General features: G+C 38.2%; 6 protein-coding genes across 24 annotated transcripts in view; 3 read left to right on the plus strand and 3 right to left on the minus strand.

The window, feature by feature from the left end:
- Positions 1-513: 513 nt before the first annotated feature.
- Positions 514-19847, plus strand: LOC121855469 (guanylate kinase-like). Of its 9 annotated transcripts, none has more exons than XM_042350417.1 (6): positions 514-689; positions 4834-4896; positions 12483-12557; positions 12678-12869; positions 13878-14029; positions 16629-19847. In XM_042350417.1, the coding sequence occupies exons 2-6, from the start codon at positions 4869-4871 to the stop codon at positions 16830-16832; spliced, it is 651 nt and encodes a 216-aa protein (XP_042206351.1). In that variant the 5' UTR covers positions 514-689; positions 4834-4868; the 3' UTR covers positions 16833-19847. The 9 variants fall into 9 exon arrangements, with proteins under 9 accessions (XP_042206351.1, XP_042206358.1, XP_042206356.1 ...); XM_042350424.1 differs by lacking the exon at positions 4834-4896 and adding an exon at positions 2834-2952 and having other exon boundaries at positions 515-689; XM_042350422.1 differs by lacking the exon at positions 4834-4896 and adding an exon at positions 8735-8844 and having other exon boundaries at positions 515-689.
- A 9754-nt stretch (positions 19848-29601) lies between these two features.
- LOC121855478 (dual specificity mitogen-activated protein kinase kinase 4-like) lies at positions 29602-62286 on the minus strand. 5 transcript variants are annotated; one of them, XM_042350448.1, is made up of 12 exons: positions 62008-62286; positions 59302-59410; positions 53721-54179; positions 46947-46982; positions 44787-44856; positions 44333-44446; positions 43654-43773; positions 39634-39753; positions 39020-39199; positions 37869-38095; positions 37359-37574; positions 29602-34351 (listed from the first exon to the last, which is right to left on the minus strand). In XM_042350448.1, exons 1-11 carry the CDS (start codon positions 62078-62080, stop codon positions 37403-37405), a joined length of 1680 nt encoding a protein of 559 aa, XP_042206382.1. In that variant the 5' UTR covers positions 62081-62286; the 3' UTR covers positions 29602-34351; positions 37359-37402. The 5 variants fall into 5 exon arrangements, with proteins under 5 accessions (XP_042206382.1, XP_042206385.1, XP_042206384.1 ...); XM_042350449.1 differs by lacking the exon at positions 29602-34351 and adding an exon at positions 34358-34498; XM_042350451.1 differs by lacking the exon at positions 53721-54179.
- A 682-nt stretch (positions 62287-62968) lies between these two features.
- On the plus strand, positions 62969-66492 carry LOC121855526 (transmembrane protein 14C-like). The gene is made up of 3 exons (XM_042350503.1): positions 62969-63168; positions 64309-64498; positions 65906-66492. The coding sequence occupies exons 1-3, from the start codon at positions 63093-63095 to the stop codon at positions 65967-65969; spliced, it is 330 nt and encodes a 109-aa protein (XP_042206437.1). The 5' UTR covers positions 62969-63092; the 3' UTR covers positions 65970-66492.
- Positions 66493-68590: 2098 nt separating this feature from the next.
- On the minus strand, positions 68591-86118 carry LOC121855476 (2',3'-cyclic-nucleotide 3'-phosphodiesterase-like). Of its 5 annotated transcripts, none has more exons than XM_042350441.1 (7): positions 86000-86118; positions 81917-82056; positions 78165-78502; positions 77030-77151; positions 76484-76748; positions 75570-75735; positions 68591-74751 (listed from the first exon to the last, which is right to left on the minus strand). In XM_042350441.1, exons 2-7 carry the CDS (start codon positions 82032-82034, stop codon positions 74048-74050), a joined length of 1713 nt encoding a protein of 570 aa, XP_042206375.1. In that variant the 5' UTR covers positions 82035-82056; positions 86000-86118; the 3' UTR covers positions 68591-74047. The 5 variants fall into 5 exon arrangements, with proteins under 5 accessions (XP_042206375.1, XP_042206378.1, XP_042206376.1 ...); XM_042350444.1 differs by lacking the exons at positions 81917-82056; positions 86000-86118 and adding an exon at positions 85802-85975 and having other exon boundaries at positions 68591-72692; positions 74674-74751; XM_042350442.1 differs by lacking the exon at positions 86000-86118 and adding an exon at positions 85802-85925.
- A 2180-nt stretch (positions 86119-88298) lies between these two features.
- Positions 88299-97606, minus strand: LOC121855517 (transcriptional adapter 3-A-like). Of its 3 annotated transcripts, none has more exons than XM_042350493.1 (12): positions 97489-97606; positions 97165-97213; positions 96017-96277; positions 94603-94757; positions 94170-94301; positions 93798-93974; positions 93349-93453; positions 92626-92738; positions 91959-92056; positions 91093-91226; positions 90425-90586; positions 88299-89577 (listed from the first exon to the last, which is right to left on the minus strand). In XM_042350493.1, exons 3-12 carry the CDS (start codon positions 96273-96275, stop codon positions 89431-89433), a joined length of 1482 nt encoding a protein of 493 aa, XP_042206427.1. In that variant the 5' UTR covers positions 96276-96277; positions 97165-97213; positions 97489-97606; the 3' UTR covers positions 88299-89430. The 3 variants fall into 3 exon arrangements, with proteins under 3 accessions (XP_042206427.1, XP_042206429.1, XP_042206428.1); XM_042350495.1 differs by having other exon boundaries at positions 93798-93956; positions 97489-97592; XM_042350494.1 differs by lacking the exon at positions 97165-97213 and having other exon boundaries at positions 97489-97582.
- Positions 97607-135345: 37739 nt separating this feature from the next.
- The window catches only part of LOC121855504 (rho GTPase-activating protein 190-like), a gene marked incomplete at its 5' end in the record, with an annotated part of 106380 nt that continues 97546 nt past the window's right edge, over positions 135346-144179 (plus strand). The window contains one exon of the mRNA XM_042350479.1: positions 135346-135495. Coding sequence (XP_042206413.1) covers positions 135346-135495 — 150 coding nt within the window. The remainder of the gene's footprint in view (positions 135496-144179) is intronic.

Here is a 144179-nt window from a genome sequence, read left to right on the forward strand (position 1 = left end):
GCTGAGGCAAACCTCCTTGTGCATTAATATGGCGGCACCTATTACTAAAAACCTACTCTTGACTATCTGATCACGAGGTAGCCATTGGTTTACTCGTTGACTTTATATCCTTGAGTATTATCCCGACCCATTAGTTTAAATAAAAGTATACATGGAGTAACTTGGATAAATATGCACATTGGTCCAGTACATAGTCCTTGCATGCATACAAATATTGGACATAGACAGTGGTGATATACAAATAATGGTTAAAAGTAAGTCGACTCGACCAAGGATAGCCCAAGAGAACTAACAAAAGTTTATTATCTTTGAGGTTCGTGAGCTTTTGTCGGTTATATCCGTTGGGGTCCTAACTAGGCGACCATTAGGCACAAAGTTTATTAGCGTCTGATTGTGTGAGTGATGTCAAATAATGAATAAAATTGTCATGATGAGACAAAGTCACAAATTAACGCCACATTGGGGTAAATAAGAGAACGATAATGAAAAAAAAAATATGGTGGGTGGTGGAGCGAGTGATCTGGTTAAGGGTAGCAAGATGGCGATGAGTTGCCTCATTGTTTTGTCAAGGTCCACAAGTTTATAGTCCTCCGTCGGCCTTCAGTGACAAACAGTGGCGCGACGTTGATAATTTGACTTGCACGATATTGTGACTAATTCATCTCCTGTGGTCTAGTTTTAACCCACGGGTGAGTCAAAGGCTTTGGAATTCTAGTGTTATCGTAGAGGGTTGACGTATAGCACACTGTTATAAGCAGATAGACACAGAAGGGGCAGTCAAGTGTGGGGCTGATCAGCAGAACTTTTGAAATTGCTTACGTGGCCTCAGTATCCTGGATGGTACAGTCGTATGGACCAAAACCGTTATCGTTGAAGCTAGTTTCTGAGGTGAATTGTGTGTAGTAGGTGTGCTCTTGGTTGCAGAGTGTAGTATTGCTAAGAGCACCAGGTCATGAGTAGTGCCCCAGTGTTGGAGGTCAGGCTTCAGTAAGAACCTTGGCATGGATTCCTTCTTGTAAGTGGGGTATTACTTTAGGACACTTGAGGGTTAATATTCGGTTTAACACATAACCCAGGCGTCAGAAGGAAAATAGGTTTTTAAATGGAATTTAATTCTGAATCGGGTAAAATTATGGTAAATTTGCATAAGCGCACCCCACTCTGTTAGAAAGTAAAAAATAAATATTTTTCTAGTGTATTTGTGTGTGTTTAGACCGAATATGACCTTCATTTCTGTCGGAAATTGGCCGTTTTTATTTTTATAAAATTTTTTCCATGGGACATTTTCCGAAAAAAAATAATGGCAAAGCGAATACAAAATACACCAAAAAAAACACTAGAAAAACATAAAACAAACCTAACCTAACTGACTCTTACCATATGATGGAATCACCTATTTCTTACCTTATTGGCCTGGTCTTTGTTCGTCGTTGGATTCTGAGATTCTTACAGGTTGCTCATGCTCATTCTCGCTGAACGGGGGGCATAGGCGGGCAGCTTCTTCCAAGAAGTGATGAAGACACTTTACTGAGGTCGGGAGAACACCATGCGATCGAAAAAATGCTAGAGTTTCTTCGTTTTGTTTTCCAAAAACTCACAATCAGCTCCATATAATTTAAGTGACACCCATCACAGACTTCCATGGTCGGAAATGAATATGAATTTGGAAATATGAGACCCAAAATAAAAATCGAATTTGATTGGGCCAAAAATACCGCAAATTAAACCAAAATCATTTTAATTGGCCACGTGACGTGTACGGGAATGCAAGCGCGTGATGATTTATGAAAGAGACACGCAGTGTGGGAGGTGAGGTAGGCGATAATGACGTTAGATTAATGGAAGAAAATAAAGAAAATTTTGGATACGCTATCTCCGTTATTATACATTTGCAACGGTAATGTAATAGATGAAAATTATCTTATAATTAGACGTCTTATTTGAATATGATAATAGATTAGTGGTAGGAATGTGGGGTGCGAAAATGCAATAATACCAAAATTATCGTTTCTGTCATCCACATATTTGAAATGAAGGTCAGAATCGTTCAAAACACATCAAAACCATCGGAAAAACATAATTTCAACCAAACCTAACCTTGCTTGATGACAGAAACGATAATAATACCCGTAATCAAATTTGTTCTATGGTATCTCTTTTGCAAACTGATAATAGAGGGGAAGATATAAGCAATATTTTGATACATTTTAAAATGAGCGTCTGTCAAAGAAATGGGCATCTGTCGAATGTGATGCAACCTTTACCAACCATGATGTGAGAGCCCCCCGGCTAGGAACATGGTGTTAAATTAAGTTAGATTAGGTTTTAATGTACAGTAGTGCTCCCACACCCTCTTTTACCCCACAATTTCCCACTAATTCAAAGCCCTGTCCACTTTTGTGGATTTCAAAATGGTTGCACAAGAAAAACCATGGAAGAAAATCGATTCAGAATTAAATTTCATATTAGAAAAAACAATTTCATCTTGAAGTTCAGGTCATGTGTTAAACCGAATAATACCCTCTTGAGCAGTTAAACCACCTACTTTTGTGTAATTTCCTATTGAATACAACGTCTTTCTTATCCCCCAAACTTGCAATAAATGGGGGGAGGGGGCTCTGTAGAGTGATATGCACTATTCTTTTCATCCGTACAATTGAGTATGTGTTCATACTTTTGTTAATAAGATTACAAAAATAATTCAGTTATAGTCCAAACTAATTAGACAGCTTAACTACCTACTGTAGGATATTTCACAAGTGAACATAATACTGTACTTTCTTACCTCATGAAGTTGTCGAAAATTGCACGAGCACTTTTTTCCTCTTGAAAGCAATTCTACAAGCGTGTCCTTCAACCTTCGATGCAGCCATGACTCCCTCTCCACTTCCCTGAGGGCTGCATGGCTCTACACTATACTGTAATAGAAGATAACTACAGTATTAGCTTACAGTAGGTTAGGTCTGGTTAGTTTAATTTATAAATGATAAATTATATGGTGGTTTCTTTTATTGACTTTTTTATATAGATTGTAGAAACTAATGTTTCAGGTTAGGTTAAGATGGTTCTTATTTTTAATCTTTTGATACTGTATGTGAATTGGTGCCAAAATTTGTAGTCAATTGAAAGTTCACCACACTTTAGCACTCATGTTGTGTTTTGATTGTTCTGTCACTCTGTCTAACAGTTTGACATTGTATAGAGTACAGTGAGAAGAAAGTTCAAGTTTTCATTTTGATCGTGGTCTTCTGTCACTGTGAGATGAAAACAGCATGGCATTGAATGTCCGTTGACTGCACCGCTTCCATTGCCAGAACTGAGAAATGGTAAAATTTATATCACACAAAACATATTGCTCGTGCACTTTTTGTCATTTTCATGAGGTAAAAAAGCATTTACCATGTTGTGTGGTGAAATTTAATACAATTGGTAGTTTAGGTTTGCAACTCAACCTGGACTATACCAAAACTGTACAGGTATCCTTCTCTATATGAATAGGTTGTATTCCTTGAAAACCATTCGTTAAGTGAATATTCTTATAGTGAATAACATACTGTACTCTATGGAAATGACAAGAAAACTCCAATACATATTACTGTATACCTAAAAAATGAAAGCTGTTCACAAACAAAAAACCTACCTAGCTACTGTAATTTAGTAATTAACTACAAGAAAATCTCAATTTTATACTTAAAAATGAATAAATTGGTTCACAAAAAACCTAACTATAATGTACAATACAGTATATGTACCAGGTACTGTAATTAGGACCTGCAATTTAGTACTGTATTTAACTACCTATATTGTAATTTAGTATCTAACACATTAAAAAATTAATCATACCATATAATTATAAAGTTGATACATTACCTTAAGAAACCATCATTTGTACAGTATAAGCGAGAATAGCTTTCGTAACAGCCTAGTACAGTAAAAGGTGTAAGAATAGAATATTCGTGGAGCAACGTTGTACAGTACAGTGTAGTGAGAGATACTTGAACAGTACGGCATTTCAAGCATAAATCAGTACTCTACTGTATGTTTTTTAAGTGTAGGAATTCTTAAATAAATTGCCTATACTTAAATTTTCAAGCTGTTTATACTGTAATTGACTTATGTTCTTTATTTGATTTATTTTGTATATTTTTGTAACATGGTACAAGGTTAGCACAGTATGGATACTTGTAGCCTGTGAGAACAAATATATTTTACAAGCACTTTTATTTACAGGGTGTCCCATAATTTCTTACACCTTACGTTAAGATGGTTCCAGTATGAAGGGAGGGGGGGGGGGGCATTACTGTATGGTGCTTTTGATTATTAACTGTCATGATATGTGAAAAATAATGTTCTGTATTTGTTTCATTTGCTTATCTCATTTTAGTAGGAAATGTTCAGGAGGAAAGACATATGGAACACTATTATTTTCCTGTGATGATGTCAGGTGTATTCATCTTAGTTTTTCCCATAACATAATAATTATGTACTGTAGTTTCAAGAATAATTTAATAGACCATAATGACCATATTCCAATTACAAATTCTTCTACTAAGAATTTTATGGGTTACTGTAGTTGCCTGTCAGCTTGTCATTTACCATTTATTTTAACTTTAAGAAAAAAAAACTTAAACCAAATACCTTTACCTTAAGTAGGGTTGTTTTTTCATCAGTTTGTATAAGAGTGCACCTAGACACAAAATCTGACGGATCCTTCCTTTACTGGCATCCAATAATCTTCTGAGAATGGAATGCCAAGCCTGGAACATGGACCAATCGTTCATTTCAGTATAGATGTTTAGCACTACCTCTACTGTAGGTTCCATCTCTTTTCAGTATACTGTACTATAATAGGCAAGCTGAACACTGTCATGGCTTCACTCCTATGGAAAGCCAACAGTAAGTGCATTCCTGGAGTGTTTGGCTGCACTGTATTACTAATATTTTGGTTCACCTTGTAGACAGATGAGTCTTCCCTTGCCAGCCCAACAAATGCTATTAAAAGTTTCCAGTTTTCCTATTTTTAAGTCACCAGGAGTTAAATTAATCTGGTATTTTTTAGATAAGCAATTTGGTTTTCCACTGAGAAACATGTAAAAGTTTACAGTGTGCCAATCACTCGGTCCTATAAAACTTCAGTTACGTGTATGTTTGTGCTACAGAACCTAAACTCATGCCAGTGAAGGACCCCTGGATTACCCCGCCTTCTATTGCTCTCTTCTGGACTCTTACTATAAAACTAAGTGAGACCAGATATTTTAAGTCACAATTTGGTAGGCATGGCAAACCCATTAATCAGTTTCAGCGTTATATTAGAAGTTGGTTGGGTGAGGTGGGGCTGCCTAACCTAAAAAGGCACAAACTCTGATTGATGGACTTCTATGCTTACCTTATAGTCATGACCAACTTTAGTTATTTATCAGAGACACAATATCACAGTGAGAGTTAAGAAAACTGATGAATTAATATACGTTTTTACAGCTCCTATGTGTTGATGCGCAGGTCAGGTATCAGAATTTAAGACATATTCAAATTGACTTTATTTATAACTGGAGGTAAAATTATCTAAATGGCACACTTAAACAACAATTCAAAGGATTACACCAAGTTAGTACTGTATCAAGATGCACAGAAAATTTGCTGTAACTGGATGTGATCTCTTAGCACAATTGGGTTTAAAAAGTTAGCCTGTGAGAATGTACAGGTAGTATTGCACATTACAGTTACTACAGTTTGACATTACTTGGCATATTAAAATCTCTACAGTAAGATTTATTTTATACATTATTTCTTATTTCTTGTGACTAACTAAACGATTTCTGCAAAAGTACACTAAAAAAAATTACATTACGGTATCACATCTAACATTGCAAATTAGAAACTGAATATCATTAAGCAGGTATTATAATGTACCTCATGCTTCACTGTTCAGCCTCTCCCTCACCAAAACAAAGATAAACGTGCACTGCAGCCCCCTCAGTAACAATCCACACCACTTGCTTTTGCTTCTGATAAAGAGCTTCATAACAGGAAAACTGCTGTACAGTTTTTGCAGTTACTGTACTGTACTTCAAATCCTAAAAGCTTGTTGGCAGCACGTACTCTATGTACAGTTGCCCACAGGTATAGTGATCCACCCCCAGAGGCCTTTCTGAACATGTGGCAATGTCAGAATCACTTACGAATGAATCAGTAATCATGTTGCCTATTCATTCTTAAAGTGATTACAACGTTGCGACAAGCAAGTGTATTTGGAGAGGCCTCCAAGGGGTGGATCACTAGCTCCTCCCCAACTTACGACCTACTCAACTTATGACCCCCGGACATACAACCGCCTCAGTCGTACCAAAATTTTGTCAAATTATGTATTTTCGAGTCCCAACGTCAGTGATTGTGCTGTGTACCGTAGTGACAAAATTTTTGTTTGTAATTCACTTTAAAATGGCTGGCAAGCTTAAAATTGAGAGTTTTGTGGTGCTGAGAAGAAAAAGAGACACCCATTTTAGATTTTCTATGTATACAGGTATTATTTAAGCATTTTTGACTTACGACCTGGATTTGGGTCCCTAACCCCGTCGTAAGTCGGGGAGGAGCTGTACTTGTGGGCCACTGTACCTACTAAGGAATGTTGTGACTTGTAATAGACTTCATTTTGCCAAATGACCTAGCTTGACCTTTTAAGCTATCGATTTAGCAGTGTGACTATTTTGACTTACACAAAATTACCAGTGTTCTGAGAAGTTAATGCCATTTTTCTGTAAAAAAAAAAAACTTAGTAAGTAGCTACAGTATAGTAAATTGTTTGTTTTATTGCTGTGTGGCTGTACTGTAGTTTGATGGTTTATTTTTATTATCATAGTGCTGTGAGATGTGTAGCCAGTAATGCCTGAGTAGTTCAGTGATGTGATGTAGCAGTAGCAGTTCTCTGCTTGAATTGAAAATTAGTTATATTTAGTAAATTTTTTGGTCTGTGTAGCACATTTACAGTATTTTTTTTATTTTCTTGGGTATACCACATGTTGGCCCCCCCTTATATATATATATATATATATATATATATATATATATATATATATATATATAAGAAACCCCAGTCCATGGTTTGAGGGCTGCATGCAACCAACCTCCAGACTGTTTTTGTGTGGCCTTGAGCCTTTCAGTAAAAGGCTAGTTACTTGTAGATGTTTTTGAGTGAAGTTCAGACTACATAGTGTATTGATATGCTCGGTAAATTATAAAATTGAAGAGTAATATTTCTTATATCTAATTTGGTTAAACTGGTGATTACGTTAGTGACTATTTTATCCAATATCCCATTTCGAAGTGCAGTCCGTGTCACGCATCAGACTAATCAATGCAGCTCACTTACATAAAAAGGTTGAGGACTGTTGCCCTAGAATAATTCTGTAGATTTGATTCAAACTTAAAACAGGTAGGCTATATTGTACAGTACTGTATTGTATTTTTTTTTCTTTCATGCTTCCATTTGGTATAGGATTATAGTCCAGACTCCTTCATGGCTAACCTATACTAATGTGGAAAATGGCTGTAAAATGTTGATGATAATTAAATTTTTTTGACAACTATTTGTGCTCTTGTATAGTACAGTACCGTTATATCAAAATATGTACAACATACTGTACAGGGAATATTGGCATGAAGTTTTGTGTAGCAGAGTTGGTGTTTGAACTTGCCTGCCATCAGTAATAATGATAGCTCATCTTTGTGCCAGTTCTTGTAAAGAATTCACCAATGCTCAAAACACTACAAAGTCAAAGACTTGAGAATAGAAAGAAATACTGTATTACAATAAAAGACAACAAAGTGACAGTTCAATTTCTATCATTCATATACCCTTAAGTTTTAATACTTCCTAAACTCCATACAGTAATTCTCTATTGCCAAAAGAGAAAGGTCTTAAATTGTTTATTAAAGGCCTCAACAGAAGTCAGCTGCTTCATGGATGCAGGCAACTGATTGTACAATCTGGATGCCGTATAGGAAAAGGATCGAGCAGGCAGCAAAACAACATTCCTGTACTGCTCTAGGTGCCTTGAGGCATGAAGGATCATCATTACTGTATTGCACAAAATCATCTCAGAATGTGTAGTAAGAGGAATTAGTGGGTTGACCAAATACTTAGGCTCACCAAACATTAGTGTCTAAAAAGTCATTAGGCACAGATTGAACTCTACTGTATCTTGAATTCAGTCAAGAATGGATTAGTGGGAGTCCTTAGTGAGAGAGTAAATATAAGTCTGGCAACCCTGTTCAACACTGTCAGAACTTTCTTCAGTGGATATTTAGGTAGGAAGACCCATAAGAGTTGCAATAGTCAACCCAAGACAAAATAAGTGAATGGAATAGTGTCACAAGACACTCTATCCAAAAACTGTATAACAGCTTATAGATTTTGAAGATGAAAGTTGCAATTCTTAACTACAGGGTACTGAATTTATAGTTTATGCTCTTTGAAATTCAGTTTTGAGTCAAAATACACTCCAAGATTGCAAACAGAATCAACAGGACTGAGTTACACTTCTCCAAAGTTTAAAAGAGCCCAAATCATCTGTGTCATCCCTCTTATTTCCTTGGATGACAATAATCTTGGTTTTGCCATCATTCAGTTCAAGTTTTCTCCTATCCATCCAAATCTTAATACTGTATCAGACATGAAGGATTTCATTATCTCTCAACAATTATTATCTTCACATAAAGCTGTGTATCATTGGCATAGAAATGGTGGGCAACACCATGAGCATCTAGCAGAGATGCAAGACTACTGGTATAGACTGTAAACAGAAGTGGTCCCAAAACTGATCCCTGGGGGACTCCAAACTGTAAAAGGTACATGACCACCTGGAATATTTATGTAGTTAATTACTTTTCATTCTTTTTCTTTCATGTGGGTATATCTGTGTTAATTTATATAGTACAGGTTGACAACCCTTTATCCAAAAACCGAAAAGCTCTAAAAACCTAAAGTTTTTTGTGCGGCCTTTTTTTTTTACAGGGATTATTAGCCCAGCCAGGCACAGAATACTGACCCACATCGGGGCCTGGGAGGCGAAAATGTAATAGTAATAATAATTATAATAATAATAATTATTCATAGTAAATAAAATTTTTTAATAATTATACACCAAAATAAAATAATAATGATAATAATAATAATAATAATAATAATAATAATAATAATAATAATAAAATATAATAATAAAATTAATAATAATAATAATAATAATAATAAAATTAATAATAATAATAACAATAATACTGTAATAATAAAATAATAATACAGTAAAGAAATACAAGAATGAAAAAAAGATCAAAAGTGAGAAACACGACCTAGACCTATGAATAATTATTATTATTATTATTATTATTATTATTATTATTATTATTATTATTATTATTATTATATTTTAGACCCCCAGGCCCCAATGTGGGTCAATGATCTATGCCCAGGTGGGCTAATACACATAAAAAAATCTAACCATTCTGAAAACTGAAATGCCTCTGGCCCCAAGGATTTCGGATAAAGGATTGTCAACCTGAATAAGTTTGTTTCTTTTTCTCAGCTATTGATCAGGGCATAGGAGAGGGAGTTACTTGAGAGTATTAATCTATAAATCCATGGAATTATTCAGACAGATGGGCAGGAGGAGGAAGATGATGGACACAGAGTGAGGTAAAGGCAGGTAGCGACCTACACAGAGGCTAAGGGCAACTCTATTATATTATATCGAACTCCTATAATTGAATGAACGTTAGTAGAATGGCTGGGGGTCCCTGGTGCACCCCTCTCCACGTCACCACCACCTGTGGACAGTCATCAAAGTCTCCAGTGACGTATGGGCTGGGCTTACTGGCCCACACCCAACCAAGAGGATGTGTAGGCCCATGGGAAGGGGGATATGTATGGGCACAGTAGTGTAGTAGGATGTGATGTTTATGGGCACAGGGGGTGTATTACTGTATGGTGTGGGATGTGGGTCCTGGATGGGGAGGGATCATGTTAGGGTCTCAGGAAGGTAGTGGACGTCAATGATGCTTATTGATTTCCCAGGTCACAAGAGTTAAGAGCCACTCGTCCCTCCCATGATGCACCTGTTCGTTATGGCCACTAATGGATATTGTATTTCATTATATAATTACATGTTTATAAGACCAGGAACGTCGGGACGGTGAGGCGGATGGCCATGGTGTTATTGATGGTGAGGTAGAGGGTGTGGATAATGATGGTGGTGATGAAGGTGGTGTGGGGTGGTGATGAAGGTGGTGTGGGGTGGTGAAGTAGATGGTGTGGGTGGTGATGTAGATGGTGTGGATGGTGAAGTAAATGGTGTGGATGGTGATGCAGATGGTGTGAGTGGTGAAGTAAATGGTGTGGGTGGTGATGTAGATGATGTGGATGGTGATGAAGATGGTGTGGGTGGTGAAGTAGATGGTGTGGATGGTGATGTAGATGATGTGGATGGTGATGAAGATGGTGTGGGTGGTGAAGTAGATGGTGTGGATGGTGATGTAGATGATGTGGATGGTGATGTACTGAAGATGGTGTGGTACGGGTGGGTTGGTGATGTAGGGTGGTGATGCAACAGATGGTGGTAATAGACGGTAAGATGGTGTGGTAGATGGTGAGATGGATGGTGATGTGGATGGTGTGGGTGTGGTGGATGGTGTGGGTGGTGATGTAGATGCGGATGGTGTGGATGGTTGTGGTGAAGCAGATGGTGTGGGTGGTGACAAGATGGTGATGGTGATGAGATGGTGTGGGATGTACAGATGGTGTGTAGATGGTGGATGGTGTGGATGGTGGGGTGGTGAAGAGATGGTGGTGTGGATGGTGAAGTAGATGGGTGGTGCAGGATGGTGGTGGGTGATGGGATAGATGCAGATGTGGTGGTGATGTGGGGAAGAGATGGTGTGGATGGTGAAGTAGATGGTGTGGGTGGTACAGATGTGTGGTGGGAGATGTAGTGTGGGTGGTGTAGAGATGGTGGGTGGTGATGTAGATGGTGTGGATGGTGGTGGTGGTGGTGTAGATGGTGTGGATGGTGAAGTGATGGTGGTGGATGATGAGCAGTGGATGGTGGAAGAAGTAGATGGTGTGGTGGTGATGAAGATGGTGTGGATGGTGATGTAGATGGTGTGGGTGGTGATGTAGATGGTGGTGGTGATGGATGATGTGGGTGGTGAAATAGATGATGGTGGTGATGCAGATGTGTGGTGGTGATGTAGATGGTGTGGGTGGTGGGATGTGCAGGATGATGTGGGTGGTGATGAAGATGGTGTGGTGATGATGTGTGGATGGTGTGGATGCAGGGTGATGAAGATGGTGTGGTGGGGTGATGTGGATGGTTGTGGGTGGTGATGTAGATGGTGTGGTGGTACAGATGGGTGTGTGGTGATGTAGATGGTGTGGTGGTGATGTAGATGTGGGTGTGTGGGTGGTGATGTGAATGGTGTGTGGGTGGTGATGTAGATGCGCAGATGGTGGTAGGTGGTAGATGGTGGGTGGTGATGTAGATGTGTGTGGGTGACGTAGATGGTGGTGATGTAGATGGTGTGGTGGTGGTGATGGTGGTGGTGATGTAGATGGTGTGGGTGGTTGATGATGGTGTGGATGGTGGTGATGGTGATGGGTGGGTGGTGGTGATGTAGATGGTGTGGGTGGTGATGTAGATGGTGTGGGTGGTGAAGTAGATAGTGTGGGTGGTGAAGTAGATGGTGTGGGTGGTGAAGTAGATGGTGCGGGTTGTGAGTTAAGTGGTATAGAGTTGTTTTGGGTGAAGTAATGTCGATTGCAGATGTTACACTCCCATGGCAGGTAATGACCAGGTTTGAGTGATCGGTGGTTGGGTGTGGAGGGGAGGGGGGAGGCAGTGAGGATGATGGTGCGGCCAGGTAGGCGGGTCATTCTGGTAGCAAAAGCCAGGTAAAGCAGGTGAGTGCCGGCACTGCTCTTGCTGAGAGAGGGGCGAGACACCTCACTTCTAGGGCTTTCTAGCACAAGGCTTGAGTGTGTTGGAGGAGTAAGTGTTGGCCTATGTGTGTGTGTGTTTTGTAGTTTCTGTGGTTGGTAGATTGTAATAATTTGTAAGTGAATTTAGGTTTGGATGTACTTCTTGATTGTGTGTGTATGTAATTTTAATGAGACTTGATGTTCCTATATGTAAACACTGAGCTAAATCATGGTGAACTAAACTTGCTTCAAAATTCTGAAATTTGGTGTCATCAATTTTCTTGTTAGTAAGGTGTGTAAATGTGCGTGTCCTGCAGCAATTGTTTATATATATATATATATATATATATATATATATATATATATATATATATATATATATATATATATATATATATATATATATATATATATATATATATATATATATATATATATAAAGAGAGAATTCTTGTATTGTTTAACCTTTTTAAGTGTGAAAAGTGTGGCAACAGTTTTGAAATTTCATTAATTGCAGGTGTGCTTGGTATTCGCTTGGCTCACATCGGACACAGGATGACGCCCCGACCCCTTGTGCTGTGTGGGCCCTCAGGTAATGTATAGACTTATGGTACTATACTCATTATCTGAATCTTAGGTTGTGTGTTTCCTGGATATGGTTTTATTTTACTTTCTAAAAAATTTATATTCACTTATCAAAATTTGCTTGCAGGGGTTGGAAAGTCAACATTACAGAAGAAGCTGCTAGAGGAGTTTGGTCCTCATTTTGGGTTCTCCGTGTCACACACCACACGCTCTCCAAGGGAGGGTGAGGAACACGGCAAGCACTACTATTTTGTGACCAGACAGGAGATGCAGGAGGCTATTGACAAAGGGGAATTCATCGAACATGCGGAGTATTCAGGTAATTTATAGGGTACAGTATTATAAATTATAGGGGATTATCTGTTGGTTAACCCTTTATCACAGACCAAAATTGTGGTTCCCCAGTTTGAGTTTGTGGTCGAGAAATGAGGTTTATTGTATTGCAACAGCTTACAGTAAGGTACATTCTTTTTTCAATTTTTATTCAAATGTTGGGAATACATTACCAATAATGGCAAATGACTGATTCAGGCAATAATCAGAGATACTGTATACAGTGTAACCCCGCTTTACGTGGTCAATTGAACCCACAGAGGCCCGCGTAAAGCGGGAAACGCGTAAACCGAACAACAGAACATATGGGATTAATTGAAATAGAGACTGGGCCAACCCACAAACTCCACTTTTTCAGACACAATACCTACGTTGTAGTAAAAATAACATCTTAATTTTATGATGGTATGCACACACAATTAACAATTAAAAGAAATATCAATAATATTAGGTTTTTTAACACTTACATTAGTAGAAAAGATGGCTGGGCACACGGGGATGGAGGGTTGGTTCCGAGGCAGAGGGCAGCTTATTGGCCCTCACCTGTATCAATTGTATCACTATCCACCACAGAGGCTTGCAGGGCCTCTTTGTCAAACCCCTCAAAGTCCATAAAAGTCCATATCCTCACTATCACTATCTTGGGCCGGCTGTGGTGGGTGGCGGGTGAAGAACTCGGTAATGTTTTGATGACTGGGCGACCTTGTGCACACCCTGCCCGCGCTGCTTCCCGCGTATATGAGTAGATGCACCACGTAAAGTGGGGTATTACTGTACTGTATTTCACATCTTTGTAGCAGCTTTAATCCACTGTACTGTACCCATAAAACATTACCAATATGTCATCAGTTAACTTGATATTGACTCAGATTTGATAAGTATATCCATCAATAGCCATATATCTAGTGACAAAGAGCTTGGTAATAAATAGTATATTTTTAATGGAAAACTCAATGCTTAATCCTAAGTCTTGAAAAAAACCTTCTCTTTACAGGTAATTTGTATGGGACTAGTAAAAAGGCAGTCCATAATGTTCTTGGAAATGGGCGAATTTGTATTTTAGACATTGACACTCAGGGAGTCATGCAGGTCAAAAAGACTGATCTACAAGCTCAGTTCGTCTTCATCAGACCACCATCAATTGAGGTTTGCTTTACTTTCCATTTTCTGTTATATAGAATTTAAGATTTTACTGTAATTTCATGGGTGTTCATTGAAAGGAGGATCATCATGAGTTCAGTTCCTGGTCAGACAGGAGAACTGGCTTCCCTCCTTTTACACTCACCCTCTGTTCTGGTGCTTATTACCTCTGTCTTTTCTTCTGTATTAGAGGGCTTTAATTCCATAAGTTGCCCAAGCCATTGCATAAATTTTAATCAAGGTAGTGAGCTTGAGATACTAAATCATAACCAACCATGGATCAGGCAACTCTGAATGCTCCAACCTCTTGTAGGTTGTTGAAGTAAGCTAATACAGCTAAGTGGGATTGGTCAGGTTGTCCAGTTTGTAACCAATGGGGTAACATGGCACAAGGCATAAATGCATACAGTATCGGTAAAGTGTGTGAAAACTTCACTTGTGCCCATTTGGCAACTGATGTCAGAAAGTACTGTACAGTCAAAGCTCTAACATCTGAACACCTTGGAACTAAGCAGCATGTGGATTTCTAAATGTAATGTACTTTTGTATGGAGTCCAGATTGTGGTTTTGCATAAAAAAATAGCTTTTAATGGTATTTGTTTGAACTAAATACCTGATATAAGAGATTAATAAATATAAGGATACATAAAATATAAATAATTGTGTCAGTGATATGAGGTGTGAAGTTATAGGTATGTGTGTGTCACTGCTACATCACCATTACACATTATTCAGTGGTAATCTTGACTCACTAACACTCCAGACTTACACATAACCACACATGCAACTACTGTACTGTATTTTCTAATTACACCAATGCAAGCCAAAAAATTTTGTAAGAAAGAATAAATGAAATAGAATATTTTATATAAATACACATAAATGCTACCATACAAACTCAAGAAACTTGTTTGCAGATCATGGCTTGCTTGTAAAATCTGAAACCGCGCAGCTTCTTGAGCTTTGTGGACTTTTGAACTTAGAATGTTACACCTGTTACCCCCCTCCCCTCTTCCTCCCTTAACCCTTTCATTGTGGCTGGTCTGAATTTCAAGTTTACTACACCCTCATTACAGCACTTTTAACAAAACAGGATTCTGTTCTGTACAGTAAAAAACCCATAATTTGTACCCCTCAATTTCGAAATTACTCATAATTCGTGATGGTTTGCTGTTATGAAATTTATATTACAATTTTGTAATATTTGGAAAAATATCAAAACATGAGACTTCAAAATACTATACAAGACATGTACTCCCTGACTTACAACGGGGTTAGGAACCGACATCCAGGTCGTAAGTCGGACATGCTTAAATAACACAGAAAATCGAAAATTTGGGTCTCTTTTTCTTCTCAGCACCACAAAACACTCACTTTTAAGCTTGCCAGCCATTTTAAAGTGAATTACAGATGAAAATTTTGTCTGTGTACTGACTTTGGGACTCAAAAATACATAATTTGACCAAATTTTGGTACGAGGCAGGTCGTAAGTGCGGGTGGGCGTAAGTCGAGTTGATCGTAAGTCGGGGAGTACCTGTATTACAATATACAGGTGCTCCTCTACTTACGAACGAGTTACTTTCCTTGTCGATAGCAAACAAATTGTAAAAAATTAAAAGATAATGAATATTTAGTACAGCTATACCCTTTAATACAGCCTTAAAACTTGGCTCACTCTTCTCCTCTTAGGTAATGTTTGTTCTATCAGGAATTTTCTTCAAAATAATCCAGTCTCATCCACATTAAATACCTGTTCTGGCAGGTAACTTCCCTCAGTGATGATGTTTGTATCTCTGAAAGTTTGTAAGTTGAACGTTCTTAAGTAGAGGAGCACCAGTACAGTATTACAACTTTTGTAATAAGTACAGTAATTGGTAAAATTTTTAATTGTGAGAGACATTTATGAATATGCATGACTCACATGTCGCCATGGGATGCGACCACCCACTTCAGTGTAAACAGGCATTTGCATGTTGGTAAGGAAAAAAAATCTGTTGATTTTGGTCAGTCATGACGTGCACATCTTTGGTGTACCGTGCAAGCTTTCCACTTATTTTTCTATTGTTGCCCAGTATTTGAGCCATCGTGTCTAATAAGCATGGACCAATCACCTCAAAGGGAACCTCGAAGAAGAAAGCTGCCAAGAGGCACATACAATAGATTAAACATCCAAAATAATGTTTACATTTTGATTGGGGCAGATAATGGAAAAGTACCATTGTTTTGTTGTTTTTTCCCTTTGGGAGAAGGTGTCCCTCATATTTCGTAAAATCTTATACAGTAATTGATAAGGGCTAGAGGCCGTATTATTTTGAATTATGGGGGTTTTACTGTATGGGTACTGTATATGGAATATCTGCCAGAGGCAATGTGTTGCCATATATGACACCAAAGATAAAACTATTCTTGATATGTCTGGAATTTAGTTCATCACACAGGGTCCTGGGAACACAAGTTGTTAAACCAACAGTGTGTTGATTGTACAGTACATGAGATTTGAGGATAAACCCTTTCATTGGGGGGGGGGGGGTTATAACCCAAGGCAAAATTCTAGAACTATGAATATATTTCCTGTTTATCTTTATTCCTAATTTTCCTCTTGCAGGATCTAGTGAAGAGACTCCAAGCTCGTGGCACAGAGACAGAGGAGAGCTTGAACAAGCGCCTTACTACTGCCAAGAAAGAGTTAGAGTATGGAGCTGTAAAGGGTAACTTTGACAAAGTGATAATTAATGACAATGTTGAGGAAGCATATCAGGAACTAAGGGATTTCATGCTTCCAGCAGTAAATGAAATAAAAGATGATTAAAGTCTTAATATATATTGTGAAATATATTTAAACTGTATATACATATTGCATATACATAAATCAAATTCCATTGCTATAAGTAAAGTTTCCAAGGAAGTTCAGGCACACAAGTATTTTATTAAAAAAAAATTATTAATTGTATGTAAAGTGTAAAAATATTAATCTTACTTTCTTAGGAACTGACACCATAGAAAATTATTACAAGAAGTTCTGACAGAGTTGAATCTTATCATTTAATTCCATGAGTTACAATATCTTATGTTTAGGAGTTACTGTACTGTACTTGTTTAACAGATGTTGATTAATCAGCTGACCTAGTTTGTTTATTTTTATATCATTTTCGCCACTTATCAGCTTACTAGCCGTTCAGGCAATTGATCTATCCAGTGTTGGTACAGGAGGAAACTGGAGTCTGGGAAACCTGTACGGTAATGTTTTAGTGATGCCACACTAGATAACACCCTCCTCACGTGTGTCTGGGCCGAGTGTCAACCTAGCTCTATTCTGAAATTGTCAATCCTGAGCACATTATGTTCCTCATAACTGTTGATGTAAGATTGTATCTTAACCGATTACACATGTACAAGTACCAAAAAGTATTGTCTATGCTGGATAAAAATTAGTTACCTGACATACTTAGTGAACATAACTATAGTGAAGGTAGTCTGATATGGAGACCACTTAAATTACTGAAGAGCTTCAGCCAGTCATCTAGTTATGGGCATTTTTACTGTACACTTTCACTCACAAGGAACTTCCATCGTACAAATCTCTAACCATCATGACCTTGATCTAAATATATTTGTACCTTGTGAGAAGATCGATAACATGAGAGGCTTGCTAGATGGTTCATATCCTACAGCTTCGTTTACATTTACAACCTTTTATCATAATCCACCCTGGGGAAGTTTAATTCCACACAACTAAAGAATACACTGGTTGGGATCACGACATTTCTATTGTTTCTCATGCCGAGCTGTAGAGGGACTGCAACTTCATATTTTGCTGTATTCAGCTTCTTGGTGCTGTCGTTTGACAAGAATACATTGACATCCTTGTCTCATATTCACATGTCTGCAAGAAACAGGCATCTGTGCATGATCCCAACGATAAACCTTTTTTACGGGAGATGAAACTAGTTCTACCAGTAATAAGGTGTACTAACACGTATGGTAATCCCAGACACCTTAAAGATATAAAAAGTACAACTAAAAATAACTTCCATGAAATCCCCGCATTAAGCATACTGCGCCTGCCTTGTTGGGTATGATGAGCGGCGTCAGGGAGCCGCTCAGAGGCTGGGGAGCACTGTTCGCCCTACCCAGGCTGCTGACCACACAGTACCTATCTCAATTAAACACATCCTTCATATTATTCTTAAAAAATTGATCATGATGGACAATGACCAAAAATTCATACTGTATTTATTTCCAAGTGGAGTAGTTAATTGGCAGACCAACTACTGTAGTAAAGATCAAAGAACTCAGTCATTTGATGGTTCTTTTAGATTATGTACAAATTATTTCTCTTCCGGACACATTCTTGTTCAAGCAGTCACTGCCTAAATAGTTGTACTTATAAAATAACTATTTTTGAGGATTGGGAGTTTAGGTTTTTGATTAAGGGGTAATTATATTCACTAATACTACACCATGCAGCTGCCTGCTACTTGTCCATTAATTAAAGGTAGTTTAAAGGTTGTGTGTGTGTTCTCATGTATGTACACCATATGTTGTCATCATTAAATATCAAAAGGTTTTTTACATTTGAGACAATACATACACATGTGTACAGTATATATATATTTTCACCTGTAATTGATTTTCTTTCTTGTAATTATCATCTGTCATGAACCTAAATAATGTGCATCTTAATATTATTTTCTTGAGCAGCTTAAGAGTTTGTGGAGTTAATGATGTCTACATTCTTCAAGGAGTATTATCTTGTGTTAAGAAATTTGTAATCAAACTTTTTATACATACATTAGTTGTTCAAACATATTATAACTGTTCTATTTATCTCAAAAGTTTGTCCAGAATCTAAATCCAGATTTCTAAAACAAAGACCCAATAGTGTGTTGTTATCAGAAAGTTAAGTGCACCTCAATAAAAGAGACTTAGTTACCAGTGTTAATGATGATCAATGCCCACAAGATTGAAGCATAATTAAGGTAAATAAGTTTCCAGTACAGTATCATATGAATGTTCATTAAATTGTATGAACTGTGAGGATTGTCAATGAATGACAAATGGGATTTTAATATGCACAGCTTTCAAGACTTGAAATAGTACAAGAAGCCGACAAAGTTTAAATTTAGATATAATTCTGTCTTTTTGTAATCAGTTGTGTAAAGCATTGCTTTAAATGAGGTTACCCGGTATGTTAAGAATTATGCTCACAGTTTAAAATAGGATTTAAAAATTAATTTCTTTTGTTTTCACTTAATCTACTAACTATTTGGTGGATGGAAGATTTAATGTATAACAATACAGTATATACAATACAGTGTACAGCATATATAAAATGAATAATTTCCCACTGCCATGGTTGAGATTATAAGTAATTATTATGTAGGTAGAGACTGTGTTTTTTCTTTTATGTGCCCTAAATACAAAGACAGTAGAAACAAGACCTAAGCTTGGTCTATTTTTGCATCTCCCAGGCTAAGGATTTTTGAAAAATTTGTAGAAAAAATGACCTTCTATATCTACAGTAATTGAGCATTATGTTAGAAGTCATATAACATAAAGTAAATCATGGTCAGCAGCTAGTTTGTTTCCCGAGCATTAGGATAGTTAACACCACAACATCTTGCTGACGGGCTGTTTATATACTCGAGCTGTACATGTACTTATCATATCTCTTTATATCACTGCTTTACATTATAATTATAGTATGTTTATTTATTTGCATGTTGCCGCACAATTGGGGCAGTGTTACACGCGCACCTAAATTGGTAATTTTTCTAACCAGCAACTATATCTGGCAATACATAGATAAAGAAATTCCAGCTAGTGTTCCTGTTTTCTTTCGACTCCGACATGTCTGTCTTCACTTGCCTAAAATCAGTCACTCGAGTTTAAAGGAGAGCTACTAATATATTAAACAGAATTATTTTTATGTACTGTATACAGTTGAGTCTCGATAATTCGCAGGTTAGGTATCAAAAGACATTGTGAATCATCAACTCACGAGTTAAGTGATTTAAATGGAAATACAGTAATTAGTTTGGTTTCAGAGGCCAAGAAATACGGTAACCATAAACTGTTCCAAAACTGCTTTAATTAACAATAAACATAAAAAAAATACAGTAGCATTTAGATAGTGTTCGTTACACCAACATGGAAACAGGCAATCTGGCTGTGACCACACTATGTCAACAAAGAACCAGGAATTTAATTCCACAAAAAATTCATCTGTAGTTGAGTTTGGGGTTTTTGTTTTGTGAAAATTTATTACTTTACAATAATGTTTTATTAACTCGGTACTAAATGATATAGGAATTACTGAATGGTGAAATTGTATAATGTATTAATGAGGTTGGAGGTGTGCGGGGGAGAGAGACGCTCAGTCCACCACCCTTCCTCCCACAAACAATTCACTTACTACAATACAGTACTTTTAATTTTTCTTAGTTTACATTATATTTTGTTTATATCTAAGTCACACTGGAGTATTGAAGTGATATTCATATTATATTTTATTTCCAAGGCAAATTAGAGCAATTAAATTATATTTCCACCAATTTTATGGTTTCTTGTGTAAACAAACACTGCGGCAGAGGGCGTTCAGCTGCGAATTATGAATATTTGACTGAAATTTAAAATAGGTAGTAATAGAGGTACCCATGAATTTAAGAACGTGAATTTGTATTTTATGAATTATCGGAACTCCACTGTATATTCTTATGAAAAAATCTAATAGTACCACAATATATAAAATGCATATACAGTACTGTAATGAGTTATGAATGCATATTATTGTGTACATTACTAGTCTTGATTTGACAGTAATGTTTACATTTTGCTTGTAGCTACACACTCGTATTCATCCTTCTAGCCCAAAATAGGGTCAATGAAATCCATATTGAATGTTTATGTGATGCTATAATTTGACTTGTCGTGCACCACCATTTTGAGCGTAGCGAGCCAGAATTGTAGTGCCAAATTAGCTTGCTGGTTTGAAAAAGTACTAGTTTAGGTTGTTACAACCCTTGGCCTCCTAGGTTGTAACAATTCACAAATTCAACTTCTCTTTGTATTGTAGGGGTATCGAGATATTAATGTTGTCTAGCACTCAGGATGGAAGGAAACTCTAATGTGGTTTTCTTATATAATATAAGTTATATGATAGACAGTCTGGTGCTGGAGGTGCCGTGTGGTGAGGAGCTGCTCAGTAGAGACGTTCGGTGAGTAGCGTGTTGAAGGAGGTAGATGTGCAGGAGCTTCGTTAGAGAAGATGTTGCCTGTTGCTGGCCTCCTGGTTGAATGAATGCTGACAGCGTGGAGCTTGCTGGAGGAGGTGTTGCTTGTTCAGGAAGATGGGCAGAATGAGAGCTGGTTGGTGAGGAATCTCGGAGAAGGACAGCTGGTGGGTCGCCATGCTCGCTGGCGGGAGCGAGGACCGCCAGGCAGGCGGAGGAGAGGCTTGGGCAGCCAGGCAGCGGAGGAGGTGTTGCTTGTTCAAGAATGGTCAGAATAAATCTCAATGGAGAGACAGAGCTTATATACCCAGCAGCCACTATGAGTCATGTTGGGAAAACCCGAGAAGTCGCCGGTTCCTGGTTCCGTTGCTAAGATACGGTAACATCTGGTTGGTTGCTAGGGAAGGCGGTAGCAGGTGGTGGCTGTGGCTACGCAGTTGTAGGGGAGATGTCCACTACAGTATTATAGGTCCAAGGAATAGATCCCACCAAATTCATCACCTCATTACTATGGGGTATATTGAAATTCATGAAGTAGATTTAATTACATAATATATTAACAAACAAATATATCAGTTATGTACAAAAATAGACAAATACAAACTAAATCTGATCAAATAAGTGACTCAACCGAGTGACAAAATACTGAACATAAAAGTAAAGGCTAAACACTTATTTAGTTTAGCAACTACCATGAACAACGTGGTTACCCACCACACGAAACCTCATAAATAAGTAAGTTATTTTCCGTGGAATTCTAAAGTCTGATTAACAACAATTTCACATATAATACTTGGTGTTCTAAAAGTCGAGCAAGGTTTACACATTATACCACTAGAAATATACTGTACAATAAGAAAGGAGATACCTAACTTATGTCTGCCAGCCCAATACTGGCGTCAACCGGCTTGGGAGTTAAACAAAGCGAACAGAGGTGGGCGGAAATGACGTCACAAACAAAAGACGTTCACGTTGCGAATCCACAACCAACCATTGATCTCTCACTCGTAACATTATCCATCACTGAGGTTTATGAAGTCCGTAGATCTCTGGCAATACTTATGGCATTAATCACCTGCTGCGTTATGTTAGGTACAATTTCACCACTGCTGTAGGTCCACAATCTCACTGAAGGCTGATGCTGACAGAGGGCATAACACACACTGTCTGTGACTGTGGCTACTAATTCATGCTGCCTTTCACGCTCTCTTTCCCTTTCTTCTCTTTCCTTCAAAGTCAACTCATGTACCATTTTTAGCTTTCTTATCTCTGCAGCTTCCCTGGGGTCAAATGAACGCAAAGTCAGTGCCCCCTTCGGTAGCACCTTCATTCACAAGTTCAATTAGAACTGCATTTTGAATCTCGGACTTCCTTTGACTATGATGATACTCAATTTCGTATGTATCAGCAAGTCTCATCCTTTCGTAGAACACGGTCTTTCAACATTTTCACGGATGGATTCTCAACAAACTCAACATCAAAAGTAGCCATGATTAATCAATAAAGAATATCTTTATCTAAATATTCCCAATAGTTAATGAGTGATAAAGGGATCTATTCCTTGGACCTATAATACAAAGAGAAGTTGAATTTGTGATTTTGTTACAACCTAAGAGGCCAAGGGTCGTAACAAGGTTCTTGTGTGGCGCCACCTTTGCAGTTACACTTGCACGGGTATCACTTATAACTGCCAGATACAAATTCTGATAAATGTTCTTTTACCATGGTGTTTGTAGGGTAACTGAGCAGCTATGCTATTTCTTAGGGTGAATTGTTACTGTTGGTTACATACAGCATCACTATATGGCTCATAGCTGCTCCAAGATACTGTACAGTATTTGAAACAAAAAGGTATAAGTCACTATGTACATGTTCAGAGTGTACGAGGTACAGTACTGAAAAGACTGAATGCCATACTGCCTGTGGTATTTACTTAGCATTTGGAGTTGATGTATTTTGTGCTCTTTGCTAGTGTCTCAAGATTGTAATATAGTGATTGATTTAGTCTAATTTATTTCCTGGTCAATTACAGTGCAGTAAATAGAATTGCATAATATAGTGCTTGAGTCAAGTAGGTACAGTTGAGTGGTGGACCAAATGTATAAAATATGTAAGGAAGTTATCCTTTATTTTTTTTTTTAGTACAATAATAATTACCATTTAAGGTACAGTTTTCCTCAATACTCTTAGGTGCAGGTTGTACAGTGCATGTATTGTATATGTTTGGTCAAAAAATGTATGGGTTTTACATGCACACACATTATTAATGATTTATGTGATTTTTATTATAAACTTAAATACTGTATCGTGAAATGTGGCATTTATTTATCATGATAAGATATAATTTATGGTCAAAATGAGTATCTTTGAGTCTTAAATATGATGCGGTCTCCGTGTGATTGTGATTTACAGTACAGAGTTGTGACAAGTATTTTAGTTGTGATCCAGATTAGCAGAAATTTGTTTGTGAAGTACCATACTTATATTTTAAGTTTTCCATTGTGTTCAATGCAATTTTAATAAATTTTTAATAAAATAATTTTTATGAATTAATCCTCTACATAATTTTTGTACCATTGTTGAATCAGTTTTGAACACTTTCCAAGCTTTCATTTGAGAGGTTAAGCTATTTTAAATTTGTATTTATTATTTTTACTTTTTTTTATGAATTTCCCAATTTGGAATTTTCGGGTAAAATTACCGGGTATGAGCTTGCCAATACTTGGGCCTCTCATAACATTATAGCTAGACTACATAATATAATATTTTTACTAAACTTTCTATTGTGTTGAGGAATCTTCCGAGATCTTATTTTTAAAACATCTTTCGAGACAGATGTTACTGAAACAGTCAGGATTAAGAGACTTTCTGGTTAGTTGAAGTCTTGATCCCCCAATAAATCCAACAATGCATAGTATTACCTAATATACTGTACAGTACCTTAAAATGTCACCAATTTAAAGAAAATAGAAGTTAACCATAATTACTACCTAACCTTAAGACAAAATTACCATAAGTAGCACCATTACTAAAGGTATCATCACTCTGCATGTCATCTACCTGTGAGTTTGTTGAAAAGAATGAAGGTTAGTGAACCGTACCTACTGTGTCCGAAGCCCTTAAAATAGAGGACTGTACTGTAGTAATAAAACCTTAAATCATTTACTGATATTAACTTGACCATAATTGTTTATGCTTTTTTCATAACAAAAAGTGTATTTGCATGTAGATTTAGGAGGGTAAATATACAGTACGTTCCCATTATTGAGGTCTAGGAAGCAAAAAGACAGTTACTATCATTCTAATATCCTTATTTTGTGCACAGTAATTGGAATATGGAGGCATTAGAAAGAGTTGTTGACTTCCACATACAGTACATTAGATAATACTTTATCAAGCCACTGTGAAAACTTTTCAAATTCAGATACTGTATATGAAAAAAAAATCTTGAAAGTGTGTGTGGCAACAATGGTGTGCTTTATGGTAACTTAATGATTTTCAGATATCATAGCAGGTTATGATTAACACTTTTGAGTCAATGTATACATATTAGTAAATTATGATACCACATTTTTACATCTAACAATATCCAGTATCGCAAATAGCAACTCCACTTCGGCACATGGGATCAAGTCCATGAGTCAGTCGGGCTCAGCGGCCACAGTTAACGGCAGCCACTTGCGCTAGTCAACGCTTGAGGGAGATGAGAGGAATTTTTACCTTATTATTATTACAGTATTTCATTTCATTTTGGTGCTAGTTGCTTGAGGCTGCCAGTTACCCAAACTTGGATAACTGGGGTTCTACTGTACTAACAAAATAAAGAAAAATAAATATTTTAGTATTTAGTGTGTTTACTTTATACTGTGGGTCACGAGCCTGCCTGACAACCTAGTTTTGGGACGTGATGAAAAACGTTTAAGAACCACTGCTCTATGACCTGGGTTAGTCTTAGACCAAGTCTAGAAATACCTGCCCAAGAATGAAATGCCCAACTTTCAGCATACAATACCAACTTCTCAACTTCGAAGACTCATTATGGCTCGCCCCACTTTCTTTGGGCAGTCAGATTAAAAAATCATGTACTGTACATGTACAGTATATAAATCACAGAGCATTTTAATAAAAATTGCTATACTGTATATAATTAAAGTGACTCAAATTGGGCTTCACAGCGAGAATACATGGTCTCAGAGGTACTTCTTTGATAGCCTTCTTAAGAGGTATGTATATCAATTCCATCCTACAGAGGAGCATGATCACCAGATAAGACTTTGATAGGCAGATATTTTGACGTGTAGATGTCAAACACGAGACTGTGGCCCGGGGAAGATGTGACATTATTATTTTTATTTTACTGTATTTAACTTTCTTCCCTGGTGGGGTACAGAAAAATTGTCCACAACTTGAAATTCTTTAACTTTAAATTTATTTTCCCATAAACTTCTATTATTTAATTGAAGATGTGTTCCTAAAGACAAAAATATTCCCCTAAACAGATTAAAATAACACCTAAGATTTTTTTTAAGATATACTTACTGTACCGGTACACATTTAATTGAAAAACAATATTCCTTATAAACCATAGGTACAGTACTCCCTCCCTCAACCATCTCCCTCCCTCCCTGTAGTCCTCACCACAGGGTTCTGTTCCTGAAAACACTTATGATGTAAGAAATTCCATGTAGATTTTACCATAAGAAACATGTGTTAAGGAATACATACAGTACTTGAGCTGATTTTTTGGAGCATTATTTATGGCATATAATTTCTTTACACACAAAGCATATAGACATCATTTTCACCGTGTTTTACCCCACAATTTCCCTCAGCCATCATGCCCTGCCCACTACGGGTGATTTATGATCATAGAGAAACACACACAAAAAAAAATAATTAAAAAAATACTTATAATTAAAATAAAAAGTTGCCAGCTCTTTTAAAATGGTTATTATAATCATAAGAACATCTGTGGAAACAATGAACAAAATCAAACAGCTCCTCCTGGTGGTAGCAATTTCCTCAAATTAATTATTTCCCTCTATCTCCCTCGATAAGAATCAATAAATAGTTCTGTGCTTGGCAACTTCTAAATATTAACCATCATACAATATACTGTATACCTCAAAACATTTATTAGATAAAAATTATTGAACTGTAGTAAAAATTGTACTTGCAGGAGTGTGAGGATGGTGAGTGGCAGTCCTCTTGTACAGTACCATCCCTTTCAGGCAACATGGCTATAACACTTTTAATAGTTCCAGAACCTCAAACTCGATCTCAGAAAACTGAAGATTCTTGAAAAACCACATTTTCTTCCCCGAGTTGTTAAGTATTCTTCCTTGGCTACCTGTACAAGCTTTACTAACACACACACACAGTTAATTGGGTTTGTTTACATCAGTAACTTCTAGTGGGTCATATGACATCTGCCACAAGTACTGTAATGAGCATAAATAATTATTCTCAATAAACAGCTCTATACAGTACCTTTAATAACTTTATTTATTTGTACTAAAAATATTATTAATGCTTTCACATAGCTTTTGAATTGGTATTGGTCAAATTAAACCAAAGCTTTGAGGTAACATGCCTGATGCTACTGGTTGTTCCATGTGACAAGTAGTATTTGGCATAAGTTAGTTACCTGATTCATTGGTTTAATTTTTACCAATACTAATTTCAAAAGCTGTGTATGCATATAACAAAGTTTTCTTTAATTTATTATTTAAGTAGTAAAGCAAAAATTCAACGGAGTGTGTAAAAGTGTGTGGAAGCAAAATATGAGTACAGTACTGTACAAGTACTCTAGTCTCCTGAGGTAACATGGATGACCCAGGAAACAAAAATACTCTATTCTCAAAAGCAAATTTGGTCATGGTCCCAATGGTCATGGATTTGAGGGCCTATACCTTTACTGAATTTCTTTTTAGTTTGTATGTAGGTTAAGTATCATTATATACAGTATCTTGTATTTTTTGTTTATTTTGAAAAAAATTTAAAGTTAAGACATACATTTTCCCCTTTTCTTTGTAATTCCAGAAGACTTCCTATGAGCATAAATTTTTCTTCCATATCTCAAAACTTGTTCCATACTTTTCAGATTCCATTGAGGCAAATTTCCATAACTCAAACCTCCATACTTGAGAGATGCCTGTATATATAAAATGAGTCACTTATAAAGGACATTAGTTGGTTAATGAAGGATTGATCCAGGAATCTTATTTTACTACCGAGATAACAGTGAATGACTGAAATTCTTCTTCCTCCCAAAGATTTTTTAAAAATGGAATCAATTGTTTCTGGCAGACTCTCTTATTGGATTTGGTTGTCTGGAAGCAATACTACAGCCATTTTTTTTAGACCTAGATGCTGTTTCATGAAGGGGTTTCTGGGCTTCAACCCCATAAATTTAGCTGATTGCAAAAGCAGTCACTCATTCCAGTAGTTGTAGGAAATGGGAATTCTGGGTCAATCTTTCAATTTTGTACAGTATTCAATCACCAGGTGCACCATCAACATAGATTTGATTACAAATATAAAGGCCCAACTCTTCATTGTATACTGTATTAGATTCTGATACGTATACAATACTTTAATACATCTTAATTTAGTTGCAAAAATCCAACAACTGACACGTGCATTAAAACTTATAAAACTTACTGAGAGTTTCTAGAAATTACTAACGTACAGTACTTCAAAAGTGACATTAGTTTGGGATATAATCTACATCTCGGCTTCTAGCTACAGCCAACTTACATATTCAAATGATACGTGGCAGCCTCCTCAAAACAAGAATCTGTATTTAACTGCAAGACAAATGTTCACATTCATCTATACAGTACCGTACAATATCAGGATATCTTGTGCAAATGAATTCTCTTTCAAAATACTTTTTTTTTTCACAACACTTTCATTCTTAGGCAGTGAATGCAATACCATTTCCATGCCCTACAAAGGTAAAGTAAAATGAGTGGTCATATGTGATCACTAATCACATATAACTCTTCATCTTCCTGCAGTGAAAGAAATCTGTACAGTATGTCCTATAGTTAGAGATTTGCAACTCAGGGGCAGTATGTTATCTCACCAGTATCTATTTCCCAATAAAATGTCACCTCTCGCCAGAGCTTGTATCTGATACACTGAAGTTCCAAGCCAATAATTTTTTAAGTCCAATGCCAATAAACTTGTGAGTCCAAGACATCTTTCAAGTCCAAGGTTAATAATTTCTGAAGTCTTAGGCAAGTAATGTTTGACATTCTCACTTAAATCAAAGTGAAGAAAATAATGATTCATCATCGTGGCATAAAGAGCCGAGGTCAACAATTATGAGAAATTTTACTACTTGCCCTACAATGATGTGAGGAATTACTTATGTCAATGAAGTCAATATCTAAATTTTAAGGATAAGCTTTTGCATCATTGGCCATTCTCAGTCCAATGCATGTGCAGCCCTGAGTTAAATCTATAAAAATCAAATCATTTGTAAAGACAATAACATACAAAGTATTAAAATCATAATGCCATTTGACTTCTGTTGGTAAGGAATAACAAGGGTCTGTTAGATTGTGTAGTCCTTACAATTCTTTAAATTGTTAAGGTTCTTAATATTGATATTTACCATGTGTCTCATACTAAACAGCAGTGTGACGATGTCATTCTAACAAGTGTCGAAGAACAAGAACTGTTAATTTTCTTTCATGTTGTAGTTTGGTCATAAATCTGCTCCTGTATTCATGTTTCTCCATACTTCACATTCTCACCAGTGGCAACACACTCAAGTACTGCAGTGGTTTCTTGTGTTTTTACCTTATTAATAAATTCTCATTATTATTTTGGTAATGGATTAAGTTAAACTGTTGTGTGCCACTTTCAGCAATCAGATCAACATGACAAAAGGTGATCCTCTCTGTCACTACACAACAATAATCTCTGACATGTTACAGGGAACTATTTATGGCCAACTCACCCTTTCCAATATCTAGGAAGAATACTACATAAACACCCAACTAATAAAAACTTACTAATGTACTAAACAAGATTGGCACACAAATATCTTAAAAGCAAGTTACACTCACATCTTCTAAAGTGTAAAACATCTGATGTGTCCTCTTCTGCTAGCTCCAGGTTTACACTGTTACACTTAAAGTATTAATAAGGTCAAATGATATGGTCATGTGTGCAATGGCTTCTTTTTGTGGTCATACTTTTGATTTGATCATTCCCATGTTAATCATTGTCTTTCGGATGAATGAATTGAAGCTGCTATGACTGATTTTGGTTAACTGTTCTAGATACCAATTGATGTTGAATTAAAGAGAGGTGTTGAAATAATATACTCGGTAAAATTAACCATAAGTATTGATTTATTTTGGTAATAATAACTACTGGATGAATCATGAAAACAATAATCAGTGTTGCACGGACCTCATCGATACCCCAGATCCTGACATAAACGTAGGAAATTCAACATATACTTTAGAAAAATCACAACCCTAATATTTGATGGATGTACCTGAGTGTAGTCATGCCATCACAACTAGTGGTCAGAGCAGTGCTGGGTTACTCAGGATACCATCAACCACCAACTTTATAAAAAGGGGCCGCCCCAACACATCTGTGTCGGTGACGAGATAAATTATTACAACCAGTACAGACAGGAACACTATACATGTTGAAGTACAAGATATACTCTAGTTAAAACACTAAAAACAAGAGAAATAGCATAATATGAGTCGAAAAAATGAGTCAATGTGATCAACCTCCAAGGGGTGAACAGCCAAATCCAAATATGAGTTATTGTACTTCAGTTCTTTTTATCTTCATAAAAATCAAACAACGTGAATTAAAAGACAAGAGAATAAGAACTATTTAATTAAAAGGCTGTTGAAATACTCTGAAAAATCTATCTGAGGAGAAGTCAGTAGAGTGATGATGATATTAACAAGAAGGCAGGTAGGACGGACAGTGGCTAAAATATGGCTACTCTTTTGAGGGCAAACAAGTTTAAGGGATCTTATCAGGTTCAAAATTAGCATGGTACTATTTTATTAGCCTGTGGTTGTTGGCGTGAAAGAAAGACTTTCATAGTGTTTCTATGGGCCTAAAAATCAGTGTACGTACTGTAGTGCCAACTTAAACACTTACAAAATTTTAGGTGTTTTGGAGAAGCAAATTTCCCCTGAGTTACCTGATTTTTTTATCCATGGTACACACTTAAGTTTTTCTTACACATACACACACGAGAGATCCCTAGAACATGACCATGCCAAGTGTGAACCTCTGATATGACCCCTTAATATGAGAATAAATTATCTCTTGTAACTTGGAGTTGACTTCCTCACATTACTAACAACTGGGACTGGTCCTCAACCATCACTCATCCCCTCAACCACAAAACTCATTACTCAGGTCTTACAATTCTCATGTTTATGGAAGGCCACTGATTTTCAGTGTCTATAACAGGTTCTGTCTAAAACCATTGTCAAACCCCTAAACCCCAAATCAAAGTGATTTTTTAATGCAAATAAGATTATAGTCCCAAACAATGTAAATATAGTAAAGTACAATATCAGAAAAAAACCCATTACCTCTCAATATGACATTTAAACATTTCCAAGGGGCATTTGTGGGTCTGGTAGTGATTGTCAAACAATATATGTACCTGTATTCTGAATCCAGAAAGTCATTGGCCTTATGTTTATGCTCATTGCATAGTTAAAATATAGATAAATTATGGAATAAGTATATATACCAAAATATGCTACATTTGATAATGAAGTGTCTTGTCAATAAAGTTCAAAACAATGGAGAAGTATCAATACCTTACCTATATCTCAATTTTCTCCAAGCTCTACTTTTTTCTTTATTCATCTCACAAACCAATTAGTGTATTTACAAAAAAATTAAGAGTTAACATTGTTCCACTGCAAAATTGGAAAGTATCACACTTTTCATAAACTATCCAATGACAAGGCAGCAAAAAGCCTCTTTCCATGTTCTGCTTACACTAAACATAATTTCATATACGAAATCCCTTCACAGAATTTTAATATCAAATTCCTTCACAGCCAAACTTAGGTGTGCAAAAAAATACTAATAAGTAATTTTCATAAATGTAAGCTGACTATTTTAATTTTCTCTACTCTTTTATCATGCAAAGCCTGAAGAATCAAAATAGAAGTGCACACTGGTTTCTTTACCAAACATTACGCTTAAAATATCTACTTTAGGTGAGATTAAACCTGCAAGTTAAGGTGGACACTACAAGCAGTACTCTCTAGCCGGGCTACCTAGTTCATAGTTATGTAACTGGAAAAATTTTATGTTACGTATACTGTATTACGCACAAAGTGAGACACTTTTATGTCACAATAAACTTTGGCCTCAATAAAATATGCAACATACTGTGAATCGACTTTTGCCACTAATGTTAAAGGCCTACCCACATCAACTGTGTATTCTAAACCAAGTATTAAACATTGTTGTCAACGTACGCCAGTGTACACAATGTACCGTGACCGTTAACATACACTATTAAACATAAGGTACAGTGCCTATAACATATCATCATCAAATTTACTACAAAAAACTAAGTGCCTAGTTTGCTATTTTTCCTACTTTGTGAAAGCAGAGTGCCAGGATGGACTTGAGTCAAACTACTTATGCACTGTTACCATATGAACTTTCTAGTATGCAAAAAGCAAGGATCAAATAATTCTCCATCATCACAATTAGGTAACTAACTACAGTACTGTAAGCCCTACACAAGATCATTCTTATTGTATCCATCCACAGGTTACACATAGGAGTGTCACCAGACACACAGCACTAGCATTCACTATCAGCTTCCTCTGTTCAGTGACACAGAAAAAGTTGTGTCAAAAACTTGCCAAATGTTAAACATAACATGCAAGGTCTTTCTCCAGTTGCTGCCAGTAATAATAATAAAAGATAATATGATACAATAGATTATGCAACACATTCTGTAACTAGATAAAGTATACTGTATGTGTACACTAAAGTATATTTGCCATCAAGAGAGTTTACAGGAGAAAATTAGGAGGAATACTCAATTATATCATTAAAATTAAGAGGTCATGAATAGATAATTCATTTGAGAAAGTCTAAATTCACCATGAGATGATGATAATCCACAGGTGATGAGGTGTTCCCAGCCATAAGTGATCACAACTTGGCAGTTCTGACGTAAACAGCTTTTCTGTTTGGCAGTGACAGGAAAGTGTGTGACAATCCACAGAAGTGTCAGTTTTCTCCCTCAGTCCAAGCAGGACTATGTTCATGTTACTACCAAGATAAATCGACTCAGGGGGGACCTTGGATTCCTCGATAACAATTGAAGAAAAGAGTTGAATACATTTTTTTAATCATAAAAAAATTGGCATATGATGCTACAACAATATTATGGGTCATCACCTCAAGGCTCACGTCCAAGCACCATTCTAAATGTGGGTAAACCTTAAATTATCCTAACACCACCAAGTTCCACTCATCTTTATACACAGTTTGGCAAATTTTCCTTGTCTTAATTAATTAGGCTTATGAGGAGGAGAGAGAGAGAAAATGTAAAATATTTTTTTTTTATTACGGGACACAAGTGTTTGCAACAATATTGTCTGAAAATAATACTATAGCAAGAGCCCCTCAAGAGTCGAGACAAACTGGGAGCAGTGTACTACTTTGATCGCTGAGCTCGGTGGTGGTGGTTCTCACCTGTGTGTGTGTGGCTACAACAATGGATGAACCCTCCACTGGCAATGTCATGAGGTCATTCTTCTAGTAATCACACAAGAAGTTACTTTACTTATATAATATAACCTAATCACAGTAAATTACACACCATGCCCCCAAACCCGATAAAGAAAACAATTTGCAAATGGATGATGCCTTCAAATATTCCCATCAATTAAATGTCTATGATGATGTTAGATTAAGGATCAAATTTCCCTTCTTTAATTCCTTAAATAGTGAACTGATAGTCATCCTCTTTCATATACTGTACATTAAGCAATGTAAAAAATATTAAAGTGTGACCCTTAATTATTTTTTTTAAATCCATTATCCTGCTTTCTCATGTGTTCATATTTTTTGAAAGAGTAACCCAAGAACCACAGCAAAGCAATCAAAGTTTCTTTTATAGAAATTCTTTTCATTCATTCCCACACATACAAGCACACACACAAAAACACAGACAGACAGACAGACACAGACACACACACACACACACACACACAAAAACTGCACATACACAAACATGCACACACTCGCACACAAAATGTTCTAAAAATCATCCTAGGGAACTGCAATTCAACACCCTATACAATAAATAAATAATCTTCTTAAATCATAATCACACTACGTATATAACAATGGCACTAAAAATAGTCATCTTCCTAAATATTTATAATGTAAATGAGTGTTATGATATATTTATCTTCACGAGGCTATGTCACTTTTTTTGTCTTTTTCTTTCATCAGGGAACACAGTCAAGTTCATCAGCAAAGAATACAGTACCATAAACAATGGTCAATCTAAAGTCACTCATCATATTTTTCATCTAAGGAGCTATACATTCAAAATGCCATTATGAAGAGCATCTAAAACTAGTCCACTCAACAATCCATCACAGTGCAAGACACCACCTGCAGTAACACCACATGTGCACCTCATACACAACGATACTGAGTACTTTATCCTTCACTCTGTACCCTTAAGTAACTTGCACTTTAAATGCTCAACCATGTGCCCACAATACCACAGAAAAGTTTCTTAACCAACTATGGCTTTCCTCTAAACTTTCTATCCTCCTCACAATTCTACAACAAAATTCTTTTCCAACACATTCATCTTACTTTTCCATAAAAAAATTTCAGTCTGCTGGATAAAACATCACAGTATTGTAAATTAACATGCCCCAACTTGCTGCCATTCAGTGCCTGTCCATGCAATACCGGAGCAAACTGGCATTCCTAATCCAATAGCAGACGTGCTTGCTGGTGTAACCCATCTTATACAAAGTAAATGCTGCACTGTTTCAACTCCAGCCCACACAAGTCTGCATCACTCCTAGGCCTGTCAAAACAAAATATTGAATTCCGTTACAATGACACCAAAGGACAGAGAGTTTTACTGATGACATTTCACACCTGTTCATCTGAATTTCCAAGACCTTGCTGTCCTATTCTTGTGTGAAAGACTTGACACAAAGGAAGTCCAGTTCTGAGTAGTAAAAAATTATATTATTACTAAATATATGTCAGAAGTAGATCATTAATAAAGATTACTGAACATTTATACTTCTCCTCTTGCAACACTAAATGCTTCCTTGTGAAAGTATGATGAGCTTTAACCACAAGACCTGAGAGGAGGCACCACAGCTGGAACTTACACATTTATATAAAAAGATAACAATGAATCAGTTTCCTCTACAGTAGTTTCTGCAAGGTGTTAACTCCCTGGTGAGAGAGGAGAGCTTAGTCCAAAGGCTTGACATAATATAAAATAAGGGATTACAAATACTACAGACAGTAAAAACCCATACCAGCCCTGCTTGGTCATCATACTGAAGTTGAGTCTTGTAAGATCAAGAGGTCCCAAATTATCAACAAAGCCACTGTGCTCATTTCAATATCTTCTCATCTTAAACTTCCATTTCATCATCAATCTTTGACACTTACAGGGTAATACCTAAAATATTGACCCCTGCACCCCTCCCTCCACAAATGAGTACTTGAGATTCCCCAAAAACTCTATGATGATTTTTGCTACTCAGGGGTGCAGCAGTCAAGTGAATAGATTACTTGCCTCCTGCAATATGGTTCACACCTTGGGCATCCCCAGTTCACACAGTTGTAAATGGATACTTGACTTTACAGTCGGGAAAGTGAAGATGGCCTAATGCAATGCTGGCCGTGCTGCCTCCTTATGTACAAAAAGTTTAATATTCGGTGTGCTGTATCTGCACTGCCCTAATGGGCTATCATACCTATGGAACTAACTCTCACTCTTTCTGAGCTACGAATAACAAATTACCAAATTGACTAAAAATTCATTCAATTGCACAGGACAAAACAATTCTTTTGATAAACTATTTCATCAATTGTACACTCAGCACCTCATATTATCTGAATTCCTTATTTACCTCCAAGATTACATTCCTGCCCCTTGATGATACTTCCCAGCTCTCTACTCACTCTTCTCCCAAATATTGTTCTCTCCCTAATCTTTTTTGGTACTGTACTATTCTTTCCTAAAATTATTCTCAAATACTTTAATTTTTTTCACTTGCTCCAGTATTTAATTCTTATCATTTAAAATTTCCATGAGCCCAATTTCCACTAAATAAAACACCCTCTCGAAAACCTTTGCCTTACTCTTCCTAGCATTTACTTTTCCATTCCCTTCTACCATACATCTTGTCAAAAGTTACTCACCACCCTTTTCAGCTCCTTTTCACTCTTCAAAAAAGTATTACAAGAGAAAACTTGTTACAAGCAATCATATTTCTTGGATGTAGATATTAATAAGCAAGAAGAATATAAGGCGTGTCATATTTTTTACTACAATTCAAAATAGGCCATAACTCTCGCAAAAATGGGGGGCACAAAATGCTCCATTATATTATGTGCCCTTCATTTACAGGTGGTCATTCCTATCAGGATTGGTGCTCATAAGTAAATCTGATGGATGTCCTCCAATCAGATAAATTTTCCAGTGGGGTTATTGTAAGAACCCATGAGTTAATTAGAATCCTTTTGAACACCTGTGAGTCATTAGCATCATCATCAACACCTGTGAATTAACTGACATTATTATGAGCACCTGTGAGATACATGATACCATTATAATCGCCTGTGAGATACCTGAAGACATTATGAATAACTTTGAATTATTTTATGTTCTTATAAGCAGATTTAACACACAATACAGCGTGACCAACACTTTGAGACATACAGGGTCACTATGAATGCTTTTGAAGCACTTGGTATCATTCTGAGCACCTGTGAGTCATCTGGGGTCATTATGAGTACCTGTGTGTCATCTGAGGTCATCATGAGTACCTGTGAGTCATCTGACATCATTATGAGCATGTGCCTGTCATTTGCATCATTATTAGCCATTGTAAAATACTCAACATCATTACAATGACATCTAGTGTTATAATAACTTAGCTGTGGGGTGCTTCAGGTCATTATGAGTGCTTATGAGATATTTGGCATCATTAGGAGCCCTTGAGAGGCATTAGCTGTTTATCATAATATTTTTCTGGCATCTGGTGTCCTTATGAAGACCATAAGGGCAGTGATAATACAGCTGGACTCACCAAGAACAGTATGATAAGCTCAAATCATTATTGTCAGTTGTGATGGTGTATGAAACGTGTCACCAAAGGACCTGTGATGACATCAAGTGTAAGCATAAGTTACCACCATGAGAGATTGTATTATTAGCAGCAGTTATGAAACACCTTGTACTGTACAGTATCAGTATTAAGAGCACACATAGGATTATGTGAAAGAATGAGAGAATTCCTGATGCCTTGATATTTGTAAAATTATTCTGTAAGGAGCAATGTCTATTGTAAAAATAACCAAAGTGAAATTCCTTGACCATATGCACGCCTCTACTTGCTAGTAGATATGTCTGCTAAGTCTGGTGGGGATAAGCTTTGTAGCTTTTGGTGAGTTGAAGACAAGAAAAGTATATTGAATAAGTGAAAAACATTATCACGTAATACACCCTGTAAGACACACGCACATAAAAAACAGGATACTCTAGAGGGGCAAAAAAACAGTTCAAACAAAATTAAAAAGATTATCTGATAAGCAAAGATAAATGAATTGCAAACAATGCTAAGCAAATATACATTTGCTGAGCATTCAAGTAGTCTTGATTCAAATGTGATACATTACTGGTTATTTTGCTCCGTCTTTCCCTGACAAGTAACGCTTTACAACAATCCTACATAAACAGAAAAACACACAATTCATATCTAAGAGTATTAATACTGTATACAGTATAGGATTTTTACTCTTAACTTCAACTGAGTCATCCATTTAGCTCATCAAATGTGACTTACCAATAGTTAAAATTGCTGAGCCAAGTGCTATCCCAAGAGCTTCATCAGCAGTTGTAGGAGTCGTATGTGTACATGACTCGTCCATTATTGGCCATCCTGTCCAGTATGCCACATACAAACTCTGCTACATCCATCGGGTCATCTTTGGAGCGTATAACAAACTCGTGCTCGAGAAGTTGCTTGTACTTGGGGCGAGAACTTTCGTCCTTGATGAGGCTGGTGAACAAAGGGGAGAGTATAAGGATATAATCATCTTACTGGAACAAGAATTGGATAGATTGAGGGGGTAATTGTGTGGGAGACTCTTCTTGAAGGGACACTGTCAACATCTGCATATCACTTAACTAATAGTCTATCAAGATGACTAGATAAAACACTCTGAAATAAGGCTTAAGCAGATGTAACATGGATGTATCTTAATCAGACCAGCTGTAAAGAGTAAAACAAATATTTATAAATAAACAATTATTCAATAAATAAAAATAAGGAGGGGGCCCTCTGCCAACTCACCACGTGTTAACAAAAGACACAAATTCCTCCGAAAAGGTGTTTCCATTTTCATTTGGTGAGAGACGAGGTGGTTCTCCCTGCACCACTTGTGTCAGCTGCTCAAATACGGAGTTCCACTTGGGGTATGGGAAGCTTCCTGTGGCTAGTTCCATGAGAGTGATGCCCAGTGACCATACGTCAGAACGCACATCATAACCGCGAGCTCTGGCAGGATCTATGCGCTCTGGCTGTAGAGGAGCAACACTAAGAAAATGAGTTTCTCCTCTATAACACAATGCATTTGTATTCATAAATACTATTACACTTCTCCAACTCTGTATTCAAAATAGCTTTGCCTATATACTATAGTTCATACAGAGAATTTCCCGATTCTCTTCCATATCCTTCAGCTTCAGAATACATGTCACCATATACTGTATAATCTCCCTTTTTTTTATCACAGAATGGACAGACACCAAAAGTCTGGCTATGTTGGAAGAAAAAGAAAGATCAGCCTACACTTCCTACAGTCAGATCCAATGTGACAGGGTAAAAGTTGGGTCCAATGATGTAACCAGACAAAGAGAAAATGGATGTGATTATGTATGTAATGAGCCTGAGGCCAACACATGCATGTTTAATGAATGTAAGAAGGAAGAGTTGATGCAAGAGTAACCTGAAGCAAGTGTGGACACAGCAAAGAACTACACAAGTGAGTTCAATAAGAGCCTGACACTGGCACCACTATATTAAAATGTATACGCTCACATGGTAATATTTCAGCAGCTAAGAAGGGACATCTTCACTTCAAATTCAATGCCCCTATTCCAGGAGCCATTTCCCTGGCCTAAACACAGATAGATAAAATATAAATCTCTACTATCAAAAAGCCAACTATGAAGACATCTAGAATTAAAAAAAGGAATGTCACCAAATATAGTATATGTTACTTTACATAAAATATGTCAGGCAATGCTGCTTACATCAAAGCAGAGGCCTCTACTCAAGAATAAGGGAGACCTTCTTCATAATACCACATTGGAATCACAGTACATCTACTTAATATCTAAATCTGCACTACTTATATTTATGTGCAGTTTATGTGATTGAATCAACTGATGCTCAGGAACAAAGAACCAATGAAAATAATTTTTTAAAGAGTGTATACTGACCGCCATGTATGGTCTGCATCCAGCGTCCCTTGTCTTAGCAATGGAGTCAACAAGTTGACCTGAGATGCCAAAATCACAAAGTTTTAGGTTGCCACGTTTATCCAGTAATATATTTGAAGGCTTTACATCTCGATGGATAATTTTTAACTTCTCCTTCAAGTAGTTCAGGGCTGTCAGAGTCTGAAAGGTAAAAATGTCAAGTGTTTATATATATATATATATATATATATATATATATATATATATATATATATATATATATATATATATATATATATATATATATATATATATATATATATATATATATATATATATATATAGTATATATATATATATATATATGGGTGGGATCACAATTATTTTGTACATACCTGAACCTCTAACTCCATACTTACCATAGTACTGAACTGTATGTTAGCATTGCCAAAATGCATTTCTCTCTTTTATGGCCCTACTTCACACCAAGCCACAAAACTTTGCATGACACCACTGTACAGTAATGTACAATGGAAATGGGCAAGTCATTAAAGTTTACTCAAGGTCAATAAATATTGTAATACATTCTGATATCCCTTCTCTCAGTTTCTAAACACCAAACACTACAGACTTACCGCAACAGTAATCTTTCCCAGCATGTTTTCAGGTAGTCTTTCATGCATTCGTTCATAAATAAATTTGTAAAATTTATCCAGAGATGTGTCCATCAGTTCCATGCATATCCAGCAGTCCCCCTGGAAAAAGAATTAAATCATTTCAGATTATTCAAAAGAAACACAAATAAAGCTAATATATAAATTAAACAGTAGTATTTTACCCCAAATATCACACAGTTAAGTTTAAAAATTCATATCACATAAATGTGTCAATAAAAAGAATTCAAAGTACAAGTTGACACTTAACTCGACAACTCAATTGCCGACATGGAACAGGTAGCATTAACCAGACCCAATATATAACTGTACCTAAAACATATCTAAGTTGTGTAAAAGGCATCTTGTGTGGTACTGTACTGTTAGAGAACATTTTATAAATAAGTCCAAATTTCAAGCTGCCTTCCCTCAGTCATACAGAAGGTCAAGTTCTTGAAATATACACTGTGGACATCAGACTATGTGCATGGCATAATATATTATTCCACAGTTAAGTTATATGTTCAAACAAGCTTAGAAGCATTCCACATCATATTTTTCATGTAAAAACATAACTCCAATTAACAATAATACAATACAAGATTAACTATTCAATACTCATAATGCCATGTCTACCCCAGACTGGAAAAAGGTAGCCATATGTAAACTCATTCCAATACATTCCTGTAGGTGAATCCTCTTAATTTATCAACATAACACTGGAGCAGAACATAGCTCTAACACCAACTGGAAAGCATTTCTATCGTTTCAAAGAAATTATTTTAATCACAAAGCTGTAAAATATTTACACCAAAGACGACAACACTGTAGTGTATTTATCAGGTTTATTTATTGGGGACAGGGTACAGCAGGTTGAGTACCTGGCAACTTCCTACAAGTTTGTTTAAACTTTGTTATTGTATCAGCTTTACAACAGCTGACTGAGCCATGTAACAGGTGATTTTCTATAAATTAATAAAGATACATGAACTATAGTCTGTTCACTTGAAGTTTATAACTGAGGCATAGGGTTAGATTGTTACAAGGCAGCTCATTAGCAGAAATTATCAGAGCTCAACATAAAATGGTTATTATCCTAGGCCTCAGTTGCAAGCTTCACGTGAACAGATTATACAGTACGTAGTTCATGCCCAAGGCACACCTAGCCCACCCAGCTGTAAATGGGTACCAAGTTTTATAACTGGGGAAGTAATGGAAGTTGATTACAGTACTGGCCACACTGCCTCCTTGTGTACCAAGTGAAGACGTAGTCAGTGTGATTTATCTGCACTGCCCAAAATAAGGACTCAAGCCCACAGAACCTAATTCACTGTCATATTTGAATCATGTCAGTTATAGTTGTCCAGTTTGTATTATTTTTATTTGTTACTTTACAGGTGTCTCAAAAGTGTTTGTCAAGATCCTCTGTTCTACAAGTGCTCATAATAATATCAGATGTGCTCATAGTATGCCAAGTGTCTCACAGGTGTTGAAAATTATTCCAGAAATCTTAAAAGTGATTATAACGAAGCCAGGCATCCTGCAGGTGCTCATAATGGCCCCATGTAACTCACAGGTAATCAATATGATGCCAAGTGACTAATAAGTAATTATCATGGTCAAATGACTCACAAATATTCATAATAATGCCAAATGACTCGGTGCTCATAATGATGCCAAAAGTGAATCACAGGTGCTCATAATGAAACCAACTGACTTACATGTGTCTCATAATGAGGTCAAGTGACTCACAGGTGCCATAATGACACCAAGTGGCTCCAAGGTGCTCATAATGATGCCAAGTGACTCACTTTACAGATGAGCACATGTTGTCTAACATGGCAGAACTTGTGTTATCTTTCATAGGTAGTGTATCCTTGATCAAGTTGAACTACTGGTACAGTGCTGTACTCCAAAACCTTTCAGATGGAACTGATGACCCTGTAATGGTAAACCTGCAGCTCCATCATTTAAGGAGAGCTCCAGGTCCAGTGTGGACACTACTGTACTCTAGTGAAGGTTCCAAGATGTTGATGTAAAGGAATATACAGTACTGTAGTCTTGTTAACTTAGATGAAAAATGGTACTACAGGTTGTACCTCTCTAGTCCGGCATTCTGTGGTCCGGAAACTCCCGTGGTCCGGAACGATTTTAGTTTGTCCAATAGGTTGATAGGCAGCTTTTTTTTTTTTTTTTTACTTATCTGAATTATTATTATTATTACAGGAGTATTAAATTTTTGCCCCTCAGGCCCCAATGTGGGTCAGTGACCTATGCCCGGGTGGGCTAATCCCCTTAAACAGCCGCGGGAAATTAAGGTTTGTTTACATCCGGCAGTTCGGCTGCTCTCTCTCTCTCTCTGCTTGTCTATACAGAGTACAACATTTAACCCTTCAATATATATGAGCAGTAAATAAGTGTTGCTTTCATATTCTTATGTAGAGTAATGACGATATGTTTTCACATGTGCTCACTTACATACGCGCAGTCTCACTTTTTTTTTACCATTAATGGTTAGCTACTTACAGTATATTGTTACATTTATTAACATTAAATAACATTACAGGTACTTCAAACAACCATATTATTTTTTTACATGAATTTTACTACAGCTAAAATCAGGGTCTTATTTTCTTCAGTTTTATATGTCGAACCAATCAGTCACTGGTTTCGTAAGCTTTAACATAAACAATGCCGGCAGCCGTCTCGTCTCCTCTAATATTCCACGTATTATTAATAAATTGTATTGTTAATTTTGCACACACATACATTAATTCAATAAAAACAAAATCAGAAACATTAATTAAAATATATATGAACAGTAAATAAGTGTTGCTTTCATATTCTTATGTAAAGTAATGACAATATGTTTTCACGTGTGCGCATGCGCACTTACATATGCGATATCTCTTTTTTCTTTACCATTATCGTTAGCTACTTCTATTGTTCCATTTATTAACATTAAATAACATTACTTAAAACAACCATATTAATTTTACTACAGCTACAATCAAGGTCTTATTTTCTTCAGTTTTATATGTAGAACCAGTCAGTCACTGGCTTTGTAATCAATGAAAACAATGCTGTGTCATTTCCTCGTGTTTTAATATTCTACGTATTATTAATGAATTGTATTGCTCATTTTGCACACAAACATTAATTCAATAAAAAAGACATTCAGTAATAAACAATAATGAATCTTTTGTACAGAAGAGAAATGACGCTGTTTACACGATTATGCACGTCTTCTGCACGTTGGCGGGCCGTCAAACCCGCCGAAATTCAAGTTTCCGCCGTCAAAATTTTTATTTATTTTTTTGTGTTCCAATAAAATACGTTAAGAATTAAAAACTCGCGAATTTTGAGAAGCTTCTATACGACATTTAACCCTTCAATATGTCTTCAAAGAGACCATGATGCAGAGAAAGTGGTGCTAGTGCTTCCAAGCATAAGCACAAGTCACTATCTATCCAGGAAAAGGGTGAATTTCCATGGTCCGGCACCGGTCAGGTCCCGAGGTTGCCGGACTAGAGAGGTACAACCTGTACAACAGTACTGCCAACAATATAAGAGTAAGGATGACTGTTGACGTTCTCATGTGTTTTATATTTTATGCTAAGTGATGACCATGACTTTTTGGTGATATTTCATCTAAAACTTGCTACAGTAACATAATTTTGGGAGAAAAAATTTCTTTATCATGCACAAATATACAAACATAAGTGCTTATGATTTACTCATAATTCAGGTGTTGGAAGAGTTAAATGAATCATTGAATATTGGGACGAAACACCATCCAATTTACACTCTGCAAACAAAGTGAAAAGGATCAAACGCATCCAGACTTTTATTATTAATAGCTTATTCAACAATATTACATCCACATTTCCCAGTCCACCCATGACTGATCATCTCAAATTAACCTAAACTGCATACCATTTATATCATGGCATAAACCTAAACTGATGTATAGTAACATAACCTAACTTAACCTAACCTCACCTCTTTGAATATGGCACCATAAAATTGTACAATACACGGACAGTCATTGCTCCTCATGACCACTTCAAGATCCATCAACAGTTGTTTCTGTTCCCTCTCATCCACGGTGGAACGAATACGCTGTGGGAACAACTTGTTATTATCTAAAGCACTTTAAAATAATAATAAAATAGAAAATCAACCTATAAGTGTAACTCAGAATAAAATTTGTTTCACAGCTCAAGCAACTTCTCTTGTGCATCAAACAGAAAACATAATATTACAAAAATGTAAAACTGGGTCAGCTTAAAAAAAAAAAAAAATGCTGAATTAATTTACTCTATCCACTATGATGGTAGTTATAGTAATGTAGTACAAATACCAACACAAAACAGTTCATTTCTATCTTTAAGCTATTGTAGCAACATTCACATCCTCAGCCCTATACCCATGTTAAGTTTCTATCATCTTTAATATGGTACATCTGGTCAAAAACTAACTATGACTCACAACCTATCTCTTCTTTATCCTCAGAATCATGTATTTGGTATTGTTTATTTTTCACAACTGCTTATACAATCAATTATAAAAAGCACTAATATCTTATCACTATACTTGTACACAAACAATAATGAAAACACCCCATGTTGTACTTTACATAATGTACCGCCCCAACCCCAGTATACCACTTGAGGTTCACCTTGACAGCCATGATGGTATTACTCTTGCGATGGACCATCTTGTTTACTGTTCCAAATCCTCCTCGGCCAATCTCCCCCAAGTCTCGAAGATCATCAGCAGTGAATTCAACTTGCTGTTGGTGGCAGTTTAAACCTTTATTTCAATAATATTTGGTTAAAATAAATGAACGTACAATACACGTATATGTGATATTAGTATTACCGTATATACCCTAACTTAATATTAAATAAATGAAGAAAAAATGCATTATTGGCTCCTATGAACTTCACCTGAATTTCATTATTCACAAAATTGTCAGAAACAGCAGCACAAGTCTTCTTTAAGATAATTGTAGAACAGAACCTGATATTTTTTCTACTGTTTTGCACACAATAAAGAGTGGAAAAAAATGCTGAAGTATGCCTCAAAATTTAAAACAAGTACAGTACTGCTACAAGACAACACAGACTTACCAATTCAGGAGAGATCTTGAGTTTGCCAGATGACTGGATACTTTGGTAAATTCCCCGAGTTATCCTGTCCCTGAAATTTAGGTTAATTCAGAACTAAATCAGCTTCTACAGGACAATACTCAGATATTTCTGTTCCTTAGTATAATAAACAACTCTTTCCAATTAGTGTTAATATTACCCCATGCAATTTGAATCATACAAACCAGTACACAGTTTTGTACGTATCTGGACACAAACGTTATACCCTACCTATGCAATATCTTTACCATGGCATCAGTTATTCGTTTCCACTCCAAATCATTTTTCCTCAGCTACATCTTGGAAGATACAAAATTTTGTAACCATGCAGCAGATTGGAAGAGATATTCCAGCTTGACTTACTGCACATATTGTAAATTCAATATCTTTCCATCCACACCAGGTTACAGAGCATCTTTAACTCTTCTCCCCAGCATTTTTCTTATCTACCTTTCCGGAGTTATAACAATAAAAATAATGTAATCCAACCTACAGTAACCTAACAAACTAAATCCAATCTATTTCACCAAAAAAAGCCTAATCTAGCCTAAACTAGTTCAACTAAGTAAACCTAGCCGTACACATTAATTATCAAATTTAATCTAATCTAGTTCAACTTAACCTGACATAGGTCAACCTTAACCTAACACATTCAAAGTTAACTCGACCAAACCTAATTAAATATGACCTGTACTGATAATAAATAAACTCTAAAATAACGTCATACCAGAACCTTATCACACGCACTCATACATTAATATTCAACATGTTATTTTCACCTTCCATATCAATATTCATTTCTTAGCCACATTGAGTCACACTAGCAGCATCTTCATGCACCACCATGTCTTAACAATATAATCCCAAGAAATATTTTCATAAATTGAGTTGCTTACTGCTGGATAGATCCAAACAAAACCAACTTTTATTTTTCACTTAAATTGCCAAAATTAGGGTAGGTATGTTGCCCAGAATTTTTCCTCTTATTCAAATTCTTCACATAAATTTATTGAACACAATCTGGTGTAACTCTTGAGAAGTTGTGTCTTTATACTGTGTATGATCTTACATAGGAAGTTTCCAATATTTATACCAAATGTGTTTAACTTCAATGTTTTAAAACAAGTTATGAGATTTTGGATTAATGTAGTTTCATTTTTACCGGAAAACCTTTTAGGGGTCAGCAAGGAAAAATAAGGATCACTCAGGTAATCATCATCATCAATGATTTATGAGCATATTCCACACTTGCGTGGGTTAACCACGACTACCTGATACCAGCAGACAGGTAAAACCAGTACATGATGTCCCCCCTCCCACTTACCACCACAAATCCAGAGCACCAGCCCAGAAACTGTAGCAGAGACCAAGGGATGGACACAGCTCTGGCAACCCAGTTGTCATCAGGCACGTTGAAGCAAAATTTTACAGCTGGATACCTTTCCTAACGCCAACCCATGTGGTTGGAACTGCTGGCAAGGCAGGGTCGCAACTCCCTGAGGTAATCTAAGACTACCCACCTAATAATATAACACTTTGCTGCCCTTTAAACATCGCTGGGGAGGAATGTTAGATTTTCTTAGTAAAGAAACCAACAATAACACCCCCTACTTTATGTCTACATTGTAAATTATGTTTAGTCAGGCTGGAAGTTATCAGAAATCAAGTCATCATCTGAATTTCTTGGCCAATGTCATTTTATCCACAGGTAGTTTTTCACACCTTGTCAATCTCACAAACAAACTACCGTAGACAGAAAAACTGCTTTTAATACTGTAGTCACAATCAATACCCGATTCCATTTTTTCTTTTTAATAAATTACCTGTAACATGTTTAAAAATTATATTCAAAGCATTCAACGTCTTCTTAATATTACACACATCATCATCTTTACCACATACTGGACAGGGTTAAGTAATGAGCATTAGACTACCGCTTATACCATTTGCTGGAATATAAAAGACATCACCTGTATAATACACAAGTGACTATTCTGTGTACAAGCTCATGACATAACCTACTAATAAACAGTGTACTGTATCAGTATTCAATGTGTGTGGTGACACAGGGATGATAAGAGAGTAAACTTTACTTGCCAGTTTTTATCACAACACAAAGTCTGCTTGGTGTGTGCGACTCACCTTGGGGGTGGAGGTACTGTTGCGATGGTCTTAGCACTTGGAAAGAGAAAAGCAAAGAAATGCAGGTTATAGTTCCAGTTAGTAAGTCCAATATGAAGACCATAACAGATATACATAAATATATAGTACATACGAACAATGCATATGTGTGTGTATATGTACGAACAAACGTATATAGGTCCGCACATACACATTCATATGCATAAATGTACTGTACAGTACCACCGAGTTATAGAATTAGTGTTAGTAAGAGAGTCAGCAGCTGAAAATGAAAAGAGTGCATAAATATCAATCAGTGTGCAAATTAGTGAAAAAGATGAAGGAACTGTGTCAATCAGTAAGCCATTATCCTGATACCCAGGTACAATACCCAGAATCTTTTATATCCTTCACATCTCATTAATGATACTGCTATGTTGTCATTCAATTAGTCATAATAATAAAATAAAATTAACAGGTCAGTTGGAGAGACAAGATTCTGGGTGTTAAGACTGTGAGGGAGGAGCAGGGGATTGCAAACCATGCAAGAGGCCATCTTCGGTGCAACACAGCAAGTGGTGGTGGCAGTGCGGGAGAGAATTAATCATAAAACACTTCCCTTTGCTTGTCTGGGGTTTAGGAAAAAAAAATGAAAGAAATGAACCTCTGTGATCCTCCTTTGTTAATCTGCCCCATGCTAACACTGTAGTACTGTATTATCTCTATGCAAATATATATATATAAAGTTGATTTGCCATATTACGGTAATCCAAAACTTGTATGGGCTGGATAAATACTCAAACCAAGATAAATCTACATTCCTTCTGTTTATATCTATGTATTTTCTTATAAATATGTACAGTAGGAATGCTAGGCCAACACAAAACAGTACAATATCATTGACTGGACACAGTTACCACATATCGATTCTGAAGTTACCCGGTACTGAAAGCCACCAGCACTGGTACATCCTCTGACTAAACTTGGCTATTAACTTAAAGTTACAAGGATCAGCAATACACCTAACACTCCTAAACAAGAGCCATAATAATACATTTTCACATCAAATATGCAATGAATACACAAAGTTTATGGAAATTATAGAAAAAGACACCAAGATTATAGCACAAGGATAAATGTAGACAAACTGATGGATGGACATCACTGCTATGTCCCCTGTATTTTTGATTGGGGAAACAAAATATATCAGATTTTTTTTTTACAATAACTCATAAATTTTTGGGTGCAGTTACTGTTACACACTCGCAATATAAAAGCTAAGAATCATCAGGATAATTTCATTTTCCACTTTGCAGGCCACACAAAATTTCCAACTTAACATACACAGTAGACCCTCAAAGTAAGAGTTGAAACATAATCAAACATCAGAATATCAGATCTAATCCAATTTCTTTTAAAAAACACTTGAAAACAAAGTAAAAATCAATTAAACACAGATCAAGCAAGTCAAGAGTCAGAATGATCCAGAAATACTGTACTATAATAATAAAAAAGTATACTACTGTACTGTCCTCACATCTGTACAGTTACTGATACAACATATTTTCAATAACGTACAATCACACCACGCCCAGCCAATCCCTTGTAAGTACTGTACTGTACAGTACAACTATACAGCATCACCTACACATATCTTCTTCCATTTACCAGTAAAAATCATCCATGTGTGGTAAAGTACATGCACACAAGTCTATTGCTTTAATTGTGTAATAAAGTTAACAAAGAATTCTGAGAGATGGAATTCTCGCACTGTTGTCAATTTTCCATTAAAAAAATTTTTCCGACATAAAGAGGTCAAACTCGGAGAAAGTGCCATAAATCCTATTGCATTTATTCCAAAGATGGCTTAAAAAATTACACAGAAACAGCACTTAATTTTCTTAATGCACTGATAAAGGCTTCCTAACTTAGTGTGTGTTTGTCCCTTTCTCATTGTCACCCAACCTGCCAAACATAGAGTAAAACACAGCAATAAACATACACAGATACACTTTATAAATGAAGGCCAAAATTATTCTATCATGAAAATATCTGAAGCTACTACAAACCAAAGTCAAACACCAATTTAATAATCAAGTTCTTTTATTCCATTCATAGAGCCTCTAAAGACCGCAAAGCACGTTACCAGGCATGGATTTCGTAAATAATGGAGAGATCAAATATTTTCTATTACACAATTGCATCATCTACACTTCCTAAGCTTAAGATAGTTTCTCTTGAAGGTTGAGTTATGTAAAGACTGGCAAACAATGCACAGTGATGGCAGAGCTTTAGCCATTAATGTTATTATTATATTACCCTTATTCCTCTCCCACTTTTGTGTGAGGTTGACCAAAGATGCAGAAACCTCATAGAAAAGGGACATGATAGGGAGCGATGCAAGATTAGTTCTGAAAACTCCTAAGAATCACTATGATTTATGCTGTGCACCAAACAAATCTTTACCATTCACACTATTCCACACTGCTTTATTAACAATTCACTGTGCATACTAAAGCTCAGTCATGTTACTAAGAGTGTGTACAAAACTTTTCCACTATTGAGGATCTTCAAGCTTACTTTGGCTATCATCTATCACTTAACCTCACTTGTCTCAACATTCATCTCCAGCAAACTTCATCAACACATACAATAATTTTATCCTTTTTTATATATTCACACCCAGCAAGGCTTTCAAAATATTACTACAAGCTACTCATTACTGTCTCCGCTTAGACTTGTCAGCAGTATGAAGTAAAATGCAAGATATTTGCCCCCAAGACCCTGAGCCAAACTTAAACAGAACCTTCCAAATACTACCAAGTATCTCCTGAGTTGAAACATTTTGAAAGTTGTATTCTATTTAGTGAATCGGAGCTACTAGGCATCACCACCTGTCTTATGAGGTCAGCACTTCAAAGCAAGGGAAAGAAATAATCATCCATACAATACTATACATAGACAACACTAATAAATCATAATTACATTCCCCAACAACACAAAACAAAGGTCCTAACTGACTGATAATACACTATACTCAAGACCCAAGTGAAACTAGTGAGAAAGCAAGTAAATTGATTTTTTTTATGAAAAAAAAAAAAAAAAAATGTCCTCAAATTATTTGATATCTATACGTAACCTTCATCTTTAAGCATTAATTCTTTCCAAAATTATAATAAAATCAACCAATCATATAATTCAGGACTAAACATAAAAAAAACCTTTCCTCTTAATGATCATGTACAGCACTATATCTGAGTAACCACACAATACAATACAGTCCTGAAAAATACAAGAACAGGTAAAAAACTTCATACAGTAGTACAATAACAGCAATATTAATCTTTAGATTAAGCAGTCAAAAGGTTTCAAATAATTTAAGAATCACCCAAGTAATGACTATTAAATTCATAATTAGTAATCTGAAGCCCAGTTATTTACATAATAAAAAAAAATACATGAAACTGTTGTCTCCACCATCACCACTATCATCAGTGTGACATCCTTTGGTTAAGTCTCCTGTCATAACATGCGCTAGATTAGATAACATACCAGACCCATGAAGCTTTAACCCTTAAGCCCCGGGTATAAATCGAGAAAAAATTAACTTTTCCAAAAATAAAAAAAATAAATAAAAAATAAAATAATAATAATAATAAAAAAATGGCGGGAAAATAGGCGGACGTTCTGGAACGTCACACAGGGCCTAAGGGTTAATGATCATCTTGGTTGGCAACTGGCAAAGCTGGACAAAATTTTGAAAGAGGGCCATTCAAGGAACATTCCAATAAAGTTTGAACAAAATTGAGCCAATAATATCAAACAAAAAGACAAAAGTTTCAAACTTTTTAGTAAAGGCAGCCATCTTTAATTGCATATGCTAACATCAGACATTTAAAAAGGAAAAGCACCAAGCAAAACATATCTGCCAGATTCCAATAAAACTAACACAGTAGTTTTTGAAGTCAAGTAGCTATGGAAAAGGTTTGCACAACGATGGACAAATATTAGTGGAAAACCACACACTCAACACTAGCCCAGAAGGACTAAAAACAGAGATTTTACTGGATGTAATGAAAGCCCAGCCATCACATAACCTTAGGCAGAGGATATGTTTCCTTGTTTATGTTTTGACAGTCTCCTTGGAAGTCATCAATTGCAGACAAGAGTTAGGTAACAATCCAATTCACAATGACCATCAGTACTTTTGATGAGGTGTAGGAGTAAACAAACAGATGTACCCCATCACTAAATGTCATGACACATCACTAATGTGAGAAGTGACATTTTTTTTATTATATATTTTCAATGTCAATAAGGGGTCATAACCTGATGGTATGTACATCAACCATCTCTCCAAAATATTTGTGACAAGGTTCATATTCTTTCATGGAAAACTGATGCAGCTGATTTCACAGAGAGTACTGTACCCCATTGTCTGATAGGATAACTACATGAAAAGATGGAGAGGACACATGCCCTTCAATAAATGAAGGCCATAGAGAAATTTAATTTTGTTTTTACCAGTTAACTAAACTGATTATGACAGTTGGTGTAGCCATTAGAGTTACATCTTGGAGTCAACAAACACACAGGATTGGTTTACTTTATATTTACCAAATACCCCAGTCTTTCACAGATTGCAATGACTACTGTACTAGAATATTTCCATGATTTCTGCAAGTGCATATGGACTCTACAAGAGGAAACCTAACAGCTGCTCCACCAACCCTTTTAGAAATATCAAGCTCATTAAAATTGCTGTAATTAATAAAAATAATAATTTTACACCAAACATTGAATCTTTTTTACAAAGAATGTGAGCATAATCTTCATACATTAATAATAACTGCATGTGTTTTATTTTACACGAGACCAACGAGAAGAAAAAGCACATCGTACAATTCAACTGTAGCACCAAAAGTTTGTTTAAAAAGCACAGTCACTCGAGCTTTTATTTTCCAACACATGATCAAAAGGATCATTTGCCCTATAGAACAGACAAGCCTCCATTGAGTTCAGCTGCTTCAGGGAGATATGCACATAACTGATTAATTGATAAATGCATACAAAGTCTCAATTGGTTCTGAAAAAGGCATATATTTATCAATCAAACTAATTCAATTTACTATTAATAAATCAAAGTTACAAAGTACAGTAATGGCCTGTGATGTGGTAAGCTCAACAATATATTCCCAGAGAATAAATACATGTAGTACAGTACAGTAATTATCAACTTGAATTTTAGTACTGTACTGCACAGTATAGTGGGCCCTTCAAGTTCGCGGGGGTTAGGATCTCAAAATGGCCGCGAATCGCCAAATTGGCGAATAACAGGGTGGGGGGGATATATTTTTAATTGTGAACAAAGAAATGTATATTCCCTTTACGTGTTTGCCCTGAGGACAATTATTTATTCCTTTTACCTGTATTGTATATACAGTATGTATGTCTGTGTAGACACACACATACAAAACACATACTGTACAAATAAATAAAAATGAGAAAACCCTCTCATAAATAATGAGAAACAAATTTAATAAAAATTTGAGTCTACTCCATGCTGTTAAAATGAGTGTGTGTCTACACACACATACTGTACCCGTGTATATACAATACAGGTTAAGGAAATTAATGTCTTTAGAACGAATGGCTCCCTGTCCCAGCCGCGAAAAAGCCGGCAACTTTAAAACTACCCGCAGACATTCTTGGGTACATCCAGGGTGTCATCCGAAAATAACAGAGGACTGCAAAATAAAAATCTGCGAATTATCCGGGTATACTGAATATGTAATAAATGGCGATCTAGTGAATATTGTATACAATCTATATAAATATAGTCCCCATATGTAACTATATGACCCTTCATTGAGTTACTATTAAAATAAAGGAGAGGGACTACAGTACTTCCAAGCTCAGTTCCCCCAATTTTTCCAATTTCCACTTTTCTTTAGTACAGTAACCCCTGATCCCTAAACTTAAAAGTTCCTATTATAATAATGAGGGAAATGTCTAATAAGTAAACTCAACTCAAAATTTAATCAGGTGCTGTTAAAAATAAAGGATATTTCTTGCTAGTACTGTACTGTATACTCCCCTCCAGTAACCATATACTGTACCCCACACCTACCAGAGTCCACTCATGAGGGGTACTCTACTCCCTATTACTATTACCTTGCTTAGATAAAAATAACTTATGTGTCAGTACAGTCAGCCAAGAATAAAAATCTACCAGCCTAGTATTTCATTTGGGTTTGATACAGTGTAAACTATAAAAAAAGTGATTATAAATAAAGTTTCTGATACTTCATGTCAGTAATCTTGCTTGGGAAAGTATCTGGCTGCTCATAGGCAACAAGATTTTAATGGCTTTAGAAATTATACCATTGGAAACTATTAAATATGATTTTGGGTCTTGATACCTGGATAACAAAGGTGTCAGCATACTGAACTGTGCTGCTATATTTACAATAGATCCTCAGGTCAACTAGGGTTAGTATAATGGAAGCCACATCAAAAACCATCACTATTAGTCCACACCAAACAACTGGTTGAGAGCTTTTGGGTAGGCATTTTAAAAATGTCTTCCTGGCATTCTTGTGAAGGAATTATCAACCTAAAGGCCCTCAACCATAAAATTTTGTCAAAGACAAACCCAGTGTTAGTCAGTCCCACACAAATGTACTAGAGAAGTGGAGAGGTCTAAGACTCAAATGTTTAAAGAAACTAGAAGGTAGTCTCTGTCACCACTTATGAAATATCCTATTCAAGCATAACCCCAGAGGAATTCTTCACCTCTTGTGGCTGCGGTCTCTAAGGGCATCATGGTGGATCATGTGGCGATGGTGCTGACTATGGTGGGCATGGTGGTTGTTGTGGTGGTGGTGATGGTGATTGTGTGGTGGAGGCAGATGCAACACCAAGAGCTTCTTTTTGTTCTCCCGGAGATTTGGCGGACTTGCTGTGGGGGGATTAACCAAGACTGGAGGGCCTGAATTGGTACTGGCTGTGATGGAGGCAGCAGGAACAGCCCTAGAGGTGGTTGTGGCAATGTTGTCCACTCTACTAGTGGATGCCCTGGATATGGTGGGACTGCTACTGGATGCCCTGTAAGTGGTGGGACTGCTACTGGATGCCCTGGAAGTGGTTGGACTGCTACTGGATGAGATGCTACTTGTTACCACCTGCCTGTTGGCGGTGCTGTTGACCATAACTCTGGGCACAAGTGGAGATGGCGGTGGTGGCGGCGGCAGCCTTAAATATATCGGCAGAAATTTGGGGGAATGATCAATATCGTACATTTGGCAAACAGGCGGAATAACAATATTCAGTTGGCCCAGTACTGTACCTCATTTCACAATGGAACTGCTGTCTCCCCTTACCAAAAATTATAAATCACTACCTATCTATATCTCATACTAAATCCAGTACCATCTATGAAGAATCGAGAGTATATAAACTTGTGCACAGTGGATGGGGGGCTTACTCTCTTCATACGTGCAAGAGGAGGAAAATTTCTCCCACTCAATAGAGCTTGAGTCATCATTCCTGAAGGAGCCTAAACCACTACATAGAATTTTATTCATTCTTCTATTGGTATCATATTACATCTAACAGAAGTACTGACACAAAGCTTACCTTTGATATCAGGTTTCAGGGATCCAATACAACCAAAGAGCCACACAGAGGAATCAAAAGTAAAGAAGCAACAACACTTTTGTGAAATGTGATAAAGTGCAAATATCTCATGCCACTAAGTGTGCAGTTGCTTAAGCTGCAGCATGTACTGTACACCCTTAACTAATAATATCTGGCAAAAATTTTTGATGCATTTCAAAGCATAAGTTAATATACACACACTGGATATCACATTACACAATTACACACACAGACACGTCATCCGAATTTATGTCTACTTCGTAAAAAATCAAATTCACATGTCCATGGTTTACTTTTAAGACCCACATTTTGTTTATACCACACTAAGGTTTGCATGTAAGTTGAAGTGCACTACACTTTTCATCTTTCTCATTTGTAATGCATTAGAGGAAAGCATCTGTCATGCCAGAAAGCACTTGGAGCATAGCCTAGACCTCTTCCAAGTACAGTTTTCATTAGCATTTCACTAATTTCTAGTGCTGTCATTAGTAAATAAACACACTGTGGTTTGAAAACATAATTTAGATCATCAGAAAGTTTACTATAAGAGTAATAATTTAAAAAATCATGGAATACAGTACTCAGTTCCCGAGTTACAGGATCTTGATACATATTTCAGAGTTGGACCATTGTCTGTGAAGATCTTTTCCCTGGACTTAATTTTGCACCACTTCTAATGTTGCAGTTGATATAGTAAATAAACATTCTTTAATTTAGCTACAGTGCTTGTATTACATCCCAGACCACAAATAAAGTAATAATCTTAAGTAAAAATTTATCTACAGTACCAGTATATTGTATAGTAAGTACTCTATTTACATTGTTCCTGTTTACTGTGCTACAACATCAATGAATTAGACTACTGTATCATCAACATCAACATCACATATACTGGTTAAGATCCAGTTGTGTCAGGACATGTACAGTATAGTGACTTTTCACCCGTTAAACCTGAGCAAAACACAACAAACACCAGCACAAAATGAGCAGTAAGTGATATTGTTGCCTCTGTACTGATGGGGAACAAGCTGTGGACATCATCAGGGACTTTGGCTCACCAACATAAATGCTGAGAACAATGTATGCTAACACTGATAAAATAAGATAATCTGCTCTGAGAACCCCCATCAAGAGCTGTTTGAATAATAAAAGACAATAGATAATATGGAGCAATTATTGAACATTTGGGAGGAAAATCCAAGTTAACAAATAGTGCCCATGAGTATGATCACTATGGTGGGGTAGAGAAAGAAACACGACTAAGAGATGGAGCTTTATTCCTAACGTTTCGTCTTGTGACAAAACACCAGGAATAAAGCTCCATCTCTTAGCCGTGTTTCCTTCACTACCACACTACCATCTGTCTACTATCAACACTATCCATTTCAATAATTATTAAATTAGAATATTAACAATAAAAAGGGTAGTGTCTTTTTTTTCTGCCAATAATAATAGTTTGCAGTAATTAGACACAGATGCTCACAAGAATGTATCGGCATCCTAAAATTTTCTCATAAGTTGATGGTAAAATAGGATTCAATTGTCCATGAACACATCCCCCCCCCCTCCCCCCCAATGTAAATAGAGGTCTTACTGTAGTGTATCTGTAATTCTCTTTTAGGAAATTTCAAGATGGTCCATATAATAATGATGATCATGCAGATATGTATGTACAGTACTGTATATATTCCAAGCAGGTGACATATGCTCAGGTCTACAAAAACAATCCTATGTCCATGCCCGACATAAACATACAAAGAGATAGAGTCACAAAGGAAATAAATAAATAAAGACAGATATTTGGAGAGTGATAAGAGATATAAACAGAGCATAGAGGAGATTCATATGAGAGACACATACATAAACAATGAAACAGTAAGAAAGAGGAGAAAAATAAAAGAATAAAGAGTAACCAAGAAATAAAAACAAAACCAAGAAAGGTTACTAAGCTGCACAACACATAAAACACAGTACTTGTTTTCCTTTTTGGATATTTCATACCTACAGTATATCAAAGTCAACATATTGAGCTGAAACAAAACTTGAGTAAAATATATATCAATACAGTGGAATGAAAGTATGACAGCCAATGAATTTCTCTGAGTACAAAGGTTGGGTCGATTAAGTTAATTATCTTATACTTGTTTGCTGATTACATTAATCAACTGCAGTACTGTACCTAAATTATAAAATACTGTACAGGATAACTCTAATTACATGATATTTTCAATGAACTTTCCATTTTAAAAAATGGGGGTGGGTAGGGTTGTTAGAACCCTCTAACCCATGGACAGGTGAAGTTAATGGGCAAAGGCATATGGCCTAGGGGCCAAAATCAGGAAAGACAGTCATTTGAGCAAATTGTTTCCACAGATTTGGACAAAACCGGAAAGCAATAATATGATTTTAATTCCTGGGACTGGGATGTGTCAGGTTTGGTCAAGTCAGATCACATAGGAACAAAGGGCCTCAAGCATGCTGCTTGAGGCCCTCAGTGAATATTTTATTTTGTATTTACCCTGTATCCAGAAATTTAATGAGACAAAAACACACAAATATGTCAGTACTGTACCACCACGATTGGTTACGTATAATGGTGGTTCTACAGAAAGCAAAAAGTTTATTGATTAGCTTAACTATGATAACTTTTCATATTAACAATCTAGCTAGTTAATTATCAAAATACTGTATATAGACAAAATGGTTGGATTCACAAATTAAACTGGTTAATTTTGAAAGTTAAATGACCCAAACCTGCCAAGAATATTACCAAATGTTGACAAAAAAATGATCTTACTAAAAATCAAAGTATTGTATACTGTACACTGAAATAAAGACATCATCATCATCATGCAAGTAATTCCAATTATCAATAGTGCAACAGAAGCCAAATAAAGATGATTGTGAGCCAAAAGGGCTCCAGCTGTTACAGACACCAACTTAACCTAACAATAAGGATAAAGAGTCCTTTACGACTGGGCCCTAACCTAACCTATACAATTGGGGTCCCTAAAATCAGATGCCATTAGAAATTCTTAGATTGGGGTCTAACAGAACTGGGGCATGATGTGATAGCAATGTGCAAATGGCTTAGAGTTGACTGCAAGTATTATCTAGATTGTGAGAAAAAAATAACAATCTTAGCAAGGAAATATATACATTATAATGAATAATTCAAGTTTATGGTGAAATTAAACATCTTTAATTATTATCAAATCTCTAACAAATGCTGTATGACCTTTACTACAGTACATATCAGAAATTTTTACACTAACATTAATATCACCATCTGTGAACAATGTATTCCAGTGTAATAATAAATTTTGTACCATCAAAAAATAGTGGAATACAAAACATCATCCTGTTAACTGTACAACCAACATCATTCTACTTGCAACAAGGAAGCACTCATGGCAACTGCTAAATACCATAGCACCCGCCATGATATTATACAAACAGCTGAACTACACCATTCTGGAGAATCAAAGCTTGTATAAGGTGTATTTTTAGTGTGGAAGAAACAGTCTCCCAATCTTTTTAAATACAGATCAGTTGGATGAAGACAGTCAATCCATAAAACCTTCAGTTAAAATTGGAATATCAAAATTTCAAATAGAATGCAAGTACTGTACACTGTATTGTCATAGTTTTACTGTATATATATTCATTATCACATTACTGTACGATAACAACAATTACTGAGTGTATCACTTTGACCTATAAGTACCAAGAAGAGTTCCCTCCTTTATTAACAATACAGTACTAATTTTGACAAGCTTGAAGTAATATACCAGGTGATTATAAATGATCTCCCCATGTAAAAACATTTCTTATAAAAACTAACAAAGCTACAGCAAAAAGCAGAGATTCTAATAAAGAATTTTTAAGGGAATTCCTTTTAATAATGACAGTTTTAAATGTTTTCCAGCGTGGTGCCCCATTCCTTGGCCAGATCATTCTCCCGATCTCAGCCCCATTGACTTTTTCCTCTGGAGCTCAATCCAAAAATTAAATTTTTGTTCCTTTAATGTCAGCAATATTGGAAAATTTTGAGAGAATATGAGAGCTGTTGAAAAGTTCAGTATAATATACTTCAAAATATATGGCGGGAAACAGAATACTGTTTTGATGTCTGCAGAGCTTTTCTCTACTTTTTTTTTTCATAATAAATGTTTAAAATCTGGAAGATCATTTGTAATCACCAGGTACAGTACTCAGTGTTACCTGTAACACAAATTAATCGATCTATACCTGTATGTACTGTATATCTCAATTCTCAAAGTAAACAAACATCCATGTTTGATTCACGTTTACTTCTTAAAGCAAAAGGCAATGCACTAAACACTATGAAAAAACTATAAACATACTGTATATAACTTATATTTATGACAGAAACATCAATATCTACTCCAAGAGGACCAGAGACCTCACAACTCTTATATTTCCCATTATAAATATAAGGTAAATTGTTCTGTTGTGCACCAATGTGCACCATCCTTTTGTTAATAAAAACAAAATTATACGGGTGAACTATAACCGAGTTTGGAATCCGTATTCTTGTAAAAGAAAAAACAATTTACTGATCTTCCTCTATTCAGAGTAGTTTTAGAAATTTTTATAAAAACTAACATCAAATACAGTATACTTATTTACATTTTGAATTATCGAGGTCCTTACGTCCACTGAGGTAAAAAAATAAGGTGTGACTAAGGCTTACATTGGTGTCGCCGGGTAGCCAGATGCAGGGAATTCCAGTTCGTTCTGTGGACGGTCGTTGTTGGGTCTTCCCTGGCCTGGGAAAGCCAGACGGAGGTTGCTTCGACGCCCTGAAACAGTTACCGTTAAGTGTCAAGAAACATTCCAATAATTCCTGTACATCAACACCTAGTGGACACTGCATAGCTATGTCTCCTATCCTAAGGGTTACTCACTGGTTTGGTCCTGAGGCACTCCCAGTTCATCCAGCTTTCTTACCATTAGAAAACTCCAAATTAAAGTCCAGGAATAAAAATTTTCATACATTAGTTTTTCTGTAGATTGTCTCCCTCTCAATAATGGACTTGTCTCCACCACGTTTATCCGCCACCATTTTTGCACTTCAAATGTTGTTGTCAAACAACTCTTAACAACATCCTTGCACAAATGCTGCTGCATTATACAGTTCATGAACAAACCACCAAACTTAACCTAACCTTAAGATGATGTGATATCTTTTACTTAGATTAGGATAAGTAGATTAGGTTCAGCAAGTTTGGTTATCTTTTGTTTTCTTACCTTATTGGAACAATCTAAGCACTTGATCTGTGCTTTTCTCCAGGTATCAAAGAACTTGATCAATACAATACAATAATTTTTTTTGTCAAATGATGCACATATTCCCATAGATTTCCATTATGAAATCCAACATATGTTCCTAATAAAATGTTTCTTTCCCAGAATTTCATAAAATGCCACAAAATACTCCAAAAGAAAATAATTAATTTTTTGTGTGCATATTGATTAAAGACATCTAATAAATATAAGTTAAATACAAACAACTGTAATAAGTTTATACTTGTACTGTCCTCAAACAGAAAATAGAAGAGATTAAAAACAAAGTGAAAGTATGAAATGATAAGCCAATACAGTACCTATTAAAATACCCTTCAATTACATCAGTTTCCCTTACACTGTACTGTATGTAAGTGGACATACATTATCTACAACAAAATATAAAATCCCATGTTCAACTCCTGATGAGTTCCTGCTTCAACGTAAATTCCCACTTGTTTACGAGACACTGAAGTTACTGTTAGACACCTTGAACTATGACCAACACTGGTTCAAGCATCATGCCCAGTGTGCTCTGTGCTTTGTTTAATATTTTTTTGATTTTGCTTTCACAATGCCCTCGAACAAACACCAATGATACAACTTAGTTTCACAAGGTAAAATGAAAATATTTGTTGCATGTGTAATTTGTTTTTATTTTTACATATTGAAATATTTAAACACCAGCGCCTTAAAACCATTTGAGAAAAAATAACAGGACTGTATACAGAGCCACAACATGTTTATAGCCAGCTACCATCCAGGCTCCACTCACTGTCTCTTACAACAATACCTCTATTGTACAGTACCCCAAAAAATTATCTGCCAGGATGGGTCCGATGATTTCCAAAATGCTACCTGCAACTCGTGATGTCCCGGGAGGGTTGGAATGCCTGGCTCTGTGGCAGACTGATCCTACTACATTTGGTAACCGAACATCATATTAATTAAGCAGAAATAAACACACATTGCATTACTGATGTTAAACTATATACTACCAGAGTAAATGTATGTCTCAATATCTATCATCCATGGCCACTTAATGTTTCACAGTGTAGACATACTTTTTTTGAGATACTGTACATAATTAACAGAAATTAAAAAATATAAAATAATTTTAATTTTTTTTATTTTCCACATATTACACATGGCAGTTAATGAGAAATATTTAGACAATCAGGCAACTGGCTGAGTGACTGTGTGAGTGCTAAGTCAACTGGTTCCAACATGAGTTTGAGGAATAAGTTACATAGTTATAATAGGAGAACGATAACATGCAGAAAGCTTATTTGTCAACTTAATAACACAGTGAAAATTAAGAGATTGATGAAATAAGTTAGTGAAATAGGTAAGCATGGTGGTAGCATATTAGCATAATTTTATCATTACATTTTTTTTTGTGGATGTAGGTACAGCAGCTGTAATGATGGTGTGTGTTGTTAATGGTTATGGTTAAGTTAGGTTAGGTTAAGTTAGTTTACATTATGTCAAGTTAGGTTTACGATAGGTTAGTAAGAACGAACACCATCTTAGGAAATATCTTTGTATAGTCTGCCCACCACACATGCACATTAGACTGTCGTACCAATGGACAAAGTTCCGCATATAGTTACTATATATATATCCTGCGTCTATCTTTTTCCATATATTCAAGGCTCGACTCGTAAATCATAATGCTCGTAATACATTTGAGGTTTTGGTGCACAAGAACCATTAAATACTACCATATTTTGTTGTGTACTGCTAACTTCATTCTTACTGAGGTCTTCATCGGTGATAAATAACGTGGAATAGTTATGTGCAAAAATAATGGAACAGCACTTTAACTAGCAACTACAAAAACAATCTCAAACATTACCCAATCAACACATTTGAGGTATATATAATGTCCAGTTACAGCAGACGTGTTTATAGGTGTATTTGTGAACTAATACATTAACCAGCAGACAAGTTTACCGTCCAGTTAATGTGGTTATAGACACGTTAATGGACATACCTGGCGCTTCAGCAGACATACTTAAGGGTCTATCTGGTGCTAATATACTATATATTAGTAAATAAGGCACACTCAAGGTCCTGTCTACTGGTAAAGCAGACAGATTTAAGGTCATACCTGGAGCCACAGCAGACATGTTTAAGGCGCCTGGCCTGTTGTTTTGGCCTGACGACTGCTGCTGCTCCGCCATTCCTCTGTGTCAATGTCAATAATCAGGCGAGGATGTGGTGATGGGCGGCTCGTTATTGGTCTTGGGTCCCAGGAGTTGCCATTTCCACCGTGTGCGGGCCAGTGAACCACTCAGAAGCCACCAAAGTTGAGCAGTAACAAGGGTGACTGGTCAATGGTCATCCTCCCCACTTGTCAATAGCTCTCCTCCAACTGACGGGACACGAACCTACAAGTATTTTTTATTGGCGACGTTTACCACTTTGTAATTTGTTTATAGGAAAATTAATTATACTTTAAAATCTATGTTTATAAATTACTTAAGTCTCATAAAGTATATGTTGTTGTTTTTTTATGAGGAATAATAACTATTAATTATTTAAAGAAGATGAGCCTAAATTTTTTTTTAAACCATATGTATGTGTCGGTTTTTAAATAGCTTTCTCCAGTTTTATACACCTTTTATAATTATATGAATCCATCTGTTCATTAAAAGATATTTTAGAGAAGTAAACTATATTTTACTTTTAATTTTACTATCATACCTTGCATCCTAATTTACCTACCTACACTTTACTTTTATTTTACGTTTCAAGTTTTCCTTCACTGGAGGAAAATGACCTTAACCAAAGAGAGCTTGACCTTAACTAACACCGCCGTCACTGGCTGCCAGGTACCCGAGGGCCGAGGCTCCTTGACCACAGTCTCGACCCAGCTTACAGTACATATGATTATTGTTAGAAACTTACCACAAACAAGACATCCAACCCATTTTTTATTTTTAATGGAGACGACGTAACTTTTACTTAATATGAATAATTTATTGTAGTCTTTAGTTTGGTTAATAATAGTTGGGTGAGGTCTCTTGTAAAATTAAATGGGTTCGTTGTTATGTTCGTGATAATATTTTAACATTATCTACCTCTGGCTCCCTGACCGTGAGTGAGAGAAGGAAAGACTAAGACTATTGAAGGGAGTCTGAGGAGGTATTTTAAGGTTTAAGGAATACGTTACTTAAAATTCAGACTTCCAAGATGGGGATAGACTATATCAGCTACGCCTACGCTACCGCTGTGGCCATGGGAGGTGTGGTGGGCTACGTTAAAGCTGGTCAGTATCAGTGATGAAATTCTTTAGTAATATCTTATCTGTCATCCATATCTCACAGCACTTAATTCACTACCCTTCATCCCGTCTGTATTATGTAGTTAACTCCAGTTACCCCACGTGTTTATGACAAATATTGTTACTATGAATTAATTAAATGTTTCTACAGGTATTATATATATTGTAAAACTCTGATGATAAAACACCCTAATGCTACTATGTAAGGGGGTTAGGTTAGGTTAGGTTAGAATTTTACAAGAATTCCTTTATGATTTTTATGGTAGCACTATAAATTTGTTTAACTTAATCAAATGAAAACTAATCCACCCATTATCTATCTACCTGTACTGAATGCTCGTTTACCTTGATACATGTTACCAAATTTTAATAATATCTCACCTAACCAAATTTAACTTAACCAACCAACCTAAATATAACTTAACTGGTAACCAAACAAAAAATTTACCTGTCTTTACCTAATCAATTGAAAGTTTATCCTAAATTATCCAGACTAACCCAAATTTTGTCGAAGGTTAACTATCCAAAGTTTATTTAACTATCCTGAGTGTAGCCTAATGTAAACCTAACCAAATTTACAAAAGCAGTTCTAATGTGAGATAATTTTCTAACCATAGTATATTGAAACGTTGCATAATTCAACATAAGTTAAATAATCAACTCAAATTTAATCTAACTGGTACATCTAACCCAAATTTAACTAGTCAGCAGTCAAACTTTAACTTAACCTATGAAAACAGTTATGGTAATTAAACTGTACATCACCAACCCAAAGCTAACCTAACCTATCAAGAGTTATGCTGACTTTATCTGAGAAATATGAACTTGACTAAACAGCTCCTCATAACTGAACTTTAACCAAACTATGTACAGTATTTCTCCAGAATCAATTAATTGACTGAAGAATAGTCATTAATGATTGACGCAACATTCTTAATATATAACAGATGATGCTGGAGAAAGAACAAGTCTCTATTATCAGGAATAATTGAATGAATTTCCTACAGACTGAGTAAGAATGAATGAAATATCTCATATGGAACAAGGAAGAGCAATCGACTTGTTCGTATTTTTCAAACAAATTTCAATCTAGTTTTAGTTTCTTATGCATGGTGTGTTTTACAGGCAGTGTACCTTCACTCGGGGCAGGCCTTCTCTTTGGCTCATTATTGGGTTTTGGTGCATACCAACTGAGTGCCAACCCAGCTAACTACTACCTCACCCTGGGCACCAGCACTGTCCTCGGGGGGATGATGGGGATGCGCTTCCTCAACTCAGGGAAGTTCATGCCTCCTGGATTGATTGCAGTGATGAGGTAAGGTTATTGCCTGTGTGTTAGTTGTTGGAGTGAGACTTTAGTAATATGGTGTAGTCTTTTATAATGAAACTCAATTGTGTGGAAGATCATTCCCAAAAGTATAGAGTCAGAATAAAGGTGTAAGATGAGTACAGGGTATTAGGTACTGGTAGGTAGGTAGGTTAGATACTGTCTTTTGTAAAATCGTCAGAAAATTTATATTGTATTAGCTTGTACACTTGCCCGCAGGAGTTACATCAACCCTTGGTGGCGGTTCAGTACAGGTGGTAAAGTTACACTGATGAATGAGACAAGTTGCCTACTACAATTAAGATGGCGTTTTATTTATAACAGGGCATACTGAATGTACACTCATGTATGGGTATAAATAGTGTCTAAGTAATAAATTCTTAATGAAATGAATGCTAAGTAATGTAAGAATCTTTTATATAACTGCATATTAATCTGTGGCCTCCATAGTACTAGACATCAGTCAGCATACATCAACCTGACTGTATACACAGCCAGGTGAGTGGTAACATTTCTGTGATATGAGTACTGTGCTGTATAAGAAGGTAGATTATTTACCAGTGTTGTGGTAGTACAGTGCTGTAATGGTAAGGATGATTTAAGAACACTGGTGAATGATATTAAATTTTTTTTTCTTAGATAGGAAGCATTATTATAAGGCTAAACCCTTTAGGCCTCGCACACTACCAACCCTTCCCTATGTTTCTCATGGCCCTATCTCACTTTTTTAATCCAGCCATCCCAACACCAGGGCTGAGTTCATCCCTTGTCAAGTGATGGAATTTGTCATCACCAGTGGCAGGGGACGGGGTTACAGGAGTGGAACTTTACTCCTGCAGGCAACTGTACATAGAGAGTACAGTACAATATAGGCATATAAGCAGTGGTCAACAATAAGCCAATTCAACCAAGGATATCCCAAGAAAGCTACTAAAAGGCTTATTTCCATTGGGATCCTTCAGTAATCCAATGACTGCAAATTAGATACTGTATAAAAATTTGTCTGACTACAAAAAATGACGAGTAGAGTATTACATTACCCTTGCTGAGACTGGTGGGTGTCTTTCACGACAACATTCATAGATCAGCAGTACAAATAATCATTTAATTTGTTGCTCTTATGAATGATTGCTTCAAAATCTGCACTTATCATAGTTTTTAAAAGTGTTAAAAGCACCATACAATTTACTCTTAATATAAAATGTGATGTACGGTACAGTATTTGTTATATTGTATCGATGTATGCATAATTCATACTGTACTCTGTGAAGAAGAATTCTGTGTTCATTTTGGTCTCTATATTTGCTATGCACATCAGAAATAAGAGTGAGTGTTATCTCTATTAAATTATTATTATATGGATGAAATATTAATATTCAGTTTCATGGTTTTCAGTCTTGCCATGGTAGCACGATTGGGAGCACGAGCAGCTGGTTTGACGAATGGTAGATTGGAGTGAATTAAAAATCCCTCAGTGAAGGCAGGTTGTTCATGTTGGTTTTGGAAGACCAACTGTATACTGGGGTAATAATATGTGATTGTTAAATATGAAGTTCCATTATTTTTGTAGGGTAAACATTGGAGCAAAGGCTTCACCAAACTTTTGTGTGTGTTAATGAAGAACACCCATTGCCCATAATGTGAGGGAAGACACCACATTCACAAATTAACCTGGGCTCTGGGTTTTCCTCTCTAGTACTGTACATCAATTGGGATCCTTAATAATTTTTTTTGTATATCTTGGTAAATTTGCCCCAGTGTGAAAGGACTTGATATGCAATATATTATGCAGTCAGTTGTGTAGCTTTTATGAATATGTTGAATGTTGGGTAAGATATTTTAAAAACATTTGATAGAGAAATATCTTTGAGAGGGTTTTATTTGGATTCTTCTGTAGAAACTGTGTTTGCACAATTTGTTGCACATTTCATTTGTTATGTTTGTACAATAAGATATCAATTAGTAAAGAATATATCAAAATTCATGTTTGTTTTTATCCCCACTACCATCACTCAAATTAGGATGGGGCATGTGTTGATACAGACCACTTACTGGCAGATGGGCTTTTATGCCTCTGATGCCATTTTCATGCATCAGTACCATTCTTTTCTGTATCCTTGATGTTATGTTTATTTGCATAATCTTTTCTAAATATACCTCAATTTTTTTCAAGGATTCAAGGCAATATTTGGTATATTTATTGAAGAATTCTACAGATACACTGTAGTCATCACCTAATGGAATACTCATCAGTATCAATTCACAAATATATTTCTATACTCATGTTTAAATTTTAATGTTACCCCTGCAAGCTCTTATATGCTACAGCATTAGGTGGCTGAAGTCAAGATCAACACAAGGTCTGCCTCTTTGAATGTTGTTTATGCAGTTTAGCTGTTGTAAAATGTTTTACGCTGGTGTTCTCTTTCTACAGCATGGCCCCAAGGTATCCATCCACTTTACCTGTCATTTTACACAACCCAGCAGTTTACCCACCCCCCACTAACTATTCTGCATTATGATATAGTCTTGAATATTCTGCATCCAGGTGTAGATGGACAAAGTAGCAACTGTTGTTAGTTGAAACTGTATAAACAGGACTAGCCCCGACTTATCAATTACAGACGAGAAGTGGTAAGGTGGAATAGGTATAGTTTAGACCTTAGAAAATTAATGTAGAAAAAGGGTAGAGCTACTTGTAGACTTCCGCACTTACTTGCATTCCCGTAGTAGTATATTTTTCTTGTTATCGTATATCATCAGCATTACCAGAATTCCTCCCATATTTACTTGATGGAACAATGTTCATAATTTTGTTAATTGTATTGACATCTTTGCCATAAATTAAGGTAATTAAATTTCTTATGTAAATACTGGTTCAAGATTTCTTCTCGTATCTAAGTCAAGGTGCTAACTCTGTTGTATTATGTTATTACTGTACACATGCTGTATGCAATATAACTATGTGCAACTATCCTCCTATTTACGATGGGGTTGCATTCCTAAAAACCCATCGCAGGTCGAAATAACGTAAATCAGGATCATCATAACATGGGGTTCAATGGGATACATTCACAGCCAGTTGGACACCCACATGTATACCCCCCAAAAAAATCTACAGTAATACTTTACTTAAATACAATTAAACAACACTCACCACATCATTAACAACAAGCCTGGTCGTCATCACATGTCCCCTTCGAGGCTAAGGGGACTCTTGTAGGTGGAGTGAACACGTCATTCTGACTCCCACACAGCCCCTGGGAAGTCTCATCTTCACAATGTCAAGCTTCACCTCCAGAGACATGGTTTTCCTGGGTGCCTTGGCCTTCCCAGACATTTTCAAAGTTACACTGCTCACTTCAGTCACAAAAACAGAGCGAACGATAACATTATTGCAGCCAACACTGCTCACAACAACAGAAGCAAAACACTTTACAGTCACAAAAAACAACAAAAATCATTTCACAGTCGACAAAACAAAGTACAATGTGAATGGTAGCGATGTCCTCTCACTCTGAGGTAAAAACAAAACAAAAAAACAAACAATAAGTAACAGCACTGATACTGAATGATAATCATTGACCAACACTATGTTGGTCATGTGCGATCATCATGGAACAAACTTTGGTCCTGTAGTGGGCCTGGTGGCCGTATGGGTAGACAGTAGCTGAAGTGAAGAGTGATGCGTCCACGTTGGCTGAACAATGATCATCCCTCATATGGATTTTTTACATCTTAATTACCTAACCATTGTTAAAGCGAAATATCGTGGAACGGGAATACTTGTACAGTACTGTTTACAGTATATAAATCTATATTTGCATAAGCGTACAGTATGTTGCAGCACAAAGAACAGGCTCATTGTCAATTTTACAATTGGAAAATTATTTTACGAGCAACTGTATATTCAGTGTAGAGGAGGATGTAATGTAATGACTATAGGTATATGATTTCAGATCTAAAATGAACACTTTGGGAGTTAGTTAATTAGGAGATGGCAGGATAATTTCTACTGCTAAAAAAGACATATATAAGTACTGCATGTGTCTGGGTTTTAGGATAAAAAGATGAAGTTTATACAGGTGCCATTTTTATCTTTATTGTACAAATGTACAGAATCACTGCATTTGTATAGAAAGGCTGATTTAATTATCACAAAAAACTTGTTATTCTGGCACAGTTACAAAAGCAGAACCATAAAAAGTACCAAAAAAATTCAATACAGTACCTGTATACTGTACTGTATTATTGTCTTTTATCCTCTTCACCACTGATCGCCTCGTTAGCCGCTGGGGCAGTCGGTCAGTCTCTGTTATGCGCTGATGGCGGGTACTGGGCATGCACTGGCTCCTGAATGCATCTGAACCTGCTCCAGTGTTGGTCAAGTCTGGTCTTGAAAGAGCTCACACTCGGTGCCGTCACAACACTCACTGGCAGATTGTTCCACGATTTCACAACTCTCACTCCAAAAAAGTTTGCCCTAACAGTTTTCAGGACTTGTTGCTTCTTCAACCTTGAGCTGTGACCCCTTGTTGGACAAGCTTCCCATTCTTTATACAAGGTCTCCTCTATCTTCTTTCATACCTAGATGTTCTAAATAATTACAACATGGAGTACAAAAAAGGGGAAACCTATATAATTCAATGGGCATTGTTAGTTGAAAATTGAAGGAGAAATATTGAGATCAATCTTACAGATTACAGCTAATCACAGCCCTATTTTCCCAGCAACATCATAACTTCTGGACAATAAAATAATTTCTTCAAGTTATGGTACCCCACAGAACAAATAAATAATCCTAAGTGAGTCTTAGTACTCAGAACAACTCAAAACACAAACTTAAAAAGAACAAGAAAAAAAGCATAAAAACTCCTCTGGGAACTATTTAACATACTACAGTATGACAAAAGAAAGCTTTGAACAAGTGGTTATAAAAGTTATCTCAAACTCTACTGTTTGATATTAAGAGGATTTTATGAATTAATTTCAGTACAGTAATAGTTTATAGATATACCATTTCATTGCTATCCTTGGTTTCTGCACATTCATTCTTTTCAATGCAGTTATGTATAATACAGTCAACTACATTTTCTGGATACAAAGTACTGTACCCCACTAAATATGAACACTTAAGAAGTTGCAACAATACCCAAACTGGAGTTTCCATTGTACAGTATGGGTCTTGTCCCAATCTGATATGTGTGCAATTCATCCATAGTCTAGGTACAATACTCCAATTTTAGAGCAGTATCTGCCACAAATATGGGCATCTGCTGGAACTTGTAATTTGATATACTCTTGAGTGGTAGTAAATTATTTTGTAATTATTTCTTACATAACTCACAATATTCCGAGATATGATGATGCCCAGTTATGAGTTGGTAGGCCTATTGAGAGGATACCCACCTGCAGTGACTACTTATTTTTACATATTTTGTGCAAAGTCCTATTTCATTTGCATTGAGAATTTAACCAGTACACAGTACATGAACAGCGGTGTTTAAGTGAATAATAAAGTTTAAAGTTGGTGCTGTAAGGGCTTACACTACAGAATTGTACTGTAGTGCAGTGAGCGGGGGCCCCCCATCACCTCTGACAACTACCACATGGCACCACAAGCTTAAATTATCCTTATCCTTTGCCTGCAGTGCTGTAAGTGTTAATTTTTGTGCAAGTTTTCTGATTATGGTAGGTTATTAGGGCCAAAAAATTGGGTATTGGGGTGGGATAAAAGACTGGGAGGAAGGTAATTTACCATAATACTGTACAGTGTGATGTGGAGAACTGAGCATCCCTACACTCTTTAAGGATATAATATACGGGTAAGTTCACACGATGCCATGGTAGTGTCAAGTGACTGCCAATTTATATATAACAGAACTACAGTAAGTGTTCCTATCTATGTCTGGCCCCTACCCAGCAGAGGTAAATGGGGGGGAAGGTTATATGTTACACTTAAGAGCATACACTGGCTGTGAAAAAGAGAGAAAGAGTCTATCTGAAGATATCTGTATTAAGGTCCTCAGGTAGTGAGTGGTAAGGTTAAAGATTAAAGTCTACCCCTTCAGTAACAGACTTGATCCAGAGAAGGGCAACTGGCACCCCCCCCACCCCACCCCTCTGCCCAGTGGATGCCCAAGGCCACAAATCTTTCTCTATAGCAAAACAAAGTCCTGACAGTACAGTATATGGTATTGAGGCACAAAAGTGTTCTCCAGTAACATCCTAAAATATTATTGTACTATATAACTGCTTATTCTTATAGTCACCACCAGGACCAACACTGTTAGTTCTTATAGTCACCACCAGAGCAAACACTGTTAGTTCCTATAGTCACCACCAGGACAAACACTGTTCGTCCCTATAGTCACCACCAGGACCAACACTGTTAGTTCTTATAGTCACCACCAGGACCGACACTGTTAGTTCCTATAGTCACCACCAGGACAAACACTGTTCGTTCCTATAGTCACCACCAGGACCGACACTGTTAGTTCCTATAGTCACCACCAGGACAAACAGTTTTGAGTGACCATCATAACCAACACTGGGTTCACTTACACCTGGGAGGGACTGCTGCTATTTCTGTTATCTTTCATCTATTAATGCAAACATGTTGTACACATTATAAAAATACAGTATTGTCTTTTATATCATTAAAACATCCACCAATAGAATATTTATAAGTTTTAACTGATATTTCATAGACGAGATACTGTGTTAAATAAAAAAAAATTAAAGAAAGATTTACATTCATTATAATCTCCATAAACATGGGAAAAATATATAAATTATGGGATGTTAAAAGAATACTGTACAGGATCTCAGGTGGTTTTGAAATCATTAGTTCTCTACAAATGATTAGTCACACTAAAATTCTCAGAACAAAGGTTGTGCATTTCAGAAAATCAGCCAACTAGAATGAGGGTCAATAACAATTACATATTACAGTACAGTACACTACTTCAGTTTTTAAACATAAAATGGAAAAAAGAGGGTTATGTTTACATTATATCAATACTGTACAGTACTTAGAAACCCTCTCCAGTATTCCTAACCAAATAAAAACAATGAATTTATATTCCATAAACACAAAAAAATTATGACCATAGAAACCATTGTATAAAATAATGAGAAACCTAAGTACAGTACAGTATTGTAGTATAATATGTACTAATTTTAAAAACCTGCAAATTCACATATTTTTTCTTTAAAAATAATTTGATAACCAATTTAATAAACTTGGTTAATGGTTTAGAAATAATAAAATGTGACAAGTGACCTTGACAGGTTCTTAAGTAAAGATGTACTGCACTTGTTAGAATAGTACTGTACAACAAACAGGACTGTTAAGCCATCTATCTTTCAGGCAACACAAACTAATAACCTAAACAAGAAGCTAAGGAAGTATTGCTTAGGTTCTCTTGGTTTGTGTCATCTGCCTAAAAATGTTTATCAGTTCTGTTTACTGCATTTTTCCAACAGAGCAAATTTTGCATTATGTAAAACACCATAATGAGTGTTACCTCATTCTAATACAATAAAAGACAGATGAAACAGTACACTGAACCACCTTAAAATATTGCTTGTATAAATACAACACTGTATATTAAAGGTGAAAGGAGATGATAAGTGAAGTGTTTATATGGCTGAGTTAGCAGAGATTTTGTGATGTGTATGGATGTGGTGTGTGAATAAGACTCTGTAAGGCTCATACAGCAGTATATGGATCAACAGGTACAGTGTGAGCATTGTCATTACAGTGCAGACAATAATTGTACTTAAAAATAACCTTTTTTGGTACGTATAAGAATTTAGCATTCAACAAAATCAACGATGAATATAATTTTACAATAAGATCTGAAGACAGAACATCTATAAAACCCTTTTCATCCTCAATACAGACAATGCAATGGAGACATTTCCATCCACTTTTTTGTGTCTTTCCATGTTCTTCATGTCGAAAAATTAGGACCAAGATGTTTGTATTTAGAGATTATTCCTCTTGGGAGTGACAATGTCAAGTTCAAATATAGAGGTCACTGATTTACAATGTCCATTTGTTTCTATCTTTCTGTAATCCTTTATATCTTGTGATGCAAAGATTAGCTTTCCTAAAGATGCAGTCACTCATATTTTAATATACAGGTATCTCTCGCTTAACGAATGGGTTACGTTCCTGAAAAAAACATTAAGTGAATTTTCATATTTTGAATCATAGAATATATGGGAACAATAGGGTTCAGATCCTCAAATGACAAGAAAAACCCCAAAACATGAAATCGATTCATGAAAAAAAAAAAAAATAAATAAAATAAAAAATAGTACACAACTACAGGTACTGTAATTTACTACCTAACACATTAAAAACATTAATAAAATACCAGTACTATTTAGATGAAAATATGCAACTAAAACCATTATGGAAAGGTAAATGAAATTTTACCACAATTGCCATTTGCATAGAAACTGGCTGTGTGGCCTTGCCATAACAATGCAGCCCAGCTAGGATGCTGCCTCTACCAACCCTTAGCAACGGGGCTCCCACACTGCTCCCCTCCTACTCTTGCACACAAAGAAATGTTTATTTCCTTTTATGTTTTTGACCTTATGATAGTTATTTCCTATACTTTTCTAGGACATTATGTATTTAAGGTTATGTGTGCATGTAACTAAGCAAAAAAAAGAAGAAGACAGTTTTGTAAATCTACCCGATATTATGAGTTGATAAATAACCAAAACATAGCTCACACCTCAGACTGGTAGGGAGAGGGAGAGGGGCAATTTGAATTTTTGCTTGGACCAAAATAAGTATAAGTAAATTTTTGGATCTCGAACATCCATTAAGTAAGGGATGCCTGGAATTTCAACTAAAGTAACTATTTTCCCACAGATGCAAATTGTTTACACAAAATACTTGAGTGGCCATGGAATGACACATCAAACAGATGGACAATTTCGGTCAGTGATATTTCTTGAAAAACTCGATACCCTTAAACTGGATATTCATACCACACATGACAATTCTAACCCCTATACATATACTGTATACTATAGTCTACCCTGGAGTACAATCAAATACACACACACACACATACATAACATTTTTCTTTAGGAAAATGAAGAAAAATAGATTGACATACTCATCAGGACACCAGAAATCATTTAAAATTATATTATTCCAAAAATGATTTATCTGGATTATGACACAGTACTACTAAGTCTTATTAAGTAGTCAGTGTCATGAAGATAAAATTATTAAAAATAAATAAATAAATAAAAGAAAAGTAAAGAGAAAACACATACCGTAAGTTAATTGAAAACAACTGTAGAGTAATACTGCATCAATATGGTATATGTGTTATGAGCTTTGCAGAGTCTTGTCACTATAAACTATCTTAATAAACACTGTGTGACAGGTGGAATACAGAGTTAGGTATTCCAATCACTTCTTTCAAGATCCACTCCACAAATATCACAAAATAATTTAAGTTGTTATTTTGAACCCAACAGGTGCCATCAACACTGTTCTTATCAGTAAAATGCTGAAAACATAGAACTGACAACAAGTTCTTTCTCTGGGTATACAACCCATGTGCCTTCACCATAGTTTCTTAACACTCCTCCACGAATATTATACGTTTCCACTTTTTGATCTTCTAATTGACTGTCAGTGGACATTCCTTTACTGAAGGCTCTCTGTTCACATTTCACAGCACTAATTAAATCAAAACCTGTGCATACTGGCTTCACTGTAGGGGCATAAGCAAGAGTCAAATGTGCTCGACTTCCATTCCCTGATGTTGGGTGAAACCTGTCCTCTCCAATCTCTGCATCCACTACTCTACAAGTTAACTGACAACCAGCCCTTTTACATTTATTTGTTATATCATTTTGTTCCATATTATTAGGAAATTCTTGTGGCTGTTCTTCACAATTTACATTATCTTTTCTTGATACTACAGGCTGAAATACAGACTCAGGAGGGTCTTCATTATCATCGTTACCCCACAACTCTAATTCCTCCCACGTCAGTTTTAATCTCGCTCCAAATGTTCTAGGAGTAATTACAAATCCTATAATGTGTAGTTGAAAACACTGGCCCATAGCCCTTCTGATAATTGAATTCTTCATATATTCCATTGCACCATGTTGTTTACCTCTCCCAGTGAACTTTGCTGTAGCATGGAGTGTTTTGCCCTCAGCATCAGAATCCAGAGAGAAGAATTTTAATATCTCTGAAAAACAAACAACAGTTGGTGCTACACTCTGCCTTTACAATACAGAATTATTTTAAAACATCACTGATGATCTACTTATCTATCTATAACTATAAACTAGTGGCCCTCTAATATTTGGCATCATTAATAAAACTTTTTATGTTAAATTATATATACATTAAATTCATTGAAATACAGATTAACTTGACTGAAGATTTAGACAGAATTCAAGGCAAATATTTCCGTCTTTCTTAGGGGAACCAAATTAATAATGTTCTCCTCACTGCCCTCGGTATTATTGTGGTCTACCCTCGAGTCATGGAAGATGTACAGTGGCTTTTTTCTCTAAAATATTAACAGGGGACACTTCCAATCAGCGAGTGTATGGGTAAGGTTACAACCTATTTTTGAGAAATTTGACCTCATGTGAACATGCTTATCTATTTGTTTTAGTTCTCAAACCATCTACAATACAATGTTACAGTCAGTAAATAGCTTTATTATTTTTTCACTAGTGTACTTTATACTCGCATCTAAATTTATGAAACATGTTATTTGTTATTTAATCTTTGTATTAAATTAGGTTCCTCTATCAATGGAGTTTCACAGATGATAAATTGGCAGAAAGGCACAACTTAACCCCAGTCATCAAGGACAATTAATAGGCACTGTATAAAGAAATCTGATCTCTTGTATTACAGTATTAAAGATCCCACTGGTAACTACAATTCTCAGCTGTAACAACCACTTATTAATGGCACTAGAGACAAAGAATATCAATGGGACTGTCTACTATTTGCGAGTAAATCATGCTGCTGTAATTATATGTACAGTACCTTCACCGGAGTCTAGTTGTGTATTCTGAGAGAAGTCTTGGAAGAAATCATCTACATTCAGGATTTGCTGCAGCCATTCTTGTCCCATTGAGTAAATCTTCTTTGAGTCCACTTCATTAATGAACCAGCCATAGTATATAGGTTGGACTGGTTGGTAGGATTTGACCTAGTCAGGAGAAAAATAAGTTCCTAAGCTTGCAAGAATATTTATGAGGCTATCTGTTGACTATCTTTCCTATAAACATCAAATCTTAGTATGTCCATTGAAATCCAAAATCTCAAATGGAAAACTTCCATATTGGTGTTCTGAATCTGTTTCCCCATCTCCAAGAAAGCTTTTCAATAAAAAAAATCCCTGAGAGATGTTTTGCAAATATAAATTCTCTTTTTTTGTCCAGAAAGTTTATTCCTAAACACAGTTTTGGAACTACAGTAGGTTTCCACTCTGCAACTCCCAATACCTACAAAACAAGTAATTTGAAGGATCCTAGGCATTATAACTGCTTTGGATTAAGTTATGAGAGAAGTCAGGTTATACCAGAGGGTACATTAGGTGGTGTACAGTTGGATGAAATGAGGTTAGGTTAGATTAGATTAGTCGAGATCAGTTTGAGTTAGGTTAGGTGGTTTTGAAATTAATGGAATTTAGATATTTCTTTATTCAACAGGGAGATGTCAGTAAAAGATTCGTGAGAAATAAGAATGATGAAAGTTGGGGCTATATAATAAAGGGGATACACATTTCTTTGTACACAAGGGTTTAATGTACAGTATACCTGTACAGGACAGATTGAGAAATACTGTACTTGTAATATGACCACACTTAACCATTTCCTTTGCCCTGTAAGTGTTAACATTTGTAATTTTTTGTTCAAAAATCTTTTCAACAAGATGATAACAGTTAGCTTACTTACCTTCTGAGCAATAATTTTCTGTGGGATATCATGTGAGTTTTTCAGTGCAAGTTCCCTAGAATCCATTGCCCATGGTGTTTGAGTTTCCATTACCAAGGGAATGTAGTGGTGCTCCTTAGCTAGATCAAGATAATATTTCATTTCCCAATTGCGTACATTTGTATTGTCAATGACAATTACATGAAGACCTTCCTTTGCAGCCTCACTAGCTGTGTGCTGGCAAAACTCATGTGCTTCCTTCAGTTGGTCTCTATCAAACTGGTACCTACATACAATGAAGGAAAGTGGTTAAGCCAAATGTTAAGTTGATAGGTATAACAAAAACATTAAGCATACACTAAATAATGTCTTGGACTGATAAAGGTACAGTGGTCTACTTCTGTCCGTTTGTCTCCAAAAAGTAATTTTCCAAGACCACTGAGATGAACTTGTATCTAGAAAGTACTTTTTCTCAATCATAATGTCAACCAAATACCAAAATAACTGTATGTCTGTACTTATTATTTTACCATACATTACTGGAAAAATTAAACTTTGGCTACTAACTCTCCATCACGCATGAAGTAAGAATCAGCTGAGCATACAACTGCATCTTCATACACTTCTTTGATCTTCTGCGCTATGAAACTCTTGCCAGATCCTGGTATGCCCTTCAAAATCAACATGATCTGAGGAATGAAAATACATTTTATTAAAATGTAGTTTCTTTCTTACTTAGGAGTATCTGAACAAAACTTCTATTACTGTGTCTAGATCCTCATCTGTGTGCATATTCTGGTCTTGATCTATCCACTATGTCATAGTTACTCAACCACTGTCAACACAGTAATTATGGTAAGTTTCTTGCCCTTTGAATCATGAGAATGAAATACACTACAGGTACTGTATCCTTAGAGTTATGGATATTCACATTAATGGATTCCAAAAAATAAGAAACAAGTTTTGAAATATGTAGACAAAAATTTGGCATTAACAGAAAATATTCCTGGGGGGTCCAGAGTTAATATAAAGTGGGGGAAACAATGAGCAATATGGGTATAAATTTTGCCAACCTCCACTATTTCACTTAATACAAAATAATGCACTGTAGTAGATGAATGAGAAGGAATTACTATATACAGTAGTATGTAAATCACTAATAGAAATGGGCTTTCGCAAGCGGTTATAGTATATGTTTGGGGGATACCTTGATTATTTTATCTACTGTACACAGTATTTATTTGTATTAGTATAATATTAATACAAAGTGTTCATATACCAGCAGCGTTTGCAACTAATATTACCATAGTCATATTAAACTGACGGCTCCACGTACGGTACACTATTGTTTTCAAGTAAGCCACCGAGAAGAGTGGTTATATATGTTACTGACAAAGAACCATCAGATCTTCAAAATCCTGTCGCAGGACCATCAACCAGCACTTTTCTTCTACATCTTAAAAATCATTCCACACCTTTCAGATTATGTTAATGTGAATGTCCATAACTTGAAGAATACTTGTACATACTGTACTAATACATATACTGTACTGTCATGTTTAAAATAAACTTACTTTTTTACTATACAGTACAGTACAGTATTGTACTAACATTACTCTTAAGAGCTTGGTTAATTGTTTTACTATAAGTACATTACTAATCTTATTGTTTAGAACCAATTTAATTGCATGTTTATACTAACCTTACTGTTTTGAACAAATTTGATTGTTTCATCACTTTTCAAAACGGGAAAATCTAAGTACTGGATATCTCCCTTGAGTCGCTTTGAGGGAGGTCTTGCTGGAGAGATTTCAGACAAATCGAGAGGCCTGGTGCCACGGCGGAGAGGGCTGCGAGGAGTCGCTAGTGGGTATGATGGAACAACAGCAGAAGGGATAAGAAAGGTGGTGTCTTCCTGGGACACCTGGGCATCATCTTCATGATCAGGTGATGGGGTTGCCGAGCACTTACGCCGGAATAAATTATTTATTCGGCTTGCTGTCTGTCCCATAGTTACAGAATCTTCTGTTGTTGCAACATCTACAGATGGAAACAGATATCATTCAATTAGAAAATGTGTTAATATCAGTATGAATGATACACATAAACATATGTGTATCAATCTAGGATTCTTAATGCAACTCATGAAATTGCTTTAATACTGCAGAAAATCAACTACTGTACAGTATTATACTGCACAACAATAAAATGATATTGACTAAATATCTGCAAATAACTACATTTTACACAATTCAGTTGTCTCTTATACAGTCTTAATTTACAAGAACAGGTACAGTACCAGTAACAGTTATGAAGCTTGTTTACATATGGATGATAAAACTGCTGTGCAAGAATGACACACACCAGGGGTGGTGGTTGGGAGTGAGACTCCAGGGGTTACATTCCCCTCACTAGGTCTGTCTTATTTTAACTACAGTACTACAGGATGTTGAATTTTCCCTTCATGTTCATCAAGTTAGGAGTGATATGCATACCTCCCCCGTCCCTTGGAAATGCAAAACTAAGGTTAAAAAAGCAGTGCTCTAAAGTATTTTACAGGTGATCATTGCTCAGTACAGGGTGTTCCAAAAAGATCTGGACAAGTCTGGTTGTTAATAAATTTAGAACTAAAAATGATAAACGAAACCAATTGTTTCATATGATACATAAATTCACAAAGTTTTGTGCACGCCATCAATACAATTTGATGTGCACTCTGTCATGCACAGGACATAGAGGTGGCACTCAAGTTCTTGCCATGTTCAACTTCCTGTTGGCGTCTACAGATTGATGAGCTGTAACCCTAAATCATTTTACAACAGGACGGTGCTCTCCCTCACTGTGCCTTAGTCATTCGAGCTGTCCTGAACAAAAAATTTGAAGGTCGTTGGATTGGCCAAAGCAGACCAACTGCCTAGCCACCAAGATCACCAGACATAACCCCTCTTGATTTTTTCCTGTGGGGGTTTGTCAAAGATGTGGCAAGCCTGCAGGATCATAGTGCTTGGATCACAGCTGCTTCACACAGGTGGACACCAACATGATGAGCCGAACATGGCAAGAACTCGGGTACAGTACCACCTTAATGTCCTGCGCACGGCAAATAGAGTGCACATCAAATTGTATTGATGGTGTGCACAGAACTTTATGAGTTTCTGTATTACATAAAACAACCAGTGACATTTTATCATTTGTAGTTCTAAATTTGTTAACATCCAAAGTTGTCCATGGATTTTTGGAACACCCTGTACTGTACTGTACAGGTATTGATAGAGGGTAGTTCCTGCACGGGAGATAGTGGTTTTCTATCAACTGGTGTTACAAACAATACAGTGAAGCCTCTATTTAATGGACTATAAGGAGAGGAAAGTCCGTTGTATCGAGGGTATGTTAGATATGAAACCTCCATCTAATGAACTACCGGTATATATAAATATGAAAGACCGTTAGATGCCTAACTAACGGATTATACAGAGAGCTAAGTCTATTATATGAAGGTTTCACTGTGCATCATCTACCCCTTACATGCCTTTGTCAACATATCACAAATGTGGCTGAAAAGCAACACGACACAAGCATCAGCAACACAACACATTAGTGCTCAACAAAACACACATGAACCAAGGACACTGAATCTATGAAAACCTGTTGGATACATGTACAGTGATATCCCTGTTAGCCGGAACAATTGGTGGATAGCACTGCCGAGAATGAGAGATTCTCAGGTAATGAGACAACTCTCTCAAACCCGGAAAAAATCCCTCCTCCCCGGAGGTTTTACGGGTTCTGGGAAAAGTTTCTTGGAATTTTCCAGAATGTACTGTTATGTCACCTCGCCTCCTGCTTCATTACCTGTATGTACATTTCAAAAAAAATCACGTTTGCTCGGTAATCATAAATAGATTACTTTGTGGCAGCCAAGGCATGTCCAAATTAAAAAATGAACAGAAAACGAACGAATAATCAAATACCAAAAATTCGGAAATTGTCAAATAATGTCAAAATATTCCGAACTTGGTTACTTTAGATTTTTGTCAAATAAATGAGGGTCCAGCATAATACTGTCACCCAAACCTCCTGTGGAATTTAGAAGTGTTTAATTCCTTCAGCAATGTAATTTATTTCTATTCATCCCTTTGTATATGCAGTACAGTACAGTATAACCTTGATGGCTTGTTCCCTCTGGATTTTTTTATGGGATAACACCTTAATGACTCCTTTCGAAACATGACGTTCACTGAATTTCTCCATAACTTTTATATTACACCCCCAAGAATTTTTTTCCACTCTCACAAGCTCCTCCTCCCATAGCAAAGAGTCCCATGCACCATTCACTATCATTTATTTTCTCTAAACTATACCAGCTATGTTTTGTCATGCTGTCCCCATCCACAACACAACCCTAATATATATATAGTACTTCAATATGGTTTACCTTGTAGCTTTATACAACTCAACATCATGCATCAGCAGTAATTTCAACCCCATAAACCACTTGTCACTAAGTTAACAGATAAACTCACACACTGTTGTTTCCTGAATGTACTGTACATCCCCTTCCTATCACTGGCACCACTAAGAAACACATTTGTCATTTGTTCCAGAACTCTATTTGGTAAGTTTAGATGTTGTAAAAGAGAACCAGTTACAGCTTGTTCATACAAAGGAGAAAGAAATTAAAAAATGTTCCTTGTACTACAGATAAGCTTAACACAACACATCTCTCTGCCAAATGTACCACTTGCTTTGCTGAACTGTAATGTAGTTGACAAATTACTAACATCCATTGCTGAATGCAGTAGTTTACCCACTATAGTATTCTTGGTAAGGACTGTACACAAATTATATTTCTTCGCCAAAAACTGATGCTAAAATGTAACATACATACATACTGTATTCAAAGTTGTGAGGGACAAGGCCTGTGTCTGACAATTCTCACTTAACCTTATGCAATACAATATTGTATTAATGTTAAGCACGGTACACCTGTATTGATATTAATCATGGCCTAATCTTACATTACAGCATTTCATTAATTGCATTAAGGAATGACAGCATTTTTCATGGGAGTGGTGAGGTTTGTATGATAGTTAATTATTACAGTATACCACCACCATTCATGTCTTTCTACAGTACAACTTATATTGCCAATGGTTCTATACTAATTTCTCTTGATATGACCATTATAACTAATGCTTTTACATGTACAGTAGTATATACTTAAACCTATAAGAATTATGTTTTTATATTTGTTTTTAGAAAAAATCAGGCATACATCAGCCCATAAATGGTAGAGGTATAAATTAGCATGGGACTGTAGCAGCATAGCCAGGGACAACACAAGAGCAGATGCAAAGCTCCTGTATAAAACAGATGCATTTATCATCAGAGCACCTCAATGCAAACCCAGCCCAAAGCCCACGAGTTAAAGTACAAAACTGTAATTATCATAACCAAGGCTTGACTCTGAGGAGTTGGTAGTGGTGGCGGCGCAGATCTCCTCTTGGTCCTCCTCCTCCTCCCTCACTTGGTCTTTCCAGCAGAAGCAGCAGCGCCACCACAACCATGTCATGGTGCTGCAATCCTCTCAACGGCTGTCAACCATATACAATACTGTACAGTATAACCTTAGGTATTATTATGCTATTGATTTTTTGACAGTACATTAACCCAAAACTAATTTTCATAGACTGATGCATAAGAACACTTAATTGCCAGAAGCACTTTTTTTTATAAATAATTTTAACCTCTTTTTGAAAAGCTAGACACAGTGTATACACAAAAGATAAGAATGGGGATGGAATGTTTCCAAACTACAGGAGGTCCCCAACTTATGAACGTCCGCCAATATGAACAGGGTTAAACTTTAAATTTACAGAACAGTATTTTATTTCCCTGATGACTTATTTTTTACTTTCATTTACTGTATTTTATCATTATATTTCTTCTTTTCCCTTAAATTAAGTGATTTTAAATGTATATAAGGACTTAGGCTATTATATACAGTAGTGGGATTTTAAACGTTGTTCTGTAAGTACGGTGTGCACATAACAAGCGTTCCGTCTTACGTACATTTCCGACTTAGGAAGGTCGTCAGGAACGGAACCCGTTCGTAACCAGGGGACCCCCTGTACACAATTTTGCATCAGCAAGAGTTACCCGACATCGAGGGCACATTGGCCTATTAGGCCAGTGAACCAACAGAATATCTTTGGGAGACCTACTTGGCAGCCCACATCAGTACCCTCTCTCTCCTATTTTGATGAGTGTGTGCAAGACACACTGTATGACATAATTCATTAAATACTAAAGAAATTAATTCTTCTCAGATTTTACACCTTAGGCTTTATAATAAAGATTGCTAGCTTGTGGAAGTCAATGTACTGTAACTACTGTAAACTCATACCCACATTTATGTTTCTACTGATATTTTAAAATCTGAATTTGAAAGAGGAAATATTTTTTCCTTATACTATACTGTATAGATTACCAGGGTAGTTTTAATTTAACAACCACAATTATCTCTCTATTATGAAGCCACATCCACTTCTTGCTCAGCTCCCACATGAAGACATAATTTTAAACACCATCTGAAATATTATGGATGAAGTTTTTTGACAAAAGTTTACTTTCATCTCATAAAAATTCTGTGATGCACTGCAAAGGGTAAATCTATACATCACTTAGTGTACTGAACCACTGGCACCAACATTAGGACATTTCACCATAGATTATAGAAAATAAATGTTTTGTTTTTTACCTTATGAAAATACCAAAAAGTGGATGGGGAAAATACTCCCTGTAATATAGTACGTACTGATACTTTTTAATTTTTCCCTCCTGAACACTCATCTTCGGCCGGGAGATTCAAACTGCCATCATTCCTTTGTTTACATCCAGTGAGTCTCAGCCACCAAGGTTCAGGTATATTTGCTCATAAAATGAACCAATCTAACCCACAAAACCAAACCTAAAATTTTTTTTATCTTTTCATATTTCTGTACCATTTATATCCAGCATGACGGTTAAGTTGATAAGGCTGTTTCAACACTTGATGCAACAAACACCTTATCTAACACACTTTGTGAGACTGGTAAACATTATACTGTACTTGGCAGCTGACAACACACACACACACACACACGTCTACACAAAACTATTTTAATGATTACAGTTACAGGTGGTATTCACAGACACTGGGGTAGTTTTTCTGTGATTCAGATTACAAAAAATTTTTCCCATTATTTTAAATCCTTTTCTGTTTAATTAGACGAGGTCAATCATTGTCAGCCATATATTGATGACGAAAATCTTTGTAATGCACAGCTGTAGTGCCTGGACCCAGGGTTGGTGATTTTATATATCTACATCAGATTTATTTGATTTATCAGATTTATGTGATTTTTTGTCCAACCAACCCTGCCTGGACCTGCAGGTTAATATCCTGAAACACACTCACAAAACAGCAATCATTGTTGGACTTTGGGGGAAAAAGGTGAATTAGGTAACAATAAAATGTGTAAATTTCATAGTTTTTCAAATGCTTGGTTCAACCTGCTGTTGACAGGAGACTTATGTAAAGAAAAAGTGCTGTACTGATGAAAGCTTACTTATACGTAATCACAAAAAAGAACTTGTGAAAGTGGTCTTTAATAAATATGAACCTGATCTCACAAAGGTTGCAGAGGACATTCAGTAGAATTTCATGCGAGTCTTAGTAACAATTTCTATTGTATTGCTGAATGTGAAACATAATTCAATGTTACTTGAATTATTGTTCTGCTCAATTTTATTTGTCTGAATATATAGTTTAGTTTTATATTTCTTAAAGCCCAAATTCATATTTTATTTTCTGTAATTTAATACAAATTATATAATAACTGTGTGATGGCTTTGGCAAATTATTGATTTCTTGTTTGTAATGTAACTGATTACTACATAAAGGTCTCCTGATTTATAAAAAAAATCCTGTCTATGACATACCAGCTACTATTGTAATAAATAATCTTTCATAAAGTGAACCAACTTCAGCTAACCTACCTAAATTAATCTTTATAACCTCACCTAAAATAATAGCTACAGTATCATCTATAATCACCTTAGAATAAAAATCCTATCGATGAAAGGTACCATCGAGCATGCTTAACAGACGCAAAGAATGAGCTATGGCAGATGACACGGCAGTAGATTTATGTTCAGGAGAAACATAAAATCATAAAACTAACATTAGGAGACATGAAAGAAAGCATTTATCTTCTAAGGTGAATTGTCCAGAATTTGGTAGTCCAGGAATGCAAAATATATCAAGAAGAGAAAACATTCCAGTCCCCCTTCTCAGATATTAAAATATCTGAAAAAAATCCACAAGTACAGCAACACACAAACCAAAGCATAGGCATTCCTACAGTTATGTAAAACGGCCAATTTATAGTAAGACGGAGGTAAGTAGCACTGGCTGAAGGGGGTCCGACTAATTACCCAAATGTACCCAAATATAGCCGGAATGAAGTCAAATAATGGTCCTAGATGAATAAATCGGACTGCTAATCACTTCTCGACTAGTATTTGGTGTCAGAAAGTCACAAAAAATTGGTAAACTTACTTTAATCTGAGTTAATAGATCGCGTGCATGTACCGAGGGAGCGAGGAATTACCCAAATGTAGCCGCAATGAAGTCAAATGATGGTCGTACAAGCGTAATTCGGGCTGTGAATCACTTCTCGATTATTATTTGGTGTCATAAAGTAAAAAAAAATTGGTAAACTTAATTTAATCTGAGTTATGTTGTGTTAGGTTAGGTTAGGTTAGATTAGATTAGGTTAGGTACATGCACTTGATCTATTAACTCAGATTAAATTAAGTTTACCAATTTTTTGTGACTTCGTGACACCAAATACTAGTCGACGTGAGATTAGGTTAAGTTAGGTACATGCACTCGATCTATTAACTCAGATTAAATTAAGTTTACCAATTTTTTGTGACTGTGACACCAAATACTAGTCGAGAAGTGATTGGCAGTCCGATTTATTCATCTTGGACCATTATTTGACTTCATTCCGGCTATATTTGGGTACATTTGGGTAATTAGTCAGACCCGGTCAGACCTTCTCCGCCCATAGGGAACAAATCATGGCGACACTTGTGACTGAGCAAATCTAATAATATTGAAACAATTAATATCTCGGTTATCCTTAATTTCCGGCGGTAATATTACATTAGAAAAGTGTCTTATAATTGTCTAAACATTACGAAATACATATTAATAACAGCGAGAGAAAGACCAGTGTATTACTATAAATTCACCAGAAAAAGACTCAATAATAAAAACATGATAATCACCAAGGAATGGTTGAAAAAACGATGGGCATAACTCGACTGCAGAGTATTCACATGCAGGAGCCTTATCATAGAGACGAGGTTGGAGGTGATATGGACGAAGGCGATCCCTCCTCACTTGCTGCACCTGTCTCATGATGATGTTATGCTATACTTGTTACTCCACACACTGAGGAACGTGATAAAAATGTGTCTACTCACCTAAAAAATGTTATACGACAAAACGTATAGGTTGGTTCTGTGCACAAAACGTATTAGGCGCACCACCGTCACCTCCTGTCCTCACCCGGCCAACACAAGGTTTGTTTACCTGTGTCTCGACTTACTGTCAAGGCTTTGAAATTGTTATTATAATAAAATAAAAAAAAATATGAATAAAAAGAATGAGAATGTCTATATCATGTGGCGAAAATTATAAGATAGTCATAATTTATAATAATTTAAGTATAAAGCCACTTTTTGTATACCTGTACTGTGTGCTACATCAACTACGGAAAATCATTCATCAACAGATACTGATATTGATATTGACACAGCTTATTTAGTAAGAAAAATACAGTGGATAATAATAACAATACAGTATTGACATGGCTAAACAAGTGAAAAAAAAAATTTGTATGTGGTAGTTTTTTTACCACGCATACCAAGGAATTGTCTATTTATCTTAAATTTATTAGTCGTAAAATAAAATAAAACTTCTTTTGCTAAGTTTTAAGAAATTATAATCCAATCATAAAATATAAAACTAATAAAGCAAACCAGCCCAGGATGCACTGAAACACCACCATACGTATTGTTTCCTCTTGTATTACTCATTGTGGCGTAAGTTACACCACAGGGAGACAATGGTGTACTCTTATGAACTAACATTAAAAGCCCAAAGTTAACTGTTTGTTATACCTCAACTGACTTTTTGTTATCTTCGCCACAGATCGGCTCGTTAGCCGCTTGGGTGACTGTTGGCAAGTACTGCTTGTGCTGCTGGCTCCAGAATGTATCTGCACTTGTCAGTTGACACAGAGCGTGACCCACTGCCCAAGTAGTTAAACAAGCCGATCATTGGCAAAGAGGAGAAAATAGTAAAGTATCTGTATGTTAAGCTTTTTTTTAATTAACCATTCCACCACATAACGGCTTACTAGTCGATCTCACCTCCAAGGCTCTCCATTGATGAGGAACAAACATATGTTATACAGTACATGCTTAAATAATGCATAGAAAATCTGAAATGGGTGTCCCTTTTTCTTCTCAGCACCACAAAATTCTCACTTTTAAGCTTGCCAGCCATTTTAAAGTGAATTACAAACGAAAATTTTGTCTATGCAGTACTGACGTTGGGACTCGAAAATACGTAATTTGACAAAATTTTGGTACGACTGAGGCAGGTCGTAAGTGTGGGTGGTCGTAAGTCGAGTAGGAGTAGGTCGTAAGTCAGAGAGGAGCTGTGTATATATATATATATATATATATATATATATATATATATATATATATATATATATATATATATATATATATATATATATATAATATATATATATCCATTAGCTCCAGATTCAAACTCCTAACTGATTAATGTCTTTTGAGGTGCTTATGAACTACTAAATCACCCTTTGCCAATCTGTAGTATGAACCAAGAAATTGAAAGTATTCCAATCTATCTTGGTACACGAGGTATGTAAGTGCTGGTACCAGGTTGGTTACCCTCTTTTGATGTGCTCAATCAACTGACAGTCTTTAGTATATTTCAGGAACCAGACAGTACTCCAAGTGGGGATCACCACACCACTGAAGAGCCTCATGAGGGAAGGACCATCTACTGTAAGTATGTGTATGATCTTTGCATTTGCATGATTCACCTCTCAAAAGGATCCAAGAACTTCAGTACTGCACACTTAGATCCTTTTCACATTTGATTTCATTTAATGAGGTTTCTTCATCCTGCTGGAACATGTGATATAATACCTCCTTATTATTTATATGACCTTGGTGCATCATCTTCCATTTCATATTGTTGAAATCTTAGCAGACATTCAATTGACCATTCCTGGAGCTGATAGAAATCTTCCTGTTATGCTTCACAGTTCATAAGCTTACCAGAAAAAATGAAGTCTTAAAATCCTGGACTGTACACAAAAGCTTAATAATAATAAAGTTCAGGTTATTTAAAAATAAATTTCAGGGTTAATAGATAAACTAAGGGAGCTTTATATATATGTCAAATATCATTAAGAACTTTAGAGGTATAATAGGGAAAGTTCTGAGGTTTATAAGAGAATGTTTAGAGCCGAGTTTTATAAGGTAAAGTCCAAAGGTTTACTAAAGTTGTGAAGTTTGCCAAAAAAAATACCATGACAAATGTAGCTCACAAACACAAACATTCTTCCTTTATCAAGAGATGTGTTCTGCCCTAGTACTTCTCATCCACATCAAGGCCCAAAATCTGGTTTACCCCCGATTCTCTCTGCATACAGTATAAAGGCATAATAAAAATACTATAGCCTGCATATTTAAAGTTTTAATTACATCATAAGACAAATGATTCCTCACAAAACTGTCTGTTCAAATAACCCCTGGTGATTATATTGTTTCATAGACAGTTAAATGAACAATGTCCAGGATGCAATAAGTCTCTATGATAATCTGGTTCACAACCAACCAGCGTTACACATTCATCCTCTATTCCCTTTTCATGCTTCCTCACTCAGTTCTATGAATATCAACCCTGAATGACTCGACTGTCAGAGAGAAAACTTTCTCAACAGTCCACATGGATACACCTTGTGACCAATTGACCTATCAACTAAGCTCCACCCACTTTTGGCTTTCTTTGTTACTGACATAATTCACACAAATTGACTGGTTAGTGGTTTAGAAGTGAGTACAGTAGTGATGCCACATCTGTAAATTCACTGCAATATTTTTTTTCTATTCATGTTTGATATCAAGTTTGATTATATAAAACATTGAAAAGCACAAAGAAAATATAGCAGGGAATTCACCAATGGAGTGGCATTAGTAAAATTATTCAGTAAATGATAATGAGCAACCAATAATTTTCTATGAGTTATGACAGTTGTTAATATAGTACAGTAGTCAAGAGGTCAATTCCTGGCCACTTTTTTCTATACACACAATTTACAAATCCTAATTAATCTATACATAAACATAGACTGTATAATGCGGTAAGTTAAAAAAATAATTGCATTATTTTACATACTGTATTTAAATAGAAGAAGCATCTACTTAAAATTACTATACTGAGTAACCGTCACATGCTTAAGTGAAGCACTCCCAAGAGCACCCAACAGTAAACTCTTTTATGGTATTAAAATGATCAAAAGTAACTGTTTGTGAACATACCCGGTATCATTTTACAAACCTTATTATTTATTTGTCTCATTTTTGTTTTTCCATTCAATGGTATTAATAGACAGATTCATAAGAACTGTTTGCTCATAAACATTTTATGAAGCTGTCGATATATTTTTTTTTACTACTAAGAAGTTAAGATAAAATTTTCAGTCTCAGTCAAAATGACAAGAATTTTCCATGATAAACTGATGAGAAGAATAACATTAAATACCTTAAAAAATCAAAAGATGACTGACATTCATAATATATTACTATATTTAGCAATTATTATTAGAAGCTAAATCTAGTTGTCTAACAATGACCTCACGATCTTTTAGAGCTTTCCAGGCAATATCTTTGTCCTTTTTAGAGGGAGTCTTCTTTTTCTGCCGAGCTGCTGCTATTGTACGGTATGCCTCCAGCACCTGAAAAAATAAAACAAAAGTACTGTACTGTAATTAAAAACTACATATGACTTATTGTGGAAGGGATAAATCATTGCAGAGCATATTTAATAAGGCAGCTTGAGGAAATTAATGACAGTGACTAAAGGAGACTGAGTTGCTCTTGAATCTCATCACCCTGTGTTACACTTTACAAGATCAAGAAAGACAGAGGGAAAATATAAAAGACAGGAATGCCTTTTTAACATTAAGCTGCTTACAACAGAGATTAAATTCTTTTCTATCTTCCCAACATCTGTTTCTTAAAATATATCCACAATGGCACAAACTACTCAAATTTCTATTAGCAGTGACCCATCTAGCAATAATGTATACAGTATCAAATACACAACATCTCAGTACAGCAGCAGGATGGACAATAACTGACATTCCTCTATATTTCAGTATCTCACATGAACCTTCTTGGATCCTCTTCCTTGGTCCAACCTCCCATATGCTCACCAGTTTCATTCTTTATTATTCCCTCATGTCATGGTATTATCTTTCTCATTTGCCTGCCAAAAGATTCCATATGGAGTTTTCCTCCCAGGAGTCCTCACTTCCTCAAACACCTTTTCTTCTTATTCATTTTCTCTCCTCCTCTGACCTTCTGCAGGTATAACTAATACTTCTCCACATCAACTCCTTCCACACTACTTAATATCTTACCTTAAATTAGTTAAGGTTAAGGTCCTGATAGCATCATTCATTTTTCTTTCTCAATCTGAAATTCCTGAGTTAGTGTTGCTATTACAACTCCTGCCTCTTGGTGTTGTTTTATATTACCTCATTACTTAAGAATTTGTTTTAAAGAGCCCAATCACCTCACCTTCTGATCTGAGTCCCGGAGTCTCTTTTTAAGATCATGGCGTACCAGCGACTCGCGGGCAAGATTTAGCAAGCGGGTTAGTTGTGTTACATTATGAGCTGAAACTGCACGAAGCTCAGACTGGCATCTCCGTAGCTCTGATAGAATTTCATCATCGTCATCCTGGAAATGTATAAAAGGTCTTTAATACTATATATCTCTACACTAAATCACAAACCACATATATACTGTGTATGACAACAAGTTACTTCTCATATTGAAATCAGAATGGATACATATCAAGCTTTCCCAATAACTTGGATCACAGTACTGTACAATTAACTACTAATTACATGGAGGTGACATTCCTAGTGAATGTTGAGGAAGTGGAATCAATAAAAATGAAAGTTAATAGTTTATGAGAAAAAAATAGGGTGTTCTAGTACCCAAATGTATTACGTAAGCTCACTAAATCCAAGACTAAAAACTGTTAACTCCACAGTTACAGTGTATTACTGTATAGTTATGAGTCAGGCACATACTTAAGGGGAGGGTACCCAGTCACGCACCCTCCCCTTGATGGGTCTTTATGGCTATTTTTCACAGCATTGATCTCTAGTAACCTTAAAAATGTATTTAGGAACTGAAGCTTATTTATAATCCATCCCAACACTTTCACACACACTGACCTCATTTCCATAGTCTGTCTCCATAACCCCTTGTTCCTGGAGTTCTTTCTTTATTCGCTTCTCCAGGCTGGATGCACTACCGAGACCCAACGATTTGATTAAGCCTGGTCGTGTATGGCCTAACCCATCAACTCCTGTAAAAATAAAGAACACAAAAATTTATAAAGGAGGCAAATGATAAAACTATAAATTCTATCACTGCATCTCTGAAAGTAAATCTGAAATGTAAGTTATAAGCATGTATTGTACAGCACTGTACTGTACTGTACTGTACATGCAGTACATACTCAAGGTACCACAAAAATTAAAGAAAGACAAATCACTTTATGAAGATTGATAAATAAAGTAAATTTTTGTTTTATGAAAGAATCAAATCAAACCCACAAACATTAAGGGACACTATTTCCAGTCAGCTTCATGCAAAGGAATTTTATAAATTTGTAGAGCATACAATATAGTTTCTTGATATGCAATCCCTTTCCTTTTGCTCTCTACATTTATCTTACACCATTTTATTATTTCCCTCCTTCATTGTACTTCCTGTGCCCCTTGATCCACCCAACAAAAAAGTTGAAGAATAGCAAAGATAATAAATAGATAAGTGAAATTTTTAGGTGGCTTTACCACATATGGATATTTTAAATATCGGATTTGTTTATAGTCTACAAAAGGAAAAAATTCTGCCTTCAATCTTAACATAATGTGAGCATATGAAATGGAATAATATCTCCTAAATGAAGCAAGAGATTTTTTTCTTCAGTAATATGCTGAATGCACACTAAAAATATTAATCCAGGTTAGTTGAAAACATTACATAAAATTTTAAGCCAGTACTCTAAGCCAAATACAGAGGCAAATATTTTCACCTTTGTTCTCAATATCAGAAACCAAGACGTTCTCCTCCACTAGACCAGCAATTAACCTCTGTGTCAGGGGACCAAGTGGTGCAACGTCATCACTGCACCTGAAGATAATACAGTACACACAGTCAATATTAGATGTCCTTAAAAGGTGAAAAGTATGTAAGTTTTAGCTTCTGCTTCTTTCTATTGTCTCCTTGAGTGTGATTAAGTCCTTTAAGTAAAACTAGTTCTATTAGCATCTGAACTCTTACTGGTGCTACATAATATTTTGACCTAGATTGCTGTTAAGTAACATTTAAACTCTTACTGCTGTGATGTGATATTTAAACTTATTGCTGTTAAGTAACATTTAAAATTTCACTGCTGCTAATTAACTCTTAAGCATTTGTTAATGTCTTTCAAGAGTATCAGAAACCAGTACTAGAAGAGAGGAAGCAGGTGAAATTCATGGATATGAGAAAAAACAAAGTAGCAATGTACCAGATGGAAGCAAAATGGGTACAGGTGAATGCCAAACAGAAACTGTCTTAGTGCCTTTGTTTTTGATGTTGCATATTACAAGTGTGCCTTGGTGCATGGTTTAAGAAAGTCCTGGTAGCAGTGTCCTTCACCTTATAGATGTACGCATTACACAAATGTGCCCTAGCAGCCGCACACAAGTAGAACTTACCCGTTCATATCTACTTCCTTCAGGAGTTTGTCAGACAAGTCAGAATTACCCGAATCCCCCTTGACGCCCTTCTTCTTCCCTTCTGCCAGCTTCATTCCTTCCTTCTGTTCATCCTGGGGAAAAACACCTTAATGAACATAACTATTATCTTTAAAGACATTAAATAATGTTTTGGGGAGGAAAATAGATTTGGCCTGTTCATAGCACTCAAGCTGTCACTACTGTACTGTAAAATTCAATTGTACACCTAAATTTAACATGGATGCCCCAGGTAGGATGGAGAAAATGGTGCTTCTAAGTGCTTGCCTTTCTCCAACTGTTGTACAATATACTCTTAATATCCTACACTTAACAAACCAGAATTTTCAAGGATCTACATAATTATTTTTAAGAAATCTGAACTTCAGTCAATTATATTCACCATGTTGCAAAATAGTTAAGTTTAACATGAATGTTTACTCTTATAGTAAATGGAGCCTGCAGTCTTTCTCCAGCCCAGCATTTGTAAGTACCCTTTCATAATGTACACACAATCTACATATCTGTGTATATAGATAGAGCTCTATATATTAATGTTAATTCTACAGAAAAGAAAGACTTAATAACTTTAACAGTGTCAATATTGCCAAGCAAGTAAAAAAATACTGTGAGAAAAGTAAAACCCTTTAAAAATCTGGCACAGCTTTGGTCCCAAGTACTGTACTGTAATCCAATTTGTCTCACCTGCAGATCTTCCTGAGCCCAGCGCAGAGTGTAGTGACGCCCTAGTGGAGGCGTCTTAAAGTAGTCGCTGTCATCATTAGGACTGTTGATCAGGTCCTCTAGTACCTGGTGAACAACAATACTGCATCAACACTCCCAAGAATATATTGGTATGTTTGTACTCAATTATTGGTGCACTCCAATTCCTACCTATACAGGAACTTAATTAACTACCAAAGACAATATTTTAATGCACCTAACAAAGATGCCCAATAATATATTCTAACTAGGTTTTATAAGATTAGTTTATGTAAAGAAACTATTTGTGTACAGATATAAAGACAGACAGCCAGAGAGACACCTATATCTCCCTGAACATATGTCATCAGGAGGATAATGTTATATTCTTGGTTGTTACAAACTAAAAACTGGCAATTCATTACAGCCAGTGGTACCACAACACAACTTACCTTTATATCATCAACAGTAATCTCCTGACAGTACTGCTCCACATAGGCCCAGAAACGGTTAGTGATGTCATTCTTTGGTGGAGGCGGTTTAGGTTGCTCTGGGGGACCCAAGTCTGGCACATCAAATACTGGTTCATATTTCTGGACAGAGCATTTAACCTGATGACATGACAAAAACTATCATAAAAATAATTAGTTTTAGAAAATAGTGATTATACTGGTAATGTATATATTCAGTTGTCTATTTATCATAATCAATCAACATAATATGAAAATTTAGTTCATTCAAGTTTCCCCGAGTATCAATTTCAGCATGATGAACATGCCATGAGAATAAACAAAATAAATGTGTTGTGTGTCAATAAACCTTACCTTGGGTGGCTTAACTCCAGGAGGAGGCCCAGGCGAGGACAGAACATCTCGGGACTTTCCGCTGGAGTCCTTCATCTTCTTGGACGGCCTCTCACCGTCCTCCCGCTTCATCTTCTTACCCGGAGACACAGGCTGAGTCACAAACAAAAGCCATGAGTGTCAAAAATAAATTAATACTCACATAAGATTTACCAAGTTTATAAACATTAATGGTATCTCATAAGTCTCACAAATGTTTACCGAGTGTTTAGAGAGCCAAGAGGAGAAAGAAAATAATTAATGAAAAAAAAAAATAAATAGGATGAAGAAAAACAAATCATTGACAAACCAAAGATGCAAACTAAAATAACAAAGACAATGATAACAGCCACAAACAGAATATCAACAAAGAGGATAAGTAAAATGAATACAATAAAGACATAACATTACTCACAGGCTTAGGTACATATTTGCCTTTCTCCAGCTGGTAAATGATGGACAGCTGGTTGTTGAGCGCCATTTGCCGAACCAAGACTGATGACAGCAGCAACTCCAGCTCTAACTGAAGACCGTCTAGTTCCTCCATGGACACCCCTTCCGCATTCACCACTGTGGAGAGATTGGCATCTTGAGAGGTACAGTTATTGGTATTTTATAAATCAAATTAAACTGTGGTATTAACATGGCGGTAAGTACCAGTGCAATGAATAAATAGTTACAATTATTATACATGAATGCAACAACATGTTCGTTATGCACTGACAAACACTCAACATTCAGCAGAAGAATTATGCCTAGGTTATCATAATGTGAGCACCTCTCCCGTGAACAGAATAATGAACCTGCCCTCAACCACCTAAATTTCTTCCACTAGCCTCGTTGGCTGACAGATGCATCTTCAACGGTGCAATTCGGGTCTGGATCACTCAACCCAATGTTTATTATAAAAAAAAAAAATAATTAAAAATAAATAAAAAATAAAAATCCTTATACCGACACAAACTGCATCAAAAGAGTGCTAAGGGGTGAGATTTCTGACCATAAGTACCAGAGGGTTAATTTACTGGAGAGTTCCAAGAGTAAATAAACAATGAAAGTTAAAGCAGTAATCAGGAAATGAGGAAAATAAAGAATGAGTAGACAATAAATAAGGCAAACAAGAATTGTCAGGAAATGAGATGCACAATAGGTAGCAGAAGATACAAAGAAAGGTAGCTGCAGGTTGTATTAGTTGTGTAAGCAAAGTACCGTAAGTGTTTATCTATTGACAATTTTTGGAGATATTGTATTACAAGACAAAATATACAGTACAAACAAAAGGTGTCCATACAGGCATCAGACAAAAGATTCATAACAATACTAACAGCTGCCAGGATGGATAAAAATGCTTCCACCAAAATGAACTAGAGTAGATGCCATCTATTCCGAACTGGTCTCCTGTCTATCTGTACATTATTTTCCTCCTAAGATGATCATACATAAACTTGGATGGCATCTACAGTACTGTAGAGCTGGGTAAGATTACAACCACCAGTTTCAGAAAAAAATTTCAATTATTTCCAGAAGTGGATTTTAAGTTAAGTGTACAATTTAAATGAAATGGTCGGCATAAACTTGTTGAATTTTCCTTTATTTTGGAAAATGGATTTTGGATGACCCTCCCTCTGAAAATCTTTTCCACTTACATGGAAGCCTACTTCCGCATCTATACAATTGGAGCTGCATGATAAACATATTATATAAATACCTCATTACAACAAGCCATGATGGTATATTCTTGTATCCAGTGCAGTTAGTGTGGGATAATTTTGTACCAGTTTCACTAACACATTTTGAGGATATACAAATACATTCAACTGTGTACTTACATGCTGTGTAACGAGGTAGTGATCGAGCGTGGTCCAATGACCCAACTATTGGTAGGCTCAGGGGACAGTCCTTCAGTTCCATTGGTTCATCTCGTTTACTGCTGCTGCTACTACTGCTGCTGCTGCTACTGCTTCCATTATTCCCACTACTGCCACTGCTGCTGCCACTACTTCCTGAGCGTTCCTTGTCTTTGTGACGGAATAATTTACCCGAAGATTTGTGGACGCTTTTAGACTTGCTCGGCGAGGGGGGCATCATTCCTGGAAGAAATGATCTTGTACAAATTATCCAAAAAGTTTACTTTAACCCTTGTGGTATCAATATTCTCCTAAGATGCTTGTACAGGTAACAATTGCACGTAAATATTAAACAATAAATACACTGCTTTGAAGACGTGGTTATGTAAGTGTTTTATAGTACAGTAGTTGAACATGCTTAGCTATTATTTCCCAAATTTTTTTACTAAGTTCTCAGACCTTATTTTATGTACACTGCAAAGGTTGGAGATATTATTGCACTGTGTTACATAGATCTAACACATTATCCTACTGTATGGGATAAACCTATACACGGGAGATAATCCTGCTGCTAAGATAAAACAGATAACTTAATTTACAAATTTCCCAAATCAAAACAGTCCGACAGCAATACCCAAACCTAACCTATGGTAAACTAAATTATTTTCTATTAACATCTTAGCGGGAACAACAACAAAAAATACATCTATGAAAGGAGCCATTCAGCCTTCAGGAAAATAGAGAGAGTCATAGTCACATGGTTGGAGGAAGCACTCATAGAATTGTATTCAGAAACAAAAAATCATAAAATGTATATTATTCAAAACATATTACTCGTGCACTTTTCATTGATTTCATGAAGTAAAAAAGCCTTTATAGTCTATGGGAAAATGTCCAACAGTAAGTAGTTAAGGTGCACAACTAATATGGACAATAACCAAAATAGATTAGTGTTAAGGATGCAAAATAACTGCAAAAATAAAATTACAAATACTACATTTTTAGGAATATTCTTGGAAGGGTAAAAAAAAAGCTTATCTTCAACAGAAAAAAATCTAAAGGTGTCGAGTACCCTTGGAACCTGTTATAGAGTACACCTATAATACTGCATTTAACTATATTATCCTCACCTTATCTGTCTACTAGATGGAAATCACAACAGGTCAAAGCTTTAGTTCCCTGTAAAATAATACAGATGTTAGTAACACTTCCCCTTTAAATTTAGCATTATCAATAAGTCAATAAAAAATCTAAGCATATTACCACACTGTTTATCTAAATGTCACTTCAGGAAAAAAAATATATATCAACAGTTGGATTTCAGGAACTGCCAGAAGAATTTATATAAATATGACCGCTAATTGTACACAAACTTCACATCTAAGCAGCAATCTAAGTCTAAAATAACTCCAAAACTTGTAGACAGATAAAATGTAGGGAAAGTTTTGTCTTACATTGATAGTTTGGGCGAAATTCCTCACTAAGGCGCCAATAGTCAATAATTGTTTACACTTTTCCAGGGTCGCTTCTGGCCGCCGCGTTCTGCGAGAGCCAGCTGCAGGTGTCGTCCTTTAAGTTTATTATATTTAAGATTAAAATAATTGTTCTTGAAAAATATTGAAAAGCATATCAGAATAGTAAATATATAAGCAATAATATTATTAATTAAAAAATAATTGAGATTCATTTTAAAATATAATAAACTTTTTGATAATATAACACTATAAAAGAATGATATCACTATGTTCGTCACACCCTTCTCACAGAAATGTCAGCGTAACTGTTTATTGTTTGGGCTTATGTCAGTCTGTTAAGGTGTGGAAGGATGTTTGTGTATTACGTATATGCGTTTGTTTATGCATGGCGGATCTCGGACATCAGGTTAAATTATATTTATTGTCATTATGACCGTCTGCCCACTATGGGGTTGTAGTGGGTTCCTCCCCTACAAACGCTGTTTGTCGCTGAGTAGCCGACCCCGTGAATTCCCCAGTGTGTGCCTCGTGGTCTGGGTCAACCAGCGGCGCCATACACCACGGAGGTCAACTACTAAGCCACGCCTACCCCCGCTATTTAAGACCTGACCTCGTGGTGACCTCTCTCTTCTTCTAGCTACAGCCGCAGCAAGCTACACCACCTCCGCCGCTGCCTGGCGGCCCTCGCTCCCGCCGGCGAGCATGGCGACCCACAAGCTGTCCTCTGAGCACCCTCACCAACCAGCTCTCTCTACATCACGCTTGTAACCACGCTGCCACTTCCCAGCACCAAGCTGCAATACAACATGTATACAGAGAGCACATTGTGAGTTTCCTTTCTCCATCCCATCCTGAGTGTGAACCAAACATCCCATGCCTCCACAGGGTAACCATTACACACTCTCACCCCTAAGGGGTGAGATTTCTGACCATAAGCGGCCACTCTAACCCGAAAGGCCAAAACAAACCACATTCACCTCCTTCTCCTGGTCATCACACGATACCCACCACCCAGATAGCTTGGAAGTATCCTCCCCAGCAAGTGCGGACCCCAGTTCGGGGGGCGCGCCACTCCGAAACTGACCACTTCTAAGAGTGGGGGTTGGTGGTAAGCGCTCACTGACTGAGGGTTCGCACGCACTGCAGTATCCTTTCATATCTGCAGGTAGGACAACCTCCATCCCCAAATCCCAATTCCGGTCTGGCTGCTTCAAGAGCTCTAGCCGGAACCACCAAATGGGCCGCCTACAGGCAAAGGGCCAAAGGCCCGTGTCGGACTATGGTCCGACAATCTCAACAACTCCCCTACAGCTGCTGATTGGCCACATGCCGTCCGCTTCCCAGCCAATCAGCGGAGATTTCCACAAATCAGCCCTTGCGTTCAAACTGCGCGGTGATTGGTCAGTTGCCGCCGTCATATCAGCCAATCAGCAGAGTTTCTCATCTTTGCACTTCAACTTTCGATCCGGCAGAAAGATATACTGTAAAGACCCCCATGCCTCGCCAGGAGGGCAGACAACAGAGAAGACCTCCTCTACCAAGCCGCAACTTCCCAGCACCTGACTGCTCTGTAGGCCTACATATAATACGTATATATAAAGAAAACGCCATTGTGAGTTTCCTTTCTCACCTCTATCCTTAGTGCGAGATCTCCTACATGTATGTGAGCCCAACAAAGAGAAACTAGACTACTGGACACATACACCACGCTACATCATCAGTGTTAAACAGCAAGGTATACAAGAGTTACGGCGTTGACCCAAGATGACGTCATCAGTGGGCAATACAGCACAGACACTATTAAGTAAAGGCAGTAGAGCCCGCAGGAAGGGTGGGAGGCACTGGACACCCCCCCTCGTCTTCCATTACAGGTATATAAATACTGTACTATTACGAGTATTGTTGGTGCCAATATAGCGTGCAGTCTACCAAGTGCGTGACCTGAACTGACGTGGGGTATATAGGGACCTTCATATCGTTGGGTAAGTTAGGTTAGGTTAGGGAAGTTAGGTTAGGTAAGTCAGGTTACGTTTCTTTAGGTTAGGTTACGTTAGGTTAGGTTAAGTATAGTTTATTCATTAAATTATTTATCACAAAACTATAATGATACCAAGTACCTGAAAATACTCCCGGCTGTTTATATACGAAATATTACCGTAACCGTATAATCAAACCAACCTATTATAAAAAACTGTAGGCTAAGTTGCTTAACCACGGCCCCTAATTATACCCCAGTTATAGACATGCCCTAGTTGTAACCTGTTTCAACCAGTGTTTACTTCTGCACTTCTCAATTATGTAATACATTTTCCTTATTTGTTTTACAGTTAAACACGTATAAATATATGCCGTATTTATTCTATGCATCCCCAGTAAAGTTGTCTGACAAAAAAACATGTCAAGAACTGATTCATCATTTACACATACACACACACATGTATATTTTCATCCTTCGGGCTGCAGAACTTTTTTAATAAACCTATAATTATTATTATTATTATTATTTTATTACACTTAATAGTTTTCAAGCCAATACAATCGTGAATAATCTTATAACATGGGAGAAATTTTTTTTTTATTGTGCATTTTTGGTGGTTGAGAGTTCTTTGTTTATGTAGTGAAATAATAAGAAGGCTTCAGGATGTTGAGGTTTTTGTGTCTTGGAAGTGTCCGGTTGGGGACTGGTTAAAGGATGGTTGAATCATGTTAGGAAGGTGCGCCTTATCTCTCTGTATCCTGGGTGTGTTTGTGTGGATGACTTTTATTATAGAACGTCTTCCCCTCTGTCTATCTCGTGTGTGTGTGTAAGGAAGACGTTTAATTCGAACAGCTTCCTCTCTGTCTGTGTCTTGGGGTCACACTGGAGACGTCATCACTATAGATAGGATCGCACTGGAAAATGCTTGGAAGCCCCTGAAGTGTAGAACATCAGTAAACTCATACATATAAATGAATTGAATAACTTAATAGAAAACCTCACCTCACCTAACCTACTTTAAGTATAATTTGGTTCTGTTACGAAGGTACACAGGAATTTTACCTCATACGAATTTATTTGCATTAAGTTGTAGCAATAAAAAGTCATCTTTATAATATACTTGCGACAATAGCGTATACTGTATGCAAAACCAAACGCTACCACTTAATGTAGGAAAATCATTCACAAGGGAAATCACATAAACGCATTAAGTGAAACAATGAACTAAAAGATTTGGAATATTTTATATTTTACTGCCAAACATATCAGAATAAAGGAAAGAAAAAAATGGCTACAACAACCATTTATTGAGAACACGTATGGATTAACTAGAAATGTAAAGGAAAGAGAAAAAAACAAATGAAGTGTTTTCCAAACTTAGGAAAATAAAGAGTAAGCAAACAAAAAGAACTTAATTGGAATTAGTTGTTTAGTGTGGACAAATAACGTATAACTTATTGGGGAATTACTGTTCACTATGTCCATAATATATCTTTAAAGATTGTCTATTTTTGAAGATTTTCCTAATCTCCTTGAAAGAGACTGTTGGTTCCTTACAGACAGGTTTGCCAAAAAATCGCAGTTAATTAAGATCCAGGTCAAATTTGACAATATGCAAAAAAAAAAGACAAGGTCACCGCAGTCTCCAGCAGTGTAACAATGCTCTCAAATTGACCTTTCATCTCATATTTGATGATGAACGACAGATGGACAAACGGACACGCACCGCTCCCGTAAGGGCATGCCGACCTTGCAATTTTGATATCCCACTGTTTATCATGGTTGATATATAGGATTATTACATGCCGTAGGCCTTTCACTCTAATATAAAATTTTCTTACAGGGGGAGAGCGCTCCGAACAAAATCTTTCCTGAGGCTTGGTTGGGGGTGGGGGGGCATTAAAACATTCAAAATCCTGAAAGGCATGGAAAACGTGAACCTGAGTAATTTCTTTGTGATGTCACGCACCACCAAAACGAGGGGATAAAACTACAAACTCTCCAAGTTCTCATGCAGAATGAACACAAAAAAACACCTTTTCACAGAAAGGGTGGTAGACCTATGGAACGGTCTACCATCCCAAGCTGTGGACGCAAGAACACCACTGGCCTTCAATAATAGCACTTGATAAAATTATTCAAGAACAATGGAGGGATGCTACACAGGTCACTGGCCTCATTCCTTCGACATGACAACTTCTAGTGGATGCTCAACTGGCCATCAGGTAAATAGAGTAATGATTGTGATGATTGTGATGTGTAGTGATGGGGATGTGTGATGATGGAGTGGTAGTGGTGGTGATGGTGGCGATGTGTGATGATGTAGTGTGGTGGTGGTGATGTGTGGTGAACTGGTGATGTAGTGTGGTAGTGGTGTGTGGGGGTTGGGGTGATGTGTGGTGATGGGGGGTGTTATTATATAGTTGTGATGTGTCTGGGTGAGATGGGATGTGTAGTGGTGGTGTGTGGGGATGGGGTGACGTGTTATGGTGCTGTGTTGAGGTGGGATGTGTCGGAGTGGTATGTTTTACGGTGATGTGTATTGGTAGTAGTAATGTGTGATGATGTCGATGAATGGGGATGTTGACTGATGATGTGGGGGGTGTGAATTGATGATGTGTGGGGGTGAGGTGTTAATGTGTAGAACTCGTGTGTCGGCGACTCGGCCGTGTGACACACACATACGCTCATAAAGACATATTACCTTACTACATAGGCTACATAAGTACAGTACAAGAACATAATCATACATTTTCGTAATCTTAGCATCTGTTGTATGGAAATTAATTGAATCCTATCTTTAATATCGAGGCAATACGCGGATTAACATGGAATTAACATACAATGTACAGCTCCATTTAAACGGGTATTTCCTTGAATTGAAATTTGATTTTTATTTAAATATTCTTCCGATGAAATATAATAAGTATCATAATGTGTCGAATTATATTCTGCATCAAATGGCGTTTTTTTTATACACTTTCATCGTGACAGAACAAGAGGTATAAAGAATGCGAATGTCATAATGGGACTTTTATTGATCACAGGAAACTGGCACTTCTTTCTAATATATTATTGATTACCTTATATTTTCATCTATCTCTCGCAGGTAAAGTGCGTATTTTAAAGTATACTAATAAGTCATCTTAGTAAGCCGTATATGGAAATCAAACTTGTGTTAATAGTGATAAATGTTGTGTTTTATTAGCACAAGTTTGATAAATAAGTTGTGTTTAGGCTCTTAGTGTCAGTGACGCGGCCGACCAATGGCAGGCCTCGGAACAACTCGTTTGGCCCCGCCCTATCGTTACCAGATCAGCATCACAGCTCTCTTCAACATTGGCATGAGTTGAGAGTCTGGTAACACGTATATATTTTTTATTCAGATATAATAAAGATAAAATATATTCAGAAAAAATATTTAATTTCTTGTTATCCATCTAGAAAAAAATAAATAATCACCAGATATAGACGCCCTAGTGGACTGGTCATGGTAACAGTGTGTCTAACATGGCGGAGTGTCGCTCGCAGTGCCAGTGAGTGAGGTGGTGTTTCTTGTTACTCTCACTGTCTGTGTGTTGATTTAGCCTCCTAGTAGTGCCTGTGCGTTATTTAACTCGCCACGGTGAAGTATCAGAGCCGCGGAGGACGCTGGCGACCCCTGTGACGTCCAGAGGTGAGTGGGAGACGCAGGTGAATTCATTTTGCATTCAATCATCTACCATTTGTCCAATCGATCAGAGGTGGAGTGTGATGCCGCGTCGCCTCTACTGTATCTTGTGGCCCTTGTAGGTGCCCCAGCCCTCCTGCAGCACCCCCTGCCCACCTGGGGTACCCTGGCACACTCAACAGCCCCGCCTACGCCCTAGTTTTAGAGGTTATAACGGGGCGGCAGCAGCAGTTTGACAGCCTCCATGTGTGGGCGACACCATACCGCTGTTCCTCCTCTATGTGCTGCTGTTCCTCCTGCTGTATCGACTCCCTCCTGCTGTAAATGAGTGTTGCATTTACCTACATATATTGTTATTATTGTCATACATTTTGCTGTTATTCCTGTTTTGGCAGTTGTGACGGCTGTGTCCTTGTTGCTGTTATCGACTGCTGCAGTAGACGGTGTGTGGTGCTGCTGCAGCTATTGTTTAAGTGTCTGCTGCTGCTCTTGCTTAATTTATTGTTGCTGTTTCTGCTGCTTGTTATTCCTGCTGGTGTATTATTGTTGATTATTGTAATTGCAATATCATTTTCTCTTACTACTGCTGAAGCCTACCAGGTGCTGTCAATTCTGCTGATTCGGGTGCTGTTCTTGCTGTGTTTGTTGTGTTCACTGTTGCTGTGGTCTAGGCAAAGGAAAACGATACTAATGTAACTTGTTATTTTGTGATGTCTTTCCTGACATGATTACAGGTATTCTAATACACAGACTGGTGTGGGAGCAAGGGAAAGAGTTTGAAGTTACAAGAGTGCGTTTTTAATTTTGCAATCTCGTCAGCAAAACTCACTCAGGGATACCATGTTATGTGAACAGACCAAAGTAATAACTGAAAAATCACACGAGATCCTTAGACTTGATTGGCTTGAGTTGCCTTCTATGTTTGGTTCAGTTCCTGTGCCTCCTTAGACATCCTGTGGAGGGTGTTTTTGTTCTTCACTTGGAGATTGGAAATGTCATGTTTGTGTGTTTGCAAATGTTTGTTTTTCATGTGTTCCACCACCAGGTTTGTGTTCTGTGATCTAAAACAAATACAGATAAGTCTTCAAAGTTCTCTAAAAAATATTAAAGTTGAGGTTCCTGCCTTAATTTTGAACATTTCTCTTATCTTAATCTGTTGCAACATGTTTTAGTGATGTCAACACTTGTAGTCGTCATTTTACTGTCATAACTCTTGTGTGTGCTGTTCTGCTGTAATATTGTCCTTAAAGTAACATTGTATTTTAAGGACAATCACCTGGGTTATCCAGGTATCTATCATATTTTGGCTGTTTCAGTAATTTTTATTCTGCATTATCTGTAGTTGTTGGTTCTGGTGCCGTATCTACAACGACTGTTCAGTATCAGTCATTAATGTTTGCTGTATCTACTGCTGTTGTTGCTGTATTTATACTTCTGTTACTGTATGGTATCTTTTATAATATATACAGTATGGTATGTTCATTGTTGTCACCATCACTGTTGTCTGTCTGCTGTCATTTTTTGTGCTTCTTGTATCTAATGCTGGGTTTCTGCTGTTGTAGCTGTATCTAAGACAACTGCTAATGTATGTATTACACTTTCTAATACTGCATTTTCAGTTTCTTTGACGATGTTTGTTGCTGAAATTTGTCTCACTTCCCTAACTGGTGGTACCATTACTGATGTATGGTATTTTGGGGATTTCTTTTCCTGCCTTTGCTGTTATTGCTGCTGTTTGCTGTGATTTTTGTATTGGTGTCCATATTGCTGTACAGTATCTGCTGATATTGTTGCATTATTTCCTTTATGGCTTTTATCTATTGCAGCTGTTGATATGGTAGTTCTTTTACTATTTGCTGTTAAGTATCTTGTTGCTATTTTTGGGTTGTATTTTGTTACTGCTGTTTCCTGTTCTTGCTGTGAAATGCTGGTACTGTTTTTGTTGTACCCTTAATTATGTTTATAAAGTACAGGTATATTGCAGTACTCCTGTTTTTATTGCACAGTACTGTACCTTGTGACACATGGTATTACAGTGCCACTTTTGCTGTACCATACCTTTTTGTATTACTGCTCTTTTTGCTGTTTCCTGTAACTTTTACAGCATTTTTTCTTTATTTTTACTGCCATTCTTATAATACAGGTATAATGTGTGTGGCTTTCTTTTCTATTTTGGCTGTACAGTATTTGGGGATATGGTTGATATTACCGTATGGTATTGTACTGCACTGTACTTGTTTTGTACTGTGTTTGGTGCTGGTGATCAAGTACAGTACTGTATTATTGCTGTTTTGCATTACATATTTTCTCATGTTGCTGTTTCTGTAACACAACACATTACAGTGTCAGCTATTGTTAATGCATCATTAGCCTTGCTATTAATGGTTTCTAAACTGTAGTTATTACTACATCTTTTAATTTTGTTCTTAATGTTATCACTGTTTATAGTACAGTATTCATTAATCATTTACTATATGACTGTTTAGACTGAAGACTGGCTCTAAGGTAGCTCAGGGCTATTTGATCAATGATAGTAGAGTAATGCAGGATTGTTTTTGGCTGTTTAACCCTACAGTAATTCTAAAAGTAAAACAGTACTGTAGTCGTAAAATGAAGTGCCACAGGACCAAAAATAATTCATTTATCGTAACCAAAAGAAACGCTCAACGTATTTGCCTATTAGCCATAGTGGTTAATAGTCAAATTGATGATGAAAATATCAACAGTCTGTTGCTTTGAGCCAATGACATAGCTACCTCTTTATTCATTACTGTACAGTACTTGTATGGTATGCACCATTGGCATAAGAGTTATTTTGTTTCTAAAGAATTACTATGCAGTACCTTAATAATAAATAAATTAATTTGTAATATTTTTACAATTAAGAATAATTGGCAAATAAAATTGAAAACTGTGTAATACCTGTGCAGTAATTAAGAATTTTAGTTAGTCATTTGGCTGATAGGTCTAAAAGTTCTTGTGAACTAACACATCCAATCTTGTGCCAACGTACATCTGGTTACTGTACATGCTTGTCCACACACAGAATTGTATGGTCTTGTACAGTACACTAGCTATGTGTTTAGGTGACACAGTAGCAACTTAGTGTTTAATAATCATTCATGTTTTGGTGTGTGTGTGAACTGTACTGTAGCTATACATACTACTGTACAGTATTAGATGCTGCATTTTCTGCTACAGCATTTGACATGTTGAAATACAATATGGTACTGTATGGCAGGGGTATAACTGATTTAAATCAATATATATATATATATATATATATATATATATATATATATATATATATATATATATATATATATATATATATATATATATATATATATATATATATATATATATATATATTAAGCTTTAGATAAATGCACCATATATGCCTTTTTACTGGAATGTTTGAAATATTTTTTCTGATTGGCATCAAGTTAAAGTCCAACCGCCTGCTGTATGGTACATGGAGATATACAGTAGTGGTTGTGTTATGGTTTTCTCTAATGCATTACAGTACATGAATTGCATGGCAGTACAGGTACTGACATGCTTAGATTTTCAATAGCATTTTAAAGTTTCCCATGATACAATTAATTTTGTCCAAGCCTGCTTGAAAATTCTTTGAACATCATTGTAGGCAGCTGGCAGCTCGTTGCCTTGGTAAAACAGGAAATGAATTTGACCCATTTGAGCAGATGGGAATATGATAGCATGGGAAACATAATTGGGTGTTGATAATTTTTATTGCCACATGTTTCAACCTTACAATCCTCCTCTGAAGACTTTAAGATCCTAACATGTCGCGAATGAATTTCTCAATGTCCACTTGTGCTTCCTTTGCTACTACCCAAGGCTAAACATGTTGGCTGTAGGTACTGTTTTATGATGTTTCATCCCCAGTCATAACCAAGACAAATTTGTAGGATTAGTGAAGATCATTACAGTAACTATACAGTTTTTGGAGCTAATATTCCTGTACAGTATTTTAACCAGAAATTTTTTTAGAGTTGTTTGTAAAGCTACTTCTGGTATGAGCGCTGGCTTAAGATAGACTTATCAGAGGAAGCTTGCTAATCTTTCATATCCCTTAAATCCTGTACCTCTTAAATTATGTCCACTCTTGACTGACAGTAAATCCTCATGCTGTTCACAGTAGCTACAGTACTTAGCTGTAATGCACTGAACTCCATGTTGTTTCACATTTGCACTGAGGTTTGTATTATTGTTTAAAGATATACTGCAGATTGGAAATAGAATGGATGTACAGGATACAGTACAGTGTACAATACTGTGTAGTACCTCAATGATCAAGGCCAGCAGTATGAAAACCTCCAGATGGGTATAACTGAACCAGGTAGCAAAATTAAGTATTGTACTGTACTGTACAGTGTAGTACTGTATTACCTGTATACCAATGGTGATCAGGCTATGTGATGAAGTTGAGAAAATCAAATCATAGCTACAGTATTTCTTTCTTATCTTCCAAATCTTTTGGAGTTTAACCTCACATATTCACCTGTTAAGAGCCTCTCCAACTTGAACACAACATTTAGACATTAGGTATGCTGTAGTACTTTACTGTTTAACATTATAATTGATTTATAGGAACAATTTGTTGAAGTTTCCCGTTGATATAATAGTTTTCTTATGTTGATTGCTGCTGCTACTCTGATTAGGTTTCACTTTTTTTTTTTTACGGGAATTAGCCCACCCAGGCTCAGGTCACTGACCCGCATCAGGGCCTGGGGGGTGAAAATGTAATAATAGTAATAATAATAATAATAATAATAATAATAATAATAATAATAAAAATAAAATGAAGAACCATAAAGAAATACAAAAATGAAAAAAAAGATCAAGAGTGAGAAACAATATACTGTACTGTATGTATGTTGTGTTGTCAATGGTAAGAGAAACAATTGAGACCCTGCAATTGTATGCATATGAGGCAGAAAGTCAGATTAGCAACCTGGGACTTGTTTACAATTTTTGTGATGCCATATGACAGCAGGGTCTACCATTAGACAATACATTATGTTTCCAATATCTCCCCAACTTACTGGTGGCATCCTCAGCAATTGGTACAGTGCAGGAATTTATTTGTTCCTCTTCATCTAACTTCAACCTAGAAACATACGTACAGTACAATAAGTTACTGTATATTAAAGTGGTGAAAAGAAAAAAAGTGGATGTGAATTTGTTGATTAGGCAGCATGACTTATTGAGCAACTAAAGTATTTAATTTATGTGTACAGATATGTACAAACATAGTTACCAAGAACACCATAATTGAACATAGCTTAGTTGACAGGTCATCAGATCTCATCAGTTAAAAATACTAGATCTCACTCAGGACTTCAAAGTGGGAAGAAATGTACTGTATTAAGGTGGCTTTAAAAATTTAAATATACCCTGTACAATACTGTACAGGTAGAAATGGGTTAGGTTCCCTGAAAACCATTCGTTAAGTGAATATTTGTATATCGTATAACATCCGGGAAAATTGGGGTTCTGTGCCCTAATGACAAGAAAACCCGAGTACTGTATCATACAAAAAAAAAAAAAGTCGTAATAATTTGGTTCACATACAGTATAACCCAAAACCTACCCAACTACAGTACATAACTGTAAATTACGAAGATATAAATTTGGTACACTTCTCAAGGGACCATATTCATATAAGCGAGAATAGCTTTTGTATACAATACTGTACTGAAGTGAGAAAGAGGTGTAAGGATAGAATACAGTATTTGTACTGTACTGTGTATATGTGAATATTTGTAGAGCAAACACTCGTATAACAAAGAATACCAGTACACTACAGTATACTACGTATATGATAAAATACGTCAAAATATTGTACAATATAGGTACGTACTTTACATTTCATGATGTCATACATGATGCTCTTGATTGAAAAAACAGAAGTGAAATGACATTATTTTGTAAATGAATTACTGGAGAATTGAATTGTGTTTTTGGATGAATGTGCTGCTTGGTTGGATGAAGCAACAAGGGTATATGAGGTACTGTATGGTAGATATTTTGGAGACGATGTCTCAAATTGTCAGAATCAGAAGTCCTTGTGACATGATGCATGGATGTATATTATTTGCCCACCAATACATACCGGTACGTACAAGCTAAGTTTCAAGCTTTTCAGTTTAACTCTTCAAAATCATAGTAAAATCCCTCAAAGAAGGACCTAAGGGAAAAGAAATGCCCATAGCCACACTGTGTGGCTCCCCACAAAGGATATTCTCAAGTCAACCCATAGCATCAGCTGGTATCACATTTCACAGACAGGATGAAATAGGATTGGCATATCTATTCCTATTTGCGTAGATGTGGAGAGAATGAAGGAGACCAGAGAGAGTTGAAATATTGAGAGGAGGAAAGTTAGCAATAGGCCAGTAATGACTTCGGGAGAGGTTGTAAGAAATGACGTCAGAGGTAAGAACCTGATGAGAGAGGCTGCAAGAGACTGCACAACATTGACATCTGCCGTCAGCTACTGTGCCAGTAATTGTGGCTAATACTGTACACACGAGTGTGGTAAATGGACATAAAACAATACTGTAATGGTGATGATGCTGATGATGATTTGTTAAAGGAAATATTAAGAGTACTGGAGTAGCACCATATGAAACAAGCTAAAATAGAAGTGTCAAAGTACCTTTAGTTGTTTCTGATATGAAGTTCTCAAAGTCACCCTTGACATGAAGACCCTCGCTACCATAATACAATAGAACAATTAGCAGCATGCAGTGTTAACTCAGATTTCATAGTTAAGAGACTGATACCTTATCATGAAATTAAAAGGAAACTAACTTGATCATTTTAGTTATCTGATAAGAAGAAAGAGAATAAAGAGGATCTATTTGTGTTTCTAATCAGGCTTACTGTGCTCAGTCAACCTCCACATACAGTACTGTACTGTCATCCTTCATATTATACTCCATTAAATGCAGATCACAGAATTATTGGAATTGAGATAGGTAAACATATTCTCTGCTCACTGCTGTCATTTGTCCTCTTTATCTGCTACAGCACATGTACTCAGTAATGGTGTTCCCTTTCCACTAGGCTATAAGATGTCTACACTGCTTGTCCCTATCAATTCATACATCCCATCGGCAGAATATCCTACCATTCACCGTGCTCTCCAATCTTGTACGCACACTTCTGCTTTGGAGAAGTCCAGCCTCTTGTGTCTCCCTTATGATATTTGCATAATCAGAATTAGCCATAACTGTGTGAAGACTTTAATTTGCATGATGACGATGTGCTGTACAATACGTATATGGAAATAAAGTGTATGGAGAGAGAGAGGCTAAGTTTACCGTACAGCCGTAGATTATTTATAGTTATTTTATCTTTTCAGGTAAATCTTCAACATGCTATTTGTGAAGAGGTCCTGGTTATTGAAGGTAGGGTTATAATCTTACTCTAAGATACTGTACCAGCTTGAGTACAGTACAGTAATGTATCCGGTGTGGCCCGGCTGTATACTTTATGGAAGGAGTATCAAGCCATTGTTCCCAGGCACTGCTCACTTGTGTATACAGTAGAAATATTATTCCAAGATATTCACAATTGTAGGGAAACTTTGTGTAGTTACAGTCATGTTAGAATGACTGCCAGCTGTGCTAAGATAAATGACATCTTTATTGGGCAGATACAAATTCTGTACAGTATTGTACTGTACTACATAACGTGAAAAAGTCTTGTGAAGAAACGTCAGGAATAAAGCTCCGTCTCTTAGTCATGTTTCCTTCACTACCACACTACAGTACATGTACTTGGTGTATGGAACATGTAGTGAGGTGTGGATGGAGTGCAGTTTTCAACACCTGTGTCAAATTCTTTTTTCAATGAACACTGTTAAGTGAAGGAAGTATAGTACTGGTAAAGTACTTTGTTTTTTGTCATCTAAAAATGTATGCAGTCTATAGATGATGATTATGTGAGAATACTGTATTGTTATTAACACATTACTTCTCAATACATCTTATGAAAACCACACAAGAAAGATCGCAAGAAAGCTTTCCTCACCAAATCACTTCCAGGTTGTCACTCAGTAGTCTGCATCAAACAATGAAAGAGGAGAAACTGCTTGTACAGTATATTTAAACATATGACACAATTGCAGTACTGTACTGTATTGAATATTGTTGATTAGAGAGATAAAAGCTTGCTTACATTATCTTCTCCATGCTCAACTAAAGTGTAACTGGATCAGGTGCTGAGGGCAGCCAAAATGTCTATAAAATACCAGATACTGCACTTGTATTTAATACATAAATATAAATTGGCTATCTACACACACTGAGGTAGTATTAACACCTGTGTGATGGGTAAGGACTTGGAGGGTGTGTTGTATATTGCTTAACATAGTTATTGAGAATTTAGCTCTAAATACAACTTTATTAATTGCCATTTGATAGCTTATCATAACATTGATACTTTAGATATACTGTACTGTACTGTATACGGTAATTGAATTATCCACGCAGATTGATGTGTAGAGGTCAATTACTGTACTGTACTATAGAAGCACTTTGATTACCACGTGGTCAGTCGAATATATAGGATGAAGGTTGACCAAGACCTGGTCATGATCTGCATTATCACATCAGATAATTCTCTTTGATCAGTTAATAAATTAATAACTCAGGATCAGTATTTTATTCCCAGAGCTGACTGACTGGCTGTTAAACACCATCCATTACATTACAGTATAAAACAAATAATCTATAAAAAAAACATTATCAATAAAGAATCTTTACACTCGACAATTGTAAATCTTATTTATAGAGATGTAAATTTAACTAACGTGGACCGTAAAGCCTTCAGTAGTCGTGTTGGGTCTGTAAAACCATTATTTATATTTACTCGTAATTTCCCTCTCTTTTACCCCCTCATTATTTGACCACTAACAGTACTTTATGGTCAAACCGCTGTGGCGGGTAGTAGTACAGTACTGTACTATACAAACAGAGTGGCTTTGTTCCTGCATTCTTGGTCTGCCAGAATCATGGCTTGTGAATGAAAACTTGTCTGACGTTTACAGAAACATCATTAACATCCAGAAAATGTATAGCTTTTTGGAAGTACTGTACAGCCGAGGTTTATAGCTGTATGCCTCACCTACAGTGCAGTAGAGGTTTATAGCTGTATGCCTCAAGTACAGTACAGCAGAGGTTTATAACTGTATGCCTCAAGTACAGTGCAGCAGAGGTTTATAGCTGTATGCCTCAAGTACAGTACAGCAGAGGTTTATAGCTGTATGCCTTGAGTACAGTACAGCAGAGGTTTATAGCTGTATGCCTCAAGTACAGTACAGCAGAGGTTTATAGCTGTATGCCTCAAGTACAGTACAGCAGAGGTTTATAGCTGTATGCCTCAAGTACAGTACAGCACAGCAGAGGTTTATAGCTGTATGCCTCAAGTACAGTACAGCAGAGGTTTATAGCTGTATGCCTCAAGTACAGTACAGCACAGCAGAGGTTTATAGCTGTTTGCCTCAAGTACAGTACAACAGAGGTTTATAGCTGTATGCCTCAAGTACAGTACAGTACAACAGAGGTTTATAGCTGTATGCCTCAAGTACAGTACAGTACAACAGAGGTTTATAGCTGTATGCCTCAAGTACAGTACAGTACAGCAGAGGTTTATAGCTGTTTATAGCTGTATGCAAGTACAGTACAGCACAGCAGAAGCTGTATGCCTCAAGTACAGTACAGCAGAGGTTTATAGCTGTATGCCCCAAGTACAGCATACAGCAGAGGTTTATAGCTGTATGCCTCAAGTACAGTACAACAGAGGTATATAGCTGTATGCCTCAAGTACAGTACAACAGAGGTTTATAGCTGTATGCCTCAAGTACAGTACAGCAGAGGTTTATAGCTGTATGCCTCAAGTACAGTACAACAGAGGTTTATAGCTGTATGCCTCAAGTACAGTACAGCAGAGGTTTATAGCTGTATACCTCAAGTACAGTACAGTACAGCAGAGGTTTATAGCTGTATGCCTCAAGTACAGTACAACAGAGGTTTATAGCTGTATGTCTCAAGTACAGTACAGCAGAGGTTTATAGCTGTATACCTCAAGTACAGTACAGTACAGCAGAGGTTTATAGCTGTATGCCTCAAGTACAGTACACATACAGCATCACATTCCTAGTTCATTCTGATTGTTCTGGACTGTATACACTATAGAGGAGGCAACAGCTAACCTTTTATAACCTGGCCTTTGTTGTGCAGTACAGTAGTTAGGCGTGAAGTGGAAGATTTGATGGTGGTGGTGGTGATAGTACAGTAGTTGTGATGATAGTTGTGGTTGTAGACTTGGTTGAGATGATGTTAGTAGGCTAGTGTTGGCAGTGGTGATGGTGAGAGTGCTGTTGGTAGTGTTGTCAGCAGCAGTAGTGATGTTGATAGTGCTGGCATAAAGAGTAGGAGGGTGGTGGTGGTGGTGGTGTAAAGACTAGTGGTGGTGGTGGTGGTGGTAGTGTTGGTGGTAGTAGTGGTGTTGTATTGATCCTACAAGTCTCTCCGCGGAACAATTTCGTCTCTCTCTCTCTCTCTCTCTCTCTCTCTCTCTCTCTCTCTCTCTCTGTTTTCCCTTTTTCTTTTCTCTCTTTCTATTTCTCTCTCTTTCTCTCTCTTTTCTCTCTCTCTCTTTTCTCTCTCTTTTCTCTCTATTTTTCTCCTCTCTTTTCCTGCTCTCTTTCTCTCCTCTCCTTCTCTCTCTCTCTCTCTCTCTCTCTCTCTCTCTCTCTCTCTCTCTCTCTCTCTCTCTCTCTCTCTCTCTCTCTCTCTCTCTCTCTCTCTCTCTCTCTCTCTTTTCCCTCTCTCTCTCTCTCTCTCTCTTTTCTCTCTCTCTTTTCTCTCTCTCTCTTTTCTCTCTCTCGTCTGCTTGTAACTTATAATTTGCGTATTTACACTTGTATATCGAATCATTCACATACACTTAGTCATTCATACACTTAGGTATTTACGCACTTAGTCACTCACATGCATTGACTCACGCACACACTGACTCATTTACTCACACACACACACTGACTCATACTCACACACACACACTGACTCATTTACTCCACACACACACACACACTGACTCATTTACTCACACACACACACTGACTCATTCCACACACACACACACACACTGGCTCATTTGCTCACACACACACACACACACACTGACTCTATTCCACACACACACTGACTCATTTACTCACACACACACACACACTGACTCATTTACTCACACACACACACACTGACTCATTCACACACACACTGACACACACACACACTGTACACACTGACTCATTCACACACACACTGACACACACTGACACACACACAAACTGACACACACACACACACTGACACACACACACTGATACACACACACTGACACACACACACACACACACACACACAGCATCCTTGTCACTCGCTCAGTCAGACATAGGAAATGAATAAAAGGTGTTGGTAGTTGTGCTAGATGTCTTGCTGGTGGTGCTCGGAATTGTGGTGGTGATGGTGGTAGTGGCGATAGTTGTAGAATAGAGTGATGGTGGTGGTGGCGATAGTTGTAGAATAGTGGTGGTGATGGTGGAAAAATGTAAGAGTGATGGTGGTGGTGAGGGTGATTAAATAGTGGTGGTGGTAGTGCGATAGTTTAATAGTGGTGGTGATGGTGGTATGGTGATAGTTGTAGAAGTGATGGTGGTGGTGATTGTAAATAGTGTGGTGATTGGTAGTGGTGATGTAGTAGAATAGTGGTGGTGTGGTGTGGAGTTGTAAAGTGGTGTGGTGTGGCGATGTTGAGAATAGTGGTGGTGATGGTGGTAGTGGTGGTAGTTGTAGAATTGTGGTGGTGATGGTGGTAGTGGCGATAGTTGTAGAATAGAGTGATGGTGGTGGTGGCGATAGTTGTAGAATAGTGGTGGTGATGGTGGTAGTGGTGATAGTTGTAGAAGAGAGTGATGGTGGTGGTGGTCAGTATGAGGCTAGTTAGTGCCTTACACCACCACCTCTTCCTGTTAGTTACGACCAGTATGATGGATCACCTGAAGATTAGACACCCCCGCAGCTTATCCCCCCCCAATTTCATCATTAAAAAGCTTGGGTGTGTGTAAGCTTCAGGTGGTGCAATGTGTCCACGGCCATCACTACACACTAACCTAACCTACCCTAGGCTTCGTAAATATGAACTTAATTTCCACTGACAATTCTGAACACACACTGATTCTGATTTTGTGTAAATATGGTACAGTAAATGTTCCTCCACGGCTGATTCTACTCTATGGCTTTGTGATTCTAATTCTGAGGGTATGGGAGTCGGGGTGGTGGGGTATGGGAGCCGGGGGTGGTGGGGCATGGGAGCCGGGGGTGGTGGGGTATGGGAGCCGGGGGTGGTGGGGGGCGGGAGCCGGGGGTGGTGGGGGCATGGGGTGTCGGGGTGTAGGCAGGGAGTGCCAGTGGTGGGGTAAGGGAGTCGGGGTGGTGGGGTATGGGAGCCGGGGGTGGTGGGGGGTATGGGAGTCGGGGTGGTGGGGGAGTATTTTTCTGGCAGGGGTAAGATGAATAGCTGATTCCACTCTTCATTTATTTGTGTTGTCCCTGGTTCACGCCTTACTCACCACCCCACTGCCTCCCTGGTATATTTTCAAGGGTCGGATGAGTGTGTGTGTGTGTGTGTGTGTGTGTGTGTGTGTGTGTGTGTGTGTGTGTGTGTGTGTGTGTGTGTGTGTGTGTGTGTGTGTGTGTGTGTGTGTGTGACCTCACCAGCAGAAGGAGGTAGAAGAGCAATATAGGAGTGGTAGGTAGACAGGCAGTGATGATGGCTCCTCCCTTGGCCCCCTGTTTGGTGGTGTGAGGGGAGCTGGGGTGTGAGGGTGCTGGGGGAGACAGGACACCCATCCACCAGCGCTGTGTGAGTGGTGCAGTGTCACGCCGGCCCCCGTGGTGTGAGCACCGTCGCCCTCCCTGCTGCTCTTCCTGCATCCTTGTCTCCCTCCTTCACTTCGGTTTTGTTTTTTACTCCCCTGGACATACTTACCCTCTGCCCCCCTCCTCCCCCATTCTCCTGTCTTTTCTCTCACCCCTGAACATTCCTCCCCCCTCAGCTATTCCTCCTCCTCCGGCTGGTTGTGCCTCCTTACCACCCTCCCTCCTTCACTTCGCTCCCCTAGACACAGTGCACACTCCTGCATGTTCCCCCTTCTCCTCCTGATGGTGCCGCTGTGTGTGTCTCCTCTTGCTCACACACCACCAGCAGCCTCAGGGGCAGGTGTGGACGCTGGTGTAAGGCCTCGGCTCGTGAGGGTGTGTGACTAATACTGTGTAGGGGAGACTCAGGCACTCGGTTATCTGGCCGCAACACCCACACGCTCCTCAACCAACATCTGACCTCCACGATACACCCCCACACACCTGACACGTAACCCTTACCATAACAGGGGCGGATCCAGGAATATCAAAATGGGGGTCCACGAAGGTTTGGGTGAGGGGACAAGGTGAGCACAGCGAGCCCACCCAGCTGTTTGGAGGGGGGGGGGCTGTAATCTTCCCATGATTTTTTTTTTAGATTCGATCAATATTATTAGCATTTTAAGGCCTTTTTGAAGCCAAGTACACTTGATATTAGGAGATATTCTGAGGTCAATAGTACTTACTTTTTACTATACAAAAACGCCAGAGTACAAAACTGCATTAAAGACAACTTATTGAATTTTCTGATGAGGGGGGGGCCAGACCCTCCGGATACCCATTCTGCTCACACACCTGACACTCACACAGATCACTCACACACCTGACACTCACACAGATCACTCACACACCTGACACTCACACAGATCACTCGCACACCTGACACTCTCACAGATCACTCACACACCTGACACTCACACAGATCACTCACACACCTGACACTCACACAGATCACTCACACACCTGACACTCACACAGATCACTCACCATATTCAGACTCAGGTTGTTTATTTAGATACATCAGTAGAAGTAAAGGTCTGGGTATAAAGTTCAGGTGCAGTGATGACACCATAGTGAAGGTGGCGCCTTAACCTAAATTCCATCAGAAACATCAACTACTGTACTGTTAAAGATCTAGATAAAGACATTATGACACAACAGGTTACTTCAGTCGAGATATGAATACAAACGAATATAAGACCTACTGAACTCCGTCGTATATATCTACACATAGTTGTGGATTCAACCTGGTTTCATCACCACCCCACCTATGAGGTGATTGTGGTGGTGGCGACATGTTATGGCGTGACGGTGCGGGTTCACTCACCGTGACGGCCAGTAGCCTTAAGCTTGGTGACGTTACGACGACCTCACACAACACCTGGTTTCGTGTGCAACTCAACCACATAGTGTAACTCAACCACATAGTGTAACATCCCTCCCCCTCAACCACCTCCCACATAGTGAGGGCCAGCACCTCCACCTGGTGCCGTCTGCCACAGCCCCAGTGACCAGCTGTGTGGGAACTACTGGATGTCGTTCCACCTGTGTGGTGAGGCCAACGCTGACCACAATACCTCACTGTCTCACCTTGCTGGGTCACAGGTGAGTGTGTCAGCTGGGCGCCACACACTCAGTATTAACCCCATTACCTCCTCCCACACACTTCATGCTATTAGTGTTGTAATCTGAGGTCACCTTACCTTCATCCACCACAGTTGTCCCACGCGTCTATGTTTACTCCTCTCGCAGCACCTGCACCTGCTCCCGGTGTTTGCAATTTGAGAACACCTGAACTCACTCATCAATGACGTTATAGACGGAAGCTCTTGTGATATACAGTATATATATAATCCATTGATGAATTTCGTCGTAACTCTCACGTTCATGGAGAAAAAGTCTAAGAGAAAGTGTTGTTATTACAGGTGAACAAAGGTCATTATAGCGGGAGGTCAAGATGGTGTCGCTCATAGCTAGTTAGTCACAGCTGGTTGTCAGGTGTAGATGGGACCTGTGGTACACTTTACCTGCCTCAGCTGGTTGTCAGGTGTAGAAGTGACCCAGGTGGTACACTTACCCAGCTGGTCAGGTGTAGAAGTGACCAGGTGGTACACTTACCTGCCACAGCTTTGTAGGTGTAGAAGTGACCCAGGTGGATACTTTACCTGCCACAGCTGGTTGTCAGTCAGGAGATGCTGTTTCACCCACGCCCCCCTTCTTACCACAGGTAGAGCCGCGTTATCTCACCTGGTCGTCCAGTCTCCCATGTCAACACAGCTGAACACACAAACACACACATAAAAACATACATACATAATATATACATATTGTCTAACATAATTAGTTATTCAAATATGTCATCACAAAGACGATGCTATACATAACCCACTGAGGCCATCAGCCATTCTCTCTCTCTCTCTCTCTGTTAACGTTCATATTAAAAAAAAAATTCTGTCCATTCTCTCCTGAAACGTTTCTGTCCTTAGTGTTTATCGACCAACGTTTTTACCCATACGAGTCTTAGGTATCCTAGCCGGAGCGTCGTATAGTACCACCACCACCACCACCACCACTACTACTACCAATAACCACTCACCACTACTCCACCACTACTTTACCATCCACCACCACAATACCCTCACCACTAGTAACTGCCCCCACCACCACAACCACCCCAATCACCACTACCCCACCACAACTCCACCAACAACCCCACCACTACTAACCAATTCCCCACATAACCATCCCCACCACCACTACTACCCCACTACTACCTCACCTACCACCACCACTATAACACTTCACCACCACACTACATTCCCCATACTATCAGCTCCCACCACCACAATGACTCCACCACCACACTCCCCACCACCACAACTACCCCCCACTAATCTACCCCTACCACAACTGCTACCCACCACCCTCCACCACAACTACCCTCATCACCTGCTCCCTTCACCATACATACCCCCACCACCACAACTACCCTCATGAACACCCCCACCACCACAACTTCACCCCCACTACCACACTACCTCCTAACCTCAACTACCCCACCACCACTGGCTGCATGCACACGGTCACGCCTCTTGAAAATGTTTGTTGTGGCACACCTTATTACCGGCGGCTGGTCCTGCAGGCTCGAGGAGGAGTGTACGATGACGCCCACTGTACTGTGTGTGTGATTCATTTATTAGTGTGTTGACGTAGGAAGGTATTGTGGTTATTGACGAATGATATGATCGTGTTTGTGAGCCTTTAATAGAAGATGTCTTTGTTCTTATTGACTGTAGTTAGGTGGTGGAGCTTTTATTTGTTATTTGTTTGTTTATTTGTTGTGGAGGGAATGAACTCAGGTCCCGTTTGGTTGAAGGTTAAGTAGCTACTGTACAAGCGTCTGTTTGTGTAGATGGCATTATCTCTCTCTCTCTCTCTCTCATACGCATAAGCAGGTTTAGCGCCAGCCCATAGTAGTAGACGGTTCAGGTTCCAGTGGTGGGTAACCGGTTTGGGGAGGGTAGGGAGAGATTCATAATATAACCCCTCCCTCCTGGCACCCCACTCACGCGCGCACACACACTCACCGATGCTGGAGGTTGTGGTGGGGGAGTAGGTTGTTGTTGTGGGGGAAATGGTTGTAGAGAGAAGTAGTGGTTGTTGTAGAAAATGGCCCTGTTATTATAGGGGTTGTAGAAAATGGTGGTTGTGGTTGTTAAGAGTAAGGTGAGTCCTTATAGTGGTTGTGGTAGTTGTTGGCGGTGGTAGTGGTTGTCATTGGTGGTATCTTCCCTACCTCCCTCCCCATTTTCCCTCCCCTTTATCCCCTCCCCATTATCCTCCCCTCCCCAGTATCCTTCCCTCCCCTTTTCGGCTTCAGTCTCGGATGACGACGATCAACCTGCAGACTACCTACTGTAGTCACCCATCCCCACCCCCACCCCTCACCCATCCCCCACCTCCACCGCCTCTCACCCCTCACCCACCCTCCTACCCCTCACCCTCCTCCTCCCCTCCCCCTCACCCCTCCCCCACCCTCCTATCCTCCCCTCTCCCCACCCTCCTATCCTCCAACCCATCCTCATCCCTCATCCCCCTTCTCCTCACCATCCCCACCCTCACCCATCCCCCACCCTCCACCTCCCCACCCCTCACCCATCCCACCTCCTATCCCTCCCCATCCTCCTCCCACCCCTCACCCTCCCCCCTCCCCCACCCCCTCACCCCTCTCCCACCCCTCACCCCTCCCCCACCCCTACCCCTCCCCCACTATCCTCACCCCCAAGCGTTTGATCTGAATTCGGTTGTGAGGAATAAATTGTTGTAGTTGTTTAGATCTCGGTTGGTTGTGAGAAAGTTGTTGTTGTTGTGGTGGGTTCTTATGTATACTGTACTTGTTTGAGGCGTGGTGAGATGTAGTAGTGTCTCAGGCTCTCAGGTTGGGTTAGGTTGGAGTTAAGTGGGTGGTGGGGAGGGGTGGATGAGGGTAGTGGCAGGGGTGGTGGTGGTGGATGAGGAGTAGTGGGAGGGTGGTGGATAAGGGCAGTGGGTGTGGTGGAAGGAGGTAGTGGCAGTGGGTGGGGTGGTGGATGAAGGGTGAGGTAGCAGGATGGGAGGTGGTGGATAAGGGCAGTGGGTGGTGGTGGTGGAAGAGGGTAGTGGCAGTGGGTGGGGTGGTGGATGAAGAGGTAGTGGCAGTAGAGGTGGTGGAAGTGGGTGGTGGTGGTGGAAGAAATGACTGGGTGGGGAGGTGGTGGATGAGGATAGTGGCAGCAGTGGGAGGGTGGTGGATGAGGGCAGTGGGTGGTGGTGGTGGAAGAGGTAATGACAGTGGGTGGGGGGTGGTGGAAGAAGAGGGGCAGTAGTGGGGTGGAAGAGAGGGCAGTAGTGGGGGTGGAAAGAAGGCAGTAGTGGGGTGGAAGAAGAGAGGGGCAGTAGTGGGGGGTGGAAGAGAGGGGCAGTAGTGGGGGTGGAAGAGAGGGGCAGTGGTGGGGTGGAAGAAGAGGGGCAGTAGTGGGGGTGGAAGAGGGCAGTAGTGGGGGTGGAAGAGGGGGCAGTAGTGGGGTGGAAGAGGGCAGTAGTGGGGGTGGAAGAGGGCAGTAGTGGAGGTGGAAGAGGCAGTAGTGGAGGTGGAAGAAGAGACAATAGTGGGGTGGAAGAGAGGGGCAGTAGCCGACTGGGAGGACAGAGGACTGGATGGGACCAGCCCAGACCAGATCAATAGGCACTAATACCCCCACTGCTGCTACTGCTGCTGCTGCTCTCTATCACTGCTGCTGCTGCTGTTGTATCCCCCTGTGGTAGGTACAGCTGTAGTAGACAAGTGTGTCGCCGGCTGGGAGTGTACAGTGGTGTCCCTAAGCCCCGGCGATTGTTCTCATAAACAGGTATTAATTTTGTCATGTTGGTATGCTGGTGGTGGTGGTGGTAACAGTTGTGGTTGTGGGCAGGTGGTGGTGGTTGTAGGGAGGTGGTGGTGGTGGTTGTAGGGAGGTGGTGGTGGTGGTTGTAGGGAGGTGGTGGTGGTTGTAGGGAGGTGGTGGTGGTGGTTGTAGAGAGGTGGGTGGTGTGGTTGTAGGGAGGTGGTGGTGGTGGTTGTGGGGAGGTGGTGGTGGTGGTTGAGGTTGTGGCAGGCAGTCAGCTGATCACTGTTCTCTCTCAAAGTAGCGGCTAATTTACATAAACATCCTTAAAACTTCTATAACAGCAGATTAGGAGAGAGAGAGAGAGAGAGAGAGAGAGAGAGAGGTGCGATTATCCTCCACACCCCCTCTCTCTGTGTGAATGAGAAACACGGTACAGAAGACAGCCAGATATAATATGCATGTTGATTGCTGCTGCCTGTCTGTCTGTCAATTTATCTGACCGGTAAAATTTTTAATTTCCGTTCACTAACTTTAATTTCCTTTGAGACCATCGGTTTATATTTTGTCTGGATGGAACCTGTTATGGATTCCTCTCTCTGCCATGAGGGTTAGAGCTGGCTGGAGTAGAGAGAGAGAGAGGCTGCTATCGTTATGGGAGGTATGTAAGCCTTTGTTCATTCACTTAACCTAACCTAACCTAACCGTAACTTCAAGCTAACCATACAGTATATCATCCAAGGGGCTGTAATTTTCCAGTGATGCAGCATATTATGAGAGAGAGAGAGAAGAAGAGAAGAGATGCTACATGGATGAACCAAGATGGCGCCGGTGGTCTCTCTCTCTGTGTCTGTCTGTCAATTCTGTGTCTGTCACTGTCTGCCTGCCTGTCTGTCACAAGATAAACCAGGCGTGTTGTACAGAGAAGGAAGCGTCTTAGACCTATTGAATACACCTTAAGTAGGACGACCTTGAGGCGGAGGACAAAAAAACACATCTGGTGAGAGCTGAAGGACGACTCATACCTTGGTTCGAGGACCACCTTAATAGACACGAGGACCACCTTAATAGACACGAGGACCACCTTAATAGACACGAGGACCACCTTAATAGACACGAGGACCACCTTAATAGACACGAGGACCACCTTAATAGACACGAGGGACCACCTTAATAGACACAGGTCCACCTTAATAGACACGAGGACCACCTTAATAGACACGAGGATCACCTTAATAGACACGAGGACCACCTTAATAAAAGTGTGTTTATAGATGTACCACTAATTAGGCTCCATTAATAGTCTCGTTGAAGCTGTGACACTAATTAGGCTCCATTGACAGTCTCGTTGAAGCTGTGATACTAATTAGGCTCCATTAATAATCTCGTTGAAGCTGTGATACTAATTAGGCTTCATTAATAATCTCGTTGAAGCTGTGACACTAATTAGGCTCCATTAATAGTCTCGTTGAAGCTGTGACACTAATTAGGCTCCATTAATAGTCTCGTTGAAGCTGTGACACTAATTAGGCTCCATTAATAGTCTCGTTGAAGCTGTGACACTAATTAGGCTCCATTAATAGTCACGTTGAAGCTGTGACACTAATTAAGCTCCATTAATAGTCTCATAAAAGCTGTATCACTAATTATATCAACACGCTTATACTGAAGGTGTTTATATAGTACAGTAATTAACACTCAGGTACCTTACATTAATGGCAGACTGAACTGAGAGGTAAACACAGACGTTGGTGTAGTGTGGGTGTAGGTGTGGTGTTGGTGTGGTGTTGGTGTAGTGTGGGTGTGGTGTTGGTGTGGTGTTGGTGTAGCAATGGGTGTAGGTGTGGTGTGGGTGTAGCAGTGGGTGTAGGTGTGGTGTTGGTGTAGCTATAGGTGTAGGTGTGGTGTTGGTGTAGTGTGGGTGTGGTGTTGGTGTAGTGTGGGTGTAGGTGTGGTGTTGGTGTGGTGTTGGTGTAGCAGTGGGTGTAGCTATAGGTGTAGGTGTGGTGTTGGTGTAGCAGTGGGTGTAGGTGTGGTGTTGGTGTAGCAGTGGGTGTAGGTACCGTGTAAAACAAACAGGAGATGTGGGTCGACCTCTCGTAGTGGTGTAATTTTGGGTGTTGTAAAAGTTGTGTCTGTTTCTGGATATAAATAGCTACTGGTTGACCCCCGCCCTGGCCTCCGGTGTGTCTTGGGGAGGTGTGTGTGTGTGTGTGTGGGCGGGGCGTGGGCGGTGTCGTATGCGGAGGTCAAGGTCCCTGCAGCTGTGAGTCGAATATGGAAACGGGTGTTGTTGGGTAGTCACCATGGGGGGCATGTGTTGTCATTCTGTGTACTCTGGAACCTAACTGACCTAACCTAACCTAACCCAACCTAACCCAACCTAACCTAACCATTAATTCTGGAGACTTGTTATATAGCTTTCCCGTATCTGTATGTCTGTTTGTCTGTCATTCTGTTTCCTCGCCTGAGTTTTTGATGATAAATTAAGAGTTACTAAAGCGAGACAGACAGACAGACACACAGAGGGACGGTAGGTAGAACAGCGGCTGATTCAGTGTTGTACTTGTATGATATTGTTATAGTTTATTTAGCCAGAAGAACACAGTTACAGAGTGGATGATAATAATAACAACAATATTAACATGGCTGAGCCAGTTGAGAACCTGAGCTCTCTTGTAGGCACCTGATATATACTGTACATTTATCTCAAGGAAGTATTATGTAACATTTAGTATCATCTGGGATAGTACACATAGCATGGTGGTAATAAGAACATCTCATAATGTTACCACAGTTATCACTTCAATATTTATTTTGATTTTGTTTACATTTATATTAGTATATACTGTATACATATTTTGCAATTAAGATAGGAATATAAAGTAGATATTACAAAAAAATATATTAATACTTAGACAATAGATATTTTTTTTAAGAGATGATTTAAAGGAAGGGAGCGTAGTCTTTGCTGGGATGGGTGGGGGTAAGTTGTTCCACACACCTTCACACGGTGATATATGAGGCGGTCTATCGTGGTGGAGGACCTTACCACTTGAGGGGGACGACTTACCACTTGAGGGGGACGACTTACCACTTGAGCGGGGATGACTTACCACTTGAAGGGGACGACTTACCACTTGAAGGGGACGACTTACCACTTGAGGGGAGGGGGATGACTTACCACTTGAGGGGAGGGGGATGACTTACCACTTGAGTGGGGGGTAAGTTCATCACCTGGCCGACATTATTTACACCCCCCTCCTGCTTCACCTGTTGATGATGATAATGGTCACCGATTGAAATACGTTGTATAGTAACCACGTGTGTTGCTAGTTAACATAGTAACCACGTGTGTTGCTAGTTAACATAGTAACCACGTGTGTTGCTAGTTAACATAGTAACCACGTGTGTTGCTAGTTAACATAGTAACCACGTGTGTTGCTAGTTAACATAGTAACCACGTGCTGGCGTTAACGCAAGCAACCGTGTGGCGCTACCAGATTAACATAGTAACCACGTGTGTTGCTAGTTAACATAGTAACCACGTGTGTTGCTAGTTAACATAGTAACCACGTGTGTTGCTAGTTAACATAGTAACCACGTGTGTTGCTAGTTAACATAGTAACCACGTGTGTTGCTAGTTAACATAGTAACCACGTGTGTTGCTAGTTAACATAGTAACCACGTGTGTTGCTAGTTAACATAGTAACCACGTGTGTTGCTAGTTAACATAGTAACCGCGTGTGTTGCTAGTTAACATAGTAACCACGTGTCTCATGTTAGGTCTACCTGTTGGAGGATAAAATAAGGAAATAATTAAGCCAACAGGATTTTAAGGCAGCGTTCGTCATTTAGGTCAGTGCCTCAGGACTCCTTGAGGCCCTCCCACTCAATATGTGAATTAGTGACGTAATAAACAAACAGACAAATAAAAACAAATAAAAACAACATATTTAGTACTTGTTCCCATATAAACTTGTTTTTGTGTACAGCCAAACTTCATATTTACGTTGTTTGACTAGTTTTGTGTGTGTTATTAGTGTGTGTGTGTGTGTGTGTGTGTGTGTGTGTGTGTGTGTGTGTGTGTGTGTGGTGCAGCTGAACGAGGATGAGATTGAGACGAGCTGAGACCAAATTGTTTATTGTTGTTGTTGGAGGAGAATGTGTGTTGGGGTGGGAGGTGGTAGGGGCAGGGAGAATGTGGAGAGGGTGGCCCAACTGAGGGGAGGGTACTTAGGTGTGTGTGAGGGGGAGGAGGAGAGAATGTGGGGGAGGGAAGGGTACTTGTGTGTGGGGGGCAGATGGGGGTACCGACGAGTGGTGGGGTTTAGAGAATGTGGGGGAGAGTGTGTATTGGAGGGAGGGAGGGTGGAGGGGTAACAGTGGGTGGTGAGCCTCGTTCTCCCGCGCCAGTTGTTGGTCATCACGTCAACTCTACCCTTACGGTACATGATATAAAGGGATCGATGAGTAACAGTAACGGTCATGTGGCAGACGAGGGGGGGGGGTACTTTAAAGATCTTGGCTGTGTATTATACAGTAAAATGTTGCGGTGGTGTGTGTGCGCACGCGCGTTTTTTTCTATCAGTTCCTCCCTCACCACCACTACCAGGGACGGTTGACAGCCAAGGCCTTGCCTTTGTACCGCCACACACACACTGAATAACCAATCAATACTACCTTGTACATTACCCCGCCTGAGAGGTGTAGTGTAGGGATGGTAGGACGGAGGAGACCTGGAGTGAGTGATATCTTATACGGGAGAGTTATGACCAGCTGGTCTCCCCACGGGACCAGTCAAGGCTCCTGGAGGGTGTGTGATGGGGCCAAGATTACGATATTTTAGGAATCTTATGGAGGGTAGGCCTAGGGTGGGGGAGGCCTAGGGTGGGGGAGGCCTAGGGTGAGGGAGGCCTAGGGTGAGGGAGATCGTGTACATGCGTGGCAGTGACCTGTGAGAGCCGTGACGCTCTACCCCGGGTCCTGTTACTCTCACCTCTCCCCACCCCACTGTCTCCTCCACTTAACTCTCCCTCCCCCCCTACCCCCCTCACATTTCCTATCTCCTTATCCTCTCACCCCCCCCGCTTCCTGCCCTCCTCCCCCCCCCCTCATGACTGTCGTCCCTCCTCTTCCCTCTGTGTGCGTGTGTGTGTCTCTGTACGTGTGTGTGTGTCCGTGTGCGTATGTTACTATAAACGTGTTTCTTCCCCGTGTTCCCCCAGTGCTGACACCACATCCTCCCCGTCACTAGCACCGCCCCCCCTCCCCCCATCATGATGTGGTGTAACGGGTGACAGACTGTCTGGGTGTTGTAGCTGACTGCTGGTGTATTATAGAGGGTGTGTGTGTAGAGGTGTAGCAGCTGGGCAGTGTGTGTGCGTGTGCGTGTGTGTGTGTGTGTGAGAAAATATTGATCATGGTTTTTTCCTGTAAATTACACATCTTGGTTGAGTAGACAAGCGGCGAGCACGAGGCAGTAAACAGTACACGGTGGGGGGCTTAGGTGAGGTAAATGCTCAGGGAAGGGGGCAGGCAGAAGGATAAACTAGGAGATGTATCGCAAGACACCTAACGAGATGCTATGTGGCTTGTGTCTACTCTCCGAGACTCATTTCCTGACTGTCCGACTGAGAGAACCCCCTCCCCCAAAACACCTCAGGATAACTCACTGCTTCTCTCTCACTCCTCCAGCTATATTGTTCTTATTATTATTATTATTTGTCTATTTTTTTACCAACGAGGTGAAATAAGGTAATTAAACTGTCAAGTGGTAGTTAACTGTCATGGAGGTTTTATCAAAGTACTTGTATATAGTTTGAGGATAAGACTCGGCCTGAGGATCTAAATAAGTTGATAATATTACCCCGTTTAGTGTCCAGTCATATCTCACCTAACAGAGTGCAGCTATAGGAAATGCCTTGATACCGGATGTAGAACTATTTGAATTTTACCCCTTTGTTAATAGCAGGAAGTGAGAGGGGGGAGTGGGGTGGGGGGGAGACAACAGTAGAATATTCCTCAGTTCGTGGACAAGTACTTCCCAGTTCGTGGCGTGTCCTGAAGGTTCGTCCCCGTATGCTACTACACTTCTCGTCTTTTGGCATGTTGGAAAACGAATTAAATCCCGAAAACAAAAGGGGTCATAAAAGGGCTCTCGTCATCCATATTATACCAGTGTTATTTAGCGAGTGACGTCAGTGTGTGTGAATGAATGGTGACGTCAGTGTGTGTGTGAATGAATAGTGACGTCAGTGTGTATGAATGAATGGTGACGTCAGTGTGTGTGAATGAATGGTGACGTCAGTGTGTGAATGAATGGTGACGTCAGTGTGTATGAATGAATGGTGACGTCAGTGTGTGTGAATGAATGGTGTCATCAGTGTGTATGAATGAATGGTGACGTCAGTGTGAATGAATGGTGACGTCAGTGTGTGTGAATGAATGGTGACGTCAGTGTGTATGAATGAATGGTGACGTCAGTGTGTGTGAATGAATGGTGTCATCAGTGTGTATGAATGAATGGTGACGCCAGTGTGAATGAATGGTGACGTCAGTGTGTGTGAATGAATGGTGACGTCAGTGTGTATGAATGAATGGTGACGTCAGTGTGTGAGAATGAATGGTGACGTCAGTGTGTATGAATGAATGGTGACGTCAGTGTGTATGAATGAATGGTGACGTCAGTGTGTATGAATGAGTATATTTTAAGTATTTAGAACACAATGAAGTCTGAGTTTTGGCAGCTGGTGTGTGGAGTAACAGCTGGTGTGTGGAGTAACAGCTGGTGTGTGGAATAGAACGGGGTCTTGGTATCTGGTATGTAACAGCTGGGGTGATAGGACAGGTGGTGGTGGTGGTAGTGTGGTAAGGCAGGTGGTGGTGGTAGTGTGGTAAGGCAGGTGGTGGTGTGGTTAAGATTGTGGGAGATAATGGAGTGTGATGACTCCTGCCAGTGACCTTGTGGGGTAGCACGTTCTTGGCGGTCACACACACACACACACACACACACTACTTATAACAGTTAATCATAGCCAATAATACCTGACCATGCCAACACTTAACAGGTTCCTAGTTGGGTGACACTTAAGGCACTTGTCCCACACACTTGACAATAGCTCGGGTCACTCTTGAGTCTTAACACTTGACCTTAGCACCTCACACTTTACACTTGGAGTTTGAAATGCATCACTTTACACCAATCTGTACTTGTACCTACTTTACACACACACACACACACACACACACACACACACACACACACTAATCGAGCTTGACACCTTTACATTGAACACTTTGTGACACACTGGGCCAGGTATCTGACACTTGGGTGGGGGGTGTAGGGAGGAGAGAGAGGGAAGAGAGTGGGAGAGGGAAGAAAGAGAGTAGGTGAGGGTGGAAAGAGGTGTTAGAGAATGTTGAACAGAGGAGGGAGGGAGAGGTGAGAGGGTGTGTGTGGGGACAGGAGGAGCGGGGTGGGGGGAGGTCAGAGGTGAGAGGGAGAGGTGAGAGGGGTGTGTGTGGGGACAGGGAGGAGGCGGGGTGGGGGAGGTCAGAGAGTGAGAGGGAGAGGTGAGAGGGTGTGTGTGGGACAGGAGGCGGGGTGGGGGAGGTCAGAGAGGGAAGGGAGAGGTGAGAGGGGTGTGTGTGGGGACAGGGAGGCGGGGTGGGGGGAGGTCAGAGAGTGAGGGAGGTGGAGGGTGTGTGGGGGACAGGGAGAGCGGGGTGGGGGGAGTCAGAGGTGAGTGTGGGGACAGGGCGGGATGGGGGCAAGTGGGAGGGAGAGGTGAGAGGGTGTGTGTGGGGACAGGAGGCGGGGTGGGGGGTCAGAGGTGGGAGGGGAGAGGTGAGAGGGAATTAATGGAGGGGGTGAGAGTAGGAAGAGAGGAAGGAGAGTGGGAGAGAGGTGAGAGGGAGTTAATGAGGGGGAGGCCAGAGGTTCCTTCATTGATCAACAAACAAGGGTAGAGAGTGGGTGTGTGGCGCACCGTGTATGACAGGTACCTTGTCTGCCGTGTCCACCCTGCCGTCGCCTCCATGCTCATTCCACCGTCTGCCTGCTGTCGCCTGTCCCTCTGCCACACTGCCGTGTCCACCTTGTCTGCCATGTCCACCTTGTCTGCCGTGTCCACCTTGTCTGCCGTGTCCACCTTGTCTGCCGTGTCCACCTTGTCTGCCGTGTCCACCTTGTCTGCCATGTCCACCTTGTCTGCCGTGTCCACCTTGTCTGCCGTATTTTTGTTGTATCCATCTTGTCTGCCGTGCCGTTTATTTACCTTGTCTACTGCTGACTGCCTTGTCTGTCTAGTCTACCGTGTGTGCAACCTTGTTTGCCGTATCTGCCGTTTGTACCTTGTCTACGTCTGCCTTGTCTGCTGTGTGTGTTCTGTGTTCACTGTTGTCTGTCTCTCTGTTTAAAACATATAATACACTGTACATCCTCTGGTTTGTCTGCTCTGTCTGCCTAACCCATGTCTGCTTGTCCTTGGCTGCTGCACCTGTACTTAGTCACGTGTCTAGTGCACTTGGTGTTAGGACTGGTCAAGTGTCTTACCAGCGAGTGTGTGTGACCAGGACTTTAGAGTGTGAGGGCCTTTGGTTCTGGTCTCCTCAGTACAGTTCAGTTGATGAATGGCCGCAGTGAGTGGAGTCCTTCCTTCGTGTGCTGGGTGTCAGTGGTGGTCCACCTTAGGGAACCACACACACACACACACACACACACACACACACACACACACACACACACAACACACAACACACACACACACCACACACACACACACTACACACACACACACACACTGGCACACACACACACACACACACACACATACACACACACACACACACACACACACACACACACACTGGCATACAACACACACACACACACACACACACACACACACACACACACACACACACACACACACACACTAGCATACATACACACACACACACACACACACACAACACACACACACACACACAACACACACACACACACAACACACACACACACACACACACACACACACACACACACACACACACACACACACACACACACACACACACTGGCATTTTACCTTGTGAAATTAATCTCCCCGTGTGTGTGTGTGTGTCGTATGTTCTTCTTTGTTTGTTTTGCTGCAGTTTGTGAGGAAATGAGATTACCTGGGTTTTTTAATCTAACATCAAATTCATTCTGGGGATTGGGTTTGATATTTGATATTAGATTTGATGAGTGTCTGGTACGGGCGCCTCATATTCTCTACCTTTCTACAATTTGGTGCTTACTGATTGGCGTCCCTTTGCTGTCCTTGTCACCTCATCTAATGTACAATTTGTGTAATAAAGTGTATCATTAATAGTGAGTGGCAGGGGGTTGAGCTAGTTCATTCATGAGTTTAGGGGTGTTGGCAGTGGTGAGGGAGGATGGGGGGTATTGCAGGTGGCTGCTTACACCATGTGTCTCTTGCATCAGTTCTTGGTATTCCTTGGACCACGCCCTCCACACAGAGCTCCAGTCTGTAGTGGCAGGGGCGGTGTGGGTGGGGGAGGCTACAGTAGGTGATTATTGGAATGGGGGGTGTGAGGGGGTGTTGGGGAGGAGGTAAAGGGGGTAGGGAAATGCTCTGTTATGGAAGGAGGGAGGGTGGGGGGTTGTTGGAGACTGAGGGAGGTAAAGAGTTGGGGGTGATGGAGGGAGTTGATGAGGAGTGTGTGAGATGAGGGATGTGTTAGGGGAGGCAGGTGGGATGCTGTGCGGTGTTAGGGCGAGCAGGTGGGATGCTGTGCGGTGTTAGGGGGAGCTTGAGTGGGATGCTGTGCAGTGTTAGGGAGAGCTTGAGTGGGATGCTGTGCTGTGTTAGGGAGAGCTTGAGTGGGATGCTGTGCGGTGTTAGGGGGAGCTTGAGTGGGATGCTGTGCTGTGTTAGGTGGAGGAAGTACATGTTGTGGGAGGTGGAGGAAGCGGTGTACTCTCACCTACTCTCCTATAACCTGTTTATGGGCTGGTGTCTGAGTCTGTTTTGATCAATGTTGTCAGAGTGAATCTTTACGAACTGCGCTTCTGTTTGAACGATGTATTGTAGACTCTGATTATGAAGGTGGGATTAGGGTAATACTTGGTAATAAAACAGACAGTAAGGATGAGAGAGAGAATGAGAGAGTGAGAGCGAGCCAAGCAGGCAGGCAGTGTGTGTGGCGTGGCCTCTATCTCTTATTGATTTTGGTGGTGGTGGTTGGAAAAAGGAAAACATAGGTGGGTGGTGGTGTTCCCCGCCGGTAGTGGTGGTATGGCCACTTGATGTTGGTGTGGCCATACCAGTCCATTTGTAGTGTGGTCTCACAGGGGTGGTGGTGTGACTTTAGTGATGATTATAACCACGATAGTCCAGTCCATGGGAAATGTGGCCACAATTTGAAGACATGTCCTGGCTGGTGGTGATGCCCGATTATCGTAGTGTGGCCATTAAAATACACTCTTGATGTGGCCATAAGAGTTAACTGGTAATGTGGCCCCAAAGTATTGTTGTGGCCAGGCTAGGATAACATCTCACACCCCAGTTCTGTCTTGGGCCGCAGTGGGCCACACTAACAACTGCTGGTCCAGCAGCCTCCCCAGCCTCACGGTCTTTGTCAGTACTTACAACATGTTCCTCACTTACCTCTTCATGTTCCTCACTTACCTCTTCACGTTCCTCACTTAACTCTACCTGTTCCTCACTTACCTCTTCATGTTCCTCACTTACCTCTTCATGTTCCTCACTTACCTCTACCTGTTCCTCACTTACCTCTACCTGTTCCTCACTTACCTCTTCATGTTCCTCACTTACCTCTTCACGTTCCTCACTTAACTCTACCTGTTCTCACTTACCTCTTCATGTTCTCCACTTACCTCTTCATGTTCCTCACTTACCTCTACTATTTCCTCACTTACCTCTACCTGTTCCTCACTTACCTCTTCATATTTCCTCACTTACCTCTTCATGTTCCTCACTTAACTCTACCTGTTCCTCACTTACCTCTTCATGTTCCTCACTTAACTCTACCTGTTCCTCACTTAACTCTTCATCTTCCTCTCTCCTTCCTCCTCCTTCTCCCTCTGTCCTTCTCTCCTTCTCTCCCTCTCTCCTTCCTTCCTCCTCCTCCCTCTGTCCTTCCCTCATCTTCTCCCTCTCTCCTTCCTTCCTCCTTCTCCCTCTCTCCTTCCTCCTTTCCCTCCCTCTTTCCTTCACCTATCTTTTCCTTCCTCCATCTTTCTCTCTCCTTCCTCCATCTTCCTCTCTCCTTCCTCCTTCTTCCACATTCTCCCATTTGTTTCCAGCCTTCACCCCCCCATCCTGCCTCACCCCCATCCTGCCTCCACCCCCCATCCTGCCTCCACCCCCCATCCTGCCTCCCACCCCCATCCTACCTCCACCCCCCCATCCTACCTCCTCCTCCTCACCCTCTTGTTATTAATCAGTTCGAGACCTCAAGAATGTGTTGACTTTATTACACCCGCCAACAAACATTTCTAGGATCGCCTCATTACCCGTGCATGCCTCTCATCCACTCACAATTAATTTAGTTAACAGCAGAAATTTTCAAATGAGTGATGAACCATTTGATATGTCCGAGCGGCTGCACTCTGCATGATGCTTAACTGAGTTTGTGGCATAGCAGAAGAGGATGGACAGTACAGTGATGAGTTACCTTTGCCCTATTTGTTGTTGGTACTGTATAAAAAACTTGAGCTCAGTCACACACAAAATATCTATCATAGAATTCATGTGCAGTATTGTGTTTGTTTTTGAATGCATACAGTACACAGATGACCATGTTAGATTTTTTATTGCATTAAAATTGACCAAAATACAGAAGTGTGAAATTCCAGTTTACATCATAGGGTAGTGGTCGACCTGGTGGAGTTTCTGAGAACTAGAGAGTGAGGAAGATTTTACAGTGTTGGTAACTGTCCTTAGTTGTTAGTGTAAAGCCGAGCGGCATTGCTTTTCTACACATCTTTATTTTCTTATTTTCTTCTTGAATGTCACGTGATTGACTCCCAGATAATTTCATAAATGTGTTGCTAATTTAGGACGTGGTAACTGTATTACTTTAATTGTAACATAAACAGTATGGTAATAACTTGTTTATGTTGAGGTTCTTGTATGCAACAGCTTTATGACTAATTTTTATTTCTCTCCTGTTTTGATTAGTCTTACTGGAGATTTTATTTTAAAATGCTGCATCCTCGCTCAGGCTTATAACGTGGGCAAACTTCATGCATAATTAATGTGGTCAGCCGGGCCCTGATTGGTCAAGAGCGTTATTGCTCTGCAGTCTTTAGTTTTGCTTCTTCTATATTGAAATTTAGATTGTTGCCACATTTTTCACGGCTAAAACTTGTGGCTACTGTATAAAACAATTTATGTCACGACGTTTTGACTAGTTCTTCTGTATGGTAAAGTACTGTATGAAGAGCTTCAAATGTTTGGCTCTTTAGAATCAAAGTTTATTGAGACTTTAGTGCAGATACTCTACTTATATAGGTGCAGTATAAAAGACAATTAACTCCCAGGTGGAGATGGTGCTTTAACATTGATAGAATACTGTAGAAATGTATTTAATGGCTAATTAATGTAAGCATTTATACAATGTGGTGCAATCAACTTGCATTGTAATTATCTTCTCTTAGTTTTATTACATTATATATGTTTCCTTGTTTGTTCTAATGGAATTTGAACTTTAAATTTAGTTATAAGGAACCGGGTATCAATATTTGTTCACTAGGCATTGGAGTTGTTCGTACAGTATGCCATTAACACTTATGGAAATCGTTTTTTTGTAATCAGTTACATTTCCATTTTTTTGATGATGTTTCTGAAACTGTACAGTTATGGTAACATTACATAGATGTGCTGTGTGTGATATTTTGTGAGGATTCTGTGTTCCTAAACCCTTAAGTGGCTCTCATCATTGGTGGAAGCTAGTAGTAAGGACGACAGCCATCGTCAGTGAAGTTTTTATTAATATTTGTGTTCAGTTTTTGCACATGTTGAGAGGAGGGGACTTAGCTGCTGATGAAGGGTTAACCATGTACAGTATTAGCTAAGTGAACAGTATACAGTTTATTGAATTGTAATTTTGTCCTGTTGTATAATGAATGTTTTATCCTTTTAAGAGTGATAATGTTATTGAATGATTTTTCTTGTCCACAGGTCATTCATGATGATTGTCGGCGGTTAATAGCAGGCGCCTCCAGTGGGCGGCCTGCATCCCATCCACACCCACGCATTGCGCCCACTGGCCCTCTTGCCCACACCAGTCCACCCAAGTGTCTGTCTAGCCTTAAGTCACCCATGGCCTCCTGCCTTGCCCCAGCCTAAGCACCTAATGAACATGCCCATGGCTAAGTGCTCTCACTGTTGTAACCAAAACTCAGAGTGGTTGTATTAGTGATCAGTGTGTTGGATAGTTTATTATTTTAAAGTGAAAGTGAAGACCCTGGAAAATTTAATGGTTTAGCATCTGTAGTGAGAGCTAATATTGTGGAACAAGGGGAGCCCTCAGGGAAGGTGACCAAGGCCTGTGGCCCAGGTCACAGGGGCAGCAGTGACCAGTGCAGTGAGTTGACCCTTGTTGTAAACATACCCAAGTGTTGTGTGATGGTGGCAACACCATAGGTAACCATGGGTGCGGGTGTTGGCATACCAGTACATACGTGATGGGTTTACCGAGTAGTGTGTGAGCCTGGGCTGGCCTCCCGGTGGGCGTCAGAGCCCGTGGTGTGGGCGGGCATGGCTCAACGCGGCCAAGCAAGTGGTGGTGTCTGTGGTTGGTGTGTCAGGCGGAGAGAGAGAAGGCGTGACAGGTCTAGGAAAGTCATGTCTCTGCAACCGCTTCACCAAACCACAGGCCGACCAGTACTATGTCGACCACATCTCCGTCCTCTCACAGGTGAGTCTTGCTTAATCTCTAGCTTCCTCCATACCTGTACTATCTAGTTCCTGCTCTAGTGATTTGTTTTTCAGTGATTAGGGAATCAATGGCAGGTGTTGTGTTTAGTTTCCTTCAGAGGTACAGTATAGATGCTTGCTAATAATACTGTATTACTGGAGCAGTATTTAATGTAGTCATTGTAACTTTAACTCAGATACATGTAATACAAATTACTCCCAAGAATTTTGTGCATCAAGAGTAAAGTTGGAACTGGATCGTTGGGATATGGACTTTGATGACTATGCAGTTGATCCAGTGCAGTTTGTGGAGGGTGTACTGTATAGAAACTATAAAAAAATGGTGACTGAGATTGATGATGTGTGATACAAAATTAAATTAAATGCTTGGATGAGTAAGAAAATTGTATTGCTGAGGAAGTAATTTGATGTAGTGGAATTTGCTAAATCATATATACTGCACAGTAGCTATACATATACTGTACTCTACTCTAGACCAGAAAAAAGAGCAAGTAGATTATATAAAGGAATTACTGTACGTACTGGAGGAGGTTAAAGTAATCTCACATCCTCTACAGTAGAATTAGAAAAAGCAGCTTGACAGGTTGTGATAAGCAGAGAGATTAGACTAAGATGCCCCAGCTAAACTACTACAATGAATATAGTGGCATTATGCAGACAGTGTCAACATACTGTAGTGCAGTACAGTATTGGCAAAAATGAAAGAAGGGTTTGAAGTTTTAGTTCGTTTTTTGGGGGGGATGTTTGGAAAAAAGAAATTATTATTAATGATGAAAAGACCAAACTCCTGAGAATAAGATGTAAAGCCAAGAAGAGTACCGTACAGTACTGTATACAGGGGGTCCTCGACTTAGGAAAGCTTTGCCCGATACAAACGGGGTTAAACTTGAAATTTACAGGAATTTTTTTACCTTATGACTTATTTTTTTTACTTTCATTTACTGTATTTTGTCATTATAAATTTTCTTCTGTCTTAAATTAAATGATTTTAGATGTACTTTATATATGGACTTAGGTTATGATATAGTGGGATATAGTGGGATTTTAAAATTTTTTCTGTAAGTACAGTATGCACATAGCATGTTTCCCGACTTACGTACAAATCCGACTTAAGAACTTCATCAGGAACGGAATCCGTTTGTAACCCGGGGACCCTCTGCATACAATATAGCATAGGTTGAAAACTTTAAATACAGTCATGCGCCGGCTAAAGTCCAACCGAACAACCACCAATCGCATATACGTCATTGCCCCCTAAAAAAAAAAACAAAAAAAAACACTTCCGTGATGCCTGCTGGCCCACCACTCCACGACCCCCTGACGGAGACACGATGATCCTCCCCACACTGGCCAGATATTATGTAAATAATATTGATTATGTGTTAAAGGAATATCCTTCCTTCCTTAGGCTTTAGTAAGCATTTGCCTCCAGGTGTAATGTTAACCTACATCTATTGAGGATAAAATCTTTCACCTACAAATTGACAATAACACATTTGCTGTAATCAGACATATCTAGTTGCCCCAACAATTGCAACCCCAGTTGCAATTGGGCTTGCAATTTCAAATTCTGTGTCATTACTAAGGAATAACGAAGTCTCTGGTGCACTCCCTCCACCCCTACTGTACCTGCCCCACCACACCATATCACCTCCACCCCCACTGTACTTCGCCACGCCTAGTACATTGGCAACCCTGAGCCTGGCCGCACTGTTTGTAAACTTTGTGGCCAACAGACTCTCACACCCTCTTTCACCACATCCTCATCTGCCCTATGACCTCCCCCTACAGGGGTGGCACCTCTTCCCTCCCTGACCAGATATCTCTCCTCCTAGTGACAGGCCTGGCACTTGACATTATTAGGGACCTGCTACACTTTGCCATAAACAGGTAAATTGTACCGGGAATTTTCCTCCCACACACTCATCATTCTGTCACTTTATGTAACTTGCTGACAAAACCCATGACCCTTCAGGCCTTTTACGCCCTTAATGCACGAGTCATAAAGGCAAGCATGAACTCTGCGTGCTTCCCTGTTGGGCACTGTAAACGCTTCTGCGCTTCACCTTGCACAGGATGTAAGGGGGTGCCCAATAAACTAGCCCCTCGTGGGCAATCTGTAAAATCTGGAGGACTCGGGCGTCCTGAAGCGAGAGAAAACGGACTCCTATGACGGGGCACTCAAATAAAGAAAGCATAGCTACATGTTTTGTGGACTACCCACTGTACAGTATTGAGCGTACCCTTTTCATCACTTTGTAATAAACCTAGCCATGCCTATGTGTGTTTATGATATTTACCATAACATTATATATATATATATATATATATATATATATATATATATATATATATATATATATATATATATATATATATATATATATATATATATATATATATATATATATATATATACACTGTACTGTATATATATTTAGTGGGTCTAAATGGTCGTAAAATGGGAAACTTGGGGTTGGGTCTTGGGTGCCTGGAACCAATTAGAATAAATCCCATAGGCTCTGTACTTTCGTTATCTCGTTTATGTGATGATCTATACAATAAAGTAAAGGCTTTAGTATCCAGCACTTTACTATCCATTTGCATCTTAATAACCATAATTATTTTTATCCATCAATACAAAAGTCTGATTTATTCTTTATCCACAGTACTGTATTGTACAGTCTCAGATTTAAATGTACACAAAATGCCTCCAAATTTGCAAATTCCAGGTCCTGTATATACTAAAAGTGTACTTATTATTGGATGATCAGGTAGCATATAATACTGATAATACCTTTATTCTCTCTGAAACAGTAATATACAGTCATGTGCTTAAAGTGGCTATGACATCCTTTGCCCCAAGAGGCTCCCAAGGTACCATACATATGTACAGTATGTAAATACTACATTATTCAATCAGGGGTCGAAGTTCACCTAAAGTCCACAGGGCTAATTGTTGAAAAAAAATCTACCACTCTTTAAGAATATCTAGCTACCTGCTCTAATGTAGCACTAATTATAGGTACAGTACAGTACATAGTTCTATGTGTTCTGAGACAATGTGGTAAGAGTTTAAGAAAAATTATTTAACTATTGTATGGCAAATATGCTGATATAATCTTATTTCACATACTGTACTGCACTGTACTGTACTGGGTGATAATGAACACAGTATTGTGGTGCAGATTGGATACTACTCATACCTTGTAAACCAGACGAGTACACTAAGGTGAAGCCTACAACTGGAAACTTTTAATCATAAATTATAAGTGTAATATTTTTGTGAGCTTTCATCTCTACCGGGTACACTACACTATGTCCTGTGGCACATAAGGAGGCGTGAACTCCTCTTCCTCTGAATCACTGTCTGATATAATAATAGTTCAATAAAGAACCAATACACAACTAATACATCTACGTTAATATACAGTACTATATAATAAAACAAATTACGACTTTAATATTGATATCCCATAAAACTAAAAATTAAATATACTGTATGATGTTTATAAAATGCAAAAAGTTGTTCATCCTGGCACTGTACAGGGACTGTTCACTTAAGAGTACTGCTAACAGTTATCTCTAGCTAACCAGGCTAGTCAACCCAGATGTTCCAGCTACCCTTACACATTTATGCTAACCTCAGGGTAGGGCAAATATTAATTTCGAGCCATACCAATGGTGGATTTAAGGGGGGTGGGGGTGTTGTGGCTGTCTCTCCTTTCATACAGAAAAAAAAACAGTTTTGCTCTCCCCACACTTCTTAAATGTGTCTATAATTGTTGTAGAAGTTCATAAATTTTTTTGGAAATTTTCTTTTCCTTTATAAAAATATTATTGTTATTAATATCATTTGAAATATGATACTGTAATTTTTATTCTAAAATATATACGGTATATACAGTGTAAAATATGATAAGGCACCATCTCCCAAATGTACAGTATAAAGGAAATTTTGGATTTTAGTTATGAGCATTGTTAGTTCCTGGCAGTGTACACTTATTATAAATTTGGTTGTTAATGATCCTGCCAAGGGTTGCTTGGTGGTAACAACATTCTTTGACTCGTACAACATATTTTTGTGTACTGTACCTTTCAGCTTCAACACAGTCAGGAGGTTAAAAAATATTATGTACCAAATTTGACCATTAAGTGATACAAGATGGGAAAGACAAGTGACTGCACTGAAATCCCATCACTACCAACTAGGCAATATCTTTGATGCCTTAATTGAAATCTCTATTGATATTTCCCTCACAGGATCATCTAACAATTCTTCACATGTTGAGGCATAAATTCTAACAATGTTTCTCATTTCAATTATATGGTTTCACATGTGCTTGGTATGGTATCCTCTTTGTATGACTAAAACAAATCAAGGGAAGGAATTTGATATATGGTTTGTGATGCTCTTGAAAAACTGGAATAAACACAAAAGATTCTTGTAAACTGCAGTAATAATGATGAATTTGAGAAAGCATTAATAAATGCACTTGAACTTGCTGAGGAGTTGGGAGCAAATCAGCAAACATGATGAACCCGAGCCAGTCTATGTTAGGCGGAGGAATTAGTTCACACATGAGACACGATGAACCAATTCAGAATCCCGTGCTGAAGTTCAAAGTAAACTTTTAATTTGCTGTTTTGCATGTTGCAATACAAACAGTTGAACAAAGATTCACACTTGTACCAAGTTATCTTTCTGCTTGGCTTCTTGTTTGATGCTCACAATTTGAGGACAATAACAAAGGAAATAATAAAATAATAACGAAAGCTAGAAAAAGCTTTACATCATGGTGATACGTAACAAAGATTTTTGGTGCTGCAAATTTGTACTGTATAGTGAATTAAAAGTTAAAGTATGTCAAGATGTGGTGAGAAGTGTGCATCACCACAAAGCATTTTGAAATTTGTATGTAAAAATGAACTGGCAGAGTGTTCCAAATGCATTTATTGCTTTATGTATTCTCTTGACACTCCCTGTTTCTGTGGCCAGATGGTTGAGCCAAGTATTTCCAAACTGAAATTGATAAAAACAGATTTACATTCATCTATGATGCAATAAAGATTTGTTGGACTGTCCACTCTGTCAGTAGAATATGAAATTGCAGGGAAACTTGAATTGAATCAATTTGTTTGCACATTTGCCAAATCATGCTGTAGTACAGAGAGTAAAGTTTTAATGTAACTTCACGTGTCTGCCGAGTTCCACAGTTATGACTGTTTACTGCAGGAACAGTGGCTTATAGCGTGTATTGTGTCAGTAGGCAGCCTCTGACTAAGTACCGGTACCCGGTAGTTCATTTTCTGCTTCCTGCATTGCTATTAAACATGTATGGGTACAAAGGTTAAAAATATACCGGTACATATTATGAATAGAATTTTGGGATTGTTACAAAATTAAGTAAAAAGTAAATTGTTTCATTGTTTCTTCACTGCTTGTATGTAATAATAACACTGTACTGGACTAAACTAAACTGGTTTTTACCATCAAATATGCTTGTTATGGATGGGTTTTATGGATTGCCTGAAAATAAAACTTAGTTGAAAGTGTTTTATATTAACAATGTTTCTTCATTGTATTTATGTGATACAGGGTACATGCAATGATAAAAATAAGTTACAGTATTAGCTTGAATACAGTGATACAGCCACAAGATGAAAGTTTACATGATACAAATATATAAACAAATTTAACATTTTTTTTTATAAAAAAGAAAAACAATTACCCGGTACTGTTATGAGAGTAATGCAGTTTTATTTATTAGCTTATCAAAAGTTACAAGGGCCCAAATACCTGTACCCTTATGCTGGCCCTACAAAAGTTTACAATATACTGTACTGTAGTTACAGTATAGTACAGTACTTAGCTATCAAGTATTTGTACCTGTACTGTAGTAGCTATGTAGATCTGTTATCTTGTTTCTTGAAGCTTTTATGCTCCATAACTTGACAGTTACCGGTATATATAATACTGTATAATATTGGTAGTCATTAGTGTAACATACATCATCACTTAAAAATGTTCTTACTGGAAACAATATATGTACAGTACTATACTGTACACTTAATATTAAAGCTTTTAATTAAATAAATAAAATATAAATTGGACATTTGTATTGGTGGATCTAAAAAACACTGGTTACTAAAGCAAACCGGATGATAAGTTTTTTACTATACTGTAGCTATAGCTACTGAAGGAAAGAAAGAAGTTTTAAGCAGAGTTGAAAGTGGTATGAAGACCATGTGGAACTTGAATTACATTTTCATAGAAGAACAGTAAATAGAACAAAGTTTTGAATATGCTGTACAGTACAGTATAATGCAATAATAAACCTCCAGTGCAGTTACAGTATACATGGTGTCATCTCGGCCTGTCTCCACACCATGCTTATTGGCATGAAAGTTTTTTTCTCATGGGGAATAGCCCACCCAGGCACAGGTCATCAACCCACAACAAGGCCTAGGGGCCAAAAAACTAAGACTAAAAATATATTAAAAATAGAAAAGAAAAAGATTATATTAATCTACACCACGAAGATGCCGGAAAACCATCTTTTTAAAGTGAGACATTGTATGAGCATGGAAACAGAAGAAGGCAGAGCATTCCACAGTTTGGCTGTGTGACGAAAGAAGGAGGTACTATAAGGGGTTATTCTAGTGCAGGGGTGGGCAAAGTACGGCCCGCGGGCCACATTTGGCCCGCCAAATTATTTTTGTGGCCTGCCACTGCATTTGTATTTACAAATACAAGGCTTTACTTTGTGTTAATATAATACATTTGCATCTACATTAAGTGGGTGGCCCGCGAAGTGTGCCACCATTCATGAAGTGGCCCTCCATCAAAAATAATTGCCCACCCCTGTTCTAGTGTGACCGACAGCCACAGAGAAACGGTGGGCGCCGCGGGCAAGACAAGTGTTACGATCCCACGGCCTTACTGGCGGAACACAGGATGCCAAATCCACCAAACCTTGCCCGTTTAAGTACTTGTAAAAGACAGAGAGTGAAGCAACATTGTGGTGAAGACTGGTTTAAGACTTCTAATTTAGTACCCAAACTTAAGGCTTCTTTGGGGTAGGCACAGCACTGTCTCTTAGCCTGAAAGGAAAGATATGCTGTATACAATTGGTATGAGTAATGTAATGTACAGTACAGTATGGCAATGACTTCCTGTATGCAGGCTTGAGTGAAATGAGATAAGAATGGTGAAGTGGATGTGTATGTGACACTAAAAGATAGGTCATCCTGTTCACAGCTGGGTATTGAGACTATTGGTAAAGTTTTGCATTGAGGTAGACCAAGATGGTTTGGCCATGTGGATTGAATGAAGGAGACCGCTAGGTCAAGAGGTTTATATGTGTAAATGTGGAGGGGAGGAGAGCTAGGAGTAAGAACAAAATCAGAAGTTTTAAAAATTACATCAGAATTAGGAACCTGATGGGAGAAGCTGCAAGAGACTGTGCAACATTGGCAACTGCCATAGGTAGCATAATCACAACTAACCCACACAAGCATGGGAAATGACTGTAAAACAATGATGATTATGATGAGGCATTTTGCACTCATCCTGGCATAGTTTGTAGTCTGTGTGGAGATGATGTAAAGACAATTGGGATCTAAACAAGTCAAGGCAAGGGTGACAACAAACAACTACATAGCAGCACATCACATTGGCTGCTGCCAACTTTCATATCTGCCTTTCTCTGCCATACTAATGCAAATTATTAATATTTGTAATGTAAAGAATACTGTACAAGTGTTTCACCAATAATATTACTGTGGATTATGGTGTACTGTACTGTATAGCTGTAATGAAATATTGAAATATGTAGTGATATGTACAGCACAGTTTTCCAAATTTTAAGAGGTATAGCCGTGGCACGTGACTTCACATTCTTATTTGCATATTTTAAGTTTTCCTCGAATCAGAAGCTTTCAGTGATATGTCGTTGCCAGTGCTGAATCTAATACTTCTGTATATACTGTACAATACAGGGTATTTACTATTAGTGTGGTGATATAGTCCAGACTATTATAAAAAATAGTGAAATTTGTGATGAGACCCAAATTTACACATACTGTACTGTACATAGACAATGGAGGTGTTAGTGTTACGGCAGTAGAATGCATTTACTTCTCACTACTGTGTACCCGGTTTGATCCTTAGGTCGGGTGTGAGAAGTGTGTTCACTGGACAATGAAGGTTGTAACAGAACAAACCAAATACCTGACAGGCTATTAAGCTGACAAATATCGAGGCTGGCTAGTCATGAGTGCTGATTTTGGCAAAGGGATTTGTCTATTTTGTGAATGGGACATGTGTCTTATCAGCCATATTTGTTAACATTGTCAATGTGATGTAATGTTAGGTTCAATACCGTATAATACCGTAGATATCTTCAGTATCTTACATGATAGAGTATAATCTTTCAATGACTTCCCATAGACCCCATTTCAAAGGCTGAGATACATTCCTGTGAAAAAATACTTCACCATAATGTCTTTTGAAGTGCCACAAGACATGTTAAAAATGAAAATTTTTGGTGTACACAATGATTATAATAAAAAAATAAACATTTTAGGTGAAATACTGTGCATGCAGTATACAGTAGTACAGTACAGTAAGACAGTACTAATTGTATACCTGTACTTACGAGA

The sequence above is a fragment of the Homarus americanus genome, unplaced genomic scaffold, assembly GCF_018991925.1.
Source record: "Homarus americanus isolate GMGI-L3 unplaced genomic scaffold, GMGI_Hamer_2.0 scaffold48406, whole genome shotgun sequence".
Taxonomy (NCBI): domain Eukaryota; kingdom Metazoa; phylum Arthropoda; class Malacostraca; order Decapoda; family Nephropidae; genus Homarus; species Homarus americanus.

What these genes read in the sequence shown, in the direction of transcription:
- LOC121855478 (XM_042350448.1), bottom strand. Translation starts at nt 62,080, where the DNA reads ATGGCGGAGCAGCAGCAGTCGTCAGGCCAAAACAACAGGCCAGGCGCC. An exon ending in CATGTCTGCTGTGGCTCCAG is followed by an intron (nt 59,411 to 62,007) that starts GTATGACCTTAA and finishes TAACTGTTTCAG; the next exon opens with GGCGTCGAAGCAACCTCCGT. An exon ending in GATGCAGACCATACATGGCG is followed by an intron (nt 38,096 to 39,019) that starts GTCAGTATACAC and finishes GCTCCTCTACAG; the next exon opens with CCAGAGCGCATAGATCCTGC.
- LOC121855526 (XM_042350503.1), top strand. Translation starts at nt 63,093, where the DNA reads ATGGGGATAGACTATATCAGCTACGCCTACGCTACCGCTGTGGCCATG. An exon ending in GGTGGGCTACGTTAAAGCTG is followed by an intron (nt 63,169 to 64,308) that starts GTCAGTATCAGT and finishes TGTGTTTTACAG; the next exon opens with GCAGTGTACCTTCACTCGGG. An exon ending in GGATTGATTGCAGTGATGAG is followed by an intron (nt 64,499 to 65,905) that starts GTAAGGTTATTG and finishes CATGGTTTTCAG; the next exon opens with TCTTGCCATGGTAGCACGAT.
- LOC121855469 (XM_042350417.1), top strand. Translation starts at nt 4,869, where the DNA reads ATGGCTTCACTCCTATGGAAAGCCAACA. An exon ending in CGAACATGCGGAGTATTCAG is followed by an intron (nt 12,870 to 13,877) that starts GTAATTTATAGG and finishes TTCTCTTTACAG; the next exon opens with GTAATTTGTATGGGACTAGT. An exon ending in TCAGACCACCATCAATTGAG is followed by an intron (nt 14,030 to 16,628) that starts GTTTGCTTTACT and finishes TTCCTCTTGCAG; the next exon opens with GATCTAGTGAAGAGACTCCA.
- LOC121855517 (XM_042350493.1), bottom strand. Translation starts at nt 96,275, where the DNA reads ATGATGCCCCCCTCGCCGAGCAAGTCTAAAAGCGTCCACAAATCTTCG. An exon ending in ACTACCTCGTTACACAGCAT is followed by an intron (nt 94,758 to 96,016) that starts GTAAGTACACAG and finishes ATCTCTCCACAG; the next exon opens with TGGTGAATGCGGAAGGGGTG. An exon ending in TCCGGGACTCAGATCAGAAG is followed by an intron (nt 89,578 to 90,424) that starts GTGAGGTGATTG and finishes TTATTTTTTCAG; the next exon opens with GTGCTGGAGGCATACCGTAC.
- LOC121855476 (XM_042350440.1), bottom strand. Translation starts at nt 85,934, where the DNA reads ATGAGACAGGTGCAGCAAGTGAGGAGGGATCGCCTTCGTCCATATCAC. An exon ending in AATTTGTTCAAAACAGTAAG is followed by an intron (nt 77,152 to 78,164) that starts GTTAGTATAAAC and finishes TTCATTCCTCAG; the next exon opens with ATCATGTTGATTTTGAAGGG. An exon ending in ACAACTAGACTCCGGTGAAG is followed by an intron (nt 74,752 to 75,569) that starts GTACTGTACATA and finishes TTTGTTTTTCAG; the next exon opens with AGATATTAAAATTCTTCTCT.